Raw genomic sequence first — 125,604 nt, forward strand, 5'->3', positions numbered from 1 at the left:
GTGTCAGTGGTGACAGCCGCATTGGCGGCGCTGACCGCTGCAGGGGGCGCCGCCTTATCCGCAGTCTTCGGCACGGTCACAGTAGGGGTGAAGGCAGAGCCTGGCGCTGCGGCGACGTCCGCCATCCTCTGCGTCTTCTTTTTGGCCTTCGTGGTCGCTGCGGCTGAGGCGTATGCGGTGGTGGCGGCGGTGGAAGTGGCGGCATCGGGCGCAAGAGGGGCCGGCACGGCTACAGTGCCGCCGGGCCTTTCCTCCTTCAGCACTACCGCATCCTGCCTGTCTGGTGATGTGACCACTGAGGCCCTCGCTGGCGTCGCCTCGTTCTCCTTCGGCTCCACAGCACCCTTCTGCGCGGGCTCTGTCGCGGTTGGCGAAACTGACGTGGGCGAAGCGGTGGTTTGCGAGGGGGAGGCAACTTTCAGAAAGACGTGCGACGCCGTGCCGTGCACGATCACCGCCTTCGACTGCAACTTCTTCTTGGGGTGCTTCTTGCGGATCGGCTTCAGGAACTGCGGCGTCACGGCGATGATGCGGCACATGCGCTCAATCAAGCTGACCCGCCACAGGCACGATGTCCCATCACCGATGACCCCGTCAGCCTCCGGTGGCACGACCGGGAGCTCCACGCCCTTGTTCGCAATCACCGTTCTGGACACCCCCTCAGCCGGATCGGATGCGTGCAGCACGCAGCCCACGTACTTCGTCGCGCCCCCATCGCCGCTGGGGCTCTCCGCCTGCCGCACCCAGTGAGGGTCCTCTGGCCCCGCCTCGCGAGCGAGCTTGCTGGAGTCGCGCAGCTCACCTAGAAGCAGTTCCTCCAGCGGGATGCGACACACACGCAGCACGCGTGCCTCTACCGGCATCCCGGCCTCTAACCGCATTAAGCTGAGCACCGTGTTGCAGCGCAGCAGCTCCTCCTTCTGCCCATTCACTGTCACCGTGCTCATGTAGCTCCCCAAGGATGAAGAGGGAAAAGCCTCCGCTGACACATCGTCGCTGGCGCTAGCGCTCTCCTTGCCGCCAGCGACCATCTCGCAGTCCTTCTCGTCCAGGTTGCACCCCCACACCACAGGAGCTTTTTCAGTCTTGTACCAGTGCAGCAACGCCGCCGTGGCGGTGCGCCGATTCACGATGCTCGGCCCCACCGACCAGAACAGATGATAGTTCGTGTGCCTAGACCGCCACGCCGAGAGCAGCCCGGCGCTTGAGGGAGAAGCAGCAGCGGTGGTGGCGGATGCTTCATCACCTGTCTCGCCCCCGCTGCTGCTGGGTGGCCAAGGTTGTACGATCATGTCCTCGTCCGGCAGGCGGATGAACGAGAAAGACTGCGGGAATGTCGGGCTCGCGGCCATCATGGCCGCGTCGGTGGGGGAGGTGAAAAAAGCGCTGCCGCCCACCGCATCAGTTGCAGGTGCCTCTCCTTTCATGGTGGTGTCCTTCGCATCATCGCCCGTGGAGGCCGCCGCGATCGCCGAATCGTCCGGCGCAGACGAAAGCCGGGAGACCTCTAGCGGGTTGATGTTGTGCAGCAGGCAGGCCACAATGAACTCAGACAATGCACGCACGTACGGCGCCATCACGTGAAAGTTTAGCATTGATTCTGTATCCGTGCTGGAGCCCTCGTCACCGAATTCAGAAAGCGACGCCGACGCGCGCGTCGCCCCCTGCAGCCACATTTGCACGCTGCCAAGCGGAGGCATGCCGAGGAAACAGTTCGCCCCAGCTCCGTGGTCGAGGGGAGTGGTGAGATGATTGTTCTCGGTCTGCCGATCCTGTCCGCCGTCGGCACCGCCGACCTTTTCGCGACACCCCGGCTTCAGTAAGTCCTGGTGCTCAAGGTAGTGCTTGAAGTAGAAGAGAAAGAACGAGCGCGCGCACGTGCGCATCTCACGCAGGAAGCACAGTAGCGGCACATTAGTCCGGCGGCTACGCATCACAAGTGACGGCAACGGCGGTGGAGCCCAAAACCGAGCCTTTTCGTCCACCTTAAGGGTGCCACCCCTGTTCCCGTTTCTCTCGGCGGCTGCGGACTTCGCCGTGCAATTATGCCCAGCTACGCGGCTCGCCTCCACAAGCATGTGATGTGGCTGGGAGAAGGGCTTGTAGTAGAAGAAGACGTCGCCGAGATCCTTGTCGGCAGTGCCGCCGCCTTTCGTCACCGCTGGCGCCAGCTCCCTCGCTGTGAGGTCGCACGGCACACAGTGCAAACACGCACGCTGCCACTGCTCCGCGTACGTGTAGACCGCCGTAAGAAGGACGTGCGTGCGGTGGTGGTCGCCGGCAGACTTGGTCAGAAACATCTGCATCTCGCAGTCCGGCAGCTTTCGCGGGCACGAAGCACCCAGCCCGTGCACGTCGCCGATGAACCCTGTCGCCTTCACGTAGCAGCCCAGCACCTCGGTGCAGTCTTCAGGGAAGCTATGGGCGCCGACAGCAGCGGTCCCGTTGATGGAGGCTGCCGCCGAGCTCCCCTCGAAGCCAGCATCACCCGTAGCAGTAGAAGTGGTGGGGCTTGCTGCCGAAGCCGGTCGGTGGTAGAGGAAAGCCACAGCGCACGGCAGCGGTCGCACCGACGTTGCATCTGCACGGTAGGCCCGCAACATCTCCTCATCCGTCTCGTAGACCATTCTCTCTCCGCCGTTGGTGATGTAAGCATCATACATGGCCTCCCGCGTCAAGTTCACAGATGGAAACACGTCAGCGGGAGGGCAGTAGACGGGAGCATTGCCGATCACCTCGGCCAGGTAGGTGGGCGAGGCAACGTTGCCGACGCTCTCGTGTGCCGCGTGCACCGTCGGAGACACCGGCGAGGTTGGCGTCGATTGCACCTTGTTGATGCCGTCGTTGGCGTAGTAGTAGTACCGCACCGCCGGATCACATCGTGCGTCGTAGAGCTGCACGAACAAGGAGCAGTCTGGACTCGGAAAGAACTTCTTCAGGAGCGGAATGAGAACAATCTGCTGGCGCTGGCCGTAGAAGGGTGGCTGAGAGAGCCAGTGTTCAACGGTTTCGCGACTCGGCACTGCACCCATCCCTGCGTTCCTTTGCTGGGCTGCTCGTGCTGATGATGGTGTTGCTGCTCCAGACGTACCGCTCGCTCGCCCGCCCGCCCTCTCTCTCTTCGCTGCCGAGACACGATCAAAGGAGGCGCTTTTCGCGGTTAAACTCCAACGCGCGTGGTGTACCGCGCGACGCGCCCGACCCGCTCAGGCAGAAACGAAAGTGTACCTCCGCCTGCCCAAGAGAGCGAGAAGGCCGCAGTGAGTGCAGGTAAAAAGATGTGTGCAACGAGCGCACGCCCTCACAGAAAGAAGAGCAGCGAAGAAAAAGCAGAGCAAGATGACGTCCGTGCGTGCAGGCACGATGTGTGCAAATGGCCAGCTCACTCTAAGCCTCAGCAAACAAGCAAGCAAGCAAAAAAAAAAAAGATAACAGAAATCTCCGCACATATAAAAAAAAGACAAGAGAGGGGAAGAGTGGAGAAGAGGAAGGTGCCACACAATGTGCATGCACTCACACGAACCAAACAAAGACCACAGCAGCCGTCAGGGAACCGGCGGCGGCGAGCCGTAAAGCTACCTCAGATAGACGGAGAGATACCGAGAAAGAAAACGGAGGTAACAAGAGGGAAAATGGAGAATAAGCCAGTCGCCCACACGCACGCGCACACAGAAAGAGACAAGACTCGGCGAAACGCTTAGAGGCACGGAGAGGGAGGGAGGGTAGAGACACCAAGAAGAAAAGCGAGCAAGCATAAGACGGCTAATGACAGGGAAAGAAAGCAAAAAGAAGGCACGCGATGACGAGGTGCGCACTCGAAGGCAGCAGAAACAAAAAAGCGCAACAATAAATCAGGTGCGTCCCCGCAGTTCCTTACCACTGTCGTTCGGACTCTTCGCTTGGCGTTGTCGTTATTATTTCGGTTTGCTGTCGTTGTTTGATTGTGTTTTGGGGGGTTGCTTCTTTTTCTCTTTGGCGTAGGTCGGACTGCGTTCCGACTTCGAAGGAAGCCCGAGCACGCCTACGACTGGTTGCTTCGATGATGCGAAGAAAGCAGTGAGGGGAGGGCAATAGCTTGATGGATGGCAGCTCCGCAAAAACACAACCAGTTTGGCAGGCGTACGGGACCCCCACGCTACCCTTCTTTTTTTTTTGGTTTGTTTGTACGCCTATCAATAGGCGTGCACAGAAGCGTGGGGCAGCGGGGTGTTGGTCGACGAAAGACGCCTTGAGGGAGTAAAAAGAAAGAACGAAAAGATCAAGGTAAGTTATCTGATTGACTTTCCCTGCTGCGGTCAAACACCAACGGCACTTGAAGAGGTGGTCGATTTCGCTGCCGTGGAGAAGCGCCAGAACGAAGAGACGAAAAAAGCTCTGCTGTTTGTTCTCTCAAAATGGTGCGGCGTTTTGTGCACACTCTGTGCAGCTATCGGCTTGGATGTGTGCGAGCGTTGGGCAAGCGAGTAAGCGGAGGCGTTTCCGGGCGGTATCGTCTCTCCGGCCCTTCTCTATTCGTTGTGGTTTGTACACGGTTGGAAGAAGTACACCAGAGGAAGAAAGGGAGCAAGACAGACAGAGAGAGAGAGCAACAAAACGAAAAAGGAAAGACAGACAACAGCGAAGGGCAGAGCTGAAGCGAGCAGAAACAAAAAGGGTCGGAGAGGAAGAGAGCGCACAACAGCAACCTCACCAAAACACACGAAACATGAAAAAAATGCCCTCCGTCAAGACACCCAGGAAGAGAGAGAGACGCTAAGAGAGACAGAGGGATGGAGGGGAGGGGGGAGAAGGTGAGAGATGCAGGCAACGAGAAGGGAAAATATGCGAGATCGAGTACAGCAGCAAAAGGTGGTAAGAGGCCGATATGCCTCTCCTACGTGTGCGTTTTATTGTTCGCTTGTCTTGGCCAGCGTTATCTGTTTTGATGACTTCTCACAGCATGGCAGCGTTCCCCTTGCCGGCGCGGCCGCCCCAAAGCGAAGACAAATCCCGCCCGCTGGCCAGTACGCTCTTTCCTTGCAGGAGCCCCTCCTCTGTGATGTGCGAGTGCGCCCGCGATAGCGGCTGCCGGGGGAGGGGGGAGGGCGACACACCTTCCCCAATCAGAGAGCTAGACTTTGCGCCGAAAGATGCTGAGCTCGGGGAGCAGGGGCAGCGGCAGGCGTGCGTGCCTGCGTTGAAGCACACCCACCAGTAGAAGAATAACTGAAAGGAGGGAAGGACAAGCTGATCAAAGCAAGGGAACGAAAAAAAACGCGAGAGACCACGCAGACGAACAAAACCTTTCAGCCAATGCGTGGGCACGGAGACACGTTCATGTGGTGATATTGAAATCCTGGAGGGAGCCGGCTGTACGCACGTGTGTGTTGTGTCTGTATGCGCCTCCGCACGTTGAAGAAGTGGCAAAAGATAAGCGAGTGCCCTCCACGACTCCGTTGGCTTGCCCGGATGTATGTGACCGTGTGTGTGGTAGAGTGCGCCACTGCCCAGAGAGGAGACAAGTAGAGGAAGAAGAATAGAAAGAGAGATAGGATAGCGATATGACAAGTAGCCGTTGCATATGGGAGCCTACTCCCCCACCACCACCATCACTGCCTCCATCTGGCCCGCAGGTGGGCCGCTTGATGTGAAAGGGGGTGCTCACACGTCCGGCGAAGCAGGGAATGGCTCTTCTACGCTTCGAGAAACCGTCCCTGACATCTGCGTAATCCTTGTGGGCATGTGTACCACGCGGAACGTACACTAGAAACCCTCCTAGTGTTCCAGATCCGCCCATTTTTCGTTCGCAGCAGTTTTGTTGGTGACGCGCGTCTGAATATGTGTCTGTACGCTGATTCCACCTCATCCACGTGCAGTGCACGCCGTGGGTAAGAAAGGGGTCGAAACGTAAGACAAGAGCAACCACATCCAGAGAACGACATCCAGATACACAGAGACTGGCAAACCTTCTCATAGAATAGGAAGAAGATATAGGCACAAACGTATGTGCACGGGTCCGTGGGTGGCACACGTCTCTATGAGTGCGTGCATGGCCAAGAGGGAGAAGGAAAAAAAAGAGAGAAGCGCAAACAAACGTAGGAGAGTGCATGGCATGTTAGACGCAAGAGTCATCGCATCCCTAACAGAAATACAAAAGGAAAAAAAAGATTTGCTACTTTACAACTCGATGAAGACGAAGACACAGCGAAAAAAAGAAAAACGAGAAGGGAATCGCTGGTGCGCAACCGAAAAACACCAAAAAAGAATGGCAACCGCAAGCAAGGGTGCGAAACAAGCAATCCAATCCTGCGCAAAAAAGAAAAGGACCGAAGAAAAAAAAAAACAGAATAAAAAGGACAGTGGAACAGGGGTAGGGTGAGGGGTGAACAGAGGCATCTCGAGAAGGAGAGAGACGGAGAAAGACACGCACACAAAAAGAGCAAAGACGAGCCACGAGGAAAAGAGAGAGAGGAGGAGAAAAGTACGCTCGTGGGCCGGCGAGCACCACTGCTGGAGCTGCACCTTTTGCTTTGCTGCTGCAGCTATACGTTTTTTTTCGCGCGCGTGATTGGCAGACACGCGCATGTGAAAAGGGAAAGAGAGAGAGAGAGCAAGACACGAGGAGGAGAGGTGGAACACACAAACTCACTTTGACCAGAATGACACACAGCCGCCACGCGCGCCGAAAGCCCAAAAACTAGAGAAAGACCACAAGCACACACAAGCACACACACACACACACACACACATATATGTATGTATGTATGTATGTATGTATGTATGTATGTATGTATATATGTATATATATGTATATATATGTATATATATGTATATATATGTATATATCAGGAAAGCAGCACCCCTCACAGGCACACGAGCGCGCGCTTTGCACTGCCCGTGAGGACATCCCTGCGTAAGACCAGAAGGAGGGCGGCAGCCGATATTCGCCCAAACTTGCGAGAGCGCAAGGGAAAGGCGTGGGCCAATCACCTGGTGCGCACACGCGTGCTGGATTCAGCCATATGTCTGTTCATGTCCGTACAGGTGGCGTCAGGCACGTGTTTGTGCAGGAGAGGGGGAGAGGGGCTTGATCGTTCACGCGCGTGCTTCATTGTCCACTTACGCGTGCACGAGATGGAGCAATCTTGCACCGTATTCCACGCGCTGGCAGAGCGAACTTTTTTGTTCTCACACTCTCTCTCGCTGGGTTTGGTCAGTGATCCTCTCTTTCTTATGCTCCATGTCCTCCTGCTAGACACTGCCATCAGACTGCTTGCATGTGTTGCCTAAGCAAGGAAGTTCCATCATTCCCTCGCCTTCGTCTACCCACCTCCACTTCGAGGCGCGTGCGCGCCGGCGTACGCCTTCACCCCCTTGCCAGGGAGAAGCTCGCATATATAACAAAAAAAAAGAATGAAACACGGAGCGAGCACGGGGTGGGGGGGTCATTCGCGTTTGCTTTCACTTTCCCTCTTCTCTGCTGCTGTCCGTTGGCCCCTTCCAACCGCTTCGTTCTTCATTACGTTCTCTTTTTGAAGAGATATGTTTGATTTATCGTTAGAGAGGACTTTGCCCGTTCATCCTCACACACGCACGCGCGCGCAGATATGCGTATTTTCGTCGCTGTTGTTGTTTCGGTTCCGCGTGTGCAAACCTTACAGGAGCGGGAGAGTTACATGTTGCCAAGCAGCAGATGTCGACGCACAAGCACGAAGAAGGAGAGCGGGAAGGCGGGTGGAACAAAACGAAAGGGAAGAAAAGGGCTGGAGGAGGGGAGAAGAAATACATAAGAAAGAGACAAAGAGAGGGGAGGGGGAGGAGCGTGGCGGCTTATATATGTGCGTGAGGGCGTCTGTTTCGGGGGAGAGGTGGGCACTCATCGCGAAAAAAGGGAAAGAAGGACCACACACACACACACATACGTGTCTACGCGCTCTCACTTCACGGCCACAACCACCTGTTTGCACCCAGACGACTGTACAGCGCATGCGTTTCCGCCGTAAAGCAGGCACACAAACACATATGCATATACATCAGAAGCGCTGCCACGCCCCCAAAAAAAAAAATTTAGTTCCTCAGGAATCATAGAAAACCAGAGAGACAGTCACGGCGCTCGTCGATCCTCCTCTGCCCTCTCCATCCGATCCATCGCGCCATGACAAGAGCACATTGAAAGCACACACACAGGAGAACGAGGGAAAGGAGATACTACTTGGCAAGAATAAGACGCACCGCGATGTGATGCCCTCTCTTGCCTTTTTATGCCGTTCTTCTTTCGTTAGCTGAGTGCACGCACGCACACACACACACACACACATGCCTCGATGCGCCCCTCATGGGTGATACAGGGTTGTTCGCTTCATGTTTCTTTTGTTTCGAAGTGAAAGGGGAGGTGGGCACCCCTCCAAAACATCCAGGCCAACGAAGAGGACACATAGGGAGGAGAGAGCATAGACAAGAGAGAAGCAGAAAGAGATCCAGAAGCTCAGTAAAACAGCATCGAAGAAAGACACTGGATCGGGAATGAATGAGCCCTCGACGCAGTGTTTGCTGAGCGTTTTCCATATTGCTTCATTCTTGTCGAGACTTTTCCTGTTTAGGCTCACCTTTTCCCTTTTTCTTCCTTATCGCTCTTAGCAGTAGTCAATGCATGCACACAAGAAGCGGCGCATGTAACGCAGCATGACATCTTTCTCTTGTTTCCGCACGTGGACGTTATTGTTAAACAAGCAGGTCCAACAGAGAAGATGTGCAGGTGAATAACAGACTGAGGGGAGTGGAGAAGGGGAGGAGGGGCGGAGGGGCGGAGAAGCTGAGAGAAGACTTGGACTCCCCCATGTACTCGTCCATTCTGTCCGCTCCGACCACCATCGGCACCACTGATCGCGCACCTCCAACGTTGCCGCAGCTTCCCTTTTCGTTTACTCTTTTTTGGTTCGTTTTTTCGGCGCTGTCGAGACTCAGTTCAACGTAAGCGAATCCATGAAGTAATCGGTCTTGTGAAAGGCCTGCAGAGCAGGAAAGGGGTGCGCATAAGTGCCGGAGTGTTGCTGTTTTTTTTTTCTGGGGGAAGGGGTTCTTCCCCCTTTTCCTTCCGTTCTTCGTATGTGCTGAAGTCGTGCTCTGCGTCTTCTCGCACGCCTGTCCGGCATGCACTCAAACTTACGCAAGACGGTGTTGACGCTGACGAAGAAGACACACGTATACGCACGCGGTGGCACGCCATCGCTGGAGGAAAAGGCGAACGAAGCAACGTCACGCAAACATGGAAAAGAGGACAGGAAAGGAGAGCAAAATAAACCACATCGGGCTGCGGTTCTCTACACCCACCGAGGCTCCCATCCCTTCCCAGAGAGCGAGAGAGAGGGGGAGAGGCGGTGGTAGTGGGAAGCGCACAGAACACTGGGAAAGGACCGAAACGAAGAACAAAAAAAAAAACAGGCGACGAATTTCACAGAAAACACAACAGAAGACAAAAGGGGCGCACACGTGAGTCGTGGGAGAGCGAGAGTGCACATAAAAGAACAAAATGACAGATAAGGGCGCGAGAGAGGGAGAAAAAAAGACACGATCAGCAAGAACGGCAACAGCAACAGGTTTAGCCGCTTGCCTGCTCATCTTCTACTTGATCGCCTTCAGTCAGCGCCCGTGCTCGTCGGCAAATCTGTCTTCTCGAGAAGAGACAAGGGAGAAAAAAATGGACAACGCCGCCATCACCAAAGCCCACCAGCGCCTACACGCATAGGTCTCCCGGATCCCACAGATCAGCTGTACAGAGGAGACTCGAGCACACACAAACACAACACAACACACAAAAAAGGCAAAAAAAAACTGAAAAGACGTTAAAGAGCAGAGCTTTTACATTCTGCAGCTCTCTCAGCAGAGCATCACGTCTCTGTGCGGCGCATTGTTGACGGGCGAAGAAGAGATGTGCAAGGGAGCGAGAGTGAATATGTATATATACATATATATATATATGTATATGTATATATGTATATATGTATATATATGTATATATGTATGTATGTATGTACAAGCACAAACAACTGTTAAGAGACGTCTTCAAACCGTTTGAACGGAGGGAGGAGGGGAGGGTTGGAACGAAAAAAGCGAGTGAGTGTGCCAGTGAGAATGCGTGGTTCGCTTCTTTTTTTTTGCTTTTCGTTTTCTTCCAGCCTTTGCTCGTTTTTTGTTTCGAGTTGCGTAAAGTATGCGTGTCTGTCACGATCGCGCTTCCCTGGTTGTAAAATAAAGGGGGAGGAGGAGGGGGCGAAACGAACGAGTTCGAATTCGCTGTGATGTTGCATGTCCTCAGCCTGTGCACCCCCGTTGCGCGGGGAAGGATAGTACGGTGTGCAAAGGCTGAGGAGCGGTGCACAAAGGCATTCTTGAAAGTTGGCGTGGCCCCGTTCAGCCGATGCCGGCGGGCAGACTAAGACAGGAGCCGCAAATCCACACATATCGAGTGGGGAAGGCGAGGTGAGGAACACAATGGGTTGCTACGCTCGGAGAGCATAAAAGGAAAAAAGGGGAAAAAGGGGGTGCGCTGCTGAACACTGGAGCAGTGAGACGGCGGAACGGCAAAGAAAACGTCGGTTGTGGCGGCGGCGCAATGATGAGAGCCACAGAGAGCAAAAGGCAGAGCAACGAAGCGGCTCAGGAAACACAAAAAAAAAACGGAAGTCGAAGACGTCTACGTGCATGCCAAAGAGAGTGGGAGGAAGGGAAAGTGCGAAAACAACGAAAAGGAGAAAGAAATAGAGGCGAGAGGCGGAGAGGGGGGGGGCGAACAGGGAAAGTGTGCTGTTCATGCGGTGGAGTATGTCGCCCCTTTGTTGTGTGTTGGTTTTTTTGTGTGTGTGTCGTCCCCAGACCGGAAACACGCGCACGGAAGCACAGATAAAAAAAATATATACATGAAGACGGGGGCAGAGGAGGAGGGGAACAACAACCAAAAACAAAAACGGAAAGAGCAGATGAATGGCGCCAAAGAACAAGCAAACACGAACAAAAGATACAGTGGAGGCCAAAAGAAGGTCCGTATGCGCACATCATCGGCCGTGGAACGAGAACAGGCACAAGCGAAATGAGACATGCAAAGTGGGAAGTAATGGCACATGCAAAGACGCCGGCAGGAGGAGAAACATCTCCGCCCCCCCCCGTTGGGCCGATCGCCTCCACCACCCGCCTCGCACCAACCATGCAAGCCCATAACGCTGCGACTTCCGCGTCGCGCTGGCTGTGAGCACAGGCATGCGCAAGCGCGCATAGGCAGAGAGCGCCGTACGCACAGGTTCTGCTTCAACAGCAGCGAGCAGGACAGTAAAAAGAGGGTAAGCGCTATTTACCGACGCACTCGGCTCTCCTCTTACGCTCGTGCTCGCAGTTCTGCCATAGCCGTGAGCAAGTCATCGATGTTCACGGCTATGGCAGAAGACGCGGCCCTGGGGAGGAGGTTGGACGAATGTTCGCGCACAAACAACGACGAAAAGAAAAAAAGAAGCCCAACACAGCTAGCACTCGACCACCAACACCGCTACCCGAAAAAAAAGATGCACCAAAAAGCTCAGCCCTGTTGGCAAGAGAAGAATCGAATGAAAAGGCAGACGAATGCGTAAACGAAGATGAAAAGAGGGACATAAAAGAGGGGAAGAGAGAGGGAGGAACAACGGAGCCACATCCGTGTCTCATGAGGATGCAAAGACGGATGTGCATGGGGCAAACACAGACATGCACAAAGACACTTGCACCCCTGAATTATATCTCAAGGAAACACCGTCGACCAACAGAAAAGAGCGAACAAGAAAGCGAGACAAGACGCTTCGATCAAGGAAGTCGAGCACAAGTAAAACAAAAAGACAACTGCGCCTACGACAAGAGGCGAAAGAAGGAGACATATTTGATCAGCGTGCCCACTTCTCTGCCGCAGCGCATCAGCCATACACTACTCCACTCGGCCTGCCACAGGGCCCCATCGCCTCGTGCGAAGCAGCCGTCGACACAGTCATCTGAGAGCAGGGCCCCTGCCTCACACTCTGCCCGCCCCTGCTTCACAGGGCACCTCACAGCCGCGCACATCGTGTCGGTCGCCACCTGGTTCATCCCCCTCCCGGTGACTCAGGCTCCCCGCACCGGGAGGCAGTGCGAGGGCCGGGCGGGATACATTCGAGTCACGCCGACACCCTCCCCATCACACGGGTGGTACACGCGTGCCCACTGTCGGGGATCTCTCACACGCAACGCCATCCGCGGCCTCACCGCCGGCATCAGCAGCGATACATTGCTACGAGCTCCCTACGTAGGTAGGTGCCTGACCCTGCTACGGCCAGAAGCGGTGCGGCATCGGCAGGGGATAGGGGGGCGGCTCGGCTTCCCCACACAAACACACAGAGTGGGGGTGCACTGGACCCTGAGATGCCACGCACTGAGAGGGGTGCGTCCCCCTCCGGCTTCAGGATTTCGAAGCAGGGCGAAGAAAAGGAAGAGCGAAGAGATTCGAAAAAAAAGGTGTGAAAAACTGCATAAAAGTGAAAGGAAGAACAGAGAGAGGGAGGGGATAGAGAGGACAAGGGGTGAGGTGTATGGTGGGGTGGGGGAGGGTGGCCTCTCCTGAGAGCCTGATGATTCTTTACAAAACGAGAACACGAAAGAAAGAGCAAATACAACGGGAAGCGAGAGTGTGTGTCAACAGGGAACAGGGAGGAAAGAGGAGATAAGAGTTAGCAAAACGGAAAACGGAGCGCGCAAAACGAGAAGAGCAGCAGAGAAACAAGAGAAAAAACGTACCCCTCGCCCTCTGGCTCCCTCCTCCCACCTCCCCCCGCACCACCGCACACTGGTGCATGAGGGAGGGACGGAGGGAGAACACGGCGCACGCACTAAAGAAAAGAGAGATACATCGCTTACAGCAGCAAGCATTGGCAAGTCGAAAACAACGAAAAAAAAAGTACATACGAAAAGCTGCATCAAGCAAGTGAAAACATGGGATAGAAATAAAGAGGGAGAGAGGAGGGGATTTAGTGGTACGGGAACAAGACTTCGTGTTGAGGGGGGAGGGAGGGGCGGGCGACTAATGAAGCTCTTGTCCTGGACACTAAGGCCTGCTCGATTCACGAGGGTAGTGATGACAGTTGCCGTCGTAGAAGACAACAGCAAGGAAAACGAGACGATTAAAAAGAAAGAAAAGAAAAAAGCAAGCGCTGAGCGGTGCATGAAGCGGACAAGCAAGAAAGGCATTGAGTGGAAGGGAGGAGAGAGTCACACATCCACATCCTTCCGAGACGAAAAGAAAGCAAGGTCAAGCAAGAGACATAAGAGGTACGAAGAGAGAATGCCATTAACGCGCATGTCGGCTACTGGTCCATGCATTTCTGGCGTACAATGATTCGCTCTTCTTCCTTATTTAGTCGCTCTGCCTTTGCTGCTCCTCAACTCAGGCGCTCTACTCCGTATTTCAGAGCAGCGATCAAGCGCCAAAGACTGACGACCGCGGCGCTGCCCGCTTTGCTGGGGCATTTTCGTGTGTGTGTGTGTGTGGGTGTGTCGGTGTCACTGTGTACGAGAAGGGGCTTGTGTAGAGGGTACCTACGCATATGCACGAGCAAGGCAAGCAATAATACACGGGTTACAAAGAAATGAATAAAAGGCTGCGCAGACCTTTCCCGAAGCGTCCATATCGATAAACCAGGAGCTCGATAAGCGACCAGCTCTGTGTAGGAGGCGGCAGCAACGAGGAAAACGAAAGAAACCTACGTGAGTGCACACGAACAAGAACTGCGGAAAGCAGCGCGAAAAAAAAAACAAGAAAGGAAGCGTGAGGCACCCGCGCTACCGTGGGTACACGCGTGTACTCAAGCGCTGGGCTATGCGGCTGTCTCGCGACCCCCCCTCCACTCAATAACCTCCTTTCCCACCGCCACCTTTCCACCGCTTCGATCGTGTATGGTGCGCAGAAGCGAACGAGGGAAAGGAAAAAAAAGAGGAGCTGGCGCTTCAACGCTCCGTCACTGAGTGAAGGTCATCATGTGCGGGTGCTGTTGATAGGATAGCATCGGGGATGGTGCAGCGCCGGTGGCGCTAGCCGCGGTCGATTGCAAGATGCAGAGCTGCCCATTTACCATCACATAGCTTGGGTACGACTGCGGTGCGGCGGCAGCAACAGACGGGGTGTAGGACACCTGCGGCGCTGGTGCGACCCCGCTGCCCATTAAGCCCCCTACAGCAACGAGTTGGCCCAGTGCATTCACGACACATGTCCCGACCGACTGGGATGTTGCTGCGGTGCCTTGAATGTTGCCAGCACCCGCCACGCCCCACACGGCTTGCTGCTGCGGAGGAGACGGGGGCAGAGGGGGCGCCCCATGACCGTACATTCCCTGGGGAGGCATGGTGTGCAGCTGCTGTTGCGGCGCCGGCGACATCTCACTCTGACCCTGACTGACAGGCATGAAGGTGTACATCACGGGGGCGCCTCCCGCCGCCATCGCCGCCGCCATCGCCGCCGCCTCCGCGGGGTATGTGGCATACATTGAATTGAGGTGGCCATGGCCAATGCTGCCTGCAAACGGCATTGGGGCAGCTTGCACTGCAGATTGCGTACTTGCATCGTACGCGGGAGGCTGTGGCAACGAGACCCCAGAGGCGATAGACGCGAGGTACGCCTGTTGAACGTCTGGACTCGCCGCCGAAAGGGTGAGGGGCAGCAACTCGCCTTTCTGCGGCAGCTTCGAGGACTGGGATGGCTGGGAAAAGATATTCTGCCTGTGTACCGGAGGCACGCTTGGCGGCAGCATTGGCGATGTGTCGCCATTCTTCCCGCGCGCGCCAATGTTGCGGACACCACTGTTCGGATCTCTCGCAGCCCCGGCCCCGCCGACGCCGCCGCGGTCAACCTTGCCCTGCACCGCGTTACCGCTACTGCAGCCGCCGTTTTTGCGGTTCGATTGCCGGTTTGGGTTGGCAAACTTAGGCACGGTGCCGTAGTAGAAGTCCTCGTGGCCACGACGGAAGTGCCACACGTAGAAGGAGCCGTCGTGGACGCAGGACCTGCTGGCATCGTCGTAGACCCACCCCGGGTCCTGTTCTGTCGCCTCACGCGCCAGCTTGCACTCATCACGCACGAGGGAGAGAAGGACGCTCTCGATGAAGATGTTGTCGACGCGCCAGCTGCCCTTCTTCGCCTCAAAGGGGGCGGCATCGCCGTCGAGGCCAGTCGCTCCGCTGGAGGGGGTGGCCTCCGCGGACGCGCTGTCTTCATCGGAGGCTCCCTTCGCAGCATCGAGAGCAAGACCCGCTGAGTCACAGCGCAACGGTGCCCCAGATGACGAAGACAACAACGGCGAGGTGTTGTCCGAGCAGAACTTCAGCGCTTCGAGGTGTGATGTACCATAGAAGATATCTTCATCCTCGCTGACATCGTGTGCCGCGGTAACACCGAGACTTGGGCTGGCGCCAGTGCTGCGGGTGCTCGGAGGGACGTAGAAGGAGAGGATGTCGCCCCGACGCACGTGAAGAGTCTCCACCACCGCCGATGTCGTGCCGTCGGCCGCCTCGGCGTCCTCGCTCAGGCCCAGCTGGTGCGACAGCGAAGGCGTGTGCGTCGGCCCATTGCGGGCTTCCACCGAAGCGCGATCCACCACCGTCACGGTGCTGTCCACACAGACCACGTACACCTCGTTGGCCGCGTGACTCCAGTTCGAGATGCTTGTCACAGCGCGAGTGACGTACCCCTTCACCACGTAGGTGATCTTCGGAGCAGTGTTGCCCCCGCTCTTCAACGCACCCTCCAACGCTGCCGCCTTCACGGCCAGGGATTCGTGGTCGTTGAAGACATCGGTGTAGACGCTGCCAACGTGAGTCTCAGCGCGGTTCATCAGAGCTTTCCCCGTCAGCCCAGCACGTTCCTTTCCAGCGCAGCCCGTCACGATAGGCTGCTGATGCGACAGTTGCTTCAGGACTCGCTGCTCTGACTTTGCTTTCAGGAAGGAGATGTAGTAGCAGGCGACGGCGGGCATCATCTTGGCCACATACTCGCGACTCACCGCGCCGTGGAGGCAGTACTCGTCAATGTAAAATTTGGAGCTTTTCGGCGCCTCCAGAATGTTTGCCATGCGATCCCGCATCTCTCGCAGAAAGCACAGAAATGGAATGTTGGTCTTAAAGCACGTGAAGCTGGCCGGCAGTGCAGGCACGTTCGGGAGACCGATGGTTCTGCAGCACTGATGGTAGTAGATGTAGGCCGCGAGCAGGACTACACGGGACATGTTGTGGTCTCCCGCCGACTTCATAATCAACGTTCGGATCTTCAGCACATCGTCGCGTCGAAAAGGAATGAGCGGGTCGTCTGGCTTGCTCACCAACGTGCAGGTATCGCCGATGATGCCGATCACTTTCGCGAACGCAGACGCGCCGCCGCGGCTCGGCGACGGAAGTTGCACGCTGCCCTCTGGCACGTAGTTCGTGCCCTCGTAGAGAAACACAACAGCGCACAGCACGGGGCGGATGCGGTAGAGGTCGCCGGCCTCGTAGACCTCGCGGACGGCGGCATTGGTCAGAAACATACCCTGTGCTGTGTGCCGAAGCAGGAGGCGGTGCATGTCCTCACGCGAGTTCTCGATGGGTGGGATGCGACTGAGGTCGCCGCTTTTGCCGTCAAAGTTGGGCCGCATGTAGTAACGCACCGATGGGTCAGTGTAGGCTTCGTACAGTTGCCTGAACAGCGGGCAGTCGGGAGTAGGAAAGTACTGCTCCACAATGGGGATCAGCGCCACCTGCCGCACGCCGCTTTGTGGGACGCGGAAAGGGGCATCAGGCACGATCTCCGCACTCGGCGCGGTACCCATTTTGTTTGCTTTTCTGCCCTCTCGGCTGTTCCTGCTTTGCAAGCACGCGAGGATGTACAAGGGCCAAGAAAGGCTGTGGACTTCCACGAGAACGCAGGGAAGACAGAGAGAGCGAGAGAACCAAGAGACGAACAAGCTATCAGCGCAGAGCGAAAAAAGAGAAAAGGAAAGAAAACGAGATAAACCTGTTTGACGCACAGAGTGGCGCGGACAGGGATCCAAAAAACGATCGCACACGCACACGCACGCAAGAAAATAATGACCAAGAAAAAAGGGGGCAAATCAAACGGACAAGAAAAAAAAATAAAGAGTCCGAGCAGAAGAGGGATGCGGAGGGAGCAGAGTGGGGCGGGACAACCTAAAAAGAGCGACAAGAAGGGGGAGCGTCGTGTGAGTCGAAATGATTGACGTTTAAAAGATATGGAGCAGTAGGATAACAATCCAACAGCGAACAAGCACGGCGACGAGCAGGGAGACCTTTTCGCTTTCGATGACGCGATCTCTCCGAGTCAACGTCGCCTTCGATGGAGGGATTGCAGAGCGTGTCGACTCTGCCTTTCCCTTTCTAAGTTTCTCTCTCTCTCTTTGAATGCAACCCGTCTTTTTGTTGTTGTTGCTTTCGGTTGTAGCTGCGAATCGGAATAGCGCCAGACAACGCAGGCACCGAAAGCACGAGAGGTGTCAGTAACACGGGGGGCGTGGACGTGGGCGTGTGCGGGGGGGGGGGGTCTGTGCCAGAGCGTATGCGCAAATATCTGGAGTAGGGAAGAGAGATGAAAAGAGTGCACGAACAAGAAGACTATGAAGTGATGGAGCAGCAGATAAAAAGGAGGCACGGGGTGAGAAGAGGAATTGAAGTGTTGCTTCTTTCTATTTTTTTGTATCGTCTTGCTGCCGTTTTCAGCACGAAGAGAGAAGTGCAGAGAGGTTGGTGAAGCTGTGCGAAACAAAAAAAAAAAAAAAAACATGTAACTGGAGAAGAGTTGGGGGAGGACGACAACGGGGAGGGGCCACGAAGAAGGCACAAACTGGAGACCACAAGAAAAAAGAAAACGTAAAAAAAAAGTTAAAAAATAGAACTGAGGGAAGGCTGAGGCTGAAACACTAGCGTTTCAAAGTGCGTAGAAACGGAGAAAGAGATCGCCCGAGCCGCCTGTATTCGTATCTGTCGCCGTCGTTTGCTGCGTTCTCTTCCCCCCGTCTGCAGCGATCTCAAATGAAAAGGGTTCGCACTGCGAGATGCGCACAACGGCAGAGCAGGAAAGGAAGAAAAAGGAAAGAAACGGCGGAGAGAGGTTAGGGGAGCGCCGCAGAGCTGTGTATGCTTCTACGTGCTGGCGAAGCAACGAGACCCTCCTCGCACCTTCGTACTCTTGTCGATTAGTGTATTTCTCTTCCGTGCTTGGACTTTTTTTCTTGCCACTGGCGGTATAGCTTTTATATTCGCTCCTGCTTTGAGAACTTGGGATGAGAGATGGCGTGAGGGAGGCTGACTCAATTCGTGTGTGTGTGTGTGTCCTGTTTAAACTTTCTGTAAAAGGTCGCCCTCCCAGTCGCAAAATGCTTTTTTTTTGCTGTTGTTGTTGGCGTTAGTGGGGTTCGGACCCGTGCGCCTCTCTGTGTTTCTTCTGGTGGGTGGAGAAGGAGGGACACACACTTTTTTTGTTTTGCCTTCTTTTTTTATCTGGCGTTTCTCAAACTCTTTGCGCTGCAGCGTACCTTTCCTTTTAAAGTAGGAACAACAACGGAGGAAAGGAAACCGGAAACGCGAGAGAGTGAGTGAGATCGAGAAGAAGCCCTGTCGCTACCAAAGAGCCCGTCCGTACAACACGAAAAAAAAAAGATAAACAGGAAGCAAGAGAGAGAGGGCGCGAAGGCGATGAGCCTTTACTAAACGTGAGCGAATACGTATGTATATGTGCGTTGTGCAGGTTATGAAAGAAAAAAAAAACGAATCCAAACGCGAAAAAAAAAAAAGAATGTACGGAGAGAAAGCAAAAGGTGGCTCCTTTCATAGGGACGCCTTTCGAGGAACAGAAAAATCTTCTGCGAGGGAAAGGGAGCGAGAGTGCGAAAAAGGCGAAAAGGGCAGCTTCGGCAGCGTCCGCTCTGTGCGCACTGAATACGATACTCCAACCCTGTGAAGACGACTAAGGGAGAAGAATAGCGATGAAATATCTGGGGTAACGAAAAGCAGACGAAACCAGAGGCACCGGCGTCAAGCTGGAGTGCGCACTCTTCGCTTTTCGGTCCTGTCTTCCACGTCGAAGAAAAATAGATCCCTTATTTTCACGTGTAAGGCTTTCTTTTTATCCTATGCACCAGTTGTTCGCGACGCTGTTCAAGCAATATTTTTTTTTCTTTTTCTTTCTTTGGGTTGTTGTAGATTTGCCCGCTTTTCTTTTTCGTGGCGTGTCGATCCAAAACGCATGCAAGCGAAGCCACAAAAACAACAACACAGATAGAGAGAGAGAGATAATCAAAAAAGGGCTCCCGCAGGCGTGGTAAACAAGGAACCTTTACAGAGAAGCAAAACGCGAATCACAAAAACAGAGCACACACAAAACATAATATAATATAATATATATATATATACAAGGAGGAGGAGGGGGGGGCAATGTGGCAAGACGCGGTCAGAGAATCAGAGCCGCACGCGCACGCAGACGCAAAGTGTCCGTCAGGGAAGGAGGAAGCGGGGGGAAGACGAGCACGTAAGGAAAATATTGGAGAACAGGTACAGATGATATTTGCGGGGGTGGGTGGGTGGGGGGGGGGACAACAAATAAAAAGAGAGCGGTCAATGGAAGAGCGCAAAAGGGGGAGGAGGGGAATCAAGGGGAGGGAAAGTCAAAAACAAAAACGCAGCCAGAGCACACAAAGCCCAACAACACGGGGGAAACGAGAAAAGAGACGAAAAGAACGAGAGACAAAGACGTCGCACAACTGTCGCTGACTGATAGACGCGGGCTTCCAAAACGGCTAATAAGACAAAATGGAAAAAAAAATAGAGGGGCACAGAGAGAGAAAAGGAGAGGAGGGATATCGGCAAATTCGAGAAGGGGAAAAGAGAGAGGGGGGAGGCTCTGCTCTGATCGAGGAGAGCGACGGTCGGTGTGTGTGTGTGTGTTCTCTTTTCTTTTTTTTTCGTAGAGGCAGAAAAGATGACAGGTGCCACTCTTTGAGGAATGTCAGCGTGGCGTGATCCAATGCTACGTTGATGTGTGCGTGTGCATGCGTGTGTGATGGAGATAAGGGGAAAGAGGCGAGAGGGACAGCAGGGCGATGCGCAGGAAAGAAGCGGGAGAGGGGTCGCCACTCTCATGTTCATTTATGTCGGCTCCGGAGACATCAACAGATTACAGAGCAGCTCGCCCTGATGTGCGTGAGGCAATCACACGACCGGTATCGCTGCTCCGAAGTGGCCCTGTAGCGCAGCCCGGCGGCGCAGTCGGCCACCGACTTCGCACTTCCTTAAGGTACGCGCACACATACATAGACTTTGTTGCCAGGGCTGGGCCACTGGCCACATACCGTGCCTTCCCCCTCCAGCCTCGTCGATCTCTCGTTTCTGCTCTCTCGGTTTTTTTTCCTCTGATGTGCTTGCTTCTTTTTTTTTCCTTCCCTTCTGACAAGTAGCTCTCTCGATCCGTTTAACACAGTACTACGAGATAAGCAAAGAAAAAGGGAGAGACGAGTGGGACGAGAAGACAGCTGATCGAGCAATGAGCCTCCATACGGCGAATCTGAATGAGGGCACGACAGCAAGCGAGAGAGAGAAAAGTAATTGAGCATCCAACCGAAAAGACTCAGGTCGCAGCTACATACATGTACGAGCACACACGGGTGAAAGAAAAGGGCATACCAAAAGACGGAAGGAGGCTAGGTAAGGTGAGGGTGGCATCCGTTCCTTTTCATTTTCTTTGCTTGTTGACGCTTCTTTCATTGCATGTCTAATAAAGAGAGAAAGGAGTGAAGGAGGGGGTTGGAAGAGGCCCTCGTGTGCAGCGTGTGGGCAGCTAAAAGGGGAGAAGACGAGGAGGCTGAAGACACAGAGAGAGAAAAATAGAGAGAGTCACGCAGATGCAGGCACGGGGCGCATGTCGACAGAGAGAGAGCGTCATGTATCCTTTTGGTGGGGGGAGGTGGAGGAGAAGCTGTGGAAAGCAGCGGGAAAAAAAAAACAGAAGAAGAAATGTCTGAATGCAGACACAAAAAGAGGGAGGTCAAAGCAGAAACGACAGGAGCACACACCTCAGGATCGACAGCAGCACCAGCCAAACAAGGGGAAGACACACACACATAGAAAAAAAAAGGGAGATCTCTCAGCAGTAAAAGGAGGTAAATGTAGCCGACACTCTGAGAGAAAAGAAGGGATCCAATGTCGTCATCGCTTTTTTTTCGAAAGAGGGTATTCGTGGGGCGGATATGAGATCTCTCACCTGCAGCTACACATTGCCCCTGCCTTCTACCCTGCTAGCGGTTCCATACATCTGCCTGCGCAGATGTGCATACGTGTGTTCATGCGCTTGCTTCTATTGATTTTTTTGCCGTTGTGGCACATATATATATATATAAACGACATGTATGCATGAATGGAAGGCGAATCGCGAGCGCGAAAAAAAAAAGCGAAAAAGGGAAGCGACGATATGTTTCGGCATGGCACGAAAACGTCCACACAGAGACACCGGCACAGCATCGAGCCATCCATCACCGACATGGTCTCTACATTTTTTGTCTGCGTGTGCCTGTGTGTCTGTGCCTTGCGTGGGCCTTCCAACTCACCAGTGTGCGGACACAGCAGCAGTACTCCAGAGAGGCGAGATAAGGAGTGAGAGAGAGAAAGAGATACATGGGCGTTGAGTGAAAAAAAAAACACACAAAAAAAAAGTAATCGCTGGTGCGACTCACAGAGCCGAAAGCACTGAGACAGAGAGGGGTTAGACTTGATCGCGTGACAGCAGGCGCACCGACACGCGCACAAACGCATTCGGAAACTCGCTGCGCTGCCTGAGCTGTACACGCACCGCTCCTGCAGAGACAAGACGGCAGCAAAGCAAGCGAAAGAAGGAGAGGAGCATAACCGAACAGACAAAAAAGGGTTAGCGCAGAGTCGGACGAAGTACGGGAACACGAACCAGAGCATCCGAAAGAAAACGAGGTCAACGTGGGAGAGCGCTTTATTGCAGTCCAAGAGGAAGGAAAACGGGGAAAAGACAACGAAGATAGTGGGGTCTATGGTATGCGCCATCATCAGCGCCAGCCGCAGTGGGAGACAACCACAACAAAAAAAATCGTACAGAGGAAAGACGGGTAAAAAGGGGGAGAAAAAGAGACCAAGCACACACACACACACAGCGGCACGGATAAGAGCAAGCCTCCCTTGGTAGGGAAGAGACAGACAGACAGAAAGCAAACGAGAAGGGGGTGAGAAGTTCGCACACGCAACAGTGATCAGCGCTGCAGAGGTGCACAAGCAAAGAGACGCAAAAGACGTCGACACGAAGCACACATACACACAAGGGCAAAAGGCAACAAAAAAAAAGAGGCAAGCCTACGCAGAAAAGGTCAACAAGGAGCACGGTGAAGCGGAAAAAAAAAAGAGCAGAGAAGCGCACGCAGGTCAAAGAGTGGATTCCTGTCTGGAAGGAGAGAAGACGAGACGAAGTCGCCCACGCCCGTTACAAATACAGAAAAGGCACACACACACACACACACACATGCCGATAACAAAAAGAGGCGGTGTGAAAGGAGATCGAGTGCTTCTCTCCCTGCTTTACCTTTTTGCCTGTTTGTGCCTCTTCGGACTCCTTTTTCTTTGCTTGCGTGTACGTTGAAAGGGGAAAGATGCGACTCAGTAAGACGAGCAGCGTGGACGGACGGAAAGGGGCATCGATGCAGCGCAGCGCACGAAACACGTACACGCGAGGCAAAGCGTTACGGCACCTTCGCGCCGGCAGACGCGCAAGCGAAAGAGAGGAGGTGACGGATGCGCGCATGCGCTCTCCTCTGAAGCGCGCGGAGACAACACAGCAGGTTTGGCGTCGTGTGTGTGTGTGTGTGTGTGTGTGTCCTTATAGCATCAAGTACCATCTCTGTTCTCCCCTTCCGCCCTTGTGTACGTATGCACGCCTGCCGCCTTCGCCAGCCAGCAAAGACGGGTGTGTTTGGGTGACGGGAAAAAGATGGGGAGAAAAAGAAAGGCACGTACATGTACAATCCTGGTGCATGCGCAAAAGAAAAGAAAGCGAGAGAGCGGGGCGGGGGCGGGAAGACAAGCAAACGTGGTGCGAGGAGCGAGCAGGACAAAGGAGAACACGTACACGCCTATGCTTAAAGTGGCTGAAGGGAGTAGTGTACGTATGTGCACACGTATGTGCGTGCGTCTCTCTCTTCGATGCTGCGGATCCTTGAGTGCGTCGTTTGAGGCGAAGAAGAGAGAAGGGGATCGGACCCTTTCTATTCCGGTGTACGGCCTCTGTGCCTAACTCCCTCTGCACCCTACCGCGCCCACATCCATTCTTCCATGAACAAACATTTCTGCCGCACCCACTCACCGAGACGTAGACAGGCGTGGTGGGGCACCTCCTCACATCTTCGCTGTCTTCGCAGAAGTGAAACAAAAGGTGAGAGAGCAAGCAACACCGACGTGCACCCCACCGCTTTTCTCACCAACGAAGCAGAAAAGGCACAAGCATCGGAGAGGCTAGCGCTTTTCCAGTGCTACTTCTGCTGTCGATGATGTTGCTGCTGCTGAGCATGGCTTGCTCTTCATCTTCTGCGCCCCATGATACTGCTGACGCGCCTGTGACCGCTTGATCGGCAATTTAGCGGCAGCAGCTGCCGCAGCTGGTGCCGTCTCCGCTAAGGCAATGATAGGCGCGCCACCTCCAACTGCGCCTCCTTCTTCTTTGTCTCGGCAAACACTCGGCAACCGCAAGACGCCGGGGGTGCCTGGGGTGCCTGTGGTGCTATCAGCCTGCGTCGGCGTGTTCCAAGGGCCCGGCGTGCCCTCGCCTTGGCTCAGCGCCTCGTGGGTAACTTCGAAGCTGTTAGATAGAAGACCTTCACCCCCGCATCTGGGCCCGCTGCAGAACGCCAGGTGGGGTGTGACGTTGCCAACGCTGCTGCTGCACCCCAGCGCACTCTCCGGCACCGAGCCGGAAGCATAAGTCGCCGTAGCTGATGCACTCAAGGGATGCAAGGCCCCCGTCGAAGCGCACGTCGATGTGGCAGGCGTCAGAAAGTACCCATTCCAGCGCGCCTCACTCACATTGCCACCGCACTGCGGTGAGTCCTCACCACCAATAGGAATGGCGGTTGTGTTGGTAGGAGAGACTCCAGGGGTGTTGGCGGATGTGCTAGCGGTACTGCACAGTGGAGGAGGGGCAGCAGGCCGCGCACATGCGGTGCTCTGCGTGCAGTCAAATTCGAGCGGGGACTTGGGACTACTGACGCTCTCGCTGTCGCCCACATTTGCCTTCCAGGTATTCAGAGAGCCGCGTGGGGAGTCGCTTGTGTTTGAGGATGCAATCGTCACGGTCACGGTAGCGGAGCCGCGATGGAAAGACGGGAGCGCCGCTCCTGTGAGCGACGGTGGCTGTAGCATATCAGATGAATGCAGCATGACTGACGGCGTGCATGGTGTCGCTGCTGCAGCGCTGCTCACGGTGAAGGCAGACGACTGCGAGACAGAAATGCGGTGGGAGGAGGAGGTTGCACGTGTGCGTGTCGCCGGCGTGATGCGCGCCGACAACGTACAGCCGCACGCATCGCTGCTCAGTGCTGCGCAGGTGCCCGTCGCTGCAGTGGACCGCATGTCGCGCGGCGCACCAATGCTGCGCTCGTTGCTCGAAAAGGTCAAGCTGCCAAGACTCCCAGCGCGCATGGTGCGAGGGGTTGTGCGCGGCCATTGCAGGAAGCGTCTGCCTGCACGTGGAGAGAGAGTGGGGGTGTCACGGCGCCTTTGGTGCTTCAGCTGCTGAGAGGAGGCACTGGACCGAGGCAAATGAAATGCCCCGCCAGCCGTGGGGACCACTGGGGTGGAGTAGAGACGCGGCAGGCTCCTTCCGGCCGCGCTGCCTGACTCCAGCTTCGCGGAGCACATCGACTGCAGGTGATGGATCTTGACGCCCCACAAGTCAGCACGCCCGTTGCAATCGGAAAAGGTGTAGGTGATCGTGTTTGCCGCAGCCGCGCTGAAGTTGCTGCTCGAGTGCATCGGGCTCGTCTCTGCCGTCGTCGTCGGCGGCAGCGTTGACCCTGGAACAGGTATCGAGGGGGACCTGAGAACGTCGCTGAAGGGGACAGTGACGGTGAAGCGCTCGGTGCGCAGGACACTGACGCACAGCTCCGTCGACCATGGAATCTCGAATTGCACCATGTGCAGGTCAAGGTTCACCAGCAGCAGCCGAGGCGCATCGGTGAGCGCCATCACCAGCGCGATCTGCGTACTGCGAGAGTTGGTGCCGCCGCTCTTGGTGCTCAAATGCTCCTTGGAGCTACTCCCCTCCACGGTCGGCAGCAGCTTCACCGGGGAGCAGTACACCACCGCCTCCGTCGGCTCCAGGTACTCGGCCAGCTCTGCTGTGTAGTTGGTGTTAGTGGTCGTCATGTTCGTCGTCTGCAGCACCTTGTCCCAACTTATGTCCGCAAAGAAGGGGTGTGCCTTGAGGGCGTCGAAGCCGCCGCGCTCCGCCGACCCGAGGCGCTCCTCGGGCACCGGCTGAAGGAGCTGCCTGACCAAGTCCTTTGCAGCTTCCGCGATACCAGCAGCAGACCCGGTGCCTCTTTCCCGTGCGTCCCTCCCCTTCGCAGTTAACGAATCCGCCATCGTGGACGTCAGCGTGTCAGGAAAAATCAACGCCTCGGGCTTGAACTGCTGCACAGCAGTGCCGACTTCGACCAGCGAGCCGGAGAAGAGCCGCTCGCCCACCAGGAGCTCGTACAGCACGCAACCCAAGGCCCACAAGTCGCTGTACGGGCTCGCCTTACAGCGCGCGAACACCTCTGGCGAGATGTAGGACGGTGTCCCGCCAAAGTTGTTCGCCTCATTGTCGCCGTAGAAACACGCATCGCCAAAGTCGGCCAGCTTCACGTGAAAGTCCCAGGTGAGCAGTAGGTTTTCAGGCTTGAGGTCGCGGTGCACGATGATGCTGTCCTGCTGCGCGACGGACCTGCCGTTGTCATCCTGCTGCCGTGGGAGAGTGGCGGTGTGAGCAGGCACAGGGGGTTCATGTCCGAAAGCTGTGGAAGAGGTGCGCAAAGGCGACTCCGACGACTCAGACATCGACTCTCGCGGAACCAGCCTCACGGCTGAGACGCTACTACACGCATCCGCCCCAACGTTGTCAGTGGCATCGGTCGCGCCGGTATGCTGTGACGGCAGAGGAGGAGTGGTTGGAGCACTCAGCGACAGTCGCTTCGACACTGTTGCCGCTGAGGCGCTTTCGGTGGCCTGACGCAGGAGGTGTGCGGATGTGGAGCCGGGCAAGCCGCGCGGTTCCGCGGCACTCGCCTCGCCTGCAGACCCTCTCATCCCCAGCGTCCGGGATGTGCAGTGTCTGTGGTCCTGCAGCAGGCTGTCATCTGTGCTGTCGGGGGGCGGCGTCACCCAATAAGAGTGCTGAGACCCGTCGCGAAGGTACTCGAGGGCAAGTACAACGTCTGCCGTGAATTGCGGCGCCATCTCGCGTGTGGCCCTCACCCCAAACCGCTGCTGGTACTGCGCCAAGTTGCCCTTCTCTGCGAGGTCCATGACAAGGTAGAAGTGCTTGGCATCTTCGGCAACGCCGAACATGTTCACCAGACACGGATGGCGGAGCCGACTTGCCATGCGCAGCTCATTGTGGAACGCGTTCAGCTTCATGGCATTGCGGGTGAGATCCACCTTCTCGATCACCTTGGTGGCGACTGAGCGGAACGGCACCGCACCGCTGGAAAGTGCATCGGAGACCATCGACGGTTTCATGTCATGGTGAACGGCCGGGGTACGCGGAAAATCAAAGGATGATTGCAGCGTGTTGTTGGTGCCGCCCGAGACAAGTGCGCCACCAAGGTTGCCGGGCCTCGTTATGGATGTTGCGGACATCGCCGACGCGGCGGCGGAAGCACCGATGGGAGCCGTACCGCTCGGAGTCCATGAGTTGGAGGTGCTGCTGGGGGTCACGTGCCCTCCAAGGATCGCATCCCCACCGACACCGCCTCCCACGTGTGTGCGGGGGCCGAAAAAGCCGGCGTTTGTGCTCTTTGCCATCGCGGTGGAGGCTGGAGCTGAGGTGCCTGTGCTAAGGTGCGTAAAGCGCTGCGCCATCCGCTCCGCCTCCCCCGCTGCTGCCGCCAACACGACATCGGTGGAAGTGGTCGTTGCCGCCTCACCATCGGACCGCATTTCACTCTGCGCCTCCGACCCTGCACAGCTGATGTCATGTCCCTTTAGTCTGAGGCGAAGCCCTGCTCCCGGTGTTTTCTCCGTCCCCTCCGGCGTCTGATCCATTGCGTGCTGGTGCTCTTCTTGGGCCTCCCGTATCGCCCCCTCAATTGCCTGCTGCGCCGTCAGCGTCAGCGTCTCATCCCCTGCGTCGCTGCACGTGAGCTCGTGCTCAGCGTAGCTGATGCTCACCAGAAAGGAGGATCTGCTCATCTCCAGACTCTCTTGCATTCTTTGTCGCCGCGACTCGGGGCCTCGGCGCTCCGGTGTCGCACTCGTCTTCTCCGCAGGCTCATACTCCCCCCCTTCCTCCCTATCCTCAAGTGCACGGGGCAGTGCGCTTGGCAGACAGCCATAACCCTCCGCCTGCGCCTTGTCGTTTGCGTCGGCTCCCACCACTGCTGCTTCCCGCACCGTGTGATCAGCGGCGTCGACGTGGTCAACAAACTTGGAAGAGACAAGATCGGCGGTTCGCGACAGAAAACGGTGCAGATATGCATCCACAGTGGCTGGTGGCACCACCATCTCGCAGCAGGGAGTTTGCTTTCCCTCTACAGCAGCGGCCGATGAGGTGCCCATGGAGACCTCGTGGATGGTTGGGGAAGTAAAAGAAGGGTACGTGCGCAGCCCCGATCCCTCACTCTCATTCCCACGCCCGCACGCGACGCGACGCCATACGCGCATGCTGCTGCTGCGGTAGGCGCGACCTCCCCCCACCGGCGAGTGGGGCAACGCAAAAGCGCCCCTGCCAGTTCTGGAGGTCATGGAGTGCTGCGCCCACGGCTCCGTCTCTCCGTCGACGGCCTCCCCTTCGCCCCTGGATGGACGCACAGACTCGATAACGCTAGCGAGGCAGTCGCGCCCCTCCTCGCATATGCCTGTGCACACTGTGCTCTCGCCTGCGTCGTCCACTGCTGTGGCGGCGCCGCAGACGCGACCGCTGAGGTGACCTGAGGAGACAGGCAACGACGTCCGCGGGCTCACACGCAAGTCAGGGTTGTGACCCAAGCGTAGCCCCAGCACCGCTGGCAGTCGAAGGTCGTTCTGTGTCTGGCAATTGAAGTCCATTGTGGTCGCCGCCGTGGTTTTGCAGTGCAGGGGCCTCTCCACGGAAGAAGACTGTGAGGCGCTGTGCTGGCCCTCGGACGAAGCAGTGCTCACTGCATCGAACGCCGGTGTCTCATGTGAACCCGACGTCGGCGATAGCACGGTGGCCTGCGCCGTAGTCATGTTCGGCGTCGCATCGTTGTTTAAGCTCAGCGCATGTCCCCAAGGCAGGTCTTTCACGGACTCCACAGCGCTGCTCCACCGCACCATGTCATCCACACCGTTGTAGAACGACGCGGTCTGCCCGTTATACGGCTGCTGATGCAGTGGCAGGGCCGACGCGGTGACGCTATCGCTGCTGAACATCGACACTGTGCGAAAGTGGATGTTGCCACTCGTTTTGGCAGCCAGCGCCATAGCCCCGGGTCTACCCGTCTGCTCAGCCCCAAAGTAGCCACCGTTGCTGGCGCCAGCCACGTTCTCATGGTTTCCGACAGCAGCGGCGATGGATGAGAAGCTATGAATTGAGACGCGGCCGTTGGCTGGCGAGAAGCACGGCGTGCTGGGGATCGACGTGCTCGCGGCACTTTCCGACGTCGGTGTGAACATGCGCGGTGCCTCGACACCTGGCGGGTAGAGCTCTGCCTGCTGCACGATGCCATACGCACCAGACCCGAGTCGCCGCTTGCTATCATGCGAGATGCACAGCCGATCGCGCGTGAGGTAGAGCTCATCGGGCAGAGTAGGAAAGAGCTCCTTCAGCGTTGGTACGCCGTTGCGCAACGTTGAGGTGCAGCGGTTAGAGTGACGTGCCGATCGCGCAGAGGGGCCCGAACGAGCAGAAGTCAAGGAGCAGGCGTTGGGAGTACTGCGTGGGCCATACCCCAGAGCAGGGATGCTGGCGAGGCTACGTTCCGAATCGCTAACGGGGATAGAATAGGCAACGGGGAGGCGAATCGACGGCACACTTGGAGCAAAACCGCTCTTAGTGTTCACGTTTTGCTTCTCCGCTTGGGGTGCTGTGATTGGTGGAATGGTGCACTGCGTTGTGGTGAAGGTGCTGAGCGGTGGCACGTAAGCTCCCTCCTCACTGGCCAATGCACGCAGCAGAAGGTGATCAGGTTTTTCGTGGGTGAGCGCGAGTGCGTCAGAGATGATACAAGCAGCCCCGCCACACGTGCCAGTAGGTGACGAGCTACGATTGCCTTCACTGCGGGAGGACTCTGCCTGCAGCTTCGTCAGCGCCATGGAGTTTCTGGAGCTAGAGCTAAGCGGGTACGATGGCAGCGCACGTGGCGTAACCAAGGAGGACGCGTGAAAGCATGAGATAGAGGACGAGATCGCCGCGTGACTGCTATGCAGTGCAGCCTCCGTCTCGAGGCTCTCGCTGTTGCCGTCATAGTGGATATGCGGACTATAATACAGTAGTGAGCTGGTGCGCGAGTGCAGCGCGCGGCCAGTGTTGCTATCGGTGTGAACTGTGAGTGATGACACGGTTGCCATCGTAATCTTCGAGGAATCCCCTGAAGTCGTGGGAGCAGCAGCAGTGTCGGTGGTGGCATCTCGAGGAGACGCTCTTCGAGTGGCGTTTAGTGACAAGGGTGCAACAGCAGCGGGCTCGCTTGAGCATAGCGGCTCCAGCGGTGACTGTGAAGCGAGGAAGGGGACGAGATCCGTGAATTCAGGCGACGCAGGCCTCCATGCGCAGGCTGCCTGCGTGGTCCCCAGCTGCGCATCAGAGCTGCACATGCGCCGTGCATGCAAGAGAGAGAGCTCCTCCTCTTCACTAATGACCGTCTCACGCACTGGTGGCGTGAAAAGGACCTGCTCACACGGTTGCGTGCCGTGGTAGCACCGTCGACGGCGTTCAAGTTCGTTGGGACTCTTGCTGCTACTGATATGGGGCTCCCTATGTAGCGAGGGTTTCGCAGTCGTCAAATCTTCAAAAGCGTCGATGAAGACAGGTGCACTGACAGGTATGGAGTGGTCGGCAGCGCTACCGCGAGAAGACACCGTTGCAGATGCTTCGGGGAGGCTTGCCGGGGACGACAGTGCCTTGCATAAGGCACCGCTCCGCAACATTCCTATGAAACGTGGTTCAGCTACGAGGGTGGGAAAGCCACGAAAGAAAAGTACAACCGAAAAAAAAAGAAAAGAGATCTCAGTAAGCGTTCGACCGCGCCCCTGCCCTCTGCGCCCTATCGCCGTCGTCGTTCCGATCCCCAGCGCGGATGCGATGACTCTATAAGGAGAGCGTGTGTGGCACAAGATTGGTGTCTGTGTTGGTAACGCCCTCCCGCCACCATTCACAAACTCTCTCTCTCCTCCGCTTGCCTTTACGCAGGAAGAGAGGCTCCGTCCGCGTGGTGGTGGGGTGTTACAGTTCGAGTACGTGTGCGCAGGATCACCCAAGAGTATGCACCAAGACACAGAGGCGGGCAGAAAGGCGGACGAGCTTCCACACGGGGGGAGAGAGAGAGACTTTCAGGTCCGGCTAACGCGGTCTTTTGCCGCACTGCGGGAGGCAAAAAAAAATGTCATGAGCATATAGAAGAGAAGTGAGTGAGGGGTGTTGTCCAGGAGCTCTGAGAAGCAGTGAGCCATGGATAGACGCAGAGCAAACAGCTTGCGTGGGACGAAGAAGCATTCCTCGCCATCTAATGAGAAAGATGAGCGCTGAACACGACCAGCCTGTTGACCTCCACACAAGATTCCAGAGCTAAAACTGCTGTCCTTCACCCCCCCCCCTCCGACGCCAGCGGAGTCTCTGAGGAGCAGATGAGGACAGGAGGTAGGCGAACCAAAATGCCCACATGATCACCCAGTGCGCAATGGAAACTGCACAGACATGGGTGATGGTCAAGAAGCCACAACCCTCCTCCCCCATAGGGCATGAATCCCAAATGCATGCTCACACTTGCAGGAGGCATTGTCACTGCGAGTCGCCCTTGCGGATTCTATTCATTTTTTCCTCATTACTCAAACTCCGCTGTACAGCGGACACGAGCGCATGCGACCGCTGTAGCGAAGATATGTTCAAGAGAAAATAAATCAAGACAGACATGCTCTTCTCGCAAGGTGGGGATAGAAGAGTGAAGCTTTCCCGTTGATAGCATCCCCCCCCTATTGTTTTCCTGTTTCGCTCCCTCCCATTTTCCAGCTTTGCCTTCCCACAGCTGCAGAGGGGGGGGAGAAGTCGGCGAGGCGCAAAGAGGAGGCCGTGTCCCCGCACTGACATCACTTGGCCTGACTCGGTCGCTGAAGCGGATTTTTTTTTGTTTGCTTCACCTTCTGTCTTGCGCTGCCCGCGCACCCTTTTTCGTCACCATCGCCAGCTTCAAGAGAGGATCCGCCTCTTCCAAGACGTCCAGGTACCCATCACATAAAATAAGACAGCAAGACTCAGAAAAAAAAAACGACACAAAAGAACAACGCGTCTCTTCCTTCTGTTGCCCTTCTCCCTCACGCGCGACTCACAGACATGAAGTGGAGAGCAAAGAAGACGGGACAAGGAAGCCCGAAAAAATCGCTCTTCTCGCGTCATCGCCTTTTTGCTTTTCATTCGGGCGGTGGTGGTGGTGGCGGAGGGAGCTCGAGCGTTCTGCGGCCCGCGGACTCCTCTTTGTTTTCTGCAGAAATGCGCAAAAAAGGGGGAAAGCAAAGAAAAAAAAAATAAAAAAGGGCACAGTGAAGCTAACACAGTCACCACACCAAATGAAAGAAAACCGGGAGAGAAAAGCGGCGCCTTCTGCTGAGCGCTCGGGCACGTCAGCGGCAGCGGATTCCTCTCTCTCGCTCTTTGGGGGAGCACAACAGAGAAGGAGAAAGGAGGGAAAGAGGCGCCAGAAGACTTACCAGGAGGAGCACAAGAAAGCGAAAAGAGCAGCTGTCATGGGTGGCGAAAACGTCTTGAAAAAAAAAAAGAGCAAGACGGCAGAAAGGGACGAAAAGACGAGAGCGTGCAGTTCCTCCGACTCTTCCGCTTGACCCATACCTGTCATCCATCCTTGAGCACATGCGAGCACCTGCTGCCCTCGCCAGCGTGTGAGAAAAAAAGAGAAGGCAAAGGGGGGGGGGACTGGCTTCTGTGCTGTGCCCCTACGGAATCGCTGTTTGCCCTTTCGATGCCTTCTCCCAAAGCGCAGGGCCCACCCTTCCCTGCCCACCATATTCTCTTGCCCGCCGGCTGACGTGATGGGGGTTGGCCGGGTGGCGCTGACTGGAGATCACACACGAGGTGGTAAAACTAGCTGCCATCCTCCCCGGCAGGAGAGAGCCGCCAAGCACACGCGCACACGCCCGTACATCGTTGCCGGCAGCCGCCCGGGAGAAACAGCTGAGGTGCCCCCTACAGGAGGGCACAGCGCTTTCGCAATGGGAAGGCGAGGATTCAAAACCCATCAAACTCCGTGGCTTAAGTGTGGGAGATGAGCTGGACACAAGACATATGCCTGCACCTATAATAATAGCTGATCAGCCCTCTGGGCACTATCCCGGCGACACGAGCGTTTTTCTCAGTGCGATCTCATCGCACGAGCTGCAGGAGAGGGGGACAAGAGGGAGGGCAGGAGAAGCGATAGCCACCACCATTCAACGCTCTTGGGTACATCTATACCATAATATGTACCCTGCAGAGCTCCAACGGTGGTGGAGAGTGGAAAATGCCAAGTATAGCCCGTGGTTCACGAAGGGATGATGAAAGGAAGATAGAGTGGGCCCAGACGGGATGGAGTAAATGAAAATCAAGAGCGTAGCATAGACGGCACACGCACACGTGGCAAAAAAGCAAGAGGCACACTCCTGTCAACACAACAGCGATACGAAAAAAAAAAGAAAGTGAGCATGCACGAGCGCCACAAAGAGGCAGTGCGAAAAGCGCACGTCCTTCGTGAAACGGGCGAGAGGGAAAGAGGCAAACAATGGCAGAATAAATCAATAAAAAATCAAGCAAAATTACACCGGCTCGTTTTCCTTCTTTTCTCTTGACAGATGCGTGGACGTCGGCGTTTTGTGCTCAGCCATTTCGTGGATCCAAGATGCACGCGTGTTCCTTGTGCTTATGTGTGTTATTTTTCTCCAAGAGTTGCTTGAAATCAAACGAAGGGGCGAAAGGGGGAGGGATGGAGGACAAGAGAAATACGAAAAAGAGAGACAGAACCTTTGTCTGTGGCACCTGCCACTGCGCTGCTGTCATGTGCGGCAGTTTTGTGCGTTTCGTTTCTCTGGTGGTGTGTACGTCTGCGTACACCAAAGAGGAGAAACTGAAAATGAAACGGAAGGGAACACATGCATGTGCTCGCTCGGAAGAGCTTAGTGGTAATGGCCGGCCAACATGTGGCGAGCACGTCCTCACCTCCACGCCACGCTGCGCACACGCACACACATACAAACACAAGCACCCCCATATGCGTACACACATGCATGCCAATACACACCCACAGACAGCGAGGGTAATAAGCGCAGATCCATAGAGTCGGGTGCGCTCTCAAACAGTTGAGCACTATGCCATGCTATAAAAAGGGAGGGGGGAAGAAAACACTGGCACAAGAGGGAAAAAAGAAGGCATCAGAATCATAGAGCTTCATAAAAGATTGATGAAAGAGGAGCGACGAGGAAAAGGTAAGAGATAAAATTTGAGTGAAAGTAGCCCCCCATCAAAAAAAACAGTCAGCCAGTTACATAGGAAAAATATATGCGTGCTTGTCTCGATGAAGAGCGAATGCGGGTGTGTCAAGCTCGGATTTGTCACAATATAGAAAAAAATGCGGGCAATAAAAAGAGTAAACGAGTATTCTGAGGTGGTGGTGTTGGTCTGCTCTCTGAAGTGGTTCTCCGAAGGCACGTGCCTCTTCTTCTCAGAGGCTTGACCTTTTTTCTTTTTTTTTTGGTTATTACCATTTTTCCACGTCATTCTTTATTCGGTGACACATTTCTCTTGCTTTGGTGCGTGTGTGTGTGTGTGCGTATGTGTATGTTTGCGTGCATCTGTTGAGCGTGTATTGTTGCAGACCGTAAAGCCCTTGTTTAGCTTTTTTTTCCTTTGTTCGTACGATGATGAGAACGGTGTCTGGCAAGCACGCATACCCCTTCTTTTCGATCACTGTGCACGCCGTTTCTGTGTTTAGGCCTTTATCGGTTTCATAGAATTATAGTTTGACATGATGCTATGAGAGAGGGACACACGGGATAGAGAGCCCAAGAACAGTAGCTCTTAGAAGAAAGAAAACGGAGGTAGTGGTGGGAAGCGCCATATGCGTAGAGGTGGCATACACGTCAAAGAAAAGAAAGCAAGCAGCACTAGGCGAAAAAGAAAACGCTCAAGACAGGCAAAGCAGAAACACAGAGAAGGGATACACGTAAGAGTGGGTTGAACAACAGGGATTATGCAACCACTTCTTGAAAATGGAGAGACGAAAAAAAAAAGCCTGCAAAGGCTTCTCTTTCTCGATGGACATGATTTTGAAACAGTGACAGCAAGTATACACCCTTGTGAGTGTTGTTGTATGTGTATATGTGTGTTTGTGTTAGTTCCCCGACATGTCCATCGCACCTTGTCATGATGGCATAGGCGCTCTGCGAATCAGCATGTGTAGGTGTCACTAGCTGTATGTTGGCGTGGTCGTCACGCATGCTATCGAACAGCAGCGCCGGATATACAAGTAAAAAAAAAGAAGGAAAACGTTTAGCGAAATACTATACAAAAGACTTTCCTATGAATGCAGGACATGAAAAAGAGAGAAAAAGAGGAGAGGGGGAGGGGAGGGGAGGGAACAGTCCCTCTCGTCACACATGCAAACATGAAAGAGTTATGTCACTGTGGTTCTGAAAGCAGCTTCGCTATCGCGGCAGCACGCACAAAAACGCTGCGTGCGGTAGTATCATGCTCTGGCGACGGTGTTGCGCTTTCTCATGTGTGTCAAGGGAGAGAGAACACACGAGGAAACACAACGGTGGTATAGTGAAAGGGTACTAAAAGAGAACGCAGAGCATCTCTGATCGGGTAAAAGAAGGGCGGGTGTAAATCATTAAAGCTGATGAAGCGAAGGAAAAAAGAGACGTTCAGGGCCTCTGCGGGGCTATGCTTCTGAACACTTCATGCGTTTCTCGATTTCCCGCGTAGAAGAGGGAAGCGGTTGGAGAGATGGGGAATGAAAAGTGCGCCACTTGGGACATCAACACTGTTTGCATGAGTCTCACATGGCCTCGCCGCCTAGTTGCACATTTTCGGTGGCAGGATGCCTTCACACTTCCTTCGGGGGTTTAATGGGTTTGTGAACGACTACGAACATCAAAGCCCAATGACTCGGCCACTGCCCGTGCCTGTCACCAGCCGTCTATTTGTATGCATTTGATACTCGGTAGACTGGATCGAACACGATCGAGGTGGGCAGCGGTATGCAGGTGCGGCCCCCTCCTGAAGACTTGCCAGGCCTTCCATGTTATTGGCAGCCGTTCTCCCCACCCTCCTCTCCTCTCCGACGGGCCCGATGCGCATCCTTAAGGCAGCCCAAAGATGGGACGTAGAAATGCTTTTTTGTTGTTTGTTTGTTTTGCCGGTGGAGGAGGAGCACAGAGAGGGGGGCAAATGGAGAGCAGAAACAAACACCAGGCAGGGCGCTAGCACAGGAAAGAATTCGAATGAGTAGCCTACACAGGAGAAACACACAAAACGAACGAAGAAGGAAAAAGTGGGGGGAGGGTCCAAACGAAAACAAACAACGGAAAGGCGGTAAAAAAAAAAAGATGGCCTTCGAAAGAGGTGGGAAAAAGAAAACACAAACACAAAAAGGGAGGTAGGGGAGGGGCAGGGAGAGCAGCGCACATATGAAGACTTGTAACAATGATAACGAGAAAAAAAAAGCAAACAAAAAAAGCACATGTGGACTGCGTAGGTGGGAAAGAAAAGCGCTTGGTGGCTGCTGCGAGGAAGGCGAGAAGGGAACTAGAAATCTCGAAGCTGCTCATTTTCAGTACCAGCAAAGGAGAGAGTAAAAAGAAGTAGGGTTAAAACGGAGGACTCTAGGAGACAGGCATAATAACAAGGAGAAGCGAAATGTGCACATGAAGACAGGATAACGCGTCAGCGTACGTTGGGTGTCCTAACCGTCTGCTGTACCACCAGTACCTAGAAACCGAGTTTCCGTGCCGAAAACCATGAGATCGCGTGACACTCGCTTCTCGACATGCGGACACTTGAATAGTCGCGCTTTCCCCAAAAGACACACACAAACAGAAACGCCCAGACACAGAGACTGGGCAACACAAGAAAAAGATGGAAGATAGTGCTTCCCAGTAGAGAGAGGCGCCGTCGCATTCAAGCACAGAAAAAAAAGAAGGGAAAAGAGGCTAAGACGAGCGCACAAGCAAAAAACTTGGTTGGCAGAGAAACGTACAGGAGAAAACATGAAAACGAAGAAAAGTGTAAAAAAGAAAATGTAAAAGACAAAACCACTCAACATGTCATAGATGAGGTGCCCACGAGCGCGGCCTCGTCGATCACTCTCCAGCATCACAAGAGAAGCTGGAAAAAAAATCCAAGAACGGAAATAAAGATGGAAAAAGAGAGAAGAGGCGGAAAGAGTGCCATCCTCTTTCTCGGAATCAAGAAACACGTACATATACACACACACGCACAAGACAGACGAGCAGGTATATATGTGCATATACACAGTTACCGCAAACCAGGCGTATGCGAAGCAAAGAAATAAAAGAACATCCATGGGTAGCAAGCGAAAAGCACAAATCTGCTCGGCACGAGGAGAGACGGTCAAAAGAGAAACCAAAAAGGAGCTGATAGAACAGTGAGAGGGTGCGAGGGCGAAAGAGTCGGCAATATGAAGATAAAGTAGAAGGTAGACAGGAAAAAAAAAAAGAATGGATCGATTCATAGATTACTTTGAGACGTTTACTATGCGTTCCTTTTGTGTGTGTGTGTGTGTGTGAAAAATCGTGAACGAGCGTTGGAGTACGAGTGTGTGCGATTTCTTTCGTAGACTTGAACGACGTTTACTGCTTAAACAAATGTGGAAAAAGAGGAAAGTGGGGAGAAGAGGGAAAAAAAAGAGCCGGCACAGGGAGGAGGGGCGGAGAGCAGCATCTAAAAGAGAAAAAAAAAGATAAGAAACCAATTCGAAGAAAGTGAGCGTGAGAAACCGAGAAATAGAAGAGTGAAACGGGGAAAGTTGTAATCATGCGGTGCGGCGGCTGTAAGCGTGTACAGGAGGGAGTACCGCACACACGCAACAAAACAACAAAACAGCAGAAAAAAAAATCAACGCCTTTTTGATTGTAGAGGAGTGAAAAGAGGGGAGACGAGGGATCGAGCTTCAGAGGAAAAAAAAATGAGGAAGAGAACGGGAAAGAAGGCGAAGGCAAAGTGTGCCCAGTAACTACTAGTGAAAAGAAATTTGAAAACGAGAGACACCGAAAAGAGGTGCCTCGATGTTCAAATAGACAATGAGATCCAGCGGCCATCGCGAAACACCCATGCTTTGGTATTTCCCCAGGACTCAGAGGACATTGTGCAAGGGAGTGACACGGAGGGAGCAGCGGCAGGGGCAGCGGTGGGGGCAGCAGCGGAGGCAGTGGCGGAGGCATCGGCGGAAGCAGCAGCGGGGGCAGCGGTAGGGGCAGCGGCAGGGGTAACGGTGGGGCGCCAGGGCTGAGCTGGCATGGTGCCTGGGGTGTATTGCATTTGTGGCATGCCAGAGGACGCTGTCGCGCCGCAAGGAACGTGCATCATGGGCAGTGCCGACAGGGCGGATGCTGGAGCAGCGCAGCCCTGCGGAGCGAGGCGTAGGCAACCCTCCCCGTCCATGAAGACAAAACCCAAGATCGAGCAGTCTGGAAAGGTATTCGCAGCGCTGTCGTTCTTTTGCGGAAAGAAAGACGGCGTGCTCGCGTGCTGAGCCACAGGCATGGTGGACGCCGGGAGCGGCTGCATGACGGAAACCGTGTTTGCCAGGTAAGCGGACGAGCCCATTGGCAGGGTAAACGTGCTCTGTACTCCACCCCCCATTCCACTCGACGGCGGAGAGGCGGGTATCGCGTACCCAGCTGGCGGGGTCAGAGGCTTCGCGTACAGAGGCAGATTCGGCGAGGACTGCGACTGCGTCGTCGACTGTTCTGCGCACACCCACGCACAGGGCACGCCAGAGTTGTTACCTGCCACAACCGTCTTCGCCGGATTGGGGGACGGGTCGATGTGCGCGCTGGCCCACAGAGGGGATTCCACGGATACCTGCCTCGCTGACGCAGACGACGACGCTGGCACCACCGTCCAGTCCGGCGTCTTGCAGGGGGACTCGATGCTGTGGCGCACCCCATTTATGAAGAAGCACGGAGCGGTAGCATCGCTGCTGTTTTGCGTCGACGCGACACAGCTGCCGCTGCCGCTCTTAGTGGTGGCAGTAGTTGTAGGCGACGAGTAGAAGGGTGTGGTGCTTCTGCCCGACCCAGCCTGGTCGCCAGGGGATTCGTGATCATCCTCACTCGAGTACCCGTCGTCCTGCAAGGCAGTTGGGCTGCCGCCAAACGAGGAAGTGCGGAGAGCATCAAGCTTGACTGACAGGACTGTGTCCTTTGCACTCGGGTTTCTCTGCTTGAGCCCGATCATGGGGATAGAGCAGGATCCGGGGGTCTTGTTGGCCCCATCCGCATTTGTGGGGTCGGAGTTGCCCTCCAGGTCGAGGTTGCTGAGCAGCTGCTGCCACACAAAGGCGTTGTAGTTATGGCAGTCGCCGTCGTCCACACCATCGACGGGGGAAACCTTCCACATCGACATGACGCTCGTGGTGACGGTTTTTACGCTTTGAGCAATCCCAGCGTGCGCGAGAAGGGCGCGGACGGGGGGATAGTCGCGGGGACGAGAAGAGCACTTTGTGCCCTGACTCGAGGAGAGCGTCGCACACTCGCTTCCACGCACCAAAACGGAAAGAAAAATCAAAGCAGAGCGAAGACGCGAAAGAACTTTATGCCCCAGCACACTTGTTTTGCTTTTTCGTCTTGGGTGGGTGGGGGAGGGGGTACAGATACGAAAGCTGAATCGGCACCGAAAAAAAAAAAGGAGGCAAACACGCGCACCATGTACAGCAACACGACCGAGAAAAGCGAAAAGAGGAGGTGCCGACCGGCAACGCCGCAGAAGGAAGCCCAGACGAAGAGAGACAACAGGCGAGAAAGAGAAAAAAAAAGAAGAGGCAAAATGCTCGAGAGGAGAGAAGACGGGAATGAGAAAGCCAGAAGACACACACAAGTGTTCTACAGTGAGCGCAAATGCAGAGCACGTCTCCCGGTGCGAATCTCTCCGTGCCGTGTATGTGGGCGTACGCGTTTCAGCGGGCAATCTGGTGTTCGAGGGTCCCTCGAAAAAAAGGATTGGGGGACGAGAGAGGGAGGAAGCGTGGCTCACGTATGGAAGCCGCCGTCCATGAATCGGTTGAATGGAGTACAGTAAAACACAAATGTGTGCGAGCACTTCCGCTTCTTCGCCAGCGTGAGAAAGGGGGAGAAAGATATGGAAGAAAGGAAAGGGGGAGAGATACACCGAGGCCATTGAGCGAGTCAGCACATTTGCCTCCATCGATCCAACATCGGGCATGAGTGCGGTCGTGCCGGGCACATCGAAGCCATGCCGACAGGAATAGAGCGCGCCTTTCCTACAACGCAGTATAGATGCGTGCATATGCCTGTGCTTGTGTGCGGGCGAGAGTGCGGGACCGCCTGCCCTTCCAGCTTCCGGTCGCTCCGGATGGAGACATGAAGGGGGTCGTGTGTGTGCAGCTTATTCTGTAGACACGGGCAGCGGAAAGAACGAGAGAGAGGGGGCCACAAGGTCACTGCGGCCCATTCGCAGCCACAACGTAAACGCGAAGGAACACTCGCGGGCAGAGCAAAGAGCGCGCCTCCACTGGTCAACGAAAAGAGAGGCCCCAGCGCGTCCCCCGACATCGTCGCACCCTTGTGCACCGAGAAAAGCGTGCATGCGATGCACACAAAGAAGAGCTGAGTGGCTCGCCCTCCGCATGGACCGGTACACTCGCTCGCTGGCGTGGGACGGAGGAAAGGAGGAGCGAAGAGTGAGTCCGCAGCACTCCCTGTCCAAGGAGCGCCTTCACGGTAGTACACAGCATTCGTGAGCAAAGTGGGAGAGAGAGAGAGATGCACCGTTTTACGTCCTAAAGAGAGTACGAATAGCTGGTGAAACAGACAGAAAGCACCACACATACAAAGACCAAAAAAAAAGGTAAAGAAGCCGAGAAGAGTCACCGCAACATGGAAGAAGGGGGAACAATAAAAGACGCTAATATGGCGTGACAACTTAGCTAGGCGAGCATTATGAGAGACGGGGTGCACAGAGCACTCATATGAACGAGCAGGAAAACCATTCTGAAAAGCAAGCAGGCCGTTTCGGAAGGCGAGGCTCGCAACGTTGAAAGAAGATTGGAGGGAGTTCGGGGGAATGATCGTCGTGATTGCCAAAGTCTTTGTTCGCAGTTACATTGATGACTGCTCAGTCATACGTTGCTATTCGCGTGCGTTTTGAAACAATGCGCATCAAGCTGGAGAGAAAGCATGGAGAAGGGGGAGAAGAGTGGAGGGAAAGTACACGGGATGCGCTTTAGAGGAAAAAAAAGACGCGTTTCAATCACGCCGTGATGCCCGCCATCTTACCAATGAGAGCATCTTCTCCATCCCTGAAGGAAGCAGAGGACCGATGGTGTGCGCCACAATGCGCATCCTCCATGTGGACGGCACTCAACGTGCTGCATACATGTCCTGTTCTTGTTTCACGGACTGCTTCGCTTCTTTCGCTAGCTCGCTTTTTTGTGTGTCTTACCAAGACACTCTGCTTCACGACAATGTGACCACGGATCGGAGAGCAGATCGCCTGTCTCCCCTCCCCACTACACTCGGCACGACACGAAGACGGAAAATAAGACAACTGTGGCTCACCCGGGTGGCTTTAGTTGTCCCTTCCGCTCGCGCCACCAGTCTTCCTCGCGCTGCGCCTCGCGTCTGCGCAGCATGTCAATGGCATCCTGCCCAAGGCTAGAGTGATCAGGGACGGAGAAGAGGCTGTACTCGTTCAGCGTCGGCGGCGCTGGTCGGCCCGCTCCGGTGCGGTGCTGCTTTTTCCAGTGGCTGAGGTTGTACTCTAGGTCCGTCTGCAGGCGCGGCATCACGTGTTCCTTCCAGCGTTGGTTCACCTCCTCCGTACTCGCCTCTGGGATGTCGGTGTAGCGACGCACTCGATCGGCAATCGTGTCCTCCTCCGCTTTCATCTGCGCCCCATACTGTCGAATGTAGTAGTCCCACTCCTTCTCCGTCAGCTTTCGGCTCCACTGCGCCGGCGGCTGGTGGCGGGAACGGGTACCCTCGTAGTTCCACAGATATGGGTTCCAGGTGCCCTGCACACTCCTGCGCTGCAGATGCAGGTGGGAAGCAGAGAAGGAGTGATTGTAGTCGTTCCCTTCGTTCACCAGGCGGTGAAAGCGAACGTTGATGCCCATCGAGCTGAGAAAGCGGATGGAGTACGCCTTCTCGCTGCCATCCCGGTAGATCCCGGTGATGCTGCTCTCCGGCCACTGGCGAGGGCGAATGTCAATTTTCACCTGTGGATACTGCCGGTTGAACTCGGGCAGATAGGTGGCCATGAACTGCCGCATCGCCGGATTCCCTTTGTTGGGGCTATACGACACGATGATCTTCTGCAGGCAAAGCTCCCCGTTGCGGCTCATCCTTACTCCGCTGCGATGAAACGATCCTGGGCGTGTGCGTCGTGTGGAGAGAAGGATGCGTAGACGACCGATGCAGAAAAGAGAGCGTCAAAGAATCGAGAAGGTTCTTGGGAGTGTGGCCAGTGGGAGCATGCACGTGCGACGAGCTTTCTGCGACCGACAAGCGGAGCGGAAGGGAAAAAAAAGATGCGACCTCCCTCAAGGGGTGAAGGGAAAGAGCCACATGCGGTCGAGGAAACGTCTACGAGAGCGACGCACTACGCAGTTGCACAACATGCGCAGCTGAGGAGTCGTTTTCCATGCCTCCATCGTGTGTGCTTTATGGATTACACGTGTGTAAGAGAATGGCGAAGGTGCACCGGATGCAGATTATACGCATGCTTCATCCCCGGCATGACCACGGGTACCAAACGGTGCTGTGACGCAGCACCACCCACATTGCGGCATGACCCTCACTGCATACAGCCTCATCAACCGCCAGGAGCAGGGTCGCTGCATGTCGTGGTGCAGCACAAGTCGACAGCTATCCCTTGCGTAGTGGCCGCGCTTGGAGCGTCCAAGGTAGGCGAGCCTGGACCGCCTGGATACCGAGCCTCCCCCCGCTTGCACGGCTGTTCAGCGGCCCTTTCTCACCCGACACCCCATCCGTGGTACGCTCCTCCATGCTCCGATTGTACGAAGCCAGATGTCGTTGGACGTCACGCAAGAAGCCCTTGGCCGGATAGTTCATCTCCACCCGCGCTCCCTGACTGACGTCGGTATCAGTGCTGCTGCCGACGTCGAGCAGCTGCTCCACGGTACGCTGCACGAGCCGTCGGTGCTGCGCTACAGCCTTACTGGAGTGGCAGAGTCGCGTGTACGCTTTGTTTGTGCGGGGAAAGGCCGATGTCAGCATACCGCCTTCCTCAATGAGAAACTGAAGCGTGCAGAAGAGCGGCCATGCACTTAGTGGCTCCTTCTGGTCCGTCTGATATGCTTCGCTCAGGCTCTCATCAGTGATAGAGGCTTCCAGTCTCTCAATCAGCTCCACCAGGCACGCGTGAGTCTGGCGCATCGTCTCCATGTCGCCCGTGTTCAGAGATACCAGAAGAGCATCGATGGCCGATATCACGTGGCTGCTCACCGTCGACGCCTCCAGATACTCGAGCAGCGATGCAAACACCCCAGACTGCGTTGGGCAGGCTGCGCCAAGGTCGCGCCCAGCACCAAGCGGTCGGTTCACCACGTGAAGCAAATCCTCGGCTCTGTACAGCAGCACGCTACGTTCCGTGGAAGCACCAGCAGCAGAGTCGAACTCGTGATGGACGGGCGGAGTCTGAATGCGCACCTCTCTTGCACATTCTGAGAGAAGAGGAACGAAAAGACGACCTCGCGAGGTGGTGTGTGGATCGAGGAGAAGCGTGTGCGGCTGCTCAAGAGCGCGGAGCAGCAAAAGACTATGGTGCACAGAAGGATGCCATAGCATGGACGCAGGACATCTTATGGCGAACATGGGAGGAGAGGGGAAGGAGCAGGGGTCTCGAGCAAGCAAGTCCCCCTGAAGTCAATGCACTTGCCACGACACAAGCACGGCGGCGCAGTGAGTAATCACTCCCGATCCCATGTGTGCGGGCGAGTGAGCACCAGAGATGCACAAAAGATAGCAAACACACAACGGTGCAGAGGAAGGAGAGGCAAGGAGTGAGGTGCAGTGTTTGGCCACAGCAAAAAGAGACTGGGACGTGTGACACTCCCGCGTGCTGTGAGAGCGTCCACCTGAGACGCCACGCACAGCCTGCGCGCAGGCCGTGCCTCTGCAAGGGTCACATCAAGCAGAAAAGACTCCCATGTACCTTTGTGCTGACGTCCATTTCTGTCATCATCCAGATGCATCTCCCTAAAGCACCACCGACTAGTGGCGCCGGGGGCAGCGCGCTCGATGCGTGCGAGGCTGCGCCTCTGCTGTATTGTCCTTCCACTTTTCACCGGCTCCCCCGAAGCTGCGGACTCGTAGGGAGACAGCAAGATATCAAGAATCTTTGTCGGCTATTTCCCAGCGGAGATGGGGGTAGGGGAAAGTAGAAGGAGCACAGTGCTCGAGGGAGGGGGCCAGGGAGGGCAGGCACGTGCGCACACACGCGTCCCTCCTTCCAACCCTCGCGGGGGGTGGAGAGGGAAAACGGTGCTGGGGTCCTCGCATGGCCACCCGGGGACAGCGGTGCGCACATGCACGTGAATGTCCGGGGACCCCCTCCGGACGCTTGGCAGTTTGCTGTGGCGGTTTGCTTGGTGGTTCTGCACGCGAAGCGGCAGTCACAGGCCTCGGCTACAACGCACCCCTTCGCCCTGCCCGGTGCGCCAGCGTGGCCTGCATCCGCGCCGTCGTCCGTGGCGCCTGCGCCAAGTCCCCCCGGGTGCCCCCGGGTGCGATCTGCACGGAGACGCGGGTGCGCTCGTCGAGGGAGACCCCCTCGCCATCGGGTCCGCAGACCGTGAGCATGCGACCGCCCATCCAGACCCGAGCCCGGCACGCGCACACCGAGCGCGACGCGTGGCGTCGGGGGGTATGCAGCGAAGCAGCGCCGCTACAGCGACCACTCGTCGCGTGTGTACTGCCTCATTCGCTCTTGATGGGTGCGAGAGGTGTGGGCAATGTGCCCTATATATGTGTGTGTGTGAGTATTCGCGGCCAAGGTACTTCGGCGTGTGAGGTGTGGGTGGGGTCCACAAGCGATTAGAGGAGGCGGGAGAGCGTGCCTCGCGGCTGTCAAGGGGACAGAAGCAGAGAGGGAGTTGAGGGCGAGCACAAGGCGCTACGGATCCCATCGATGCGGCTCTTGAGGGCCACTGCCGTTCGTTTTGGTTTCTACGACTTCTCTTCGTCACAACGGTTGGGGTGTTCCTCGCTGAGGCTAACACAGAAACAAGACGGAGAAGCTATGTGGGCTCGCTCGGAAGGCGGTGCTCGGCAGCGCAGACGAGGCAAGGCCACGCGATGACGTGAACCGCTCCTGTGCTTTTCCCCACCATTTTCTCGCTCTCATTTTGAGACAGCGCAAACTAGATTCCCGGTGGAATGCGAAAGAGGGACAAAAAAGCTAGCGTGGTACTAACGTCAGATCACAAGGACGTCCACCAAGATGAAAGGAGAAGCATTTTGTAGACGACGAGTGTTGTTTCTTGCGTATATATCCTATCGAACCTAGAAAACAGAAAAAACTTACAAGCGTGCTCGATTGATCCACTCACAAGACCGGCACCCATCCACCAACTTTTCGACCGCCGCCACTTCACTGTAAGACGATGGCTTTAGATATCCTCCTCCGTCATCGTCAGCATCGGCGGGTTGATGTGGAAGTACGGGCGGATGAACTTGCCATCGCCAGCCCACACGTCGTGGCCATGCGACACAGCGTAGTCGCGGGCGTTCTCACGCTTGAAGTGCTCCGGCCAATCCATCATGTACACGTGGTAAAAAGACGAGTAGAAGATGGAAATGTAGGTCAGGTACAGGAAGGAAAAAAAGGCAGCCCAGTTGAGCATGGAGCGCAGCTTGGTGAGGCGGTAGGGATCTCGCAGACCCAGCTGGTACATGGCGCGCCAATACCACTCGAACATCTGCTTGTGGGAGGCGCCCAACATGTGCAGCGGGATTTCGTCCCAGGCAGCCTTGAAGCGGTCGCTAGAGTGCATGTCACCGCCGAGGAGGGGGCGGCTGGGACGCATCATGAGAGCGCGATGCGAGACCGTGAAGCTCACGGCGGGGGCGGTACGGCGCAGCATGGCCTTCGAGTGTGAGCTTCCTTTACGCAACAACAGAAGAGAACTGGAATCTTTTCAGAGGAAGGAAGAGGAGCGCAAGTGTGGCTGGGCTCTTTGCACGCCAAAGGCGTTGTGGAGAAAGCACGAATACCGCCAGTGGAGAAGAGAAAGGAGAGGGTAGGCAGAGGATGCACGAGAAGGAGAGAGTTCCGCATCTAGGAAGCATCTGATCATCGCCATTTGCCCTGCCTGTTGCTGTCGTGCGAAAGGGAATGCTCGGCTTGAGGTGCAGGATTTTGCTCAAACGTGACAAAAGGAGATCGACGTGCGCAAAAGGCCGCCGGAGTCCACCCGGTGAAGAAGCGCGCATTACTATTTTTTTTTCTTTGCACTTTCAAAGCGCAGGCAAGGCATGTGACAGACGCCATCACGCGATAGGCACTTAACACCCCACATATTACACAGTACCAGCCACTTCTGCTCCTCTCCTGCAGGGGAAAAGCAACGACTTTGTCCTTGAAGGAACCAGCAGAGAAATGCGCAGCGACAGCGCAGATGAAGCAAGAGAGGACAGAGCCTGGCGCACCGCATGATCACCAGAAGCGATACCGCGGCCGTCTCTCCGTCTCGTCTGGTTTCCACTGCTTGTTCTTCACGAGGCACCGCATGAGCGCCTGACGCTCCGTATTGCAGGTGGCCGTCCGCCCTCCCAGCTTCATCTCCGTGGGGCAGCTGTAGGAGCACCGCAGCAGCTCTTGGTTGAGCGAAAAGCACGGGTGACTCTTGTTCATGTTCGCGCTCGCAGGCCGAACCGTCTCCTGGTCATACTCACGTGTCCCCTGCTTCGACCACCCCGAGAGAATCTCCAGGTTGTGGTTCTCATCGTGGGCGTAGATCATGTTGCGTACAATGTGGCCGCCGCTAACCCGCGACGGGTCCGCTGGCGCCTCGGGGTCAGCGCTCATGATTCAGATATTCTATCTCTGTGCGTGAAAGACGGTCGTTGATAGGGGTGTAGTCGCACGATGCTTGCAGCCGATTCGCTCACACTTCTAGGGAGAGGCGAAGCTACCTGTCAAGCGTGAGAACGGAGAAGCTATGAAAAGAGAAGGAAGGGAGAGGAGACCGAAAGATGCTGCGAGACGATGGTGCAACCGAAAGCCGGTAAAAAAAAGCGGTGCCTCCAAAACCAACCGAGCGGCTGAGCCGAAGGGTGTGTGTGTGTGTGCGTGTGCACTGAAGCTCGCAGCAGAGAGTCTGCCTGCCCTCAGATCCACTAAGAGAGAACACATGCACGACACGCAATAAGCCGATCGAATGAAAGTATGCGTAGTACCAAGAAAGCACCGCAAACAACCATGTGAGCGAAGCGCAACCGCGGACACTGCAGGAGACAAATCCATGCTGCTCAAACAAAATGACCCCGGCATGCAAACAAAGACCTGACCGAACAAGATCGCTAGCTTCACGTCGCAAACGGGAAGCGCGTCTGCCAACGCTGGTTGTATATCCCTAACCCTGTGATGGCTCTCGATATGCCTCGCCGCTCCTGCTCCAAGAGACGAGTCTTGGTTGGCAGGCCCTGTGACCGACGCTCGTTGTTCATGCTCTTGGCGTCCTCGCGCGCAAGCGGCATGCCCGTCCGCGGGTTGATGTTCACGGGCATATACTTGTAATACTGGTACGGCTGTTGCTTTCCCCAGGTCCAGGTCGGCTCTAGCCAAATTTCCCGCTGATTGTGCTCCTTAGGATGTGCTGCACAGCGCACGACGAGTGTATCCTGAATCCAATGAAAGCGGCAGAACTCGCAATGAAGTTTAAGCTTGTCGCGTGGCACCAGGCCAGGGTGCTTGTCCGTAGATCCCTGCAGTTTCTTCATCTGATGCGTCGTCCGCCCATCCAGGTTGTTCGGAGGGAAGAACACCTGCTTATTCTTTGGACCACACGTGTACCCCAGCGGGAAAAAGCTAAGCACAAGTGCCGTCGCACGCAGCGCCTGCCGCGCAGATGATGTATACTGCAGCATTAGCTCGCGATTGCTTGACACGCGCCCTGTGCTCTGAAACACCGCACGCCGTCAGCAGAGCACGAGCCGCTGTCCCATATGTGTGCATGTATGTATGTGTGTAATAGAAGCAGTGATGAGGCGAGAAGCGAGTGATAAGCTGTCAGAGAGAATTGTTGAGGAAGCTCTTTTCCACCCGCCTTTACTCGGCAAGGGAGCGAAATCAGGCATTCACTCGAGGTATCGGTGGGCCTCTCGCCAAACCAGACAGGGTGTCAACAAGCTGCGGGGGGCTTGAGCATGAACAAAGAAACGCACAAAACCAGAGGAACCAATCTTGTGTGTCATCGCTCATGATTCCTCGGGTCGCTACTGCAGGAGTTGAGATGGGCCCTGCCCTTTGACCGTCTTGATCTGTATGTTGTTTCGGTCGATACACCCACAAAGAAAAGCTCAAAGAGGTTTGCCGCATCCATCGCCTTTTCCACGAGGATGTTTAGAACGAAAAAAAAAAGAGAACAGGAAAAAGCAGCAAAAAGAGAAATGAGTGCCTTTCCGAGACAAAAAGTCCAAGGCACCGGGAAAGAAAAGAGGCAAAACAGAGAGAGAACAAACGAAAAGGAGGAAGGACGGGAGTCATGGACATATGCGTTCAATCCAAACTACTGAAATGATTATGTACGGCACTACAACCCTTCTTATGCCAACTATCGCCGTGATCCGGTAAGTCTCTATCAACTGGCGTCTTCCCCACACTCCCTTGCTAGTGACGAGAAAACAAACTACAATAAAAAAAAAAAACAAAGAAAGCCTGATCCTCACAGAGGAATACGAACAAAAAAAAAGATCGAGAAGAGCTATCCTCGTATGCCCTTTCTTCTCCGCACTTTAGTTCGGAAGCGTTTGATGTGTGCTGCATGTGCGTCACTTACTCCCTAGTCTGCATAAAAGGCAATCATGAAGGAGACCCAGTAATAATAGGAAAATGCTTTTTTCAATGTGTTCATTTTTCCATAATAAATAGGGTGGCATCCACTCCGCAAGGACTGCCACAGGCCCGATCGCGTGGCGCAAAGCAGCGCTAGAAACGCCCAAAAGCAACGCTGGCCCAGCCACCACAGCACGGCCCCTGCCCCAAGCCCCGCCCACCCACCCGCTTCCCAGCCGCTCGCAAAATGCGGGTTGCCACCTGGCGCGCCCCCGGGGTGGCCCAGGCTCCCCACCAGTGGGCAGCGAGGGGCGGCTGAGGTACGCTGGCGTCACGCTGACACCCTGCCCATCACATGGGTGGCGCAAACGTGTCCACTGTCGAAGATCTCTCCCACACAACGCCATCCGCGGCCTCACTGCCGGCATCAGTGGGGGCATGCGTTGCTCCGACCCCCCTCTGCGTAGGTAGGTGCCTGACCTGCTACGGCCAGAAGCGGTGCAGCATCGGCAGGGGATAGAGGGGCGGCTCGGCTCCCTCCCCCACACAAATGCACAGAGTGGGTGTGCACTGGACCCTGAGATGCCATGCGCTGAGGTGTCCCCTTGCCGTCAGGGTAATAGAATGAAAGTCACAGAAATCGAAAAAAATCACAGGTGGCCGATTTGATGCGTGCACGGCGGCTACGTGTCAGAGTCTCTCACGTCACTATTTCAGCAAGGTCACGTCCTTCGCCATGCGCTGCGCCGCATCATTCATCACGCGACAACCGGGAAGGTGGCGCTTGACGTAGGCAACCTCATCATACGGCACCTCGGTGAACTTGACGTTGAGCTTCAGTAACTTGCGGCAGTTGGTTAAACGCTGAATGCCGCTTTGTAGCTTTGTGTACGAGAGGTTCAGCTTGACGAGGCAGCAGGCCCTCTCGAGACCGACGAGGCCCTCCGAGGTCACTGGGCACGATTGGGCATGCAGCTCCTCAAGATGGGAGCACTGTCCAAGCTGTCCAAGCTGAGTTATGGCAGTGAACGACATCGACACCACTCTGAGGGACTGCACTTGCCCAATACCTTGAAACCCATCATCGTCGACGGCCGTGTTGGAAAGGTTCAAGATTTCCAAGCTCTGGCAAGCCGACAAGCTCCGTATTGACGACACAGGCGTCTCAGCGATGTCGAGGCGGCGAAGCTGCCGAAGTGCCCCTATTCCGTCGAGGGATCTCACTGAAGACCTGTACAAGATTAGAGCCTGTATTTTCGTGCAACTCAGGAGAGGGCTGATGTCTGTCACCGCGGTCTCGGCAAGATCAACCTCTTGCAGCGACCTGGCCTCGCACAGCCCAGCAATACCCTCCGAAGTTACCTTGGACGACCACACGTTGAGCAGCCGCAGCTCCTTGCACATACCCAAATTGTTGATATCGGAGACGTCGCAGTGCGTCAACGTCACATCTGTCAGCGCCGACGCCTTTGTCACACCGAAGAAGGCGCTCTTCTCATTCACGTGACTGAACTTGACCTCGAGCTGCTCAAGGGACTCGCTTTTCAAAATCAGCTCCAGCGAGGCCACGTCCGTCTTCGACAGCAGAAGAATGCGCAGCTTCGGAAGTCGCTCGAGACCGGCGATCCCGGCCTGATCGACAAACGAGCCTTGTAGGTCAAGTCTCCACAGATTGTGGCAGTGCTGTAACTCCGTGACGCTGGTGACACGGGTGTGTGCCAACGACAAATCTTGCAATGTTTGAAGTCTCCCAAACCCTTCCAAGCCGGCAGAGTCCACCAAGGTGCTCTGCAGCGAGAGTGTCTTTAGGGAGTGGGATTCTGCCAGAAAGGAGACGTCACGAATGTTGTTGTTGTTCAGCATCAAGTGCTCGAGAGTCAGCAGACGTGACAGGCCAGCGATGCCCTCGCTCGTCACATGGGTCTTGGCGAGATTCAAGTAGATGAGGCTCTGGCTCTGCCCCAAGAAGTTGACGTCGCTCACGAGCGTGGAGGATAAATCAAGTCGGGTCAGGTAGGGCAGCGTTTGAAGCCCGTCTATCCCATCTGAGTCGACCTGTGCATTTGAGAGCTGAATGATCCGTAGCCCTTTGCCAGCCGCGAGGGCCTGGACGTTGGTGATGCGCGTCCTCGAAAGGAGCAGCTCCTCCACGCATGGCAACTGAGCGAGGTGTGGTACATCCGCGTCCTTGACGTTGCAGCCGCTCAAATGCACAGAGCGTAAGAAACAGCATCGAGCGATCCCTGCGCAGTCAAAGTCACCCTTGCAGTTCGTCATGTCCAGCCTGCGCAGTTTCTGCAGGGAGGCTAGGTCGGAAAGTGGGACCCGATTCGATGGCGGTGGTAGCCGCCCGTTCCCCTGTCCCTCTGCATTGCCAATCGCCACAACAGAGTGAGGGTGCACTGTCACGTTGCCCAGAACCAGTTCCTCGATTCTAGATGCGAGAGCGAACATCTGAAGCCGCGGCAAGGCTATCCCAGCAATCTCCACCACCCGCAGGGTAGCAGCGCTGCTGTACAGAAACGACAGAAGCTCGTTCAAGGGCAGCGTGGCTGCCTTGATACTGAGCTTCTCGACCCCGCGCGCGACGGCCAGGCACGACAACCACTCTGGCGGTGTAGGGGAGAGAGCTGAGCCGTTGATTTCCACGCACTCGATGCGGCCCAAGGAAAGCAACTCCCCTAGAGAGCAGTTCAGCCGTGGTATATCGATGGTGCTGACGGTCCCGTTCTTCATCGCCGCAGATGCATGACGGTTTCCCCAGCAGCACACCCGCAAAGGGCACTCCATGTACTGGGAAAGCTTGGGTGGCGGACGCAGCCGAACAGTTCCTGACAGAGGGGTGGCTTCAGCTACACAGGCGGTGCTCGGTGCGGGTCGAGAAGCACCGGAGCACCTCAGCAGCCACCAGCGGCACAGTCGCATACCTTGGACGTCGTTGATTTCGCATCGCAGCTGTGGTCGCCTGCCTCGCTGCAAGGAGGAAGGAGCTGCATCCTTGAACCAATTGAACGAAAGATGTAGCCCATGCGACGACCTCTCCCTTGACCTACGTGCCTGAGGCGAAGAGCTGACCCAGGCTCCGGTTTGGCCGGGAAGGTGCTCAGAAATAAGCGCCAGTGCGTCCACAGACACGCAACTCATGGACAAAGCGCCAGCCTTCGATAATAAAAGCGGAAGTCCGCGGGGAGGGCAGGAAAAAGAGAGCAAGGAAGAACAGCGAGAGAGGTTGGGGTGTAGAGAGCAAATGTGGTGCCTGTCGTCAATGCAGGAAAGAAAGAATAGCACGAGACACAGTGCGAGACGAAAAAAGCGCCTCTTAGCTACCGAGTACACAGCTTCAACGCGGAAGCTGCTTTCCGCTGTGTTAACTCTCTTCAACGTCGTTAGGGAGGCTTACAAGTTCACGCAGCTTCACTGCCCTGCCATCCGAAACAGATCGACGTGCTCCTGCTCACAATCGTGTACGTCACCGGCGATGACGAGCGAGTGCAACGGCGCGCCAAAGTCGACACTGAGCAAGTCCTTCATCGTCCCCGCTACCACTTGCTGCGATTCGGAGCCGACGCGCGCTAAACCCACCGCGAAAGTCGAGCCATCAGCGGCCACAGCGCCACCCTGCTTGTAGCCCTCCACCTCCAGGATCTGCTCAACGGCCTGCCTGATCGTCATGTAGCGCGGCGGCTCGTAGATCTTGCGCCCACGCGCAAGATTCTCGTCAGAGATCTCCTTTACCTTGATGTCGAGGAGCACCAGAGTGTGGATGCCGGCAGCTCTGTTGCTCCGTAGGCGCTCGTACCAGGAGTCTGGGCGCCACGTCTCTGTCCAGAAGCACAGAGATATCACTTGTCCAAACCGGTAGAGCTGCAGGCCACAACAACCCACAGCGTTAATGATTGAGGCATTGTGTACGACTTTGCTCTCGATCCCCTGCCGGTTGCAGCGCACAATCAGATCCGAATGCGTTGTCGCGCCGAAAACGTCGCCGACGACAAGAAGAACTACCTTCTTGACCTTCGCGTCGTCCAGGACAGCCCCACTCTCCACCATCTCTCTGTCCGCAAGAATAACTGGCTTGCCGTAGATGCCGGCCAGCTCCTCTGCATTGCTGTTGATGAGGAAAGAGGTGTAGGCTTCTAGAAAAACGACATCCGCCTCCTTGACGGCGTTCATACCCTTCACGGTGACGTCGGACGCATCGCCAAGGCCAACCCCGACCAAGGTGAACATCTGCAGCGAATGTAATGGCAGAGCTCTGCGAGTGCAAGCCTCATTTCAATTGACGTGGGACAGTGAAAGAGTAGAATTAAAAGTAGGCTCTCAAGAGCGCAGACACACGGGTCTCAAACACCCGATAGCAGGGCAAGGAACACAAAGGCCTCTCTCGCACACAAAGTTGTTTTCATGTTCACGTGATGGCGGCACTGGGGGTCTGCCGCTTAAGCACTCGGCGTCGTTTACTATTGCAGCCCTAAGTTCAAACATGAATCGATAGCACTCACCAATACTTGCTGTCAGAGAGAAACGGAGCTAGCGCGAACACCAGTCCGTGCTCATAAGCTGCTGCGCGGCCAAGGCGGCCAGCCGTCAGCACGCCCATTGCACCAAGGCCGGAGCGCACATCCTCTTCGCCAGTCAGGTTGTCAATCACCTCCGCTAGCTCTTTCCCTTCGTTGAGAATGGGCCTCATGATCGTTTCGCTCATCTCAAAACGCGCAGAAGATCCGATCCCGCACTTGCCCGTCTTCCGCTCCAGAACGACCATCCATCCGCACTCGAACCAACGACCAGCAATGTGCTCGATGCCACCTTCCAGCCCGACGCCGTAGTCAGCGTTGGAAATGACCTCTAGGGCTGCCTTGGCTCTGTTTAGAGCACCTCGCTGGGTCTCCTCTGCCGACATGGGCTGATCACTGACCCCGGAGCTGACGCTGCAAAGACGCACCTCATGGGTCTCATTAGGAAAGCACCTGTTCACAACTGTGACGACGCTCTCTGCTTTGGCACGATTCGTTGTTCCGATTGCCCAGACAGTCATGGCCTTGCTCTGATCAGGTGGTTCTTAGCTGCCCGTCGCTGTGTAGCGACGAAGCAAAACAGTGAGAAAAAGGGAAGTGTAAAATGATTCAAGGGACCAAAACGAGAGTGAGTAGCAGCATCTTTACTAAGCTGACCAGGGGACGCAGCATCCCTTCACGCAGGAGATTCAACTTCGACCACGTCATTGTTGACGATTCGCCTTCAGAAAGACGACGAGAGGGCTAATTGTGCTAGCAGACGTAAACACGACCGAGCAGAGACTCAGAAAAACAAACGAAGAGTGAACAGCGCACGTACGTGCTTTGAAAATATCAAAAAAAAAACTGCTGCGCTAAGTCGTCGATCGTAATCTACTTACTGGCAGTGTGCTCTAGAATAGCAACGCCGCCGAGACCGCCAGCAGCGCAAATGCTCACAAGGCCATGGCGCTTGCCGGACCGTCGCAGCTCATTGGCAAGCGAGGTCACAATCCGACCACCAGTTGCAGCGAACGGGTGACCCAGTGCCAGGGACCCGCCATTCACGTTCAGCTTCGACAAGTCGATGTCTTCCGTTAGAACAGGTTTGGCGCCGTTAGCGTACCGGTCAAAGAACTCCTGCGACTTCAGGCACTTGATCGTCGCGAGCACCTGAGCCGCAAAGGCTTCGTGGATCTCGTAGAGATCGATGTCCTTCGGCGTCAGGCCCGCCTTCTTCAGCGCTGGGCCCCAGCCCAGAACAGGTGCGAGAAGGAGCTGCGGATAAGGATCAATTCCGGAGAAGTACCAGCTCTTGACACAAACATCGGTCGGGTATCCAAGCTTCTTCGCCTTCTCCTCAGACATGACGAGCATCGCGCTACCTCCATCTGTCAAGGTGCTTGACGTGGCAGCCGTGATGGTTCCTCCCTCCTTTCGAAAAACGGGCTTGAGGCTTGGCATTTTGGCTTTCATTTTCTCAGTGTCGCGCTGCATAACGTCGTCGCAGGTCACCTCGGTCTTCTTACCTTTCTTATCAATCGTGACAGGGACAATTTCCTCTTTGAAGTACCCCGCCTTTTCAGCCCGGGCGGCATTAGCGTGCGAAGCCACCGCCAGAGCCTCCTGGTCGTCGCGCGAGATGCTGTTGAGCTCCGCAATGAGATCCCCGTGCCACCCCATGGTCTTTCCAGTGCTCCGCTCTGTCAGCGCAATGCCGCCCGGAAACCACTTGAACGGATTGTAGCCCGCTTCCTTGAAGAAGCCCATGACGCCCTTCCTCTGGGCCATCATCAGCCCGTACGTCACGGAGCGTGGCAGTGGGACCTCTGTATTGCTCACACTGTCGCTCCCACCGGCAATAACGACATCAGCATGCCCACCCTCGATCAGCATGCATGCCTGCGAGAGCGAGCTAAGTCCACTCGCGCATGCCATGCTTGTGAGATTGCCGATGATCTTCTTCGGCATGTTCAGATCAATCACTATCTCGCGCGCGCAGTTGTGAGCGCTTCCTTGAAGCACCACGTTGCCCCACACAATGTGGTCAATGTCTCTGGGATCCAGCGACGTCTTGTTGAGGAGACCGGCTACGGATGCACTCGCCAGCTCCAGCGTGTCTGCCTTCATCAGAGCCCCAAAGGACTTGACAAACGGCGTCCTCGCCCCGGTGACGAGGACCGCTCGTTGACGCAAAATATGGCGAGTCGAGTGCATACTTGACAGAGAGAAGAGATTGCAGTTTTGTCTGCTGAGTGATCTGGAGACTGGTCAAAAATCAAAGATAGAGCAGAGGATGGGTAACATATTAGGTAAAGCCTTTGCAGTCAACTGTCAAAGCAGGATGACGCAGAGCAAGTAGGAGGACGTGCGCCATGTGGATAGATTGTGAACAGCTCTTGTGTGCTGCGCAGCGTTCCCCTGAGGCCGCAGTCGTGTATCAAGCACCAAAGCAGAGTCCGAGCAGCACAGCGCCCTCCCTGTGGCAGCGCATGATTCACAGGCACAAATCAAAGCTTCGACAACAGCTCTTGTGCCAAATGGAATTTGTTCGATAAAATGGTAAAGACTGTGAATCTCCAGCAGTCTGCGCGGGTCATGCATGAAGGGAACTGAGAAACGCCCTTTACAGCATCTGGCCCTCTTGAAAACGGCCTGCAACAACCCAGCGTCACTACAATCCGCGAGTCAATGCGCCCATAGCCAGCACCATTCAGACTTGTCGACCCGTGTTTCAGAGGCGCGCACACACACAGCTCTCAGAGCCACAAGCGACGGGGCACCTTCGATCACATGGCACTTCACGGCCATCCTCGTAATAATGCAAACGCCAAAGTCGCCACATTTTCAGACTCGAAGAGCATATGTTGGATGATTAGCGCAGACGCGGAGGAAGAGCTTCACGATCATGCGGTAAGGCTATCCAGTCACAGGCCAAGTGTCACGCGATGTAAGGCAGTTCTACCTGGAAATAAGGGGTTTACAGGACTGTCTGAGTACGTCGAAAAACAAAGCATCAGCTGCTTCCTGCATGAGCTACTCCTTAGGCGTAAAAATGGTGCACGAATATCTGGCCGTGTTCCTGGTGCGAGAGATTCTGTCGGTGCAGCACACCATGCCAGCATGGCTAAAGCACGAGACCCCCTAGCACTCATTTGGCAACCAGTGCCCCTCAAACAGTCATCACCGCACTGACGGATCTGCCCTGTTAGGGGGTTCAGGCACATAGCTTCACCCACAGCGGCCCGCATTCCCCATCTATGCCAGCCATCACCGCTTCCTGGAAACCAGCATTTCAACAGACATCTTTCCCAATGCCCAGAAATGGTGCTGCTTCTTTCCACACGATCCCGCAATCCACTCTAACCTCGCAATTGGCCGTCATCCGGCACCAAGTTAACGTGCCTAGGGGGAGATCCGCAGGTGCCAAGAGACCCCCCCCCCCAGAGACGCGCCCCTGCGTTTTTGGATGAAGCTGAAGGAAACCTTTTCCCTTTGGCACCCCTCGGGCGATGAGCAAAATTCAAAGATCTGTATGCACCGCAATCGACGCTTTCCGCACCCCTCAGCGAGCTAATCGTCTTTTCTACCCGCAGAAGACTATTGAAAAGCCGGTAAACCCCCCCCCCCACACACGCACACAAAAAAAATTCTTACAGAGCACCACCCCTTTTCTCCGCAAAGAAGCCCGACTCAGCACCAGCCGCTTTACACCTCTTCCTTTAGGGTTGTCGGTGAAGAACTTTGAAGCAGCAGTTTGCTGCACGCTTAAGTGACCCTAACAAGGACCCCGCGTACTCTTTACACAAAGAGATGCGATCCTGAACGCATTTTCTCCTTTAGGAATGCCGGCATTGAAACCGTTTCAAAAAATAGCTTTCTTGCCGCACTTAAGCTCATCCCTTAAAACACCCCCAGCGGAAGAATAACCGCAACGGCCCTCTGAAAGATCAACACAGGTCTCCCCGGCGATGGGCTCGAGCAGAACCACAGCAAATCCGGAAAGAGGATGCCGAGCGAAAGCGAAACACTGCTGATGGCGATCTTCCGCCACCCAAAATCCGAGTTTCAAAGGAAGAGAAGCCGCCACCACATATACCCCTTTAAGCCACGAAATAAGAAACCTGTCGACCCATACCTGCGTAAGCAGAAAAGGACAAGAGATCACGGCAACCCACAGCACCACAGCACCGTCTTCCCGTAGAGTTTTTGAGTCCCCCACCAAGATAAAAACAATTAATAACACCGGCAAAAAAAAAAAACAATGGCTCGAAAGGCAAGAAAAGCATCCATTGTTTCTTTACCCATAGAGTCCGACTACCGCCCGTACTTCTTGCAGCTCAGCATGTCTGCATGACAAGCACTGACGTTATTCCGGTGCTGCTGCAAGCCCCTCCCCGCGCGAGAAACTGAAGAAGCAACAAACCAAAATGCATGGGCAAAGAAAAAAGATGAGCGACTCTGCCGCGGCGACTTCATTTATGCCACAACGGGCGGGGGGCCTCCCAAAAAAACAGAAAACCGACGAATACGAAAAAAAAAATCTTCCCGCCAACCTCATTTTTGCGCTTTAAGCGAGGCTGTTCGATTAACGGAATTTTTTTCTTGTGCGGCGTTCGTTTTTAAACAAAAAGGAAAAGAAACGGATAAATTTGGCAGGCGGTCCGCACTTTGATTCTTTTTAGGAGGCGCTCGTTCTGGAACCGGGCCCCGCCTTCTAACTCCTATGATGTTTAAGCGCGGTGTGGGCGGGCGCGGTGGCGGGCTTTTTCGGCGGGGCGGTGGTGGGGCTGTTTTGCCCGCGCCCGACGCCCCCGGAGCACCACCCGCAAACAGAAAAAGCCACAACGACGGAAAGACGCTGCAAACGCCCAAAGAGGGCGCCGCGACAAGAACCCCGCCCACACCAAAGAAACGACCTGGTTAGCCCGCCGGGTAAAAAAATCGTGTGGCCAGGGGCGCCCCACCCGTGGTTAACCCCGGCCGCAATTGAGAAACCGCAAACGCCAAAGAAAAGGATAAACGCACCCCTTATCGCATTGTTGTCATAAAGAGAAAAAAATGCATAATGGCTCTTTGTGTTGAAACAAAGTCTTTGGAAAGGTGATCGTATGCCGTTGGATCTGCGGCATCGCCCGCCTGTTTTTTTACCATCATTTTTTTTTCTTTTTCACCTTCAAAAGAGCTGATGCTATTTTCCTTTTTCGTGGTCTAACACGTGAATTTTTTAAAACCGTCAAAAGATGCGCCTTAAGGCGTCGCCTTCCGGGGGGGATGGCGGGGGGGGTGGCCGGTTGGGGTCCTCTGCTGAGGGCCGCCCCCGGCCGCCAAACCCCCCACCGCGCAGGATTGACACGCTAAGCCCAACCCAAAGCCTATTTGCTTTCGCCGGCGTCGTTCCAGACCGCCAACAGTCGACCAAAACCAGCAGCAAAACAAACGCAGCCTCTTTGTCTTCGCCTGTTTATTTATGCTTAAAAAAGTGAGATGAACAAACCGCTTTTCAGCGCCATTTTCTTAACACCCCCTCCTCGCACCGCCTTTCTGTTTTCGATGAAGGGTAGCTTTTCAGTTGGCAGATTTCAAACATGCATTTTTTTGTTTGAAATTGTTTGTTTAAAAATCAAGGGTATCCCATAGCGTGCGGCACGGGGCTTTTCTGCTTTGTGGTAACGGATGGGGCTAAAAATGAAGGGCCCCAAAACAAAGGCCAAAACACACACGATGAGCGCACATTTGTGTGCCCACAGGCACGTGCGCACGCGTATGCGTATATATATTTGTGCGCGTGCTCAAAATTTAACAATCGGCGCGTCGTTCAGCAATTTCCGCAGCCACAGAAGCGCCCGAAACACCAGCGCTAGACGCCCCCCACGATCTAAACAAACGCAAACGAAAAAGGCTTTAACTTCTCAAAAATTTTGCCTTTTCCATAATAAATAGGGTGGCATCCACTCCGCAAGGACTGCCACAGGCCCGATCGCGTGGCGCAAAGCAGCGCTAGAAACGCCCAAAAGCAACGCTGGCCCAGCCACCACAGCACGGCCCCTGCCCCAAGCCCCGCCCACCCACCCGCTTCCCAGCCGCTCGCAAAATGCGGGTTGCCACCTGGCGCGCCCCCGGGGTGGCCCAGGCTCCCCACCAGTGGGCAGCGAGGGGCGGCTGAGGTACGCTGGCGTCACGCTGACACCCTGCCCATCACATGGGTGGCGCAAACGTGTCCACTGTCGAAGATCTCTCCCACACAACGCCATCCGCGGCCTCACTGCCGGCATCAGTGGGGGCATGCGTTGCTCCGACCCCCCTCTGCGTAGGTAGGTGCCTGACCTGCTACGGCCAGAAGCGGTGCAGCATCGGCAGGGGATAGAGGGGCGGCTCGGCCCCCTCCCCCACACAAATGCACAGAGTGGGTGTGCACTGGACCCTGGGATGCTATTTGCTAGGTTCTTTTTGCGCCGTGTTTTTTTTGTTAGTGAATGAAGGCGGGGGGTGGGGAGAGGCTGGCTTGTTAGTCGGTACGAAAGGGTTTGTTTTTCGCGGTTGCTGCGCGTTTGGGGGGTGCCGGGGGCAGGGGGAATAGATGAAAGTAGCGGGTGGTGGTGGCAGAAACGCTATTTTGTGTATTTTTGCGATGGGTGGGAAGAACGCTGAAAAGCGTTTTTAGTGCGTTTCTGGCCGAAATGTTTTGGTCACAGGCGCGGCGGTGGTGAGGAGGAAAAGGTATGGGTGTATAATTGGGGGGTGGATAGGGGTGTTTGTTTGTCTTGTTGTTGCGGGTGTTTTGGAGAAAGGAAAGGGCGGCGGGCTGGCATGGGGAAAAGGGCTTTGGGGTAGTTGATTTTCGTGCTGGGTGAAAAAGGTTTAAAGCCAAGATGTCGTGCGGGGGGGGGGGGATGTTTTGCTGTGTGGGGGGTGCTTAGTTTACGTTTTCGGCGCCCTAGGTGAATGTGTTGCTTTGCTATGAATGTGGCTTGCCGTGCCGGAAGCTGGTGATAGTTCTGTTCTCGGGTTTCGCTTCTGCGGTTTGGGTTTGGGGCACGGAAAGCGATAGAGGGCTTAGGGTTCCCTGGGCGAGGTTTTTGGCGACAAGGAAGGGGGGGGGGACTCAATTCTTATTAAAGGGAAATGGAATTTGTAGCGTGGAAGCAGCCGGGGTGTGCGTATGGTTGCGCACGATTCTTATTTACCACGGTGGCGTTGTGGTAAGGGGATTTAGGTTTTTTTTTGTGAGGGGGGGTCTGCTGCGTTTTCTTGGCGGTGGGCGTTTACCCCCGGCCGTGCCGGGGGCTTTTCCGCCGGGGTGGGCCGTCTGCGGTGTTTGGGGCGTGGCGTGGGGGCGGCCCAGGGGTTTGGGGTTGTGTGTGTGTGTTCGGGGTTTGGAGGGGCGGGGGGGGTGCCATGGCGTAGCCCTCGGGCCAGGGCCGTCGGGGGGGGTGGGCGGGGTAGGCCGCCACCCGGCCGAATGAGCGGCGCAGTTAGCGGGGTCTTGGTTTTCTCTATTAAAACAGTGATCAGTCATCGCGGCGCGACACCGGCTTCAAAACCTGGACAGGCCCATACACTATCGTGGGCGATGCGGGCTGGCTGCGGCGCGACTCGATTTCGTGGCAGAAATTCTTGTGCTTGTCCCAGTCCGCCTTTTGGCACTCGGGGGAGCAGTAGAACGTGACGTCGCAGCCGCTGCACTTGAGGAGGTCTTTCGTGGTACCGGGGCAGGACGGGCTTGCACACTTCATGTCGGCCTGCTTCCCAACAAACACGTCGCGGCTGTGCACGGCGAGGTGATACTCTGGGGCACTGAGGGCGAGAAACACGGCCAGGATGTGCTCCTTGAGAGTGTAGACCACCTGCAGAACATCCTCGCAGTCCATGCGGCTGTAGGCAGCTTCAGCAGAGGAGAGGGCCTCGTTCAAGGTGGGGACTAGGTTACACAGAAGCCGGATTTCCTTCACCTCGCTCTTGACCCACAGTAGTGCCAGGACGATGCGGTCCAAGGTAAACGTCTTCGCGCTCGGCAAGTCCGCGATGTCGCTCTGCGGGGACGAGATCGACTCGATGTTGTCGAGGGCGTCGAACAGGGCTGTGCGGCAGTAGAAGAGTCTCCCGTTGTGGATGAGGTGGCCAATGTCGTCCAGGTGCGGGTTTTCCATGAAGTCCTTGCAGAAGTTGTGCAGGAACTTGGAGGTGGTGTCGTGCATGCGTGCGTCCTTCGCGTTGACCGCGGCGATCATGACGCAGTCGAGCACCTTGATCTTCTCCATGTCGCGCAGGAAGACCGTCGGACCGGTGCGCAGCTTCGCGTAGCAGGGGCATCCATCGCAGCACACAAAAGTGTTGAAGAGCAGTTTGCCATTCGACGAGTACGGCGAAACGCCGTTGCGTGTGTTGACGGTGAAGAAAAGAAACTTGATGGAGTCCATGAGGCGGCGAAAGGCCTCGGCAGAGGCCATGTTCTTGCGCAGAGAGCACACACACTCCGTCACGTGCCCGGCAGCCGCGATGAGGGTCTCCGAGCTCTCGGACTTCGTCTTCTGCGCCGCTGCCTGAAAGCGTGTGCAGTGCTGGTCCAGCAGGTTGAGCAATGCATTTTTTTCGCTGGCGTTCGACACGGTGAACTTGGCTGTCATGCACACAATCCGAAAGACATCGTGCGCCTCGCCGAAGACACCAGTCATGTTGCGGAACGTCTCGTGAGTTGCCACACGATTGTAAATGAACGTCACCGCCTTTTCGAGGAACGGGTCCTCGTGGAGCACCGTGTGCGCCATCAGGCAGTCCATCAGCCGAGTCGCCACGGCAACGCGCTTCGACGGAGAGATGTTATCCATGTAGTCGTCAAACCACTCCATCCGCATCTCTCGAAACGGGTAGCGCAAGACGGAGTCATGGTTCACCGGCGGGCGGTCATCTCCTGTTTCGGGGGAGGAGTCGCGTGACTCGTCAGTCATGGTGCTCACAGGAATACAAAAGAGAAAGAAGCACGGGAGAAACCGGTGACGGGGGTATTGAGTGTCGCACCGGATGAGTATCTCTGAGTGACTAAGGGCACGGATTTGAGGAGATGTGGCGGAGGAGGAGGCTTGTGTGTGTGGGGAGTGATTTCGCTAGGTTCACTGCATACAGCAGCGGCACACGTATGCGAAGAGAGTTGCATGAATAGAGCGGAAGACTGAAACGTCGAGGATGACGCGCTGCGCCGTGTCAGATCTCTACGCCAAAGGCGTGTTGGGCGCGCATACGCTGCCGTCACACACTAACAAAAAAAGGAAGGAAGGGTGAGAATCAGATGAGACCGCAAGGCGTGCGTCTTTTGGGATGCGATGCTGGATCAATCACGTGGCTGATCAGAGTGTCCACCACCAGATGTTGGCATGCCAGAGCAGGGTTAATGCTTTTCCTCACAGACACGAAGTGCTAGGTAAAGTTCGCATACCACAGCGCTTCTTCGGCCTGTCCGCGAAGGTATGAGTCGAGCAGATGCCGCTCCGACTCCTCCAGCTTGTCGCGGACGTCGTTCAGGTCAAACCCCTTCTTGGCAGCAGCGAAGATGATGCGCAGGTAGCGAAGCTGGTAGAGACGGAACAGCTGCGCGGCAAGTCGGTTGCCTTCGGCGCTCATGTGGCCGCTCGACGTGGGGTTGCTCAGAAGCCGGCAGAGCTGCAGCCCGGCTTGGTAGAAGTACGGTGACTTGCGATGAAGGCTGGGGGCAAGTGGATCCGTCTTAAACTCGCGAAACGTGGCGAGGGAGAACGTGTGAGGTGCATGAACACTGACGTACCCTTCAGTGCGAAGGGCTGTCGCAGCCCACAAAGGGACGGTTGCCACACAGCCCGCCACCACCTCAGACACTGTTTCGCCTTCGTGGGTGCGAACGGTGAGATCCTTGCCCATGCTGAACGACGGGACGGTGAATGTGACTGCGACAGGCTCCTCGCAGGCTCCAATGTCGTCTAGATCAAAGTAGCTGCGGATCATTGGTGCGCACAGGTTCGAAAGGGTGCGGTGAAGCTAACCGAGAAGCGATGAAGTGTTTGACGAGCGGCGCGTGCGCGTCTTTCGGAAAGGGCAGCGCGTATGCGCAGATTTGCGTCGGCTTTTCTATGTGTAAATGGCACAGCTGGGCTGTGGGCTACGCAAGGTGTCAGTCGTCTATATACACACCTCCTCAGGTGGGGAGAGCAAGATGTCGACGATATCGTGCTGATGTGATGCGATTACTCGCAGCGGTCAGGCGGTCCACCAGAGCCTTGGCAGCTGAGCTGACTGGGGTGCGCGAGGAACGACACAGGAGGCGGAGGTGAAGGGAGAGGAGCCGTGATGATGTTTGTGGCGACTCAAGAACTGCTAAGCGCCAGTGTGTGCCCAGTAGCAGAGCGCTGGAGGCTTTCTGCGGATCTAGTGCAGAGCAATGATTGGCGCGCACGTCATAAGGCACCACTGCTTCAAACGCACGCAGGGGACGGAAAGGCGCGCGGAGAGAAAAAAAAACATACGAATGACTGTCGATCGCAGAGTTGTTGCCGCTGCCGCGCGTTGCATGCTGAGCGAATGCACGGGAGTATCGGTCAACTTCACGTTTTGAAGGCTGCCATGCGTACAGAGACGAAGCACACACACACACACACACAAGCACATGCATCATGATCCACAACGTAAACAAGTACAAGAGAGGAGGAGGCATGCCGCACCATATGCATGCGTAATGGACGAAGTAGAAGGGAAAGAAACGAGGGCAAAAGGGGAGAGGCGCCGCTGTACATCTACGAAGTGGACGAAAAGGAGCGAACGAGGGGGGTGGGTGGGTGGGGGAAGGGGAAGGTGAGGTCGCACCAGCACGGGATGTCCTTCCCACGGTTTGACGCATCGAGTCACATACTACCGCGAAGGGCAAGAGAGGGACGGAGAAGGAACAACATAACATGAAACCACGCCGCCAGCTTCGGCCACCATGACGCTTGCGGTGGTTCGGGACGGAGGCGTGAGATCCGTTGGCACCTCTGCTGTGATTCGATGCACCAAAAGGAATGCGACCGGTGAGGCCATCGGTGCTGCCTTCTCCCCCTCCTGTCTTTTCTGACATCTGGCCACCCTTGGGCCGTGGAGTGCAACGTCACATCACTCCAGCTCCTGGGCAGCATAGTACTCACGCTGGCGCTGGAGGTGCTCCTGGCGGTGCAGGATGCGACGCAGCAGATCCATGTTCGTCTGGTTGAGAGGGCGGTCCACAATGTTCTTCACATCACGCAGAAGGTCCTGTAGTTCCACCTCGGAGATCTGCGCAAGCAGCCGGCGGCGTTCTGCGTCGTGGTGGATCTTCTTGTACCAGTCCGCCGTGCCGTCGCGCTGGATACCGGCCAGCTCATCGACGTCCTCCTCTACACGCATGCGCTGCTGGTGCTCCTCAAGAATGAGTGCCTCCAAATCCTCCAGCTTCTGTGGAGACGCACTGCTCACGTCGCTGAGGTCGTCGCCGTCCACAGCGCAGTACGCGCGGGAGGTGGACTTGAAGGCGAGATTGCCGAACGTGTCACACTTGCCCGTCGCTGCGGTGTTCTTATCCAGGACCGTGTGCGGCCCCCGCCGCCATCCGTACTGGTCGCCGCTGTGGTGGCAGCACCCCAAAGTCAGTGCAGCGCTCTTCTTGATGCACCCGGTGCCGCAGCGATAGGTAGAAGAGCGCAGCTGACCCTGCTTCAGTCGCCAGCTACCAGGGTGCGCTGCTACGCGAGGCACGCACGGGCAGCCTCCAGTGGCTGCGTAGTAGTTGTTGGTACGCGGAATCGTGAGAAGCTTGTAGTTGGGGAGTGTATCGTCATGACCGTAGCAGCGGCATTTGTGGTAGCAATGAGGGTCTGCTGCAGCACCAGTGCCGTTCCCCATGCTGTCTGCCGGCCGCCCCTTCCGCGGCGACTTCTTGACCGAGGTGCCCTTCACCGGAGGCAGCGTACCGGCGGTGATGTTCATCGGTGCGTGCTGAGAAGAGTTATGAAGAGAGTGGTGGTTTATGCGGCCACTGTGTAGGGATGCGATGCGTTGCACACGGAGCTGTGAAAGTGAATGCACCACGCAACTAAGCACAGGGCGCCAGGCGGAGATCAAAAGAAGGGGTTGATGAGGGGGAGGCGCAAGGGAGAGGAGATGAAAGAAGCAGCAAAGGCGGGGCAGTGGGATCAACGTAGGAAGGCGGCGTGCAAGAGACACACACGGAGAGGACAAGGAGGGGCTTCATGAGCGGGGGTGAGAGCATATGCGTGGCGCTCTGTTGTGGGGGCGAGTTCTGGCGTCAAGAGAACCAGGGAAAACTAAAAGGGAGGTGGGCGCCCTTTGGCGGAGGCTGGAGCCTGATGCAAAGGCACGACTGCGCGTAGTTGCTGAGGTGTGCGTGTGCACAGGTGCAGGCGGAAGTCTTTTGGGCTGACAGGTAATACACAGAAGATGCGGCTCTGAGGCGCGTGCAGGAGAGGTGGGCAGAGAGGAGGCGCCTTTGGACGTAGCACGTCGAACGTGGTCACGCACACAAACGCACCGTGGCGTAATGCAGCACGCAGGGCACATATCGCCAGCGAAAGGAAAGTCAATCTACCAACGAAGAGGCGTCTTGAGCCGCTCCGTGGGCGCCGTTGAGGAGGTGCGTGAGCTACTTCGACTCGGCAGCCTAGGACGAGCACGAGAAGCCACAGCATAATACATGAGATCAACAGCGGGAGAGAGAAGACCAGGCGAGAGGGAGTGGCGGAGGGGGGGGCGGACGGACGGTCAGGCAGAGAAAGAGAGAAAGGAGTGAGGGTGAATTGTTGCCTGCATAAAACGCGCACAGAACAACATGGACGAGGGGAAGGGGGTGAGGTGGGGTAGAGTACGGGTGACATAACAGGTTATGTGCCGGCATGTGTGAGCAAGCTTATCGCAGGGCAGCAGGTGCTTTTCTGCTGGACACGGGGTGGGGGGAATAAGACGCATATTACAGACCTGCTGAGCCACAGAAGAACAAAACACGATGGGAACATAAATGCCCATCACTTTTTGCTCTGCATGGCCTCCGCCGTCTTCTGAATGCGCTCCTGCAAACGGAGCCGGCTCAACCGATCCTCCTCCTCCACGAGGTAGTGTAGACGAATGATGTTGTACTTGGAGCCGACAGGCTGGTCTGCCACGTACTCCAGTTCGTCCATGATCTCGCGGTATTGCTCTCCGAGGGTGAGGACGGTGTCCGGGTCACGCGATGTGGAGTCAAGCCCACCACGCATGCTGCCCGCCGCCCGCTGACTTGCTTCGTACTCTTCGCCGTGATGGGTGCCCATGAGGCCCATATCCGCCTCGAGCGCCGCCCGCTTCCCTTCTGCATCCATGCGGGCAAGCATCTCATCCCGCAGGACACCACGCAAAAAGTTTTTGCGGTCCTGCGCGCGCTCCTCGCGTTTGGCCTCGGCACGCGCCTTGCGAGATGCTCCGAGTTGTGCCCTCGTGCTCAGAGTGGCGGGGCCACGCTGGGCCACCGTGCCGCCGTAGTTGCGCGAGTTGGGAAAGGCGGTGCGGATGCTTGTTGCCGGGTCGCGGCCGTTCCCGTCGACGTCCGCGGCCGTGTGAACTGTGTGTGGGCCGTCCGCGGCGCGAAAGGTCAGCTTGGGCATGGCGGACGCGTCTGCTCCGCGGCCTGAGCAGTACAGCCCATTTTTTTCCGCGCCGCACGTGCCAGGGCAGGGGCACCCGCCATTTGAGGCATAATATCCCTGCAGCGTACGCGGGTTGCTGATATCGTGACGGTAGTTGGGAAGCTGCGTATTGTGACCGTAGCACTCGCACTGGTGATACGATCCGTGCTGGCAGGTGGGAACCGACGGCATGTCTCTTGCTTGTACTATAGCGGGGCGGAGGTGTATATGATGCTGTCGGTAGCGGAATGGAAAGTGGCGGGCTGGTGGGGAGTGAGTTGACGCAACGATGTAAAGATCACAGCGCAAGTGGAAAACACCATAAATGGGGTAAGCCGAGAAATGGTAAAGGGAAAGGAAAAGCGTAGATGCATGGGCCACCGTCGGAAGCGAGAAAGAGGCTGTGAGCGATGACGCACATAGGGCGCAGAGCACAGAAACCGTGGTTGCACATCTCTGTAGTAGCGCCATCACCAAGAGGCACCACCAGAACGTTTTTCAGGTACGTACATGTTCTCGGTAACTGCCAAAAAAAAAAGAGAATCCGTACTGCTGTTGTGTGCAGGCAGTGAGGTGGTGCGCGCACGCATTCCGCGACGGTCATTGCGAATGACCATGTCTTGAGCCACCCGCCCGTTAAACCAGAGATTCCCCGCCCCTGGCAATGCGGTCCAGATTTGGATGATTCTTGCTCGTGCGTTACAATCACTAATAAGGAAAAACAGTGGGCCACAAACGGAGCCGCAAAGCAGCGACACGTTCTTCCTTCGTCCGCACTGCGTTGCTCTCCATTGTCACAGTCGCTCCAGTTGACCCAGCTCGGAGAGCTGCGCCTGCGTCAGTGAGAGTGCTTTCCCTTTCGCGGCCTGCACAAGTTCGCGCGCGACAGGTCGCCACAGCTCCAGAAGGGACCCCCAGAAGAGGGCCGATGCCGACGCAGGGGGCTCAGCAGGCGGCAGCCGCTTCTTCGCTCCAAACACACATCGCGTCCACCACAAAATCGTCTTGGTGGTCTCCCTTCCATGCGAACGCAGAAATGAGCACAAGGCGTCCTGGGGAAGCGGCTGGACCGCCTCCTGCCACAGGCGGCCGAGGCACCACAGCACGTGGGCAGCTTCGCTGATGCCGCTCAGGTCTCCGCCCGAGGCATTGGGAGCGTACTCCTGTATACGGGTGCTGGCGGCCTCCGAAAACGTGGCAGAGATGGTGGCGAAGGGGAGAGGACACACAGGTGCCAGTGCTCCAGAATCGGTGTGCGAACGACCAGAGTCGCATAGCAGCACTGCCAAACCGCAGGCAGCGGTGATCATGTTCAGCCTCATGTTGGACATGACGGTGGCTCTCGTGTCTTGTAGAAGCGCCAAGAGATAGTTCAGGGTGTGCAGACAGTGCGAGTGTAGCTCTGCGGTGGACTCGAGTCCGCGAATGTGGAACACTGAGCGTGGGCCGCGTTCGCCTTCGCATGTAGGCTGCGCACCACGCGCGGCGCTGCGTCTCGTCTGCCAGTGCTGCTGGTCCCAAAGACTCAAGAGAGACCCCAAACAAAGCCATGCATCGGAGGCTGCAGCGTTGTGGGCCGAGACGAAGCGGAAGTGCGCTGCGTACTCCGCACTCCGCGTCACAGACAAAGGCGTACTAGAGGGAAGCACCTCGCGCATGCACAGCGCCAAGAGATCTCTTCCAAGAGAGTCGGAAAGACATCTCGGGCTGCTCACTAGCCCCGTGTCGGGCGCTACAGCCACATCAAGAGGCCGAAAAAGGGAAGAGCGGTACGCAGCGAGGAAGACACAGTCGTAAACGATGGCGAAGCAGGCTCGGCGCACGTCACCGAACTCATCTGACAGACAGAACGCTTCATCTTCAGCACCGTCTGCAGTCACAGTGTTTGGCCTTGTCGAGACATGGCTTGGGTGATCTGCCAGTGACTGACAAGCAGCCAGAAGCGCCATGCAACGGTTTGGCAGCGCCTCAGCACCACTGCAGCTGCTGGGCGCGCCATCACATCCGATGCCGCTGGCGGCGGGAGGGAGGAGCATGGACGTCGCAAGCGCCATCACACGCGCATCCATGGTCCCGAAAGCGTCACCATCTTCTTTCGGCCGCAGCTGCTGCTCCAGCAGTGCGTCACGGTCTATGACACCATCGCACACGCAGCTCACGAGATCGAGGCTCACCATGCACATATCTGTCATGTCCACAACCCCACTTGCGCTGTCAGCAGTTGGCAAGTTATTGGAGTGTGCGCGACGGGTGAGATAGTGAGCGTAGAGGTCGAGCATGTGATGTGCCACTTGCAGAATCCACGGCACGACCATTTCTAGTGCACCACCATCCATCGCACTCGTCACATCCGCCATTGACGTCAGCAGCGTCGCCATCTCTAGCATCGGAGAGGCATTTTCGGAAAGGGAAGAGCCGCTGAGGAGTGTGGCGTAGTGCTGGGCCAGCGCCTCCAAAACCTGCGCGGTGACGAAACGAGCCGAGTACGATGCTACTGAGTGGGTGCCATCTGCCTGGCTTGCAGACAAGGAGTCCACCAATGGTGCTGTTCGCCAGAGCGAGGGCAGTGCTTCACTGAAGAGGTGGTACACAGCTTGCCGGACGCTCCACTGGAAGGACGGGAGGTATGAAGAAACAACACGCAACACCTCCACAACGGCGCAAAGGCCCGTCGTGGCGCCGAAGGACTGAAAAAAGGCGCGCGCACGTTCGCAGCGGTCACTGAGCAAAAGATGGCGAGCTGCGTCGCCGCCTTCGTCACCGGCATCCATATCGCCACTGCTGCCGCTGGTGCTGCCCAGAGATTCCTCCTCGAGGTCCGATGCAGCACCGCCGTTCACGGCACTGCGCATCAGCTGCTCCATCACCTTCAGGTATGAGGTAAGAGCGGAGTTGAGGGTCTTTACACATTCCACTTGAGCGGCTTTACTTACCTCCGTGGTCAGGCGACCGAGGACAAGGCCAAGCAGTTTTTCCAGGCCACCGACTGCAAGCATCACCGTGTGGGCACGCTCTTCAATACCTGACCTGCTTCGAGTCACGTGATCAGCGCTGGAAGTGTGCTGCCATGCGTCCAGTAAGCCAACCACCAGCCTTCCAAGATACCTCACAGCCTGCATGCGCACAAAGAATGGAGCGCGAGTGCCAAAGCCATCTTGTGTTGGTGGGCCGAGAAGGCTCAAGACAGACTGCACTTGCGCTGCAAGATTTTGGTCGAGTAGCTCAGGAGTTGCTGCGGCGAGGGAGGCGCTGACTTCGTCGTCGGCGAGGATACCATCGAGGAACTCGTTGTTCACAAACAAGGCGGACTCTGCGGCGCAGGCTACAGCGAGGCTTGCCAGCGGGGAGATTGTTGCAGGGCGCACGACTAAAGGTGCAACCGCCATCATCCACGCCTGCTTGCAGGAGAGCCCAGCTGCACACCAGGCTACGGCCTGCCTTAGTGTCCCGTTGTCCGGTAGCGCGACTTCCAGCGCGTCTGCAATTAAGGTGTCATCCTGTTTGTCACAGCTCGCTGGGATCACTACTGCTGACGCGTTCCGCGTTGCCTCTGCGGGTTCGGCGGCAACCGAAGCCCATTCATCGTAAGTTTTTTGCGTGTGACTGCCGCGGGGCTCCCGACGCCGCCCGGTGGCCGACTTCACCAGAAAACCTGCGGCGCTGTCCGGCTGGTGTGTTGTGTGTTCCTCTAGCGCATCAGCTACAGATGTCGGAAGCGTAGCTGCATCTACGAGCATGCTGTAGAGGCAGGAGACGTAGCCCTCTGTTGGTGCAGTCATCGTCGAGGGATGAGCCGAGAACGCGGCAAGGCGGCTCAAAGGTGCTCGGAGATGCGCGCACTCTGTATTCATCCACTCTGTCACGTAGTTTATGCAGGCCAAGACGGCGGCGTGAACGCTGTCAGACTCACCGGCACCATCGTACTGGAGCTCAGCAAGGCACGCTGCATGGCAGAATTTCGCAAGCAGAGGAGTTGCCGTGGCGTGGAAGGCATCGTGAAGGGGATGGACAGCATCGAGAGCGACGGCGTCGGCCATGTAGCGCATGCCAACCGCCACGAAAGGAGCGGCAGACACAACCACCTCGCGCAGGAAAGCGCCGTCAGCCCTCTGACCGTCCAAAAGCTCCAGATGCCCCAGCACGTGACGGAGGAGGAGGTCCTGAGCGCCGATTTGAACATTGCGAACTGCGGTGCCCACGGCGCGCAGTGCCTGCATAGAGGGGCCCTCACCCAAGCCGGTGCTGCTGCTGTCCGCACCAGGCGAGGTGACAGATTGGTCACTAGCGGGCGCGCGCAAGAAGTCTGAAGGGGCACAAGGCAGAAGACCAGACTCCATGCACGCCTGAAAAGCAGTGAGAGTCTCTTCCAACCACAACGCATTGAAACGCGCTGCTGCCCCGCTCGCGGCTTGCTCCGTCTCCATCTGCTTTTCGAGTAGTTGCAGCAACTGTGTGAAAAGGGAGCAGAGGGTCAAGCACTCGGCTGCTTGGCTACCCAACCGTTCACGCAGAACCTTCGACGTGGAAAGGGGTGCCTCGCATATCGCGCGCAGCAACGCAGCGCACAGGGCCCCAAGCTGAGCTGTGTGCCAGCGACCGCCTTGAAATGCGTGGTTCACGATGAGCGTGGCCGGATCTGTGCGTTGGAGGAGAGAGGATATGATGCGGGACCAGACTGCAGTGGCGGTGGACGCCAGGCTTGTGTGAGCCAACCCACTTAGCAGGCAGGCGATGAGATTCGCTGTGGCGCGCTGTAGTGGTGCTGCTGTGGTCGCCGATGATAGTGAGGACGAGCCCCCGAGGGCAGCGTCAAAGAGGGCCTCCGCTATGGACTGCGCCGCCGTTGCCGGATCATCCCCTGCAGCGCTGAGATAGAGTGGCAGCCGGTCGCTGCAGCGCAGTAGCTGGCGGGCCACTGTAGTGGCAGAGAGCCGCACAGTGACGGAGGCTGCCGCATCACAGACGATAGCGAGTGTGGACACTAATGCAGATGGGTAGTCCGACAGGGCTTGGAGCTGTTCTAGGTTCGAGGCCTGCACCAACGGGTCTGGGTTAGTGAAGCTCTCCAAGAATCGATGCAGCTGCTCCTGGTCCACTTCTGTCCACTGCATACTTCGTCTGCAGAAGCGGCGTGTGACGAGAGAGCGGAGGGGCGGGTGTTGCGAAGGAAGGGACTCGAAGAGAGGCAAGAGAAGAGCGATTCAAGGTGCCAGGGGGCGAACGTCAAAAAGCCAATGGGGGGGGTGGAGGAGATGAAGGGCCGTGAGAAAGAGGCGCTGAAAAGCGATCGCGTAGCTTTTTGGGCGGGCGAGAAGACAAAGACTCCGCTTGCCTCTGTCCTGCGCTGCAGTCACATAGAGGGCGTCGTACACCTGACATGGCCACGCACAGCATAAAAGTGCAGACGTGTGCTCTTTGCGTGTCTTTCCCCGTTTCCTTTTCAGTTTCTCTGCCGACCCCTGAGAACACATGTGAGTAGGTTACCGTGCCGGCGACGTGTGGTGAGTAAAGGAGGTGCGCTTCATCCACGGCCACAGGTAAAGGCGCACACTCACCAACACCAGGTGGCTCATTCCAGAGAGGGTACGTGCCCACCTATTCTGTTTTCGTCGAAGACACGCACCTGCTTCGCGTCCATGGCACTTTGGAGAGCACGAACCTCCGATCGTGGACGCCCCGCCCTGTGCATCATCTTCAAGAGCTTGTTCAGGAGGAGTCCGTTTCCCTTGACACCGTAGTGCTGCATCTCGGCAATCACAAACGTGAGTTCCGTGTAGTCCTGGGTCTGCAGCATCACCTCTGCCATGATAGAGAAGGTGACAAGGGAGGGCACCAAGCCAGTGGCAGATCGAGAAGTGGCACTGATGCGCCAGGGACGCGGTGCCTTGCCAGCGCCGCCGCCCCGCTCGTGGTCGCCGTCGCCACTGACGCGCAGAGGATTCGACGGAGCGAAGAAGAGAGAGCGGTAAAAGGCAAAGACGCTTGCGGGGTCGCGGGAGTGCCGTGCTGCCTGGAGGACAGCGTTAACGAGGTAGGTAGTCATCGCAACGTTTTGCATGGTAGTCACTACCGCCATTGCGTCCGTGTAATGGCCACAGCGCACAAGCCCCGTGAGGAGGCGAGCATACATGCCAGGTGATGCTTGCCGCTCTTGCCTTGTCTGGTAGTCTGTTACGCGGGCCACGGCGAGGTGCATCACGTCGCACGCTTCGCAGATGGCGATGTATGAATTCACGGTGTACTCCGTTGGGGTCAGGTGAAAACGATCCGCATCCATCATGAGAGAGTGAGCCTTGGCTTCGACCAGTATAAGGCCGGAGCACCGCGCGCGATGACGTCCGTGCGTGGTAGGAGTGCCACTAGCGTCTGCGGTGGTGTGCGACCGCGCCGTCGCGAGGGAGACGGAGGCATGCTCCAGCAGGCCCATCACGTACTGGAGAATGCGTGGTGTCGGGTCGGTGCCGCTATCCACGAGATAGCGGTACATCTCCCATACTTTCTCCATGCCGTGGGGACTCAGGACGGTGCTGGAGGCTGCCGAGGGCGTGGTAAGCTCGGCAGGCAGTGCCCCGCCACTGCCCCAAAGCGAGCCTTCCTGCCCGCAGCAGTTCTCCCACCCGGCACCGCCGCTGACAAGCTGTGCGCTGGAGCCCAGAGACGCCTTGCCGGGCTGTCCCGCTCCACCGCCTCGCCTCACACCAACGCTGTAGAGCGTGTGGAAGATGTCCTCGTAGGTGTCGGCGCGCAGCCGCAGATGCCTTTCAATCACTTCGTCGTGAAGGCCGTAGATGGTTTGGCACTTCTCGATGGGGCTGCGGTGGGACTGAAGGCAGGCAACCATCCGCTGGAGCATGTCGTGGTACTGCTTCTGCCGCGCCTTCCAGATGAGCTCGCGCTGGACGTCATTCAGCCGCACCTGCCGGCGGCGGGAGTCGACATGTACGACCAGTGCGGGGTCGTAGCCGTCGCGTTCAATGCTGCGCGTTTCTTCAGCGCGGAGGTCAGTTGCTGCACGGCGCTGATCGTCTGACTGATAAGCCGAGTTCGGATCTTCGATGGCACCGTGTGTGCCGGTGTGCCTCGGCGTAACACGCTTGCGCAATGTGGAGACGTAAGGCGAGTTACGCTTCTCCAGGTAGCGCAACACCGTTGCAGAAGACACGACAGGGTCTTTCTCATGTGATTGTCTTCGAATGTGCCGTGTACGCGGAGACGAAGACGAAGACGCCACCCGCGAGCGTGCGGCGCTTGCCGTCTGCCTATCAGAAAGCCCTGGAGCGCTTTCATGCACGACACTCGTGATGCTGTCGTCGTGATATGAGGCCACGGGTGACGGGGGAGCCTGCTGGGCTAGTCGCTCTTCTCTGTCACGCGTATATACTGGGACCTTAGCACTCCTGGACAGCTTCGACTGGAGCTGGCGTTGCGGTTCACGATCTGCCCCGTCAGGGCTACGGTGCTGTCTAAGGTTGAAATCGGATCTGAGAGGGCTAGAGGATCGGGTGTACGCAGGCCGGCTGACCTGCCGGAGAGCATAGAGGGAAGGGCCGCACAGCTGCGCCAGCGCACTGCATCGCCAGACGCGGAAGTGGCTCCGGTGCATTTCCCGTTGCCGTGCGCCTGAAGTAAAAGCGATTCACCAGTCTTCTGTGCTCAGGGTGTTTGCGGACTCTTTCAGTCGAAAGAGTGATGCGGAGGAAGAAGAAGAGCGGCCGTGGAAAAGATGCCAAGGAGAAGAGCATAAAGGAGGGCGGGGGTGACGGAGGTAAGCGGGGGCGCACTCATGAGCTGCAAACGCGTACGAGGGAGACACGGGAGGAGGAGATCGGCGCATGTGCACTGCGGATGACGTGCAGGTCTACGAAAGATAACAGCGTGCGGTGCCACCAGGAGCACAGACGCGTGTTTTCGTCTAATGAGCCAAGGTGGTGGAGGTGGAGGGGGAGGAGGGGGGGGTCGAGGGTGAGGGGTGGGAACGGGGCCAAGAGTGGGAAGTGAGGGGCAGAGGGGGAATTGAAAGGCACACTCGCGGTACCGTCTTTTGAGAACATGCAGGTGATTTCTTGATCAGAAAACACTGGCACAAGCACATGCGCCGAGCTTAGGAAGAAAGACGCAGCGCTCAAACCCCTCCCCTCAAATAACCCAAAGAAAGAGTGACGGCGTAACTCATCGGCAGGGGATTCACAGTTTCGTGCAATACGACCAGCAAAACAAGAGAAGACAGCGAACAGGTGGACACCAAGAAGGGTCATGCCCCTCGTTCACCGACAGATTTGTGGTTGCGCAGGCAGGGAGCGCCTCAGTGGGGATCAGTGCAGTAAAGGCGCGACAATACCAACATGGACACAAAAGAAGCAGCTTCGGTGAGCCACGGCTCTGTGACCCATCTATGCGCTGCTCGGTATATAAAGCACGCATGCACGTATAAACGCTCTGGCGCGTAGGTGGAGCTTCCTTCTCCACCGGCAGCCCTCAGCCAAACACTTCTCGTGGTTTTCCCATCAGAGAGAAAGAAAAGACACTCAGAGCAAGCAGCACAGAGAGCTCTACGGTGCCGTATGTCTGCTTGCCGCCAGTGCTGCCTCGTAGGCGGACCTGTTCACCAAGCGAAGCCACAGCACCGAGTTGGGCGGTGGTCCGGCTGACGAGAAGCACATCTGCCACCCATACACCCACCCGAACACCAAGCCCAGTCGAAGATAGTTCTCAAGACTGCTGGCGATGTAGAAGAGCTCTCCGGAAGGCGACTTGGCGGAGGTGGTTGTTGTCGTGTTGCCTTCTCGACCGTCTTTGCACTTCTGTGCCGCAGACGAGGGTGAAGAGGGCAGAGAAAGGGCACGGCTGTCGACGTCTTCCCTCTTTACATAGCCCCACACCGACGCGATAGTGTCTGCGGCCGCTGCACCGTCTCCGGCGCCCCTTCCTGCTGCTGCCACAAGGTACACATCACACGCGCAAAATTCACCGAGAGAAGCCGTTTGGTTGCGCCACATAGACGGGCGCCGTCGCTCTTTCAGGGCTGACCTCTGCTGTATGGTGAAGAAGGTCAGCGACGAAAGTGAGTGTGACACGTCTGCCGACGCCGCCTGCACCTTACTCGCCTCAGCACGGCTCTGCAGCTGCGCCAGAGACGCGCCTCTACAGTCCCGCAGGAACACCTCCGGTAGCGGAAAGGGGTGCATCACACTCTCACGCAGCATCCTGTCGCGGCGGAACGGCGTCACACACTTCCAGCGACACAGCGCCGGCAACACGTAAAAGCTGAGCGGCACGCTGCCAAGGCGCGATGCCGCTCCAGAGAGCGTCGTTGGAAGGCGCGGCGACGCTTCGCGTGGCGACGAGGGACAGCTGGCCGCCACTGGCATGACCATCGGCAGTCCTGCGGTGACAAAGAGCGATGTCCAGCAGTCTGCGAAGCCGAGGTAGGCGAGGTAGCGCTGCGTCTCCAGCGACAGACAGGAGGCAAGAAGCCCGTCTTTGTCGGATTCAACACTGCGCTTGCGCAACCACCGCTGCAGCGACGCTAGACGGTACTCGAAGGGGCTTCGGCTTAGTTTCGAGCGGGGCGCCTGCGATGCGGCAAAGTGAGCCTCCGCGGACAGGTCTTGGCACATGCAGCAGTCGAAGCGGTTGGTGGTGACGCCGAGCTTCGGCTTCTGCGCCAAGAAGGGCAGCTCTCGCCCATCGACGTCAATGCGATGGTGACGCTGAGGGGTGTTCGGGTCGCTGTGGCGTGGGCTCGTGAGAGAGGAGGTGTTGCCCTTCAGCGAGCCTCCTGGTGCAGAGCTGTCCTGCTGGTCCACCGTGAGGCTCACACGAGGAGAAGCCGCCGCAGACTTCGGCTTTCCGTCGCCCGTCGCTGCTTCATTCGCCCTCCCCTCCGCTGCGGCTGCGGTCGGCTTGTCCTTCTTTTTGTGGGAGGGGTGCTTGGTCTTCTCTTCCAGCTCCTTGAACACCTCCAGCTGTTTGATCTCCGTCTCTGTGTCCAAGTACCAGTGGAGGGACCACCCGAGGTCCTCGACAAGCCGGTGCTGGAGAGCGTGATGCAAATCGTAGAGGGCGCACGGCACAGACGTGGCGGTGGAGCTCGGAGGCAGAGATGAGGTACAGTTGGCACGAGTGCGGCTGGCTCTTTCACGGACACCTGGCGAAATTGATACGCGCGGTGAGCGAGAAGTGCCAGAGGATAGGACGGGGCTGGAGGTCAGTGGGGTGTGGGACGAAATCAATGCCCCAATGCCGACCGCCGTGAGAGGCACTGGCTTGTAGGTGCGCGCCGTTCCTTTGCGCTTCAGAGGTAACTTCCTCCTCGAGGACCTTTTTGTGCTGGTGCCAAGCTGCGACACAGAGGTGTTCGGGGGCACGACCACGAGTGTTGAGCCGCGTGAGGCCACCGTGGCGCGAGACCGTGCGCCAGGAGACGACCGTGTACTGCACTCGCCGTTCGCAGAAGCAGACGTTGGCTTGCTGGTCGACGTGGGGCTCGTTGTCTCAAAGCGGCTGGTGGCCGGCGCTGCCACGGGGTTTGACCGCAGCGTTGCCGGAGTAGGGGGCATGGCTGACATTGTGCTGCCGGCGCACGGGTTCGACGGTGGCGCAGGCGTGGACACAACGAGGCGGCGGCGGCGTCCCTCTAGAGAAGACGCCGCCGTCGCCGAGGAGGACTCGATTTGCATGATCACGGGGAGGTCACCTGATGGCCGCAGAAATACCGGAGAGGCTGGATGTAAGAAATACACAGAGAGGGAGAGAGACGAACGAGTTAGGTGAGGATCTTAAGAAGTGTGACGTTATTATACAGTTGTGAGCGGAGAAGGAAGGAGGCGCTGTGAAGCGAAGATCAAGCGGCAAGTCTGTGGCGGGAATGTAGCGCTGCAGCGGGAGGCGGACATGAACGGGTGTGCTTTTGTGTAGTTCGCGGCAAACATGCAGAGAAAACGACACGGCGAGACGGAGAACGAGTTGCGCATGTCGGGGACGGCGCATGCGCTCAAGACACAGGCACACAGACTCATGCAGACAAGCGTACTGCAGACAGCTTGCTCACAGCATGCAAGAGGCATGCTAGAAAAGCGAACTGCAGCCGTGAGCAGGAAAGAGCATTCTTTGCTTGTCTTCACAAGGGACATCAGCGACCGGAGGCGCACGCCTATAGGTGCCTGACGGCACAGACGGACACTCGAGGAGCGGACGATACCGTACTCACAATGACGTGCATTTTCTACACCAGCTCGTAGATCGAAAGTGGCGCATGGAACAGAACAAGAAGCGGACACAGGATGCGTTCACAGGAATCCCTCCGGAAAAAAATCGATGTGTGACCAAACCGAGAGTAACAGCAGCAACAAGGTACACTGCTCGTGGCAACACATTCCTCAGTAGATACAGAGAGAGAGGAACGACACAGACACATCATTAAGCGGGGCACACACACACACGCACATACGCATGTATATACGAGATGAGAAAGCAGTAAGAGGAGGGGGAGGGGGAGGGGGAGAGTCGGAGCCATGAAGGGAGACAACAGCAAACAAGTGGCACGCTAGGTGGCACAGCTCACACCCACACAGGCAGGGACGCAGACACCGGAACAATCAAGCAAAGGAAGCAGAGCACACAAAGAACAAATCAATACACCCAGCGAGTAACACGACATACACACACACATGTATACATATATATGTGTCTGGAGAGGGTGAAATAACGAAGGGAACGAGAGAAAGTGCACACTATGGCCCCGGAACCGGTCACTCGCGGCGTGTGTGTGCAACCTCTCAAAAGAAGAAACAGAACATGAAACATGAAGAGGCGCCTACCTGAGGAGGAGAGTGCGAGTTTAGACACTCATCCTCCCTCCCAACCTAAAATGACTTGCGCTGCATGCATGTCTCACGATCGCCCTATGCACGGAACACGTACACGTTCGAGTCCTTGCATGAACGCGCCATGAAGTCCTGACCGATGAGCCCTTCGATCTCTTGCTTGAAGTTACGCACCGTAACATCAAACGCCTTTGCGTTCTTCTCGCGTACCGTGTTGTACAGTTCGTCGTGCTTGATGCGCTGCACATGCTTCATAATCTGCATGATGGAGGTCTTGATCATGTTACGCCGCTTCGTGATGGTAGCGTCCTCATCCACAGTGCCAGCGGCCACGCGGCGGCGTTCGGCGTTGGGCCAGTACGTGAACTCACCATGCGGGCGGCTAGGCGGCCGAGTATAGTCGTAGTTGAGGGCAATGTGTACCCCACCGGACGGAGCTGCCCCACCCGCACCATCGCTGCTACTGCTGATGCGAACCAGTAGCTTGTCGCGGTCGAGACACAGCCTCAGAACAGCAGCGATGCGCCGCTCATCCATGCCAGCTCGTTTTGCTAGCGTCTTCAACTCCACCCCGGCCCGGCCATACGCGGCAATCGCGAGGAAGAGTCGCTGCAGCAAGAGCGTGCCGTGAATGGTCGTCACACGGCCGCCTTCTTTGGGGTAGGACACGGTGAAGCTCGTGTACGCGTGGTCGTTCCAGTCCCACCGCAAGATGCGGTTCGAGTGCTTCTCGTTGTACGCGTGCTCCACCTTTTGAAGGTGCACAAGAGCGTCATTCGGAAAGGGTAACGTTGCTGTTTCTGACAGGGCCATGGAGAGTGCCTGCCCGGCCCGGGCGACCAGCTCTGCCGCAGACGTTGGAAAAGCAGCGGGGGCGGCACCGCTCTCACTTGCTTGACAGGAAGTTGCCGCTGATGCCGCTTCTTTGTTTCCCCATACACGCCAGTCGAGAATGGTGGTGGCGAGCCTGATGCCTTTGGTCGGCGCCTCGCCCACCCCCACAGAGCCCTTTGAGGCGAGGTCGAAGAGCTCGCTCTGCGCGGAGTAACTCATATGGAGCTCGCGGACAGGCTTGAGCAGGGATGCATCGCCGAGCCACGTGGCGAGAAATTGCTCTGCCTCTTGCTCATGACGCTTCTTGTTGCTCTCCAGCTCGGCATCGGAAATGACATCGGGGGCCGGCCGAGTCAGAAGACGCTCCCGTACCGTGATGGTGTAGCGGTTGATAAAGAGGTCGCGGTTCTTGATGCACCGCACCATGCGGAGAGCGCTGTGCAACTCTTCCTTTGATGTGCAAACCACGGCATCCTGCTCCGCCGCGCTGGGGGGCGGGCCACGGGCGGGTGCAGCTGCAGCGCCTGTGTTCACCGGGCGAGGCGCGAGTTCCTTTGGCGCTGGCTGCGGCGGTGGGTTTGGCCACTTCGCACCAATCGTTCGTACCGGTGCCCCCCGTAGGGCAACCGATCGCAGCCCCCTGCCGCGCTGGCTTGCGCTCTCGGCTCGGAGCAAGTACACATGCACACTCTGCAGTAAGGGATCGGTGAGCATATCGGCGTACTGACCGGGCCACCTCGCCCTCATCACATTTTGCACGGTGTCGTAGAAGAGATACTTGCAGCCCCCGAACAGGGTAGTGTCGTACCTGGCACGCTCGGCGGTGGCGCTGACGTCTGCAGCGATGCCAAAGGTCGACGCGGCGGCAACCGAAGGCAGTGTCTTAGCACCGATCGCAAAAACATCGTCGAAGGCAGACAGGTGCAGCTCAAGGGAGGGCTCCGTTACAGCGTTCCAGATGCGCTCGACACGGCGCAGGTACTGCAGTACCGCCGTGCTCAGTCTGGACACAGAGTCGTCCGTCTCGACAGCGGTGACCACCCTGGTAGCGCAGCTGTGTTTGCAGTCGTTCTCGACCTGATCTAGAGCGTTGGCGATCACATCGTGTAGCACCTCGCCCAGCACACTCGTAAAGCAGCCCTCACCGAGATTAAACTCCCGCATGATTTGGTCGCCCACATCCAGAGAGGCCCATCTCTGCATGCGGGACCCCGCCGGAAAAGAGAGGCCCTGCAGCCACGTCGCCAGCGTGAGAAGCGCAGCACAGACTTTCTGCTCAGAGGGGTAAAGCAAAAGCCCAGCGTCGTAACCGTCTATGGTGGACGTGCGACCCGGTCCTGCCACAGCGCTCCCATCGGAAGCCCTAGTGGAGGTCTCGGCTCCGATCGCGCCGCCACTGGTGCCATAGCCTCTGACGCCAGATGGAAGCGCTGAGAACAGCGCAGAGAGCAGCGGATGCAGCGCTTCGCGCACCATGGCGTTCAGCACCGTCGATCCATGCGGAAACGCGCCCGTCAGCTTTGGAACATGATAGATGACCTGCCGCTTGGCTTGTGCGGCCGAGTCCGGAGGCGTCTTCACGTCCCAGCAGAAGAGCTGCACCAACATGAGTGAGATACCCCAGTCACTCATCTCGTTGCGCTCCACAAACTTCGCTGTAGATTCCACGAACGTGGGGTAGTCGACTAGAAGCTGCTTTAGCACTGGGTTGCAGCGCGCAAGGGGGCCGGCGGCGGCCTCAGAAGCTGCTACGTCCTTCCGCACACCTTGCGCGTGCTCGAGCAGCTCCAGCGTTTTGCTGGGGGGGAAGCGTGCTAGACAGGCGTTCTTGACGTGCCCAAGAACGAGTGCGTCGAGGGTCGCGCGCACCTCCAGGCTTGCGGCGGCGCTGCTGTCCCTCTTCGATTCGACCTCCGCTACGAGGGAGGCAATGCAGTGAATCGAGTGGTCGAGGTGCTGCTCGCTGATGGTGGCCTCGCGTTGCGGGGACTGCTGAAGATCTAGCGCGCCAAGAAAGAGCAGGACAGATCGGAAGAGCCACAGTGGCGTCCGAAGCGACTCGAGGAAGTCTTCGCCGAGCGTCAAGATCGCAAGGGCGTTGCGGCGCCCATCCGGGGTGGTCACCATGGCTGAGGATGGCATGAGACGTGTGTGCGATGAAATGTGGGAGAGAAGGCCCTGCACCACCTTAAGTGCGAGCACCATCTCACGGCAGCATCGAACAATGCCGATGAAGTACGGGCTTGTGGTCAGCATGGGCGTAATGACGGTGCGGGCTGCCTCTACACATCGCGACACGAGGTCGACTCCGTCCATCCCGGGCAACTTAAGTTCTTGTACACACGCATCCTCCTGTGCGGTAATGTTCAGCTCGGCAAACAGCTTGTCCATGCGCTCCTGAAAGTAAACGACAATGCCGCGAACCCACTCACGCGCCAAGGCGCGCCCGCCATCGTGGCCGAGGCTCACCGCCGCCGCTGCGCGATCTGCTTGTTGGAACGTGATCGACCAAGAGAGAATACGGTTGATGACGGCGCGTGTGTTGCGGATGTTCTGCCCGCTGCGCACCACCATCTCGCCGTTCATCTCACGCAGCATCGTTTGCCACTTGGCCGCGATCCCGGGTGGGTTCGATCGCATCCGTGCCACTGATGGGGAACCAGCGGAAGGAACAAAGAAGTCCCGGAGCGGGATTCGGCCATGATCATCTAGCCTGTAGAGGAAAGAGGAGCTCACGTTGTTGCTCTCGGAACTGCGCTTGGGTAGTAGCTTGTCATAGATGCTATCTAGCTTCTCGAGCTCTGCCAGCTCCTCTTCGGTGAAATCGGTGCCGAAGCCCATTGTCGCCGTTGGCTCAGGTGTGGGTGTGTGAGCGAGTTTTGTGAGAGAGAGAGGTGGGTGTGGCGGGGTGTGTCGCTGACACAGAAGGGGCAACAGCACACTGTGGTTTCACTGAGGCCGCTGTTCTGCAGTGAAGCACTCACCACTGAAAAAGAGAAGGGTGCGTGCCTGTATGCGTGCGAAGAGGCAAGGACAAGGAGAACCACAACGGCAGAGGCGGCCGTACTATATGAGGGAAAAAAGAGGGAAAAGGGAGGAGGAGACCAGGCTATGATACGGGCGTGACCTGGCGAAGGAGCTCTGAGCTAACAGCCCGCGAGTGCCCACCTCGGCGCCTCACGAGCGAGAACAAGGACTAGTGTGCAAGAATTAGGGGCGAGTCAGGGTGTGACAGGCGAGAGCCAGAGGAGGAGAGAAAGAGCGAGGTAAGAGACTGGAGCGGCTGACGAGGCAGCAGAGGAAAGACAGGGGGCATGGCCTAGCGCAAGGCGATGAGGAAGGGGGATGGGAGGGGGGTCGAGGAGGGGGGTGAATGAAGGCGTGAATTGAAACTTTAGCGAGGATGCGGTCATCTGTGACAGTGGATGTGCGGCGCTATTCAGATGTTGATGCATCTGTGCATGTGTGCTCTATCGGGAGTGACGAGGGGAAAGAGACAGGAGCCGCATTTACATGCACTGTGGTCTTGAAACGGTGATGTGGGGTAGAGCATGCCACAAGAGTGGCAACGCTTCTCTAGCACACACTTGCTTCTTCTACTCCCTCCATTCCGCCTCGCACCCCTTCCCCCCAGGGCAAGACTGCAGGGGTCACTGGGCCGACCGCCCCGCCCCCTCACCGAGCGCCATGCCGGTTGATCAAAGAAAAATAGGAAGGAAAGGACACTCCGAAGAGGAGCCGAGTGAGCCTTCGTTCCATGCTGTTATGAAGTTCGCGAGGCGCACGGATCGAGATCATGCCACGAAAGAGAGTGGGAGATAGAGTTGAACCGGGAAACAAAGCATTCGCACGTCTCACTCCCTCGCCCGCTCTCTCTGTGTTTGTGTGTGTGTGTGCCCGTATGCACGGGGTCCAAACTCTTTCAAGTCAGCGCTCCCTCCTTGAAAGGTGCCCCGCTGCCCCTTCGGCTTCACCACAAGGGTAAGGAACGATAAGGGGCAGCGAAGGAGAGGGGGTGCGACACACAGTGGAGGTGAAGTAAGAGACTACAAACGAAACGAATCACAGCGCGTCACAGGAAGCCACTACGCACAACCACGGAAACGCCTACGCAGACAGACACCCACAAAAGACACGAGTAAAGAAAGTGAAACAAAACAAAACACGAGAACGTGCCAGTTCGATTACGCTTCAGCAGAGACGCAGAGGTGTGTGTGTGTGTCTCACGCCTGGGGCTATCATCATTAGGGAAAGGCCAGGGAGCCAGCGACAGAGAAGGTGGTTAAGGCGATCACCTCAGTGAGGCTAAGGAGGTTATATAGATGTAATAAGTGCTATAGAGGCTAATGCCCCATAAGAGGGGAGAGGGCGACACTCACTCACGTACACATGTACACACACACACGTGGGAGGAGAACGCACCTTCCATTTATGCACACATCGTCTCTGGCATGCACAAACACCTCGTCCGCACGCAGACACGCCTGTTCGACATCATGCCAAAGCCTGATCAACAAGAAAGAGAGCTAGCTACGGCTAGAGAGAGAGAGACAGAGGGATCCGACGCCAGGAAAATCAAAATGCAACAGAGGCACTAAAACTGGTGAGCGTGCGTGTGTGTGAGGGGTGTGGGTGTGTTTCGACAGAAAAGAAGTAAGGGACGGGGAGACCCAACGGCGGCACGCACATCAGCACCGTGTCTCCGTCGACTTCCGCATCAGCTTGTCTTCCCCCTTTCCTACCCCCATCTCTTTGCATGCGGCTAAGTGTGCGTCTCGCGCATTAGGAAGAGGGGAGAAGCAGGAAAGGAGAAGCGGGTTAGCACCGGCCCTATCCGTAAAATCCATCGGCGCAGGTTGACAGCAAAGTGAGAAGACACACACACACACATGCACACATGCACACACATACAGATACACACACGCACATGCACACACATACAGATACACACACGCACATGCACACACATACAGATACACACACGCACATGCACACACATACAGATACACACACGCACATGCACACACATACAGATACATACACGCACATGCACACACATACAGATACACACACGCACATGCACACACATACAGATACATACACGCACATGCACACACATACAGATACATACACGCACATGCACACACATACAGATACACACACGCACATGCACACACATACAGATACATACACGCACATGCACACACATACAGATACATACACGCACATGCACACACATACAGATACACAGATACACAGCGGATGGGAGAAAGGCGAGAGCCGATGCAGCCTTTCACGCTTGTCTTTGGCACGAAAGGTCGAGAAAAAAGAGATACCATTGTACCGAGATGCTGCACGAAAACTTGTGACTCCACTTACGCTTGCATGGGAGTGTGTGTGTGTGTGCAGGATAGCTTCAGAGGTGTGTCCGGGGGGGGTGAGGTGGGGGGGGGGGAGATGGGCGTAGTAAGTGAGACTATCGTCGACCAGGCACGTACATTTGCATGAATCTAGGAAGAGTGTTGCTGTGGGGTGAAGGCATAGATACGTTTTGTTTACGCCTGGTCTTGCTCACAGACACACGACTGCACGCACTTGCCTCACTGCGCCTCTTGCGTGCGAGGGGAGAGGTAGGACAGAGGACGGCACCACCGATCACTTACGCATTTCAAGAGAACACACACACACGAGAAAGTAGGCAATATACAGTGACACGTTGTCACACCAACGTTGGCGCAGGGGCGGACGTGCGCGCGTGCGTGCGAGGGGGGGAGGGGAAGAGCAGCTAGTGCGCTTGGATGTGGTGTCGGTGGCTGGCGCTGAGTAGAAAAAAAGACAAAAGGGGGGAGAGAGGGAAGTCCAGCACCAAAAAGCGGCTCTTGTTAACCTGATCCGACCGCTTTCCTGCCTGGCTTTCCGCACTTCTCTCATTCTCTCATGGGCACTTGCGTTTCCAATCTCACGTTTTTCGGGCTTTCGAAAGCGACATCGACGAGCCATAAAAGCGAAGATAGCGGTGGGCGACAAGCGAGGGTGAGCCTTCGCTGGATGCTACCGGGAGAGGGAGGCGCCGGCAAACCGTGCAGCCGAAGGGAGCGAGACGACGCCATACAAAGGAGAAGCGCCCTGGTGGATTTGCATATCCTGTGAAGAAGCACCAACACGAGTTGGAGGTGGGGAAGAGAAGGGAGGAGGAGGGGCTGCTGGGTGGCAGCGGTGGCGGTGAGGCAATAGAAAAAGGGTGGCGCTAAACGAAAAAAGACAAAAACAGAGAAAACCATGCAAGACAAGCAGCACAGCGAGCGAGCAACGCGACGAGAAAGGCCGAAGTGTATCCGTGGATGCGCTATCGTGGTGAAAAGCGGCAAAAGGGTGAGGAAAGCCATTTTTCGTTTGTGAATCACTGGCTATCCCTACTCACGGGAGCTGGGCTCGTATTTATCGGGCGTTGGCGCTCTCGCTGATTGTGGTCCGCCTTGGCGTTTGCACACCGGTGATACGGGCTGCGGTGACCACATGGCTCCCGCCAAGCATGGAGTTTGCAGAGGAGCAGTGCTGCAGCGCATGCCCTTGATGCGGGTGCTACTGGTTATTCAGACTTCTGAAGGCTACTGCGCGTGCGGGGGGGTCACTGGCGAGACGGTTGTGGCTGCAGCGGTCATGGATGGCTGAGAGGCGGCGAGCGTCGACAGCGTGAGCGATGCAGCCTGGGTGGTGGGAAAGAAGTACGGGCACGATCCGCTCTGGCGGCTGTTACTCAGCCCCCACCCCAGACCTTCTATGAGGCCCCCAAAGGAGAATTGCCGTTGTGCAATGCTTGCGGGTTTGCTTCTGTTCTTGTCTGCACGAGGGATCAAGGTTGCCATGGCGGGAGAGACCACTGGCAAATCCGAACGCTCGCGTCGGCGGCCGGCTCTTCAGAAGGGAGCCACCTCGAAGCTGCGGTTTTTCTTCTTTCCGGATGCAGGGGACTTCGGTAGGCCCGTGTTTTCTCTCTGATAAACGGTCGATTCCTGCGGAGACAGACCGTCGAAGGCAGACTTTTTGTCGCGACGAGACCGGTTTCCGCGAAGCGACGTCAGCGGGGTGAGGAAGCGCCACAGCGGCGACCCCGGGGTGCCACCACCGTTCACCACCTGAATGCGCAGAAGGGCGTCGTTTGCGGGGTTATGTTCGTAATCAGCGCCCTGGCCGTACACTTCTTCAGCGGTCTTGCGATACTTGCGTCGCTTCTCGCGGCGTAGCTCTTGTAGAAGAGCCAGCTCGCGGCTCTCGCGGAGCCGCTGCTCTTGGAGAAGCACGGCCGCCGTACGCGCGTCTATCTCGCGTTCCCCCGCCGCCACATTGGTGCTCGCGGGGCCATCGCCCTGTTGCGGCTGCGGCTGTCCGGGCGCTGGCGCGGCGCTTTGCAGCGGCGTCGGTGGTGCCGTCTCGCCACCGCCTCTGCCAAGTCGCGCCTCCTCATTCGCCTGCCGGCTGAGGAACGGTGTCACACTCGCTGGCGTTGTATCTTCGTCGTTGAGGTAGAAATCGCTGTCGTCCTCGCTGGTCGTGTGGCGCTGTATCTCCTGCCCATCAAGCAGCATCTGCATCACATCCGGACCTGCGTCGGCATTCTGCGGCCGCCCGTTCGCAAGAAGCTCATGGAGCGGCATGCGGGCAATTCTCCGCGCCTCTTCATCGAGACGGCTGTTCTCCTGCTCGTCTGCTAGTTCAATCTCGAGATTCTGTCGCACCGAGTTAACACCACGGCGGCTGCGTAGCGTTCGTCTGGCGCTGACTTCTGGCCGATTTGGGAGTTGAAATGCAAGTGATACTCCCTCTAGCGCCTCGCCACGCTCAATCAGCAGCAGAACGACGTCGCGAAGGCGCCGTTCACGCCACTGCTCCTGCTCCTGCCGTTGCCTCTGCCGCACCAGCTCCACGCGCTGCTCCCTTTCGCGTTCGAAGCTGCGTGTGCGAGAGTCATTCGTGTAAACCCCGAAAAAGACAAGGGCGACAGCAAACAACACGAATAAAGCGAGGGTGACACCTACACCGAGGGCGACAGAGGTTTCAGATGCCATATGAGCTGCTGAACCTGCGGCTCAGGCCACGCCGCTTAGGTGCTTCGCTAGAGCTCAAAACGTGTGCGCACAGGTCTCCACTTTCGTTGTGCCAGTAGGACACGCCGCTTGAATGTGTCCGTGCGACTTGAGAGGGCGGCGATACCACTACAGCAGAAAAAAGAATGCACGACAATTTTCAAACGGGCTCACACGCTCAACCACGCACACGGGGCGCGTGCGCTTGAAAGTGTGTGCGCAGCAAGAGGACCAACCACAACCACTACAAAAAAGGGAGGAGGGGGTGGTGGTGATGGGACGAATGAGGCGACAGGCCAAACACCACACTGCACTCCGCTTAAATCGATGGGGGACAAGTCGTATACCCTCGTGCTGGTCTTTGCAAAATTACCATTGGCCAACCATGTATGGGACACAATGACTACTTGTGCACGCACGCACACGAAGGAAACAAACAAACATACACAAAAAAGGCCACTGGTACCACAACAGTAACAAAACAAAAGTGCAAATGAAAAGATACGCACACAACAAATATATATCGATAGATATATCTGTACGTATACTAGACGCGCAAGACCCCAAGAGGAATGCAGGAAGAGAGCGAACGACAAACAAGCAAGTGACAAGCAAGAAGACGAAAAAAACCAGAAGCAAGTCCAGCTAGCAGTTCGGACCACCACAAAAACCCAATAGCCAGCGGCGCACAAGGTGACAGACACCACCGCCCCAAAGAAAGTGCACAATCGGGCACACGCCAACACATACACAGCGATGAAGTGAGCCGAAATGCGCGGCGGGCGCACACCGCCAGAGCGCACTTTCCCTTTTTTTGGTTATTAATGATGAAGTTGTTTTTCTCGCTTGAACGAGACTTTGTGATAATATCAGTAGGGACAGCGAAAGAGCGAGCGAGAGGAGAAGAAGCAGCAGCTATCGAGGAAGACGACGACAAGAGATGAAGTGGGCTAGTGAGAGGAGGCGAGGGGCGGCCCAGGAATACGTACAGACAGGGAGATACACCACCTTCGTAAACAACAACAAAAACAACAGGCTTTATGTAGAAGCACAACAACAAGAGACAAAAGAGAGCCTGTGGTGTCTGTGTGTGCTTGCCTCGCTTCTTCGTTCACATCCCACGTGATGACTCGAAAGCGCCCAAGAAGGAGGACACACGCGGAGAGTATCCTCGGACAGGGTGCGGATGGGGTGGGGAGAGTGAGATGGATAGATCTCTGCAGTTGATTTCGGGTAGCAGGGAAAATCACGAGCGTGTACAGATGCGAAGAGAGAAGTCAGATATACGTATTGGCGTTGGCAAGGGCTAAAAGCAAAAAAAGAAAAACTCACACTGAGGTGGGGAGGAGAGGAATCGACTGCTGCACAATCCTGCAGACACGCACGCTGGGTAGACACACACACACACACACACACACCGTCACGCAAAGAAGAAATCTGCACCCTTGCTTGCTCGCAGTACGAAAGAGATGGGCAGAGAAAGATAAATCAAGTGGAAAGGGTTTAGTGAACAGACGCAGAAGCCGATGATATATAAGCTGTTCTGCACCACGCGTGCCCGTATATATATATATGTATATATGCGAGTATGCGAGTATCAGCGCAGACAGGGGAGGAGGTGCCCCAGGGGTCGAATGCGGATGTGACACGAAATGCCGCGCAGACTTATATTGCTCTATGTGGACGTAGACGCAGCGAGAGGGGAAGGAAAAGGAGAGAAAGGAGGTCGCCTTTCTTCGTACGCGTGGACTTCGACCGTGTATATGTGTGTGTGCGGATATCGCCACCTTTGGAGGGGGAGTAGCCTTGTCGGATCCGTGACACAACTGGGCGCGTGCGGAGGAGGGAGGGAGGGAGGAAGTGGGCGGATGGGGGAGGCGATGTCAGATGAGCGGAAAGGAGGTGATGAAGAAATGGTGAGCAGATAGCGAGGAGCTTGCTGCACGTCTGTACAGGCGCATGTGGCCCATGCTGGGCTATTGCGCTGACAGAGAAACGCACGCTGGCGGCGCAGAGAGAGAGGGAGCACCACCGGCGCAAAAAACCGGATAACGTCTTCTGTCAGGATGGCGAGGTTCAGTCGTAGAGAGCATTTGGGGCTTTCTCGTGGAGTCGGGGGCATAGCCATGCCGTGTACTATTGAGCTGCAGACAGCGAGGTGACGGCAGCAGCAAGTAGTGGACCACACCAGCTCTGTTCACACAAGCGAACGATAACGGGGGGGGCACCAAAAGTTGGGGCTTGTTTTGCATGTCGTTCACTTTTCTCTCTGTGTGTGTGCGTGATGATATGACTCTCCCTCCCATTAAATAGGTAAGACGGCTACTCTGTATGCACAGGAGCAGTTCGTGGAACATCTCGCTGCCGCCGTTGCTCTCGAACAACTCCAGTGCTCATCGATGCTCCGCCGGAGCCTTGCTCAGCATTCTTGACCGCCTCCTGTAGCAGAGCACGCTCGCTGCGCAGATAGTCCAACCGGTGTACGCGCTGAGACACCATTGCGTATTGAAGAGGTAAAGGCGAGGACGCTGATGATGGGCCAGCGGCTCTTGTCAGTCCCGCCGCAGCCCCAGCTCCGGCCTGACTCCCGCCTTCGTCTACCACGACTTCCAGAGCGTCCAGCACAGCGTTGGAGAGTACGTGGTATCCGTGCAGCTCCATCCAGGCCAAGAAGTTCCACACGTCGTGGAAGGATGCCACAGCCTGCGTAGGGGTATTCGGCTTTGAAAGAGACGACGCCACACTGGCGCCTCGCTGCGCTGCCTTCAGGAGGAGTACAAGCAGGTGGTGAGCATCCGCTGGCGATGGCGCAAAGGCTTTAGAGCGTCTACTGGTCTCCTCCTCGGCTGGTGACGGCGGTGCGGTAGAGACATCGACGAGGGAGTTCTCAGTAGATGGCGGTGCGTACACGCCGCCTTCTTCGGCGCAAAAAACCAAAATGTCCTTGGCGCGCTGCAGCCGTGTGGATGGTGCCGAGGACGCAGGGGCGGTCTTGGCGATTTCGGCGATGGCGTGTCGAAGTGCGACTGTGCACGAGGAAGGCAAGGAGGTGGCGCAGACACCTGCACAACTCAGTGCGCACACAGCCGGCTCATTATACCTGTTGAGCTGCACACCACGCAGCACCGCACTAAGGTGGTGAGGCTTCCAGGTACCGGCGCGGAAGGCGGCGGTCAGCATATCTTTCCAGTCCTGATCGCGAGGGAGGGTGAGAACGAGGCACAAAAAGAGATCCGTTTTCGCTTTCCGTTCTGCATCTTCCGGGGTCAGCTGAGGACGGTAGATGTCCATCTTCAGGTCGTCATCGTCGTCTTCACCTGCCGCGCTGCCGACCGTGGCCTCGGCCGCAGGAGTTGTAGGAGGGAGAAGGCAGCCATCGTCACTGCTGAGTTGACGGTGCAGTGCGAGAAGCGGCACGCATGCCTGCTGCGTAATCAAGGAAACGCGGACAGCTCGCAGAGCCGGATATGGTGCTGAAGGGCGGTGAGGGAAGAGACTTAAGGTTGCTGGAAAGAGCCGAGGATGCGAGTGTTGGCCCGATGAGCCCCGCGCACGGAGAGAAGTCGCCCTCATGAATCCTCGCCTCTGTGTATGTGTGTGTGGCTGCGAGCGCAGCAAGCGGCGGGACGCACTCCAGTTGTCGGTGTAACACGGACATGCGAAAAAGTGTGATAGGGGGAGAGGTTCACGTACCCATGGCTCAAAGGAGGCAAAGACGAGGAAGAGAGCAGAAAGACAGAGAGTCGCCACTGAGATGAAGTCGATTGCCGGGGAGGTGGAGGGGGTGCTTGTCTGAAGTGCTTTCAGAGACACCCTCACATACAACGCGATGCAGTACAGGTCTTGGAGCTAACCACAGATTATGCCTCACACCCGTCATCGCGTTCACGGCTTAAATCAAAGAATCCCCCCAAAAGCTAAGGTGTGCGCGTTCACACGCAAGCCAACACCGACGTGCGGGCGCATACCCCTCTCCCCGTTACGAACTGCGCTCTCTCTCCTCACGGCTCACACTCCAAGCCCTCGTTCACGGTGAGAGCCGGCGACGTGGGGTGAGAGAAGAAAAAGAGAGCTACAGACACACACACACACACACACACACGCATGTGGGCGCCAGAGCCGAGTCCGGCCTTGTCCTCGTCTTATTCTGCAGCGCTCCGGCAGGCTCTCACCTCCTTGAGAGACTGAGGGAAAATACGAAAGCAAGGACAGAGCCGCCATAAAACGAGAGCCGTCGACAAGCCACGCCCTTCACAGCGGCCCGCCGACACGCACATGGTGGTAGTGCGACACCACGCAGTCGACCGTCTTCAAGTTCTTCACTGTCGTAAATGAAGTGCGTGTGAGTTCCGCATCCGATGCAAGAGAAAGAGAGGGGAAGGGCGAGAATCACCACTGCTCGGTTGAACAGCGAGTCATCCGCCTCGGAGAAGAAAGCAGAAATCACAAAATATGAGATAAAAAATTTGCACCAGAGGAGCACCCGCCCCCAAATTTCATCATCGACGTGCGACAAGAGGCCTCGCTCCCCAATGTGCCCAGTTCTCTGTCGCAGCGCGTCAGCCATACACTACTCCACACGGCCCTGTCACAGGCCCCCATCGTCTGGTGCGAAGCAGCCATAGACACACGCGGTACAGCAGTGCGCCGACTCAGTTACCTGATAGCACGGCCTCTGACCCCAAACTCTGCTCACTCACCCGCCTCCCAGCCGCTTCTATTATGCCCGTAGCCACCCCTGGTGCACCCCCCTCCCGGTGGCCCAGGCTCCCCACCAGTGGGCAGCGAGGGGCGGCTGAGGTACGCTGGCGTCACGCTGACACCCTGCCCATCACATGGGTGGCGCAAACGTGTCCACTGTCGAAGATCTCTCCCACACAACGCCATCCGCGGCCTCACTGCCGGCATCAGTGGGGGCATGCGTTGCTCCGACCCCCCTCTGCGTAGGTAGGCGCCTGACCCTCTCGCCACCAGAAGCGGTGCAGCATCGGCGGGGGATAGAGGGGCGGCTCGGCCCCCTCCCCCACACAAATGCACAGAGTGGGTGTGCACTGGACCCTGAGATGCCACGCACTGAGAGGGGTGCGTCCCCCTCCGTCCTCAGGGCAGCACACGCGAGGGCGGGGGGAGTGGAAGAGGAAATCAAGACGCACGTGCACTGAAAAGGAAAAGTAAAGCGAGCAACAGGAGAACGGAGGGGGTGGGAGAGAGGGATCGGCCCACCAGACACGAAGGGGCGGCGGGGTGAGAGCAGACGAGATGGCACCAGTGGCCCAACACGGATCTTGGCGACGAGAGAGGAAGATAGAATCAAGCAAAGACATGAAGAGATAAGGCAAGGTGGGTAGTGGTGGTGGTGCACAGCAGTCTGCGGTGTACATCGGGGACGGCACACAGCACCACAAACAGACACGACGGTTCAAGAGTCGGCGGTGTGTCCGAGAGAGAGACATGTACGGAGGGGTCGAAAAACATGGCGGGATAGCCAGGGGACCAGAAAAGCGAGACATGCAGGGCAATTACGGAAGGGGTCGCGGTGGTGATTTCAAAAGCAGGTGCGAGTCAGGCGCACTGAGGACAGGAACGGAAAAGAAAGAAAACAGCCAAGAAGAAGAGAGGAAGCGTGTAGTTGAGCGAGAGTGCAAGTGACCTCCCTCCCTCAAAGGTACCGAGGTAGCAGCAAATGCATACATGCATATAAATGAATAAATATATATATATAAACTTATGTGAAAGACATAAGGCAAGGAGAAAATATCGTTCACCTAATTTTCGGCACACAAACGCTTACACGCCTTGGATGCCGCTGACGCTGAGGCACTACATCTACCCGGCGGTCTTGCGACAAACACCGCCGCATCAGTGCCATTGCCGATGTATGCAGCACCGGCACACTGCTCATCACCGCTGTTGTTGTCTCTCGCGGTATCACTTAGTGAGCTGTGTGCTGGGAGGGGCACTGTGTGGACTTTGTGCGGTGCTGCGTAGGCGGCACAGCTATCCGTCATATCGAATTGATTCCGCGAGCACGAGACGTTCGGAATCCAGTGGTGGCCGACCGGCGCTCTTGGCCGAACTATCGCGTGGCCCACAATATCTCCAGCGCCGTCTGCAGAGAAAGTTCGACTGCTCTGTTGCATAGGCAATTGGGGTTGGACCTTCTCTAGTGAGCAGGCTGAGGGGCGGCTCTATCTGCATGATGCGCTGACTATGTTACGAGGGATGCCTTTGATATCGGTGTAGCACCGCAAATCAACACGGGTCGAAGCGGTATGAGAGACACGTGAACACCAGCACAATGCCGCAGATCATGATGTGGACGGTGGCCCAGGCGGGGAGGCCACGATACGTAGCGCGCGGAGAGAACGTTGGGTAGGGGCTCGATCGTGGGCTGGTGAAGGTGGTGGAGCCGGTAGGCTCAAGATAGCTCACCTCCACCACTGCAGCGAGCGCCGCAACAGACACGTCCTTGACTATCATGGCAACCGACTCTTTACGCCGGTGCCGGTCTGCTTTGGTATGCGCGTGTCTCTCTGTGCAGGCGCACGACAGACAATCCAGCTCAGCACAGTTGGTGGGACAAACGATACGGAACTAGCACAAAGTCCCCCCCCCCGGAAATAAGAAAAGGAACACCGAAGTCAACGGGGGATCCGAAGGGAGGGTAGGGGGAGGGACGGCGCACGCGCGAAAAAAAAACGAAAGGTGTTGGAACACCAACATACTGTACATCCCGCACCACTGCACACTTTACGGTATCGTCCGGACACACACACACACACACACACATACACTCAGAGTGAGAGAGACACGAGGGTCTCGGAGTTGGAGGTGGCCGGAGCTGGACGCAAATGGGTGGGGCTGTCGAAGAGAGGGGGACCGGGGAGAGTTGTGTACCCGCCCAGCGCACTCAGACAGATGTATGCCTAGCAGCGAAAGAAAACCTGCAAGGAGATACAGGACGAGACGCGCGCGTATGTGCACACATCCGGCTGTGCAGGAGCATGTGTGAGGGGTGCTGTGACTGTTGAGATGACAAGGCGGTGCATCGACCGTGGTGAGCACACGAGAGCCGCACTACCACAGAGGATGTGTGTCTGTGCCGCTGTAACGCGCAGACCCGTTCAGCTATGCTTCGGGTCCTGCAAGAGTCCAGTAAGGGCGAGAGAGGGATAGAGGGAAGCATGCAGGGCGGGAGAGAAAAGGAGGCGGAAGAGAGAAAAATGGAGAGGCGCAGATAAGACGATAGAAGGTCTCGAGTCCAGATCTAAGTCGGTGAGGATATAGCGAGCATAATGATCATCGGAGACGGATATGAAGGTAGCGCGGAGGGCGGAGGAGTGGGGAGGGCTTTACCTCTTCACAGATTGGTGCCGCGAGTTTTCCGATAGCGGAGAGGGAGAGAGAGGAGGCAGCAAGGAGTCGTTGCTGCTGCCATAGTCTCGCGGATACCTGTCGATTGCTTGGCCAAACACAGCTCCGCGCTTGCTCGTATGGAGGGCCTGAGTGAGAAAGAGGAGACGGCCTGCGCGGACATGTACACGAGAGAGAGGGGCAGGGGGGGGAAGAGGGGGGGGGATACGAGCAACACGGAAAGCTGCCACGTCACCCAGGCCACGTCTTCGGGGTTTATCTCACGTGAGCGCGCACTCACGAGCGTGCTTATATGCGTGCGTGTGTGCGTGTGTGTGTGTGTGGCGCAGGGGTTTAGTTAAGAAAACGCTGCTTGGCGCTTCACATCTTCGTGATCGCACTGTGCCTTTAAGAAAAAGAGAAGCGAGGGTGTCATCATGAGGTTGGGGAGGGAAAGGAGGGGGGGGGCAAGGGAAGGCCTGAGCACTATGCCCCTCTTGATTCGCTACTGCTGCTTGCACTCCTGCTGCGGAGGCTGCTGACCTACAGCACCACCACGCCCGCCGCGGCCACCAGGCGTAGCACCGCCGCCGCGCTGGCGGACGATGTTGCGGAAGTTCGATGCGCCAGCTGGCGCCTCGTCCTCGTCCTCGTCCTCTTTATCGCTGTCGCTCTCCTCGTCCTCCTCGTCCTCACTGTTTCCAAAGCCGTACTGCTCGCGGAGCTCCTTGCCGGTCTCCACCACAGCTTCGCCAGTGTAGTAGAAGATGGCGCGCGGCACCACCGCCTGCGTCAGCGCCGTCCCGACCTCGACGTCCATCTCCATCTCTTGCTCGAGGAAGTCCTCATCGTCGCCATCCTCGTCATCATCATCGTCCGGGTTGGGCGGGGAGAAGAAGTTGAAGAAGGACTCGCACGGCTCTTCGCGCTCCACGACACGCATCTGGCCGGTCTTCTTGTTGCGCTGCTTCTTCTGCTTGACTGTCACGGTCAGGTTCTTCTTCGAGGACTTCCAGTTGATGTCGCAGCCAACTACATCTGTGATGCGCGGCTCGCCGTGGTCCTCGTCGTACTCGGTGTGGTACTCCTTCGTGAGCGTTTCATTTGTGAAGTACTCGTTGGGGGAGAAGTGGAAGACGAGACGGTCGCCCTTCTCCGGGTCACCCTCGACAAACCCGCGCTCGATGTCAGTAAGGTGCATGAGGGCGTCACGGTCCTTCTCCGTAATCATGCTGTTCACAGCCTCCGAGTTGCTCATGGCAGTCAGCCAAAACGCCGGGATGCCGCCGGACGGGCTCGCCGCCGCCTTTACCAGTGCGCTGTTCTGCTTCTCATCCACCGGATCAACAAACTTCACACCCTTTTTCGCGGGCGCAGCATCCTCCTTCTTATCCGGCTCGGTCGGCGCCGCCGTGCAACCAATGCGCTGCATCTCCTCCTCCGTGATGTCGCGTGCACCCGTGACTATTTCCTTGCGAACAGCGAAGAGCTTCTGGTTCTCTGCGGCGCACTCGTTGGCCAGCGCCGCAATCTCGGCACGCAGGCGCTGGCGCACCTCGTAGTACTCCTTCAGTAGACCCTGCAGCGCGTACACGCGGCGGCGCTCCGCAACTGTCATCTCCGTCATGACGGCAACCATGTCCACCTCACTGCTGCTCGCCTCCGAGGCATCACTGCCGGTGCGCGCTATCGGGTCCACGTGCACCTGAGATGGCATCGTTACCGGTGCTGAGGTGATGGGTAGGAGGCTTGGGTAGTCAAGGAAAAGGGAAAGCTGAAGCGCACAGATAAGCGATGCTGAGCGGGTAGGACGAAGGAAAAAATCAAGAGAAGAAAAACAGAGCTGCAGACGAGAGAGAGAGGAGGGGGGGCCGCACGCACACGGACGCAGTGGGAGGGGAGGTTCAAGAGAATGGAGAGAGGTGAGCGGGTGAGAATGGTGGTGGTGGTGTTGGGGGGGGGGACAGATACGATGAGGGACATAGGCAAACCAGCTTTGTGCTGTGCGTGCAAGCAAAAGGGTATGCGGGGACGATTCAAACTGCGCTACCACTCCACCGGCGGTTGCGCATGTCCCACCAGTATGCATCGGGAGGCCTTTTCGGGTGGCTCGGCATGTCTCGCACCGACGGGGCAAGGTGTGTGTGTGTGTGGGGAGGGTGGAGGTGAGCAAGCGTGCACACGTACTTTGTGCCATTCACCTCCCCCCTCTCTTCGAGCACAGAGCCAATTTAGGCAGCAAATCAGCTTACGCGAAGCTACATGGCCCTGCTGTGATGGTGGCCGCGCCGAATAAGCGGTGGAGTGGTGGCGCGCTCCCCGTTTGGCAAACCATCATGTTCTCCGCGCAAACGGGGAGCACCTCCGATCCTTTTCTACCTCTGTGCTAATTACTCCGCAGGCGCACGTGCCCAGTACCGTCGGGATTCGCCCATGCGCGAGCGAGCGTAAGAAGCAGAGAAGGGAAGAACGGCTCCCGGCCAGCGAAGGTGAGGAGGAGGAGAGTGTGTGTGTGTGCACAATAAGACATACAGCCGACTCACGTGCGCGTCCGCATTGAGGGGCCATACCAGGAGGAAGATGCGCATGCACCAGAAGGGGAAAGAGAGAGGGAGGGTAAAGAATGAGCACAACACAGCGGCAAAACATGCGGTCATGGACGAGGTGGCAACACTTGAATCTCAAGAAAAGAAGATATATGCATCTAAGTATATACACGAGAAGGACGCTCTACACACCCACGCGCATAGAGGGAAAACGCAGACAAGTCGAAGGACTAGGGACGAGGTGGGGGAGAAGCAGCGGCGAATCACAGGATCATCTAGACGCCTACTAAAGATATATGTATAGAGAGAGAAAGCATGGAAAAGGCGAGGAAGGGTTTGGGGCGGAGAGGGGGGAGGGGGAGGGAAGGAAAGCCGATCAAGATACACAGCGCAGGGGCGTAGCATAAGAAAAGTAAGCAAGCACGACAAAGTAGACACACACACACGTCAATGAGAGAGAGGAATCACAGCAACGCTGTCGATTCGCTGCCGATGCACGCACACATGCACCTCAACCGGGACACCTAGCGGCGGGTGGGGGGAGGGCCACAGAAGAGAATAGGAGAGATACACCGATGAGATGTCCCAGAGGTATCATGTGTGTGCAGGCAGACCACGTCGTACCCGTTAAAAATTCAATGCAGACGAGAAACGAAGGGCAAAAGAGGGGGCAACAGCAACGCAACAAGCGGCAGAGACTACAAGGGAAAAACCCATCGTGAGGACCGGGTAAGAGGGAGAGAGAATGGGGGCAAGGAAAAAGGTGTAGAAGGCCATCTCTCTGTTGAGGGGCTCCATCGCCATCCACTAGTCTGTGATGGGCGACCTCGCAAACTTGTTAGACGTCGCCAGGTGGGGGGGGGGACTGGCTTCTGTGCTGTGCCCCTACGGAATCGCTGTTTGCCCTTTCGATGCCTTCTCCCAAAGCGCAGGGCCCACCCTTCCCTGCCCACCATATTCTCTTGCCCGCCGGCTGACGTGATGGGGGTTGGCCGGGTGGCGCTGACTGGAGATCACACACGAGGTGGTAAAACTAGCTGCCATCCTCCCCGGCAGGAGAGAGCCGCCAAGCACACGCGCACACGCCCGTACATCGTTGCCGGCAGCCGCCCGGGAGAAACAGCTGAGGTGCCCCCTACAGGAGGGCACAGCGCTTTCGCAATGGGAAGGCGAGGATTCAAAACCCATCAAACTCCGTGGCTTAAGTGTGGGAGATGAGCTGGACACAAGACATATGCCTGCACCTATAATAATAGCTGATCAGCCCTCTGGGCACTATCCCGGCGACACGAGCGTTTTTCTCAGTGCGATCTCATCGCACGAGCTGCAGGAGAGGGGGACAAGAGGGAGGGCAGGAGAAGCGATAGCCACCACCATTCAACGCTCTTGGGTACATCTATACCGTAATGCGTCGGCCTTCGTGCACACATTGCAGACAGCGGCATCTGAGAGGGAGGGAAAGGCAGAGGGAGAGTGAGACTTATGCGGGATGCCGCAGGGATGTTGAGGGTGTGTGCTGGGAAGAAGAAAGAGAAAAAAAGCAGAAGTGACGCACAGACTGCACGAAGGCAGCCATGCGAGGACTTTCCGATATACTGTATTAGAACACAAAATAGAGAGAGAGATCACACAGACCCCCCGCCCTACACACACACGCACAAGCATACAAAGAGATAAAGGAGAGCATCAACAGAAATGAGGATGAGCTACTCAAGCAGGAAGGAAAAGAAGCGGGCGCTACCGTCCTCATGCACTTCTATGGGCGTACCGAGAAAGGTGGGGAGGAAATATAGAGGGGGCGGGGATGAGGGAGGGGTGCAGAGGTGGTGAGGCCGCTGCGTTGCGCAGGGGCAACACAGTTCACCGTGGGCTCACACGAAAAGACACAGTTGCGCGGTTATGCATGGATGCTTGTGTGCGGGTGACGCAAGAGTGTGCGTGGGCTTGCAGCATTTCTCCCTGCTCGACCTCCCTCTACCCACCACCGACATACCATGGTCGCACACCTCAGATCCACACCTACACTTTTACACGGCCAAGTGCTCTTAATGACAGCCGTTGTTGGGACGAGCAGGGCGGAGGGCAAGTAGAGAGAAAAGGAAAGCATGAAGATCAACACATAGAAGGGATAGTAGCTGTGAAGCAACGCCACAGACACACACAAGCATTCCGCGTCGAGAAACAAAGGCGAAAGGAAAAGAAGACGCCGCACGTGTACGGGGCATAAGCATAGTCATTCATGTGACACACCCCTCCACCTCCATCAAAGGCGGCGACGAGGTGGTTGCTACACTGTCGAGTGAGAACGACAGCGTGGCGTGAAAAGCACCCGGAATTGGAAGGGAGGGAATTACCAGATGCGGTGGGCTCCTCTGCTGTGCCACTCGTCCCACTTCATTCTTCTCTCTCCGCGGTTCTAGAATGTGCCACGGAAACCAACAGGTTATGAGAGGTGCCACAACACAACCCCAGCGCTGCGGCCGCACAAGGGGGTGGGGTGTACACTGACAGAAGGAGAATGAGAAACAGACGGGGGGGTGGCAACAAACAGCAGCCACGGACGCGTTGGAACATTCGAAAAAGAGGCACGAGATGAGTACGGGCTCAGGGAGGACCATCCCACCTACAATAAGAGGCAAAGGGAAAAGAGTAGGACGTCACGCCGTGAACCACCCTCACTCGACAGGTAAGCGCGAACAACTGAAGAGAAAACGAGGCAATGGAGGAGGAGGAGGAGGAGGGGGGCACACGGTGTACAACACGCCGATAGATGCGCGCATAGCACACACAATAAAGAAAAAACGAAGCAAACAAGGACGGCGACAACAACAAAAAAACAGATATGAGCAATAGCAGGAGAGCGGTGCAAAAAGGGGACCCTTTTTTGATTCCTCCACCCACCTCCACCCATGTTTTTCCTATATGTACACATATATATGTGTGCGTGTGTGCTGTAATATTACTGGGCATGCACGTAGAGCCGTGTGATGATCACGGAAGGCAGGGGGAGGGAGGGAGGGGCTGTACATGAGGAATGGGATGTAAGCTATAAGGCAGACGAACATACAAGGCACAGAAACCAAACACACCCACCCACACACACACACACGAAGACAGAGAGAGAGAGGATGGGCCGTGGCAGACTTCACTACAACAAATGGAAGAGATCCGAGGGCCCCCATCATTCCTGAGTATGTGTGGGCTATATATCGAGACAGACAGGAGGATAGAGAGTGAGAATGGGCCTGCAGGGGCGTATGCGTGCGCACGCGTGCTAGCTGTCCCAACCGGCACTTCAAAACAGTAACGGCAACAACAAAAAAACGAAAAAAAAAAAACAGTATCCTTATGCGCGAGCATGTCTTTCGCTGCTTGTTCTCACGATCCCTGCTAGGCCACAGCACGGGCGTGAGCGTGTATGTGTGTCGCCCAGGTTTCGTGTGACGCCCTCCATTTTGTAGACATCAAGCATTCTTCTCTGCGCCCACAACCGCTAAGGAGAGCGTGAGAACAAAACAGAAAAATTCACTTGGGCCATGACAGAGTCCGGGATCTGCTCAAAGACAGAAGCGAGAAAAGCAGAAGAGTCGCAAATTTAGTCATTAGTGGCGGAGGGTGGGTGGGGGTGGGGTGAGCGACGCATGTCAGCTTGCGTATGTGTGCGCACCTTTGTACGATGCCTTCATGTTCCATTACTTCGCATCCGTCTCGTCTGCCGCTCGCGTGTGTGCATGCGAGCACTTCCGCTTCTTCGCCAGCGTGAGAAAGGAAGAAGAGATACACCGAGGCCATTGGGCGAGTCAGCACATTTGCCTCCATCGATCCAACATCGGGCATGCGTGCGGGCGAGAGTGCGGGACCGCCTGCCCTTCCAGCTTCCGGTCGCTCCGGATGGAGACATGAAGGGGGTCGTGTGTGTGCAGCTTATTCTGTAGACACGGGCAGCGGAAAGAACGAGAGAGAGGGGGCCACAAGGTCACTGCGGCCCATTCGCAGCCACAACGTAAACGCGAAGGAACACTCGCGGGCAGAGCAAAGAGCGCGCCTCCACTGGTCAACGAAAAGAGAGGCCCCAGCGCGTCCCCCGACATCGTCGCACCCTTGTGCACCGAGAAAAGCGTGCATGCGATGCACACAAAGAAGAGCTGAGTGGCTCGCCCTCCGCATGGACCGGTACACTCGCTCGCTGGCGTGGGACGGAGGAGAGGAGGGGCGAAGAGTGAGTCCGCAGCACTCCCTGTCCAAGGAGCGCCTTCACGGTAGTACACATAGATATGCAGATGTAGGTGAGGGTGGATGGGGGTGGGGTACACATCAGAGAACGGAAACAGAGAAACCAAGAATAAAAAGCCGACATGAAAAAGCAAGTAAAACACAGCAGAAGATTCCGAGTGCAGAGAGGGAACGTGGAAGGCAAGGCAGAAATCAGAGGTGGCGACGGGACAGGATCAGTGGCGAGGACCGATCAAGGCGTCAGACGATCACATTCGAATAGGACTGGGAGAACACAAAGAGAGAGGGAGGGAGAGCGAGATAAGATAGGGGAAGGGCGCGTTTACAGGAAGATACGTTCCTTTCTGATTCATCTCTCCACCTCCTTCTTGTGACAAAAAAAGAGCAAATCAAGGGATGCACTCGATACATAGACACCAGGAGTTGTAAAAACGCGCAAGGACGAACACAGGCACGGGCATTCGCTCTGTCCTTTGTAGGGAGCATGCGTATGAGTGTCTGTGCCTGTGAGCGCACTCATATGTACGGGACAGGCTGGCCGTAGACCTCTTCAGACAGCGTGCGCCGGTGAAGCAACGCCGCGCGGCGGTCGGCGCGCTGCTCAGCCGTCAGCAGTAGGGGGTCTTGCGCAAGATCTTGGTATGTGAAAGGCACCCCGGGATGCGGGAAGGTGACAGTTGGCGCCGTAGTGGGCGACAACGCTTTTTTGGAGGTGGCCTTGTCCTTCTTGTACTTCGGGATACTCTCGCCGCTGTGGCTCTCCGACAGCTCGTCTAGCGTCATGGTAGCCTGCACGACAGCGGGGACTACCACTCCGGTCGGAACCGCGTTGATGCGCTTCTGCAGGACGCTCATGCGGTAATTGAAGACGCTGCGGATGTACTCAGCTTGGGGGATGGCGCGCGTGCAAAGGCCAGCCACGATGTTCGCTACATTGGCATGCACAGCCGGCGCGGCGACAGCTGCAGCGGTGGGACTCGCCTTTTCCATCTGTTCCCAATCGCCATCGTTCAGAAGATTTGACGCCAGCTCATTCATCCTTACCAGAACCGGTGCGTGAGGGCTGCCGCGCTGCCTGCGCAGGTACTCACGCTGCTGCATGCGCATTGCATTCACCTCTTTCCTGGTCCAGGTGAAGTCGAACACGTCGCCGCGTGGACGGTCGACTTTGGCACTCGCTTCACGGTCGGCGCTCACACAGGCATCCGCATTCTCCGCGGCCAGTTCGTTTTCGCCGCAGCTGGCGAGGAAGTCTGCTCGACGAACCAGCGAGCGCCGAGTCTCGTCCGCCTGGCGGTAGAGACGATGTATCGGCGGCGGAAGCACAACCACCTCCTTGGCTGCACGCTCTGCAATGAACGGGACCATGATGCTGCTGCGGCGCAAGAAGCGGCGGATAGCCGACATAGCGGAGACAGGGGAAGGCTGAAGGAAAGCGTGGGTGCCATCCGCCACCGGTGTCGTGGTCGCTGATGCTTTTGAAAGAGTGCACAGCGTCGCCACCGGCGCCTGCGGGATGGGGGTAGCGTGCGTGGCAGATGAAGTAGTGATCGACCACTCCTGATCGATCTTTACCGGGGATGTCAGCGTGCTCGGGCACGTAACGACCTGGGACGTCCCGGGGGAGGGGACGGCGCACGCCATATGTGAGAGCGAGATAGTGGGCGGAAAAGAGAAGGTAGGGCCGGCGAGGTGGGCGTGTGGGTGGGCACGAGAGGCGAAGCGTAGAGAGGTGTGCCAAAATTCGTGCGTGTCTACGTGTGCTGCTGTGTCTCGAAAACATTCGACATGTGAAATCGACACAGCGGGAGGGCGTAAGTGAGTGAAAGCAAGACACAAGAGGCAAGAGAAGGAAAGCACAGGAAAGTGTTTGCAGCAACAGAGAAGGGGCAAAACGACAAGACGCGTCTGACTGCAAGAGAGAGAGAGAGAAAGATGGATGGATGCATGGATGGATGCATGCATGCGTCTGCGAGCGCGTGTGCGCGTGGTTTTATCACTCGCGTCTGCCGTTATGTATTCTTGACAACGGACGTGCAGTAACGGCTTAGAAGAGAAACTGTAAGGAGAGAGAGTAGAAACGGCAGAAATCATCATTTGCGGCGGTGATGTGATGAGAGGAGAGGAGAGGGGGCTTCGAGAGGAGGAGAGAGGGAGGGGAGGCTGTAGTGTGTGGGGCGAGGCCAAGCCCACTTGCCAGTCTCTGCGTGGCGCGCTCTCACACCGGTCTCTCCCTCCCCCATAAGCGTCTCTACGTGTTTGTATAAGGGTCGACGACTTTAGATGTACCTGAAGGAGATGAGCACGTCGAGAAAAGGTTCTCGTAGGTTATGGGGGAGTGCAGGAAAAACGGCGCGCAAAACACCGGAGAGGAAAAGGTGTAAAAAAGAAAAAGGCTAAACTACGGTATCGAAGGCACACACACACACACAGACATGGACAGGCATTGACCGACAGACATGCACACGCGCCCAACACAGAGGACGCCGGCACGAACGAAAAACAACCACAAAAAAGAATGCCAATGAAGAGAGAATGAGGGTGAGTTTAGCGTTACAGAATGCACTAGCGCGAGGAAGGAAGAAGCCATATCTGTATATATTTATATATATGTATATACATGTGTGCGTATGCCAACACCCACACAGAAAAGATGGAGGACAACGCAATGGTAGAGATTGGCAAGAGAGGCTTCGGCTAAGGTGACGGTGGTGCTTGTGTGTCACTCGTGTGTGAGCAGCTCACACACAAAAATATATATATATATATATACACCCATGCATACATATGCATGAACCAGAGGGAGAATGAGAGACGCGGAGCAAAAAAAAAATCAACAAAAATGAAAGAGATCTCGCACACATACATTGAAATGAAAACGCTAACGTGAAAAAAAATACTAAAAAATAGGCAGCCGAAGCGTGGAAGCATTCAAGAAAAACACACGCATGCGCACACGAATGCAAGCAGCTGTGGATGTAGACGCGCACCACAGGTGCCCTAACGCTGGAAAAATAAGAAATAGACATGGAGACACCGGTGGAAAACCCTGTGTGTGTGTGTGCGTGTGTGCCTGGGAGGGGGCGAGGGGGATGGGGGAGCACATTGGACACCATCAAATTGATGGGTGCATAATGGAAATCTCCAAGAGAGAGCACAGCTCTCAGACTCGTTCGCCTGCTCGCTCTCTTTTTCTCTCTCTGCCACGCGTTCCCACGGACAGGCGCCCATTCACACGCATTGAGGCGAAGGCGGCAAAACGAGAGGAAACACGGAGACAAGGGAGCATGCACAGACATATATTTGTCGCCGAAGAGATCGGGAAAACACACATACACGCGCACGCACGCACCCCTCCCCAAAAAGAAAAATGAGCCAATCTCCAGGTGCCGTCACCTGCTGTATGCATGCATAAAGCAGGCGTCTACACATCAGCATCTGCTCTCGTACGTGTGCGTGTGTGCGTCGGCGTCTGCGCGTTTTACGCTTGAAATCTCTCATGGAAATGCGAGTCACAAGGAAAGGCGGCGGGAGTACAAAATAAAAGGGGAGGAGGGGAGGGGGAGCAGAGCGAACACTAGGAGAGAGTGAGACAGCTACAGTTGCTTACCATACACACAGACACACAGAGAGAACGAACAGGGAGCGTGCGTGCATGCATAAACGTGGTGGTGGGGACGGGCGCGAAAGGGGTGCTAGACGGTTCGCCACACGAGGCTGGAGGGCAAAGTGCTGAAAAGGCACGCACAAGAAGAAAGCAGACAAACCTGGAAAAGATGATTCTTCTAGGCTGGAGTGTCATGAGGGGGTGGGTGGGCCCCATCTACCATTGAACTCCCACCTCGAACCCTTCGTGAGGAAGCGGTGGTGCATGTCCCTGGGACAAATGGCAGCTTCATCGGGAATCGCAATCAACCTTTGGGAGAAAAGGGCCACACACACAGGGGCTACCAGGGAAAAATCAACTGTGTGCCAAACCAGAGAGAGAGCGAGCGAGCGAGCGAAACACGGGCTACGGGACAAGAGCGACCTGAACATGCCGGCTTATCCTCTACCACAGCCGTTTTCGCTCAAAAACAAAATCTAGCACCACGACCACAACCACGCACGCAAGGGAGAGTGACATGAGCGCCACATGACTAGCATTCAGCACATAGTCGTCGGACAGAGTGTCACCACCGCGAAACTGTAGACCCTCCCTGCCTCTCGCTGATACACCAGACAACTGCAACCCAGTGCACACCAGCGCAAACACCAGCGCCGTGAACGCCGCTGCCTTCGCATAAAACAACAGCTTGGCTAGAACACGCACCTGCTTGCGGCGCAGACGCGTGTAGGACTTTCGAGCGCGCAGAAGAAAGAGCTGGATGGTGCGCTCGCCGGGCGAGTTCTCCGGCAGCACGTAGCTGGCTAAAGGCAGTCTGTCGTCGCTGCCCAGCCTGCTTTCAGTGTCGCTGCCAGGCCAGTTGCCGGGCATCGACGCACCCGCCGCATTCCGCTCCTCCGCGGTGCGCGCCGAGGAAGAGCTCTCCTCCAGCATGCTCTGGCTCGCGATGTGTCGGCTCCGCCCGAACATCCAGCCCGTCGCCTCCGACACCGGCATCAGCGGCTCCGGGTGCTCTAGCGACATCAGCGCCGGCGGCGACACCGCATCAGCGGCGTGCGCCTGGCCCGCGAGCAGCTCCGGTTGGTGGCCTCTGGTGGGCAAAGCGCCGGGCGCCGCCGGCACCCACGTTGGCGCCACCGCACAGCCAATGCCGCTGCCAGCACCGCCGCCGTCGGCGTCCTGGTCCTCGTCGCTGCCGACGCCGGCTGTGCCACGCTGCCGCTGCCGACGCCGGCCGATGCGGTGCAGGGTAACATTCCGCACGGACACATCTCGCACGCCGCTGCTGCTGCACACCACGCTCCTCTCCTGCGCGACCAGACTCGTGCCGGGAGACGCCGTGTACGACACGCCACGCGTGGTGGTGCTGCGGTCCCTCTCACCGTGCCGTGCCGCCGCTGCGGCCGGCAATGTGTGTGCCGCGCCGGCAGGTGGGACCACGCCGTCGGCTGCGTCGCGGCGGGGTGCTGCTGCATTTCTCGGGCCGTGCTCCGGCTCGAGGTAGTATCCCTCGCTGTACGGCGACGGGTGGAGGCCCGCCATAATGCCGGGTACACCCATGCTGCCACTGCCACTCGTCCCCGGCACCGTCATCCCGCCGGGCTGGTAGTATGGCGGCACAAGCAGCATGGCGGCGGCGGTGCCCGACAACTCTGACTGGGGCGTGTGCACCTCCGATGGCTGCTGCTGCGACGTCTGCATGTGCGGCCGTGGCGGCGCCGTGGACGTGGAGGTGAACGACATCGGGGATGCGTCGTCTGCTGTGGCGGCGGCGGGCTCGTCGGTGGCGTGGCCAGCTTCGGCGCCAGGTTCGTGAGGTGCGCGGGGCGCTGCGGGTGCTGGTGCCGCTGTGAGCGGCATGCCCGCCGCCACGGCCCCCTGAGCGCGGTACAGGATTTCCATCGCCACGGAAGCGTCCACATCTAGCGCGGCGCGGAGCTGGCGGAGCTTGGCGCGCTGCACAGGAGCCATGCCTACCGTGACCGCTGTGAGGACGATGGTAAGCAGCATGAAGGCCTCGGCGAACACGAGAAGAATCGCAGATGGCGTGAGGCACACCGGCGCCCCTGCTGCGCTGCTGGGGAAGCGAACATTGGACGGGTACACAACCATGTTCATGGCTAGCTGTGCCCTCGCGGTGAAGCGCATAGCACCTGCTGCGTATGCGGTAGGCTCGTAGACGGTGATGTCGCATATGAGTACTTTCGCAGCGGTGGCGGAGCTTCGGGAAGGGCTGCTGGGTGGACTGATGGCTTCTTGCCCGCACCTGTGCAGTGGGCTGGCGGGGGCTATCACAACGTAGTACACAGGCTCGATAGTCGCGCACGCCGCGAGATACTCGGCGCAGGTGCGCATGACGGGTTGGTACTCGCGCACCACATTTTTAGGGTCCGCCCTCGTAATAAGGTCTGCGGCGGACACCATTTTCGAGCTGCTTGTGTCAGTGCCGTCTGAAAGGTATGCGGAGACGTCGGCATTGTAGATGGTCGTGAGGTTCAGCATAGGAACCGTGTCAGTGTCGCTGTCGCATGTGAGGGTGAAGGCGGCTTTTGCCCCCTGAGGGAGAGAGCTGTGGAGGACGATACGAACGTGGCTCGCATTGCCGCCATGCGGCGCGCCAGCAGCGGGGCGTGCGTGCGTAGGATCGTTGTGGCCAGGAGCATCGCCCTGCCCAGGAGCAGCAAGAGGGGGATGAGAGTGTGGCTCTCTTTCATGAGCGCGCAGACTTGTCGAGACGTTGCCCAGGCCACTGCCTCCGCTTCTCCAGCCGTGACGCGTGTGGAGAGGCAAAGCAGGAGGCGTTGGGCCACAGTCGCTCCGGAAGGCGCGCCAGCCGATTACCACGGGGGCCGCGGTGTTCTGCAGCTGAGGCACCGGGTGTGTTGTTGCTGCTGGTAGACGAATGTACGAGCAGGAGCTCACGCGGGCCCGGTCAATGCCGCTGTACGAGAACAGATCAGGGAACGGCGCCTGCATGCCGTTGGTGATGGACCGCATCCACCCGGACACCTGGTCCGCGGTGATCGTGTCGCACGCGTGCCTCTTGAACACGGTGCAGGGAGAAAACGCCGCATACGCGCTGATCTGCATGCCGCGGCTCCCCTCGATGCTGCGCTTGTAGACTGCCGGGTCTTGTACATCCGTGACGCTTCGTGTGAAGTTCAAGCACGCTGTGCAGATCGGCGTGAAGAAGGAGCCGAGCAGTAGCCCCATGGCCGCCATGAGCACAAATAAGACGAGCGCGTAGTAGGTGCGCACCTGCTTGTCGGGGCTCGGCGGGACCGGAAGATCGAGGGAGATGGCGGGCGCGCCCTGTGCGATAACCGTGGCTGTCGTGGGGCCGACCGGTGCGCCGGGGATGGCGTGGAGCTGGTGGGCAGGTGCGCCGTCGGTGGGCTGCGGCATCATGTCCCAGGGTGCGTACACGACCGGCTGATGTACGCGGAGGAGCCGCTGCGGTGGGGAGGGGGCGATCGGTGACGCGACAGACCGCCCCGGCGCCGCCGCCTCTCGCGGTAACTGGAGGGAGCCATCACCGACATCCCGTTGCTCCAGTGACCCAGGATGCCTTAGTGGCAGGATGTGAGGCGCGTGCGAATAGTGCTGGTGATAATAGTAGCATAGATGGGCCTGCGGTTGTGCGGTGCTCGTGCTGCTTGTGAGAAGCGTGGCATTAGATGGTGAGGGATTGGTGTCTTCCGGTGTCGGAGTCGAAGAGAACAGTGACATAGATGGGAATGGGGTGCGTAGCGAGTGAGAAGTGCAAGGCTGAGCTGACGTGTTCCGACTCCTCGACGACAGACAGCGCTAGTGTACAAAGGCGGGGGGAGGCACGGGGGTGGGGAGAGGCACGGCGTTCTGCAGAAGGCGTGTGGAGACAAAAGACGGCAGAGGGCGAAAACGGCAGCCACCTACTTGACCGCCCTCGGAGTGGTCGTGGTGGAGAGGACAGCTGATGGGAGAAGTCAAGCTAGGCGGGGGCAGGGAGACGGGTGAGAGGAGGGAGTATGCGCCAGCAACGAAAAGAGGTGAGGGGAGAGAGTGAGAGGCAAAGCAGCGCGTGTCGCCAGCGGGGACTCATAGAAGTCGATGAGCGCGCTGCTGGGGGCTGGTGGGTAGGCCAGCGCGAGGGGGGTGGGGACACGCATTACAAGGGATGTGCCAAGTTCCCCGGCATGCGCAGTGGGTGCGGAGAGACCCCCTCCCTCTGCAAGAAAAGAGGGTGGGAAATAATTGCACCCCGGGACAGACCACACACGGACAGAGGGGAACAGCAAAGAAAAGCGACGAGACAGCCCTGCCCAAGAAAGACTACGGTTCGAGTATGTTTGGGTCGGTAGAGGTGGAAGAGCGGAAAGGAGGAGATGAGGGGTGCGTAAGGGGGCGGGGGCGGGGCGTGTCTGTCGCCTGTGGGCTGTTGCGGCCGATGGGAGTGGGTGTGAGCGAGCAAGGAGGAGAAGAGAGAGGAGAGGAGTGGCATAGATAGGGAGAGAATAAAGGAGGCGCGCACGGCGAGGGGGTAATGTGAACGCAGTGGTAATGCAGTTGCTCTCTACGCTTCACGCTAGCCGCAACTCTAGCGTGCCTGACGTGCAGCTGTGCATGGTAGGCACATGAGAGAATTCAAGCGAGCCAAGGCTGTACGACGTGGCGCAGCGGCACCAAGATCGCCATCGATTCTCCAGGCGAGTAGCGCGAAAGCTGCCTTTCCACCGTTTGCGCCACCGTAGGGTGGTGTGTGGGTCGCCGCTCCATTTCTGTTGTGAGACGGCGCTGGCGCTGTGCACTGAGGGAGCTTGCGGAAACCAAAGGAAGAGTAAAGGCGCGCGCGCAGGAGAAAAAAGCCAGCGCGAGGGGGCGTCATCCTCCGACACCGCGTCTTTCCGCCATTACCCTTTCACTTGCTCTTCCGCTGCCCCTCGCCCCTCGCCCCATCCCCACGAGCATGGCTTTTCCTGCCGTTGGGCAACGACGCCGGCGACTTGCGTTGCCGGCAGAACACAAAGCGAAAAAAGTCGGGGTGAGACGGGGTGGCGAAAAGGCGGAGAGGGATACGATACGGTCCTACAACATCCCCCCTCCACACACACACCCACACACGCACGTGCACACACATGTGCGTGCGTGCTTGTGCAGGGAGACAGGGGAAGAGGAGGAGAGCTCGAGCTGGTCAAGGCATCTACCGAACACCGACTGGCATGTGCGAACGCGCAACGCTGAGCATGCGCACGCGGGGCGCAGACTCTGCACCAAAAATGACAGAGACAGACCTGACAAACTTTCCATTTCTTTGTTCACCGTGCCCAGTTCTCTGTCGCAGCGCGTCAGCCATACACTACTCCACACGGCCCTGTCACAGGCCCCCATCGTCTGGTGCGAAGCAGCCATAGACACACGCGGTACAGCAGTGCGCCGACTCAGTTACCTGATAGCACGGCCTCTGACCCCAAACTCTGCTCACTCACCCGCCTCCCAGCCGCTTCTATTATGCCCGTAGCCACCCCTGGTGCACCCCCCTCCCGGTGGCCCAGGCTCCCCACCAGTGGGCAGCGAGGGGCGGCTGAGGTACGCTGGCGTCACGCTGACACCCTGCCCATCACATGGGTGGCGCAAACGTGTCCACTGTCGAAGATCTCTCCCACACAACGCCATCCGCGGCCTCACTGCCGGCATCAGTGGGGGCATGCGTTGCTCCGACCCCCCTCTGCGTAGGTAGGCGCCTGACCCTCTCGCCACCAGAAGCGGTGCAGCATCGGCGGGGGATAGAGGGGCGGCTCGGCCCCCTCCCCCACACAAATGCACAGAGTGGGTGTGCACTGGACCCTGAGATGCCACGCACTGAGAGGGGTGCGTCCCCCTCCGTCCTCAGGAAGGTGAAACCGATTACGGGTACATATAAAGAGGGGATGCGATGGAGTTTAGGGAGCATGAAGCGAAGTACGCGTAGCACGGCAGAAGCGCCCGTGAAGGAAACGATGTTGCCGGGAGAGTGGCGGTGGTGGTGAATGGGGACGCCAAGGCTGATCGAGAGAAAAGGGTAGCCGGTGGGGTGTGGGTTGTGTGGGGGCGGAGGAAGCGCACAGTCCGCGAAAGACAGAGAGAAACGCACATCGAAATTGATGCAAAGAGGACGTTGCGTCAACACCTCGCCTTCGTTTTTTTTTTCCCGCTTCCTCGCTGCTGCCCCCTTGCTGTCTCAAGGTACGGAAAGGTGTCGAGGCCACGCCATGGGACCAGCGCCACGTACACCCATCGCATGCTCACATGAAGAAATATAGTTGCGCACCATCCCCCTTCACAGTGGTGACGCGCCTTGTTCGACGAGCTGCCCATGTCCACACGAAGAGAGAGAAGGCTGAGGTGAGAGGGAGCCCAGCGTAATGCCAACGTGCACACAACCGGGCAACGCCCCAAAAGGGGCCCAAAACGAACACAAAGAAAAAGTAAAAGATACACAGAGAAACCGTCATGCGCACAGACACGGCCAAACGAAGATCCGTTACATCGCAAGTGGACTGGCGGGAGGTGGCAAGAGCTGCTAAGGGAGCGGTGCCCTTCCTCGGAGAGGACGTTGGGGAGAGGTGAGGGCTGAAAAAAAAAAGAGACACGTTTATGTGGTGACTAACGGCGCACTGCATCTTTCGGTTTTCACTCTTCGCACCACAGTGGCGATGACAGTGACAGTGAAGAGAGAGAGAGAGGGAGGGAGGTAGGGCGTGGCCTGCCTGGCAGAGCTGCAGCTGTGGATTGACATTGGGGTTCCTTAGCGGCATTCAACAAGAAAATGAGGTCTCTGCAGCTGCAGAAAAAGGAAAGGAGACTCGCGCTCACATCGATTGCCTGCACACCCTCTCGTCTTTCCTTCGTGCCTGAAAAACAGTGAAAAACGAGCCAACGCACACCAGAGTATAGCAGGGGAGAGAGAAGAAAAGGCACATCACGCGAACGCGCGCGAGTGAGTGCGTACGTCTATAGGGGGTGGCGTAGAAGGGAGTATAGAGAGCCCTCCATAAGAGGGAAAAGGCCGCCAGGGGAGGGAGAGGACGTATTGCACACCAAAGAAGAGAAACTACCCACACACGCGATACAACACGGGAGTCGTGCTGAGGAGAATGGAAGGGGGGGGGGGGCAGAAAGAAAGGCGTAAGAGCAAGAGGAGAGGGAGAGGCGAGAAGCCGCACCGCAAGAATCCGAAAGGCACACGCGCACGATGTATATATGTATACATATATACATACATGATGTATGCGTAGAGAGGGAGAGAGCCGAGGCGAGGAGAGGCGGGGTCAGACCAAAAGGAAACGCCGAACGGAGCCGCGAAAGGGAGCAACTAATAATGCTAATAATAATAAAAGACAGGGCATTGAGGGGCACGAGGGAAAAAAGACAACATGTGTACGTGCTCCGTGCATGAGTGTGAGAGAGAAAGCGATCGACAGGCAGTCAAGAATGGGTGGGTTCGGGAGGACCGTTACTTCGAACAGAGACGGGAATCAAGAGAGAAGGTTTTGATGGAGGTGCGGCAAAAACGGAAAGAAAAACAAAGAAGAGACGAGAAAAAACAAAGAAAGCAAGGAGATGCAACGCTTTTGGAATAAGTGTTTAGATTTCGAGTCGGAATTGCGATGCACCACAGCAGCCCCGTGTCACGCCGGCCGTATTGTTGGCAGTTTGCATCCCTTCACATCCGCTTGCTGCATGATGCTCGCCTCCTTTGCATTCGCCTACACGCCCACGCGCACGCATGACACACGGCATCCACAGCATATATACATATGTGACGAGCAAGTAAGTGCACGTGCCAGGTCACAGGCGCCCGCATACACAAGCAAAGAGATAGGAAAGGAATATGTCGTGAGGCACTAGTCAGAAATCGGAAGTTGCTCCGCCAAGGCGGAAATCGACACAACGAAGCAAGCAAGCAGAAAGAAAAGAGACAAATGCGTTCCCTCACTCCTGTGACGAAGCATATTTTGCTATCAAGAGATCTCTTTCCCGCTGACGGACACTCGAATACCCGAGCGGCACACACACGCATGCAATCGAAATCGGCATCGACACCTTCAGTGACACTTCCAACTATTTTTGTTTTAGATGTCTGAGGGGTGTGTATTAGGTGCTGCAGAGGCGGACGGGAAGCATCATGCAAACGAGAGCAGTCTCACACTCACGCAATGCACACAAAACACGTACACCGATACACATCAATGCACGCACGTGGGTGCGCGTGTGAACCACGACGAACAACTCACACACACACACACACACGCGAAAAAAAAAGGGAATGCGTAGTAGTGCCCTCCCCCCTCCTCCTACACACATACTCACATACACATGCGGTATAGCTGAGGTGCGAAGCGACGGAAGAAGCAAAACACGACAAGGCCGAGAAAACAAAGGAACACGACAACAGGGTCGTTGAGAGAGAGAGAGGGAGGTGGTGGTGGTAATGGGGCTGTGTGGTGACGAGAGGACGTCGAGGGCAGACACATGCACACACACGAGACCGAGTGGTTGCCAGCAGCTCTTCCACTATGGCACCATAACGGCAGGCTTACGAAGCCGTGCTTTCACATCAGGCACATACGAATGCCAGAATGCACGCAAGGCACATCGACAGAGAAACGAAGAAAGCACAAGAAGGGGAAGTTGGTGGCGGTGATGAGCGAGAGCGCGCCGAGACGCGTCCATAATTGCACCCTCTTTCGCCACAGCGACTGCTCGCACACGCGTGTCCTGCCGCGGTGCACCACAAGTTAGGCAGGTGCCGTGTCGGGTTCAGGCACCGCTGCGTCTCTGTCGAGTGCAAGGTGCGGCGGTGGTTTGGCAGAGAAGCCGATGCACATGGGGCCTCCCTGTAGAGAGGCGATCATGACCACAACTGTAGCAGCAGATGCAGCAGGTGTTTCCACTTGAAGCGTAGAGGCTTGGAGGCAAGAGCCCGCAAGCGGAACTGACGCAGACGGATCTTCCTCTCCTCCATCGCCCGCCAGACGGTAAGTGTAAACGGAGGTGCCCGGCTCAGCCACGGAGACGGCATCGGGCTCCTGCAAAGTACGGCTTGCCCATGCTTCCGTTGTGCTCTGACCGCGCGCACTCTGCTTGCCTTGATCACCATTGACACCGCTGTCCACCGTGATAATGGTGGCTTCTCTATATGCAGTGGGTCGCGTTCCCATTCGCTGCCGCCAGCGTCTCCGGGTTTGTGCTGCTGCTACTGACCTGCACTCGCACGTTCAGAGCCATCGTCAAGCGTGTCGCTGACCTCAGCGCAGCAAAGGCAGAAGAGGGCGGTACCGCAGCCCGAAAGAAGCTCCATCAGGACTGCGGCGGCGACGACAACCACAACGTGGGGAGCAGAGATGACGATAACACCGTCTGGCCTGACTTTTTTAGCCCTTGTGCTCTGGATGATCCGGTTTCTGATCCTCTTGGAACTCTTACTGTTTTTCGTTCTGTATGCGAGGAGCCCCCCCCCCCACCGGAGGTCGTGTGCTTGTCTGTGTGTTGTGCGTGAGTGTTGATGGTCGATGGAACGCGGTGTAGGTGAGGCGAAGAAAGGTGCGCTGAAAGGGAAGGCGAGAAAGGGAGCGAGTGGCGTGGCGTGGGGTAGAGCGGCGTCGATGGAATCACCGATAAAAAGAGGAGAAAGAGTGATAGAGGCACATCGATACAGGAGGAGGAATGGAAAAGCATAAGGAAAACACCTCGAGAACACAGCATCACACGCACACGTTGTCGGTGAGTGCACATCCATTGAAGCAAAACTGTACAAAGGCAGACACACATACACACACACGAAAAAAAAACAAGTGTGCAGAAAGATGGCACGCGCTGTGTGAGCACTGCTCACGCGTTATGCATTTGTAAGGGTGCACCGATAAAGTGGTGATGGAGAAGCAGGAGAGAGGCGTTGGACAGTATATCCGGGGAGGAAGGGTAGGGGGCAGCGAGAACAAGCGTTGCACACGTAGAAGAGCCGGCTAGCCGTGGAGGGAGGGGGAGGGGCGGCGGAATGATGACAGACGTGGTGAGTTGTCTGCAGGAAAAGGGGGCAAAAATGCCAGAGAGAGAGAGCAAGACGATGCAGAGGCGCACAAAGTTTGATGCGGGCGCCTTCGGCAAAATGCCTTCGCAGCACAGCAACAAGGGTCAGGCTTCTCGGCATGGCGCTGCTCTTGGCGACGCGTGGATGCACACCACGTGAGCGACCGCAGGAAAACACAATCTCGGCTTTAAGAGAAGTGGCTCTCTCACGTCCAGACAGCATGCTTATGTGCCTTTGCAGGCGACTCAAACCCCCCGAGTAGCCGATTGCTAAACGCTCTCCCTTCTTTTCCTTTTTCGAAGACGCAATTGATGATGATCACTCAGAGAGCTCTGCAAACATTAAGGGAGGGGCGAGTCAGTGGCAGCAACATGAACATAAGAAGGGTGCATGCACACCGGTACAAACTGCAGCAGTCCCAATTTAGGCCTACAAGCGAGCCGAACACAATCACTAGGAATTCAGGTGGCTACATGATGGATTGTTGTCGCAGCGTATCTAGCGTCCTACTTCCACGCGTGTGAGTACTTCCACCAGCACACGTATACACCACTAATCGGGCTGGCATAGTACCAGGCACACGGCGAAAGACGAAAAAGGCACAAAGAAGAAAACTTGCCAACCAGCCAACCAACAACACACACACACACACACACAAACACAGGAGAGAGAAGGAGCAACACAGAGCTGAGAAGGCACAGCGGGATGGCTAGCACGCGGTATGGCCATACGCATCGAATTCGCGCGCGCAATAAAGAAAGAAAAGGAAAAAAAGTGGGAGGAGCCGCTGTCTCTCGCTCTCTCTATCGCTCTCATACTTTCGACCCTTCACCCCTCGGCCCACACCCGAGGCCGCCGCCGCTGGCGCTCGCCCGCGCTCAAAAAAAAAACAAGGGCACCACATAACAAAACAGAGACAGCAAAAGACGCGCTGCCCCTCTACAGGCAGACTCTCCGCTCATTAGCTCCCATACAAGTAGTAATCCGAAACACACGTACATATGCAGATGCGTCTGTGTGTGTTTGTGCTTCTGGCGGCCTGTCTGCAGATCTAAACAGCCGCTTCGACAAAAAGAAGACCAGAAGAAGGGTGACGGTCGTGGTGGCAGTGGCAAGACGGATCGATAGAGAAAAGGAGCCGTTCCAGGTCGCGTCCGCCTCTGTGTGTGCCAGCGGATTGCCCCCACCCCTCTCCCCACAAACCTTTAAAGCCGGCTACTTTATGAAACAGGCAAAACAAAGTAATGATAAAAAATATCGCATCCCCCGAACACACAAGTGCGCGAAGCGCGTAGGAGATGACTCGCTCGCTGTCGACAGCGGAGATGAAAGCTTCTTTTCGTCTTCCATTGGGCGTATTTTTCTTTGTGTGTGCGTTGTTGTTCGTCTTTCGACTACTCCTTCCGTTTGGAGGAGCCGCGGCGCTGCGAGCGGTTGCGAGTCGACGTCAGGGATGAAGACAAGGACGGCGCGGCTTTGCTCTCGCGCGCTACATTGCGCTGTTGCATGCCTTTGCCTTCCTCAGCGGCGGCGGCGCCGTTCGATTCCGTCAGCGACCTCTGATGGCCACACGAGGGGCACTCGGAATCCTCCTCATCGTCGGAACGGATGTCCCTTAGTTCTCCACCCTTCGCAATAGACAGTGACAAAACAATGATGAGGACCGCCCAGTACACATGCAGCCCCTGCAGCGCCACGTTCAGCAGGAAGACGAGCATCCACATGTTGAAGTTGCCGTGACGCACCTTGGGGGACATGCGGATTGTTGCCTTGCCCATAAAAGGCAGGCAGTAGAGTCGAAAAAAGAAGAAGAGCAAAGTGAAGGCGGCAAAGCAGCAGTTCAAGCTCAGCTCTGAGACGACGCACCGCTGCAGGAACGACTTCCGGTGCGCCTTGCTGTTCCTCTCCTCGGCATTCTTGGTGTTGCGGCGCTCCCGACGCGCAGTCTCTTCCTGCCACATGTAGTGGAGGGACTTGCTGACAGACAGCATGATGTCGGAGGCATCGTGGATGAAGAGCACGTAAGCGCCAAAGCGGTGCTCGAGACCGATGTGGGAGCAGAGAATGAGCAGCAGCGTCGTGATGTGGTGCACCGCGTACTCCAAAAAGTCCGACCGCTTCATGTGGCGCTCAATGATGAAGAGGGAGCAGAGCTCGGCAAAGTAGAAGGCCAGGCCGTAGTGGTAGTACATGATCAGCTCCTCTGGCGGGTTGTACGGGTGCGGCAGCAGCAGGTGCAAGCTGGCTTCGTCGTCGAGCGGCAGTTTGAACCAGGGCTGATCACGCTGGACGTAGTAACCGAAGCAGGAGGAGGCAAAATAGAACATCGACAGCCACATCTGGTTCTGAAACTTCATGATCTTTTTCCGATTGCGTGGTGACAGGGAGGCCACGCCACGCTTGCCGGAAGCGATGCCGCGATGGCGGCATGTGGATTTCTCTGTGACGACGCCCATGTAGATGCCAAAGCGCGCGAACGGCTCGCGGCAGAGGTAGCGGATCAACATAATACCCAGGAACCAGTACACGGCCGGGTACAGCACCAAGAGCAAGCTCACATCCATTCCCCAGCCGCTGCAGCCCACACCGACTTTGTCTTGGTAAGCCTTGATGTTGAGGAAGGCGCTTGGCAGCTCCGACCAATTCAGTGTGGTGCGTGCAGTATCCAGGGTGCGGCGGGATGCGTTGGTTGGATCAGGTATATAGAGCTCCGCCAGAGATGCGTACGGGCTGCCGATTCCCTGAACCCGCATGGTCTCCGCAGAGTAACGAAGCGCCATGATGCTCAGCAGCAGCTGCGCGGGTACGAAGAAAAAGACAGGCTGTAGCGAGGCAGAGAAAGGAATAAAGGTAATCAAGAGCACAGCTACAGCGCAACAGAGGAGCTACATAAAGACAGGGACGGCTATGCATGTAGAGGAGTGATTGTACGTGTTTCTTGTATGCATGTGGGCGGTCTGCTACACGGTGATAGAAGAGGAGGCAGCACAGCGACAACGGGAATCTTAAAGGCGTAAGGTATTTGATAGTGAGAAAGGAGAGAAAACAGCCCGCGAAAAAAAAAGTGCGTGTGTGTGGGGAGAGGGCGGTGATAAGAAAAAGAGATGTGAGGTACGCTGGCTGAGCCGACCACAGACACACGCAACACAAGAGTGAAGAAGACGTAGGAGAAAAAAACGAGCACGTGATACGCTTCTTAGCGCGTTGCCTCTTCCACACACACCCTCTTCCTTTTCTCAGGCAGACTGTAAAACGGGAGAGAGAGAGGGATGGAGGGAGTAATGCACAAGAGCGAGTGGGCGATTAGGCGACGGCTATCACTCGGAGCTGAGAAACGACCACGTTATATATATGTGTGTGTGCGCGCGGGTTAGGAGCGGAGGAGGTAAAGGTGGGCAGAGAAATTGTGCGTGGATCCGTTATGCTTATCTCGGTTATAAGCTACACATATGCTGCGTGTGTATGCGTACATGTGTGCACTTCCAGCAGCGTTGAGCAGTGAGTTTTCCCATATATGTATTGTACCGATGTGCAAGGGGCAGAGGTGGAAAAGGAGAGAGGAGAGGGAGGGGGGATCATGGACAGAAACGGAATGGTAGGGGACCGGAGGTGCGTCCGCTTAAAGAGGGAGGGCTTCTTTCAACGAAGGAAGGCAGGACCACGATGAAGAAGGGGAGAAGTAGCCGTGAGATTTTCTGGCATTCCGCATGGAAGAGAAAAAAGAGAGGTGGGCTACGCTCATCGTTTCGCTATCACATGCGGCGCTGCAGTGCTGAAAAAGGGAGTCTTTGTTGCTGTTCTGACTACTTCAGAGATCCTCTCTTCCTTTGTGAGCATGTAACGCATGTTAAGGGGAAGAGACGGAAGGGATAGTGCTGCTCCCTCTCTCTGCGTTGGCATACTCGTTGCGACCTCAAGAAAAGCGGGGGGTTTGTGTCTCACGCCGATGGGATTCTGTGTGCAGGGTGAGTGCGCATGTGTGCCGCCTGCAGAGGCATGAGACACAGAGCCGCAGGTCACATCGATCCCCACGCGCACGTCCACTCCCCCTCCAAAAACAACAACAAAAAACAACGAAACCGTGGGCAGGTGCCAAGTCCTTTTCCTTTCGCTTTTCGGCGTCGACAGTGGAAGCGGTGCAGGAAAAGAAGCGCTGCATCACAGAACAACAAAGCAATCTGGAAAAAGAAAAGAGGTGCGAGTGCTCTTGCCAACGAGGTGAAGCGAACCAGAGCGAGAAATACGGAAGCCGAGAGCGAAGGGACACTTGATCATGATATGCATATGCGCAGTTTTTCTCTCATCGGTAAGCCACTTCCTCTTCCACATCGCAGTATCCCGACACGAACATCAGCTTATTGAGCAGGAAAAAGAAGACGCGAGTGCAGAAGGCAGAGCCGCGTGCACACACACGCGGCTCGTGGAGTTAGTCCGCTTCTCTGAGAGAGGACGGGAGAGGAGTGGCGCACACGCCTACGCCCAGCTGCGCACGATTCACACATATATGAGAGAAAGGGAGTGGGGGCGGGGTGGGGTGCTCCGAGCAGAGCCACCACGAGGCATCGCCGAGGCCAGACAAGGCCAGAAAGAGAGCATTAACTGATAATAGCGAAGGGCAGCAGAAGAAGGAGGGGCGAAGGGAGACGCTGATGTGTGCATCACGCAGATGCGAGGATAGAGACTAGAGGAAAGCACCAGCAAGCGAAGTATTATGTATACGGGCATTTCTGTAGAACCATCTACTATAGCAGAACAGACAATAACTCCCTCCACGCATATCGGCACCACACCGGACCATGCGTTTCCGCTAGCGGTTTCCAGCGCGTGCACACAGTTGCGCATTGCATGCCCGCCGGCCACTTGCGCAGCCGCCGACGAGAAGGCCACGATGGATGGGAAATGAGTGAGGACAGAGTCAGGCATCGAGCACGACCCCATAGAAGAGGCGACGAAACTGAGAGAGGATGCACGTAGGACGGAAGCAAAAAAAAACGAAAAAAAAACAGTGTAAAGACATCAGGAGGAAAATAAAAGAGGGAAACAAGCCCACGCAGACCGCAGTGCGTGCGTTTGTGTGAGAGAGAGGGCGGGAAAGGATAGGCCGAGCGCAGCCGATGAAGAGAACAGCCTCCCCCCCGGGAAAACACAGAGGACACAAGACATAAAAAAAGGCAACAGAGAAAGACGCAGAAGAGGCTCAAGACCAAAAACAAAGGGAAAACACAATAATAAAGGCTTCAGGCGCAGCGAGTGGTTTGGACGTTTTTCAAACTCCAGTGCATGCAGCTCCTCTTTTTCATTGCGCCTCCAACCATATTTTTGTTGCTCCTTTCCTTTCCACCTCAAGCTCGCTACCGCGTCTTTCATGCTATCGGATTTCCTCATGTCAGTGCTGCTATGGTGGTAGTAGATGACGGCTCCTAAATGATGGGCTTCGCCCTTTCCGCCCGCCTAAAAGGGGTCGCCGTCTTACCCGGCTGTCTCTTTCGATTCTCTCTTTCAGTGCAGACGATAGGTGAATGAAGACGCGCCGCTAGATTCCCCATCATCACGCACACCCTCACAGACACTTACACATTCCAACAAAAAAAGGAAAAAGACAAATTCTCACCAAACCAAAAGAAATCAAAAAGCAAAACTAGTGTACATGGATGCGTTGGCTCGTCCGCACGCGCGTGTGTGGCCTCGTAAGAATGCCTCTCAGACAAGGATGGGAACGACGGACAGTGCGCTTCTCTCCACGCGAACGCACGACACAGATGAGCCGAAGGAGAGGAAGAAAACGATAAGCGGATAAATCGAAAGTAAAAACTAATACCAGATCCACGAGGGTTGAGCAGAATTGGACAAAGGCTAAATAAGAGGGAAAACTATCGCCGACAACACAGCGCATCACGACGACTTTCGTCGCGCCGGCGGCGCAGGATGGAGAGCCTGAAACACACAAACAACAGCAACAAAAAGATGCGAAAGGCAACAGCGATGCGACACTCGACATCCACAAAGAAGCAAACACAGAATCACAGATGCAGCGTCTTGTCGGCGACTTTCCAGCGGAGATGGGGGTAGGGAAACGTACACGGAGCGCAGTGCTCGAGGGAGGGGGCCAGGGAGGGCAGGCACGTGCGCACACACGCGTCCCTCCTTCCAACCCTCGCGGGGGGTGGAGAGGGAAAACGGTGCTGGGGTCCTCGCATGGCCACCCGGGGACAGCGGTGCGCACATGCACGTGAATGTCCGGGGACCCCCTCCGGACGCTTGGCAGTTTGCTGTGGCGGTTTGCTTGGTGGTTCTGCACGCGAAGCGGCAGTCACAGGCCTCGGCTACAACGCACCCCTTCGCCCTGCCCGGTGCGCCAGCGTGGCCTGCATCCGCGCCGTCGTCCGTGGCGCCTGCGCCAAGTCCCCCCGGGTGCCCCCGGGTGCGATCTGCACGGAGACGCGGGTGCGCTCGTCGAGGGAGACCCCCTCGCCATCGGGTCCGCAGACCGTGAGCATGCGACCGCCCATCCAGACCCGAGCCCGGCACGCGCACACCGAGCGCGACGCGTGGCGTCGGGGGGTATGCAGCGAAGCAGCGCCGCTACAGCGACCACTCGTCGCGTGTGTACTGCCCCATTCGCTCATGATGGGTGTGAGAGGTGTGGGCAGTGCGCCCTATATATGTGTGTGTGTGTGTGTGTGAGTATTCGCGGCCAAGGTACTTCGGCGTGTGAGGTGTGGGTGGGGTCCACAAGCGATTAGAGGAGGCGGGAGAGCGTGCCTCGCGGCTGCCAAGGGGACAGAAGCAGAGAGGGAGTTGAGGGCGAGCACAAGGCGCTACGGATCCCATCGATGCGGCTCTTGAGGGCCACTGCCGTTCGTTTTGGTTTCCACGACTTCTCTTCGTCACAACGGTTGGGGTGTTCCCCGCTGAGGCTAACACAGAAACAACGCTGACAAGCATAAAAAAGGCCGCCGCAAGATAAAGACGCCGCCACGGAGGCACCAGCAGCCCGCCAGACAGGCAAGCACAGGAGCGGCCGATAAGCCGGAACAAAACAAAATGGTCAAGGGAAACAAAGGAGGGAGCAGAAGAGAAGCACCTCATATGTGCGTATGTGTGCACACGCGACAGTATAGTGGTGAGGAGGCAGGGCGAGGAAGAAAGGGCGGTGGGCACAGCGACGGCTCATGAGAGTGATGCTGCTGCTCGTGGCTGATTCTGCTCGATATTGCGTGCGCGCGCGCCTGCGTAGCGATGCGGAGACGGACAAAAACAGGCTTCGGCGAGGCAGAGCGCATTCGCAACGCAGACAGAGTGCTCACCACGAGCGCACGACGCGAGAGGAGAAGCGCCACCCGACGGACCGTACACCATCCTTATCTCATCCTTCACATCATCAGGTCAAACGCCTTGTCCGCCGCATACGCCAACACGCTCTGTATCTTTCACTCATGCAGTCGCACATATACACGCCTTAGCCGCGATGCGCACACACGTGCACAGAGAAAGGCGGAAAGGGAAGAAAAAGAGATACACGCGCTGGTGTTAGCGCATACGGAGACGCGCACTTATCAAGTCCAGCGGAGCCTCATAACGTTATCAGCAGTGACGTAAAACAAAAAAAAGAGGGGGCAAAGAGAGACGTGCACCCACGCGTACGCATACGCCGAGAGGGGCTGCGATGGCATAGGCGCTCACTCGCTTTCCGTCGACACCGCCTGCTTCCAGACGCGTCGTGCAGCGACAAGACAAGTGAGACCGAAGGCGAGTCGGCCGCGTCCTCTTGTCCCCTTCCCCAGCTGCCTCTGAGCACTCGTCCGTTTGGAGGCCGATAAAATCCCGGCGCTGCATGCGGCTTCATGCTCGTCCCGCAATGCCGTGCCGCTCTCCGCTACAAGTAGCGCTCGACACCCCTCCACCTGCCCGTCGGCCCACCGCACTCGGCCGACAAGAGAGCGGAGGCAGCGCTGGTGCTCGCGTGCCTCTGACGCACCAATTGCGTGCAGCCCACCAAAGCGCCTTCCGCTGAGCGCGCCTCCGGTCAGCGTGACGACAGCGAGGATCGATTGCAGATTGTGAAAGAAGTCGTGAGTGGCCGAAGCCGACACCCGCACAGCTGCTCGCGCCGTGCGCTACAACGCAGACACCCCCGCCGCCTAGATCGTAACGTAGATGGTGCCGCCGGTGCCGAAGACAATGCCGACAACACCGCAGATCAGCAGCAGGTACGTGTTCAGGTACGTGAACCATCCCACCTGCGCCACCGTGAAGTTGCCCGAGTACATGACGAAGAGCGCGGGGAAGATAAAGGCGATGAAGCCGCCGCTGATCGCGCCGGCGAAGCCGAAGACGGTGTTGATGTTCGGGATGAACAGGCCACACAGCAGCGACGCGACGGCGAGCACAAGCACGACCAGCAGGTGCTGCCAGAACGGGATGTTGTCCACGTACGTCGTGTCCTCCGCGGTCCCGTCCACGTACTCCTCGTCCACGCCCTCACCTGCTTCGTAGTCCTCATCGATGGTTTGGGAGGGATTGCGGCCTTTCGTTGTCCCCTCCATGCCGTGGCTGTTGTCCACCCCGTCGAGCTTGCAGGACTGGACAGCGTCGCTGTCGGCCACCGCCGCGGGCGGATTCGCGGTCTGCTGGACGGTGGCGTCGGCGCCGCCAGCGACAAAGCCGAGCTCCTCCGCGCCGCCAGCCTCGGTGCGGTTGCGGTAGCGGTGCTGGAAGCCGATCAGGTAGTACAGGGAGTTGCGCGCCGCAATGGTGAGTAGCGCGTAGGCGACGCATACCTTGATCATGACGGCAACGTAGGCAATCATGATGTCGGCCTCCTCGAACGGGTTGAACATGAGCAGCAGCGACTTGCCGAGCAGGTTCTTGCTGCCAAAGTCGAAGTACCCGAACACGCTTACCAGCACGTACAGCGTGCCGCACAGCATCATCCCAATGAACGCCGACAGCGTGAAGCTCTTCGTCGTGCGAATCTCGGGCCGCAAATCCCACAGAACCTCCTGCGCGTTTATTTGGCACACGTACGCGAAAACAAAGATGCCGACGGAGTGGATTACGGAGTTGCCGGTGCGAAAAAGAAAGACGGTGTTGTGCTCCAGCTTGCCGTCATCCGCCTGGTTGCCGGACAGCTTCACGTGCTTGGACGTTTCCGCCAGCCCGTTACGGCAGCTGTGTGCGACAACCACGAAGACAAAGTACACCATGAACGTCACCGCGATGGCGGAGGCGTAGCGCAGTGAGTCGATGTGTTTCGGAATAACCAGCGGCAGCATCACGAAGAGCCAAACGATGACTGTGAGCACGCGGTTGCCCTGCGTGGTGGCGAGGAACTGGATGGCTCTGTTGTCGGGGTGCTGCTTTGCGGCGCCGGTGAAGATGGGACCAAGGCAGTTGCCCACGCTGATGATGTAGGCGACGCAGCCAGCGAAGCCATGATAAAAGCGGATGAACGCGGCCCAGTAGGAGAAGGCGTACCTTCTCGCCGGGAAGAGCCAGCGCGCCAAGCCCTCGAAGGTCTTGATGCGCGTGTTCTCCGATGCGAGTGCCAGGATGTACATGGAGAAGACGGAGAAGTACGTGATGACGGCGAGGAAGATCATGGCGAGGATGATGCCTGCTGAGTCGGTCGCCGCCGGCAGGCCAAGGATGCCGGCGCCGATGGAAGAGCTCGCCATGTTGAAGGCGCCGGAGAGAATGCCGCCAGGCGGAACGACCACGTACACCGCTTTGATGACGCCGTCACGGATGGCCTGGAGCACGCCAAGACATCCGGAGCGGCGCGGCTGCGAGCGCGACTGGCGTTGAGAGCGCTGCCCTGCACTCTGCGACGTCGCCGTCGGCTTGGCCGTGCGCGCCGCACCTACCGTCATCGTGCTGCTGCGGGCGTGATCAGGGTGCTCCTCGCGCTGTTGCCCTCGACAGGTGTGAGGACAGCTATCGGCTGATCGGTTCGACATGAGCCGCCCGATGTGTCGAAGCTAACACAGAAAGAAGACAGAGAGAGGGAGCGAGAGAGAGAGCCGGGGTGGGGGTGCGCGGATGATGATGCTGGTGGCGCGCAATAGCAGGAGAGACGCGGAGGGCAGAGGGTGGATGAGGTGGTGATGTAGAGGGCGACGGTGGCGAGAAAGGAAGAGCTGCAGTGGAGCTGCGAGAGGCCGCCGAGGCGAGATGGGAAAGCCGAGCAGCGCACATCTTTGCTCCCGCGCGCAGCAGGA

General features: G+C 56.8%; 28 protein-coding genes across 28 annotated transcripts in view; all 28 read right to left on the minus strand.

Moving 5' to 3' along the window:
* The window catches only part of LINJ_31_1540 (conserved hypothetical protein), a gene marked incomplete at both ends in the record, with an annotated part of 5,085 nt that extends 2,053 nt beyond the window's left edge, over positions 1-3,032 (minus strand). Inside the window, one exon of the mRNA XM_001467411.1 lies at positions 1-3,032. This exon is cut by the window's left edge and continues 2,053 nt beyond it. Coding sequence (XP_001467448.1) covers positions 1-3,032 — 3,032 coding nt within the window.
* Positions 3,033-13,982: 10,950 nt separating this feature from the next.
* Positions 13,983-16,820, minus strand: LINJ_31_1550 (conserved hypothetical protein; the record flags this gene model as incomplete). The annotated part of the gene is made up of 1 exon (XM_001467412.1): positions 13,983-16,820. The coding sequence occupies one exon, from the start codon at positions 16,818-16,820 to the stop codon at positions 13,983-13,985; it is 2,838 nt and encodes a 945-aa protein (XP_001467449.1).
* A 6,703-nt stretch (positions 16,821-23,523) lies between these two features.
* On the minus strand, positions 23,524-30,375 carry LINJ_31_1560 (putative protein kinase; the record flags this gene model as incomplete). Its single annotated transcript, XM_001467413.1, has 1 exon — positions 23,524-30,375. The coding sequence occupies one exon, from the start codon at positions 30,373-30,375 to the stop codon at positions 23,524-23,526; it is 6,852 nt and encodes a 2,283-aa protein (XP_001467450.1).
* Positions 30,376-37,738: 7,363 nt separating this feature from the next.
* Positions 37,739-39,076, minus strand: LINJ_31_1570 (hypothetical protein, unknown function; the record flags this gene model as incomplete). The annotated part of the gene is made up of 1 exon (XM_001467414.1): positions 37,739-39,076. One exon carries the CDS (start codon positions 39,074-39,076, stop codon positions 37,739-37,741), a length of 1,338 nt encoding a protein of 445 aa, XP_001467451.1.
* A 2,167-nt stretch (positions 39,077-41,243) lies between these two features.
* On the minus strand, positions 41,244-42,032 carry LINJ_31_1580 (conserved hypothetical protein; the record flags this gene model as incomplete). Its single annotated transcript, XM_001467415.1, has 1 exon — positions 41,244-42,032. One exon carries the CDS (start codon positions 42,030-42,032, stop codon positions 41,244-41,246), a length of 789 nt encoding a protein of 262 aa, XP_001467452.1.
* Positions 42,033-42,555: 523 nt separating this feature from the next.
* Positions 42,556-43,524, minus strand: LINJ_31_1590 (conserved hypothetical protein; the record flags this gene model as incomplete). The annotated part of the gene is made up of 1 exon (XM_001467416.1): positions 42,556-43,524. One exon carries the CDS (start codon positions 43,522-43,524, stop codon positions 42,556-42,558), a length of 969 nt encoding a protein of 322 aa, XP_001467453.1.
* A 1,796-nt stretch (positions 43,525-45,320) lies between these two features.
* LINJ_31_1600 (putative cytochrome c oxidase VIII (COX VIII)) lies at positions 45,321-45,794 on the minus strand (the record flags this gene model as incomplete). Its single annotated transcript, XM_001467417.1, has 1 exon — positions 45,321-45,794. One exon carries the CDS (start codon positions 45,792-45,794, stop codon positions 45,321-45,323), a length of 474 nt encoding a protein of 157 aa, XP_001467454.1.
* Positions 45,795-46,366: 572 nt separating this feature from the next.
* LINJ_31_1610 (conserved hypothetical protein) lies at positions 46,367-46,738 on the minus strand (the record flags this gene model as incomplete). Its single annotated transcript, XM_001467418.1, has 1 exon — positions 46,367-46,738. One exon carries the CDS (start codon positions 46,736-46,738, stop codon positions 46,367-46,369), a length of 372 nt encoding a protein of 123 aa, XP_001467455.1.
* Positions 46,739-47,238: 500 nt separating this feature from the next.
* Positions 47,239-47,799, minus strand: LINJ_31_1620 (conserved hypothetical protein; the record flags this gene model as incomplete). Its single annotated transcript, XM_001467419.1, has 1 exon — positions 47,239-47,799. One exon carries the CDS (start codon positions 47,797-47,799, stop codon positions 47,239-47,241), a length of 561 nt encoding a protein of 186 aa, XP_001467456.1.
* A 1,615-nt stretch (positions 47,800-49,414) lies between these two features.
* LINJ_31_1630 (hypothetical protein, unknown function) lies at positions 49,415-51,850 on the minus strand (the record flags this gene model as incomplete). The annotated part of the gene is made up of 1 exon (XM_001467420.1): positions 49,415-51,850. The coding sequence occupies one exon, from the start codon at positions 51,848-51,850 to the stop codon at positions 49,415-49,417; it is 2,436 nt and encodes an 811-aa protein (XP_001467457.1).
* A 270-nt stretch (positions 51,851-52,120) lies between these two features.
* On the minus strand, positions 52,121-52,936 carry LINJ_31_1640 (diphthine synthase-like protein; the record flags this gene model as incomplete). The annotated part of the gene is made up of 1 exon (XM_001467421.1): positions 52,121-52,936. One exon carries the CDS (start codon positions 52,934-52,936, stop codon positions 52,121-52,123), a length of 816 nt encoding a protein of 271 aa, XP_001467458.1.
* A 268-nt stretch (positions 52,937-53,204) lies between these two features.
* LINJ_31_1650 (conserved hypothetical protein) lies at positions 53,205-53,744 on the minus strand (the record flags this gene model as incomplete). Its single annotated transcript, XM_001467422.1, has 1 exon — positions 53,205-53,744. The coding sequence occupies one exon, from the start codon at positions 53,742-53,744 to the stop codon at positions 53,205-53,207; it is 540 nt and encodes a 179-aa protein (XP_001467459.1).
* A 352-nt stretch (positions 53,745-54,096) lies between these two features.
* Positions 54,097-55,419, minus strand: LINJ_31_1660 (putative 3-ketoacyl-CoA thiolase-like protein; the record flags this gene model as incomplete). Its single annotated transcript, XM_001467423.2, has 1 exon — positions 54,097-55,419. The coding sequence occupies one exon, from the start codon at positions 55,417-55,419 to the stop codon at positions 54,097-54,099; it is 1,323 nt and encodes a 440-aa protein (XP_001467460.2).
* A 5,294-nt stretch (positions 55,420-60,713) lies between these two features.
* On the minus strand, positions 60,714-62,150 carry LINJ_31_1670 (conserved hypothetical protein; the record flags this gene model as incomplete). Its single annotated transcript, XM_001467424.1, has 1 exon — positions 60,714-62,150. The coding sequence occupies one exon, from the start codon at positions 62,148-62,150 to the stop codon at positions 60,714-60,716; it is 1,437 nt and encodes a 478-aa protein (XP_001467461.1).
* A 466-nt stretch (positions 62,151-62,616) lies between these two features.
* On the minus strand, positions 62,617-63,177 carry LINJ_31_1680 (conserved hypothetical protein; the record flags this gene model as incomplete). The annotated part of the gene is made up of 1 exon (XM_001467425.1): positions 62,617-63,177. The coding sequence occupies one exon, from the start codon at positions 63,175-63,177 to the stop codon at positions 62,617-62,619; it is 561 nt and encodes a 186-aa protein (XP_001467462.1).
* Positions 63,178-64,317: 1,140 nt separating this feature from the next.
* On the minus strand, positions 64,318-65,166 carry LINJ_31_1690 (conserved hypothetical protein; the record flags this gene model as incomplete). The annotated part of the gene is made up of 1 exon (XM_001467426.1): positions 64,318-65,166. One exon carries the CDS (start codon positions 65,164-65,166, stop codon positions 64,318-64,320), a length of 849 nt encoding a protein of 282 aa, XP_001467463.1.
* Positions 65,167-66,218: 1,052 nt separating this feature from the next.
* On the minus strand, positions 66,219-67,046 carry LINJ_31_1700 (conserved hypothetical protein; the record flags this gene model as incomplete). The annotated part of the gene is made up of 1 exon (XM_001467427.1): positions 66,219-67,046. One exon carries the CDS (start codon positions 67,044-67,046, stop codon positions 66,219-66,221), a length of 828 nt encoding a protein of 275 aa, XP_001467464.1.
* Positions 67,047-67,648: 602 nt separating this feature from the next.
* LINJ_31_1710 (conserved hypothetical protein) lies at positions 67,649-71,965 on the minus strand (the record flags this gene model as incomplete). Its single annotated transcript, XM_001467428.1, has 1 exon — positions 67,649-71,965. One exon carries the CDS (start codon positions 71,963-71,965, stop codon positions 67,649-67,651), a length of 4,317 nt encoding a protein of 1,438 aa, XP_001467465.1.
* A 458-nt stretch (positions 71,966-72,423) lies between these two features.
* On the minus strand, positions 72,424-74,457 carry LINJ_31_1720 (conserved hypothetical protein; the record flags this gene model as incomplete). Its single annotated transcript, XM_001467429.1, has 1 exon — positions 72,424-74,457. One exon carries the CDS (start codon positions 74,455-74,457, stop codon positions 72,424-72,426), a length of 2,034 nt encoding a protein of 677 aa, XP_001467466.1.
* A 946-nt stretch (positions 74,458-75,403) lies between these two features.
* LINJ_31_1730 (conserved hypothetical protein) lies at positions 75,404-77,413 on the minus strand (the record flags this gene model as incomplete). Its single annotated transcript, XM_001467430.1, has 1 exon — positions 75,404-77,413. The coding sequence occupies one exon, from the start codon at positions 77,411-77,413 to the stop codon at positions 75,404-75,406; it is 2,010 nt and encodes a 669-aa protein (XP_001467467.1).
* Positions 77,414-78,757: 1,344 nt separating this feature from the next.
* On the minus strand, positions 78,758-82,354 carry LINJ_31_1740 (conserved hypothetical protein; the record flags this gene model as incomplete). The annotated part of the gene is made up of 1 exon (XM_001467431.1): positions 78,758-82,354. The coding sequence occupies one exon, from the start codon at positions 82,352-82,354 to the stop codon at positions 78,758-78,760; it is 3,597 nt and encodes a 1,198-aa protein (XP_001467468.1).
* A 4,076-nt stretch (positions 82,355-86,430) lies between these two features.
* Positions 86,431-87,579, minus strand: LINJ_31_1750 (conserved hypothetical protein; the record flags this gene model as incomplete). Its single annotated transcript, XM_001467432.1, has 1 exon — positions 86,431-87,579. One exon carries the CDS (start codon positions 87,577-87,579, stop codon positions 86,431-86,433), a length of 1,149 nt encoding a protein of 382 aa, XP_001467469.1.
* A 2,340-nt stretch (positions 87,580-89,919) lies between these two features.
* Positions 89,920-91,170, minus strand: LINJ_31_1760 (conserved hypothetical protein; the record flags this gene model as incomplete). Its single annotated transcript, XM_001467433.1, has 1 exon — positions 89,920-91,170. The coding sequence occupies one exon, from the start codon at positions 91,168-91,170 to the stop codon at positions 89,920-89,922; it is 1,251 nt and encodes a 416-aa protein (XP_001467470.1).
* A 4,285-nt stretch (positions 91,171-95,455) lies between these two features.
* On the minus strand, positions 95,456-96,667 carry LINJ_31_1770 (nucleosome assembly protein-like protein; the record flags this gene model as incomplete). The annotated part of the gene is made up of 1 exon (XM_001467434.1): positions 95,456-96,667. The coding sequence occupies one exon, from the start codon at positions 96,665-96,667 to the stop codon at positions 95,456-95,458; it is 1,212 nt and encodes a 403-aa protein (XP_001467471.1).
* A 5,578-nt stretch (positions 96,668-102,245) lies between these two features.
* LINJ_31_1780 (hypothetical protein, unknown function) lies at positions 102,246-103,373 on the minus strand (the record flags this gene model as incomplete). Its single annotated transcript, XM_001467435.1, has 1 exon — positions 102,246-103,373. The coding sequence occupies one exon, from the start codon at positions 103,371-103,373 to the stop codon at positions 102,246-102,248; it is 1,128 nt and encodes a 375-aa protein (XP_001467472.1).
* A 2,407-nt stretch (positions 103,374-105,780) lies between these two features.
* LINJ_31_1790 (hypothetical protein, unknown function) lies at positions 105,781-109,065 on the minus strand (the record flags this gene model as incomplete). Its single annotated transcript, XM_001467436.1, has 1 exon — positions 105,781-109,065. The coding sequence occupies one exon, from the start codon at positions 109,063-109,065 to the stop codon at positions 105,781-105,783; it is 3,285 nt and encodes a 1,094-aa protein (XP_001467473.1).
* A 7,713-nt stretch (positions 109,066-116,778) lies between these two features.
* On the minus strand, positions 116,779-118,164 carry LINJ_31_1800 (conserved hypothetical protein; the record flags this gene model as incomplete). The annotated part of the gene is made up of 1 exon (XM_001467437.1): positions 116,779-118,164. One exon carries the CDS (start codon positions 118,162-118,164, stop codon positions 116,779-116,781), a length of 1,386 nt encoding a protein of 461 aa, XP_001467474.1.
* A 5,361-nt stretch (positions 118,165-123,525) lies between these two features.
* On the minus strand, positions 123,526-125,343 carry AAT8.1 (amino acid permease; the record flags this gene model as incomplete). The annotated part of the gene is made up of 1 exon (XM_003392664.1): positions 123,526-125,343. The coding sequence occupies one exon, from the start codon at positions 125,341-125,343 to the stop codon at positions 123,526-123,528; it is 1,818 nt and encodes a 605-aa protein (XP_003392712.1).
* Positions 125,344-125,604: the final 261 nt, after the last annotated feature.

Source organism: Leishmania infantum, chromosome 31 (genome assembly GCF_000002875.2).
Source record: "Leishmania infantum JPCM5 genome chromosome 31".
NCBI lineage: Eukaryota > Euglenozoa > Kinetoplastea > Trypanosomatida > Trypanosomatidae > Leishmania > Leishmania infantum.